The sequence below is a fragment of the Emys orbicularis genome, chromosome 24, assembly GCF_028017835.1.
Source record: "Emys orbicularis isolate rEmyOrb1 chromosome 24, rEmyOrb1.hap1, whole genome shotgun sequence".
Taxonomy (NCBI): domain Eukaryota; kingdom Metazoa; phylum Chordata; order Testudines; family Emydidae; genus Emys; species Emys orbicularis.
Genome location: NC_088706.1, coordinates 11231637 through 11373500, shown reverse-complemented (window position 1 = coordinate 11373500; position 141864 = coordinate 11231637). Strand labels below are relative to the sequence as shown.

General features: G+C 52.9%; 4 protein-coding genes across 4 annotated transcripts; 2 read left to right on the top strand and 2 right to left on the bottom strand.

Annotated features, from left to right (window-relative positions):
* The first annotated feature begins 5691 nt into the window (after positions 1-5691).
* Positions 5692-12964, top strand: LOC135894286 (uncharacterized protein KIAA1958-like). Its single transcript, XM_065422350.1, has 3 exons — positions 5692-5706; positions 7011-8232; positions 12117-12964. Exons 1-3 carry the CDS (start codon positions 5692-5694, stop codon positions 12962-12964), a joined length of 2085 nt encoding a protein of 694 aa, XP_065278422.1.
* Positions 12965-20663: 7699 nt separating this feature from the next.
* On the bottom strand, positions 20664-36895 carry MISP (mitotic spindle positioning). Its single transcript, XM_065422348.1, has 6 exons — positions 36836-36895; positions 36472-36702; positions 27132-29376; positions 25611-25828; positions 24133-24171; positions 20664-21314 (listed from the first exon to the last, which is right to left on the bottom strand). The coding sequence occupies exons 1-6, from the start codon at positions 36893-36895 to the stop codon at positions 21225-21227; spliced, it is 2883 nt and encodes a 960-aa protein (XP_065278420.1). The 3' UTR covers positions 20664-21224.
* A 20427-nt stretch (positions 36896-57322) lies between these two features.
* Positions 57323-120252, bottom strand: PALM (paralemmin). The gene is given in 9 exon segments (XM_065422226.1): positions 57323-57942; positions 61880-62011; positions 67059-67121; positions 67835-67856; positions 70553-70670; positions 82000-82130; positions 83760-83840; positions 119960-120226; positions 120229-120252. Coding segments are annotated over 9 exon segments (1458 nt in total).
* Positions 120253-128589: 8337 nt separating this feature from the next.
* PRSS57 (serine protease 57) lies at positions 128590-132618 on the top strand. Its single transcript, XM_065422394.1, has 5 exons — positions 128590-128632; positions 129447-129600; positions 129949-130093; positions 131557-131817; positions 132466-132618. Exons 1-5 carry the CDS (start codon positions 128590-128592, stop codon positions 132616-132618), a joined length of 756 nt encoding a protein of 251 aa, XP_065278466.1.
* Positions 132619-141864: the final 9246 nt, after the last annotated feature.

Genomic DNA, 141864 nt, shown 5'->3' with positions numbered 1-141864 from the left:
TTATTTCAAGTACATAAAAGGCTGTTACAAGGAGGAGGGAGAAAAATGGTTCTTCTTAACCTCTGAGGATAGGACAAGAAGCAACAGGCTTAAATTGCAGCAAGGGCAGTTTAGGTTGGACATTAGGAAAAACTTCCTAACTGTCAGAGTGGTTAAGCACTGGAATAAATTGCCTAGGGAGGTTGTGGAATCTCCCATCATTGGGGATTTTTAAGAGCAGGTTGGACAAACACCTGTCAGGGATGGTCTAATACTTGGTCCTGCCTTGAGTGCAGGGGACTGGACTAGATGACCTCTGGAGGTCCCTTCCAGTTCTATGATTCTATTTGCATATATGGGTCTGAAGAACAAAGTAAGGCCCCGATCCTGCAATTAGCACTGCGGAGGTACGCTCATGTACAGTACAGGATTGGGGCCTAACACTCCAAGAGTAATGCCCAGAGAAAATCTTATGAAGAAAAAAGGCCCCAGTTCTGCAAACTTGCATGTAACTTTACATAACACAAGTTGTTCCCTTGTGCAACTACTCATATTCATGGAGTTACTCAGATGTGTAAGTGTTTGCAGGATCAGGACTTGAAGTTATTTTCTACATTTGAGAGTTTTTAGTAAAAATGTTTGACGAGCTGCTTCATAATTTGTTTCCCATTAATTTCAGTTTCCCTCATGCTCCTTCTCAGTGTGATAAAAATTGGATATTTTGTAATTAATTTCCCCCCATACATCTGTTTTTAGTGTCTGTCATACTTAAAAAATAAAAGTAACAATAATAAATAATAATTGCCTCAGGGAGCTTAGTCATGCTGCAAGAATAGTGTCTCCGTAACAGGCACTTGAGAGAGGAGATGTAATTCAGGGCAACTGTGGGGAAGATGATCTGGGATCTGAAGGAAGTAAAAACAAAAAATAGTGCCCGATTCTATGAAAATATATGAAGTCACATAATGAGGTTTCTGTGGAGTAGCACTTACCAGCAGAGTGTCTCCCAAAGCTGGCACATGCAGTGAGAACCTGCTGTCCCTCATAGGACTAAGTGGACAGTGCTCTAAATCCTGGTTTTTCTTACTAGGATTGTTCCAGTTTCCTGTTTTGTCCTGTCAGGAGGTGGAACTGCTCCTGCCTCTTGAACTAAAACTGTGAAATAGACAATAAAAGACCAAAAAGAGAAACAGAACCAAGACTATTAGGAAAGGAGGGGAAAAAGGAACTAAAACCAAAGCAAATGTCACTTAAGGAGGTTTCTAAGATCTGTACAAATGCAAGAAGCATAACCAAATAAAGAAACTATAAGTCTGTTTTAGGAGATTTCAAGGAACCTTTGAGGTATTATGAACCATAATGACTTTGTCATCTAATTTTGAAAGTGGAATAAATCATAGTTTCACATTTTCAAAAGTGATTGGTGATTTTGGGTGCCTCCGTTTTTGAGGTACCTTGCAGTAGACAGATTTTCAGAAAGCACTGAGCACCTACCCTGTGAAATTCAGGCCCCTTTGAAATGTGTTGAATTGGGCATGCACGTGCACACAAAATCACTAGCCATTTTTGAAAATTTAGGCCAAAAATGTTTAAGGGTGAGATTTTCAAAACTGGTATTGAAATTCAACAGAGGCTGGGTGCCTAGCTCATTTAGGCCCCTTTGAAAATGCCAAGCCTAAATTATCTTACATAAGAACAGTCATACTGGGTCAGACCAATGCCAGGTGCTTCAGAGGGAATCATCAAGTGATCCATCCCAGCTCATCCACTCCCAGCTGCTGGGGACACTCAGCCATCTTTAATACTGAGTGGAAAAAGAGTTATCAAATAAGAAACTGACATATTGACTGTTCAATTATTCAGAGTAGGACTGTAAGAAAGCAGAATCTTATAGCTGTTTAAGAAGGTTCATTCTTTTTATTTATGTAAATTCATTTCTTGGTGAGGGTGGGGTTTATTTAATTGTAGTTTTAACCCCTGCTCATTTCATCTGAAGAGAGCATTTACCTTACAACTTTGGAATATCCTGTTCACACTCTCAAGTCCATTATCAAATGGAAGTGCTTGCTGGAATATCATTAAAATGCCCCAGTATTCACAGTTACAGAGATACTGAAGCAGCAACTGCTATTTATAAAGATTTTTTTTTTTAATTATAGGCATTGGGCCTGATCTTTATCTGAGGTACATTGGTGTGGCTCTAGTGGCTTTGATGAAGCTTTGCTGATTTATACCAGGTGAGGATCTGAGTCATTTTTATTTAGTAAATATTTAACTGTAAAGGCAAAGGTCTCCTCTCAGTTACACTGGTGTAAATCCAGAGTAACCCCATTGACTTCTATGGAGTTACTCCAGATTGACACTAACGTCAGAGCAGATCTGGACTCTGAAGGTACTATAGCTGATCACTGGAGTTTTATTAGGAGCGAAGTATCAAAAGAAAAGGCTTTTCAGGAGAGATCAGGAAAGGGAAGACATGCTTACAGATAGAGGGAGATCAAAAGGTCCAATTTCGAGAAGGACATGATAGCAATCAAGAAGTTCAGCTGCCAAGTTAATAATTCCATGCTTTATGACCAGGCAAAGCTTCTGTTTTTATTACACAGTAATAATTACCTTGTTCCACAGTAATTGTAAATGCCGAAGTATTGACGTGGAAGTTCCTTTTGCTCTGTCCAGGTAGTGCAGCCCTTTAGGGGGAAACTATTCACTAAAGGCAGTGTCATAACCCCCACTGATATCAATGGGAGCAGGAACAGACCCATAGGCAAGAATGGGACAAGGATCATGGTGGGCTCAGTGTAATGCCTGCCCTAAATTAAGACAGGCCCGGGGTTCAAAGTGCATTGGCTGAAGTGGTATAAGACTCAGTTTAAACATGGTTTCAGCTAAAATGTTTTAGGCAGCACTTTTCAAAGGAGCCAAAGAATTTTAGTGGGAATGGGCACCTAACTCCCTCAAGCACCTTTGAAAATCTTAGCCTTACATGTGGTTCAAATGCCCAGCATAGGCAACATCCTGTTAGAAACAGCATTCCAGGCTAAAGCTATCCCTATCATCACTGGAAAGCCATAAATAGGAAAAGCTGGGGAGACACACTAGTGAGATACATTTGTGTACAAGAGCTTTACAAGGGGACCCAGTGGGGCAATGATACAGCCTTGCTAACATACAGGACTTTTCACTCCTAAGCAGGACGTGTTCTCCTGACTATTACCCATTCCCTGTTAGGCGATACAATAAACTTGGCAAGAGAGAATTTGACCCGGCACGGTCTCTTTAAATGGGACACCCTGTTATGTGACCCGAGTGCTGGGGGAGTGCAGATCGGCATCAGTGGCACTTTTGTTTCCCTTCCTGTTAGAACTGTAGTTACCTTGCTGAGCTGCTGCACATTCATTCAGTGCTCCTCTCAGGTGTTTTTCATTTAGTTATTAACCCTAGTCCCCACCATCTGGAACAAGATCTCCCTCATTATTTTTGATTAATTGTTTTAGGCCATTTTGAAAGCCTTCTTCCCTCTTGTGATGATGGGCTTTTAAAACTTCTCACTGTTTTTGATCTCACCCTCATTTAGGCCCTGAACCCGAATTCAGCAAAGCACATGCTTAATTTTTGAGTCACTGGGACTTAAGCCCATGCTTAACTTTAAAAGTGCGCTTCAGTGCCTTGCCAGTTCAGAGCCTTACGCGGCGAGAGCATCAAAACCAAGTTATTTGGAAGTTGTAGATTGGTAAAATGTGTATCTATTACTCACTCTTCTGAGGGGCTTGGCCCCATAGGATTTGGAAAAATGTGTTAGGAGTTTGGTAGATCTCAGTTGAGTTCCCAGTGGACAGGTGCCCATATATCACAGAACGCTCATCCTTGCCAGCACTAACAAGCCCCTTGCTGGGCAGTCCCAAGGGAGAGGCCAACGACTGAATAAGATGGAGCTACCCTCTCATCTTCCATGGGCTCCCTTCAGGTCATGCTTGAGGCACATTTGCAGGGTATTGTGGGGAAGCCTGCACTGCTATCACTCATCTGTTCCCAGTCTGTGCCGAATCTCAGGCCAACCGCATGACATCCATCCCATGTGGCAGCTCCAATGGCGCCTCCCCAGAAACCTGCTGGAATGGCTTGCAGCCAGGCTCAGTGAGCTCCCCCTCAGTTCCTCCTCCTGGCTGCCAGGGGCTGCTGTGACAGAGGAATTGCAAGCATCTGAGCTGGCCTCCTCTCCCACCGCTGCCCTGGGCTGGAGCCAGCCAAGCCAGTGTGGAGGTGCAGGAGGCTGGCAGGGCAGCGTCTGCCCCTGCGAGGGAGGTGAGGGGCAGAGGGGAGGAGGCTGGGGCCAGGCAGCGAGTGGGGAGGGAACAGGTTGAAAAGGGGGAGCAGGGGCAGGATCTCCCCCCACATCCAGGGTCACTCTCCTGGTAACCCTCTCGCCTCCCCCGGATGCCCCAGGCTCCTTCCAGTTTTCCCCCGTCCCCAGCTCCTCTGTCTGTCTCTGCCAACCCCTCCCCACAGAGGCCCTGGCTCCCCCAGCCCCCTCCCACTACCTGCTTTTTATGGGTCCAGGGTGTCACAACTACAGGGCTAGCTGCATCTCTGAACCCTCTCTAAGGGCACACCCGCAGCTGTCAGGCCTCACGCCTTTCGCTTGCGTGCAGTGGAATCATGCAATTCTGCCGCTTTCAGACCAGGCCCTGGGCTACTGTACTCCGCACATGCTTACCCAGCAAGTCCGACTGGGTTCGGTACCCCTTCAGGAGTCTGATCACTGGGGAAAACAGTGACCACGCCGCGTTCTGACCCCAAAGTATTGTTTAATCTTTGCAGGAGGAACCAAGCATCAGAGAAAGAGGTTTTGTAAAATAGTCTATACAGACGCCTGACTTACCTAGAGGCTTACCATTCTCACCACCCGTCGTGAACCCAGGACAGCTTACCATCTTCAGCCCCCCAGCGGGTGTGTGTCTGTGCAGGTTTGTTCCCCTGAACAGCCCCCAAACACCCTAGAGTGGGCGTTACCTCTATCCAGCCAATACTCCTTGATGTCAGTTTTCCGGCTCTGTTTGCCCTGCTGCCCAAAACCAGGCCAGTGAGCTCAGCAAGGGGCCAGAGGTAGAACATCAAAGCAAACGGCTCTTGTTTCTCCCCCTAAGCGTGGGTAGATGGGTAGCTGTCTGAAGCCATTGTAGAGACAAGGTGGGTAAGGGAATATTGTTTATTGGGTCAACTTCTGTTGGTGGGAGAGACAAGTTTACATAGAGCTCTTCTTCAGGTCTGGGAGAGCCATTGTAAGCAAGAAGGAGTACATGAAGACACACTCTTCCTGAATAAACCCTCTTGACTAGGGGTTCTCAAACTTCATTGCACCGTGACCCCCTTCTGACAACAAAAATTACATGACCCCCAGGAGGAGGGAGTGAAGCCTGAGCCCCACCACCCTGGGTAGGAGAGAGGGGCCAAAGCTGAAGCCCAAGGACTTCAGCCCCAAGTGGGGGGCCTATAGCCTGAGCCCCGCTGCGCAGGGCTGAAGCCCTTGGGCTTCCGCCCTCGGTGGTAGGGCTCAGCTTCAGCTTTGGCCCCGAGCAGTGAGGTCAGGGCTTTGGCTTCAGCTCCAGGCAAGTCTAATACCAGTCCCGGCGACCCCTTTAAAACAGGGTTATGACCCACTTTGGGGTCCTGACCCAGAGTTTGAGAACCGCTGCTCTTGACTCTACCACCATGTACATGCTAACAGTAACTTTGACTGATGCTCTTCTCCATCCCACCACACAGGTGTTAATTAATTAAGGCTAGGATTTTCAAAAGAGCCTATGTATAGACAGGTGCAACTTTTAAGAAATTCTCTTAAATCTATTGGGATAAATAGGAATTACACAGAAAATTCCTCACTTGTGTAGCTAGCAACTTTATTAAAAGTTAAATTATTAAAATTTAATTTGCTTTTCACTGTTTATATTTCTTTCTGCTTTTTCTTCAGCTTGAAGAATTAAACAAGACCTATCACAGTGCTATTGTGGTCAGGTTTCCAGTAGTCCAGAGGAACGTTTAAATTTTAAAAATTCTGTTTTCATAATTAATATTTTGTTTCCCTTTAAATTGGCATGAGTAACTCCTCCTGTGTGTAGTCCCATTAAGCTCAATGGTACTGCTCACATAAGTGAAGTATTTGCAAGACTGGGACCATTTAGTTTGTGCTCAATGAATATTGAAAAGTTTAGTGGAATGGAACTTGCCTCCAAAAATAAAAAAAGTAAAAATATATATGATACTTATTTTAGGTTCTGTGAAAGAAAGGACTACTTAAATATATGGAGACATTTATCCCTTGAATCCCCATTGAAAGCATATTCCATCAAATAAAAACAGCAGCATGGTGAGTACACTTTAAATGACCTCATCGATTATTGCACATTCAACTGTGTTTGCTTAAATATATACTTATGTGAACTCAAAAAAAAAAAAATCCTTTGCCCTTTTTCTTATGTAAAAATTCCCTGCTGTTTATCCTTGTGAGTAGTTTTGCGTTTGTTTTATTAGATACATATTATATAAATCAATTATGAAGTTTTTGTACAGGGCCACTGAACACCTTGGTGCATGGGGGATGATTGATAAATTATTTTTTAATTTTGAATGGGTATAATTATTTTCAGGATGGCAAACTGGCTGAATGCTAACCTGAATGGTTTCACCCAATACATGCATCTTCCATTCAGAATTCCCATTTCATTGTATAAGATCCCCTCAGCTGTAAGTTTGCTCAGATCATAGGATACATGTGCAAGTTGTATGTTGTATCTATTGTGAAATTCATCAAATAAGTTAATAAATACATCCACAAATTCCCTTCCATCTCTTATAGCTGAGCAAAGAAACTGTTCAAACAAATAATTTGAAAAGTTTCACAAGTTTTGTCAAGCTAATTATTCTAATATTTAAAATTTAAATAGATGGGGTTGAGAACAGCTCCCATTAACTGTTGCTAAAATCATCCTGTTTTTCTTACGTATCTTAAGATAATTCTAACCCTTTTGCAGAACGAGAACGTTTGTGATGACATGTACAACAATGTCAGCTCAGTTGCCATGGCTCTATCTAATTTAGTGACTTGGGCACATACTCATGGAACTATATGCAGTCAAATCCCAAGCTTGGAAATTATACAGAATATGGGACATCCCACCAGGGACAATTCTGTTTTGTGGATATGTGAATCTGGACATGCATATCACTGGCCCTGTGGGGCATTATACTTCAAAAGCCAGGAGGAAAGGGAGGAAGCTGCAGATCGGAAAAAGAGGTCCAGAAGCTATGACTCCTGGTCAATGGAACATAATTTAAGTGACAAGAAGTACAGGGTAGCCTCACCTTTTGAAAAAAAGAAAGCTGACTCAGTTAACATGGGATCATGCAGCAGATCCCCCGAAATAATGCACAAGAAAGAGGACACATTCTGTGTAATCTCTGATACAACAGTGACAAAAGAAGAGCAGAGTGGAGTAGTTCCTCAGAAAGACAGCTACTCCATGAGGTCATGCTTTGCTGTGGAGCGGAGTCTTCCATCAACTGACTATCATGCCAGAACTGACCACGGTAATGAAGAGCCAGAAAGCAGGGAGGACCTGCAAGACATCTCTGATGAAGAAGAATTTGAAACAGATACAGGAGACCAACTACGCAGAAGTAATTGTGATTCTGAAAGAGTATTCCAGAATAAAGAAGCATCTGCTGAGGAGGAACCGCAAATGCATGGAGATAGTAAGGTCATTAGCAAACAAGCAGCCATCCTGACATCAGTTTCTGTCTTTAAAGAAAAGGCTGCAGTAATTCCCTGTTTACAGGAGACTTTAGAAGACAGCCATCATAGGAGCCTGGAAAGCAACTGCTTGAAGTTAACAGCTTTTCATCCTACAAAGTCCAAAAGCAAAACCTCTAAAGCAGGGAATTCCTGTGAATCAACAGCATCCAAAGAACAGTTAAAGCCATTTCCTGTCTCCAGCATGGAAACAAAGGCCCAGTTTGAGCCCCCCCCAGTCTTGGCTTTCTATGACACTGCACTCACTGGAGCTGTCCATCAGCAGTTCCAGCTGTGGCCGTCTGTGTGCACCACATCAGGAATGGGACTAGCTGGGAACCGTGCTGAAATACCTACTGAGGAGAACAAACAGCCAAGACCACAGAATGCTGCAAATTCTTTAGCCCTGCCTACTGTGGAGAATGAAAACTCTGAGGACAGTCTGCCCGTGGCTTCAGACAAAAGTAAGAATTTCTGGAGTTTTATTCCTGGGTGGTTTTTTTTTTTACTATATGTCTCTTTTAGCCAGAATATTACAATTTGGGTGGCTCCATTTAGCCACCTAAATCCATATCTGAGCACTTAAATAAAAGCACCTGATTGCCAGAGATCCTGAACACCCCAATCTCCCACGGACATAATAGGAGCTTTACGCAGTCAGCACTTCCGAAGATCAAGCCACTTATTTAGATGCCCTATAATATACATTTGGGTTGCTAAAGCTAGTCACCTAAGTTGGAACATTTTAGACTTTGATTTTACCACAATAGCACCACACACTGTACCTCTTAAGATGTGGTCCCTGCAATAACCTGTAACCAGGAGTATGAACTCAGGTTTCCCCAGGAAAGAGAAAGAGGAACTGAGCTTTAAAACAATTTAGTGTAGTAACTGCAAGGGAATTCTGGCTCCATTGAAGTAAGTAGCAAAATTCCCATTGACTTCAATGAGCCCAGAATTTCACCCCTTTTCTTAAAAGCGCTAAAGATATTAAAGCAATTAATTTAAAAGTTTTATGTCTTGTGTATCCTGTTAGAATTTGGGATCTTAAAATTTTTTGGTAACTAAAAATGGACAGACTTTTTTATTTGTAAAACAAATTCACTTCTTGCCGGTCACGCCATGTGTCAGCATAGAGCACATTTTAACATGAGACAATGTCATAAGATTCCTCATAAGAATATGCTCTTTGATGAATAACTAAAATGTGGCATGTGATTATAGTAGCTTTTAAGATAGTTACTGCCTTGTTCAAGAAGAAAATGGATGATGTACAGTGTATGTATAAACTGTCAAACAAACTGTCCTTCTTGCCAAATATTGGGAACCATTAATAAATGGATCTGCTTCATTTTAGAAGTGAACCAGAACACAATTGTGATTTTAGCATAGGTGTGGCTAATGGATTTTTAGTGCCAGTTACACACATACCGATTTAATTTAGTGATTAAAAACATCAAAGCAGCAGCAAAGGGCCAAGTTTTTAAAGAGGATTCAGTAGAGCGAATAAATTTGCATCTGATTTTTTTGTTGCTTGCAAACGGTGCTTCACATAAAATATCAGGCAGCTGGATGTCTACCTGATCTTTATGCAAATGATTTTTATGCATGCAAAAATGCAGGTGCAAATATAGAGCCATCTTTTGAATGTTCAGGCAAACAGTCCTAAAAGTCGGGATTGTAGGTTTAATTTTCCACAATTGTTTAGTGCGATGACTCCTTCTATCTGACTGATGGCCATCAAGAGCAATATGAAAATTCAGGGTGGCGCTTAATAAATGTATATCTAGATTTTGTGGCAGATCCAGAGCCCCTTAGGATTTCATGGTTGCCAGTAAACTGCACATTGTGACTGTTGAGATGTCACAGTGACAGCAAGCCATGATAGAACATGGATAGTTCTTGAGTTACAGATCCCCAGCCACTTGAGCTAAAAGAAATATAGTCTTTAGCTCTACCATTATTAGGGCTTATGACATGCCTGAATGATTCTCAGTCCATCCACTTGGGGGTAGATGTCCATATTGCTAAATTAGCTAGTACATTAAAGACAGAAAAAAGCTGTTGTAAGATTCTGTGATGCAGAAGATTGGATATAATTCTCCCTTGATTGAACAGAGTACTGGAATAGTGTTTTAAGGCTTGTCTACTCTTGAGGGTGAATTTGGATTAAGGTAGGGTGTGTGTTTAGACAAGCCCTTACAAAACTAAAAAGCTGCAGCAGGACTACACTTGGTGAATATATTGTTAGAGTATTTTTGAAATTGACTTGATAGTGTATCTCATCAACAGCCACTGTAAATTCACCTGGGGACATTGATGCAAGAATTGTTTTTGCTGAACAATGAGTCATAAGCCATTTTATCTTAATCTCAGCCTTAGCTTGCAGTCTCAGTGTTCATTGATTTACAATCCATTTATTTCTTCAAGTAGACCATGCAATAGTTTTCGTAAAAAAGGAGCAGCAATATTTAGGTTGGTAGATCCATACTCTCTGTGCAGAAACAATAGTAATGAAACCAAAAATCATGTACCAAATGACTCACTGCCAACAAGAGACATTCACAGCCATCAGCTTCAGAATCCCACTCAGCACCCACCTCTTCACACCTGGAAAAAACCCACAGGAGAGCACATGGACCTTTGCAGCATACCCTGAAGGCAATCATACGTGGGCTGTGGGAAGTGAAGTCATAGGAGGAGAGAGAAAGGTAGGTGAGAGCACAAATCCTTTAAGGCTGCCCAGGTTTGAAAACTCACCTTAAACTTCATCTGAAAACCACTGTGTAGCCAGTGTAATCAATGGGGCTGAGCAGTGTAGCATGCTACATATGAGAAATGCCACTCAGTAGGTTGGCAGCTACATTCTGCACTAGCTGCTGTTCCCAAATGGTCTTAAACAAGATGTCCTCCTCAGAGCACATTACCAGTAATCCAGCTTGAAGGTTGGGTAGGAAAGGTGAGGGTGACTGTGGTGAGGTCTTCATCTGAAAGAAAAGGCCTCCTTGCCAAGTGCTACCTAGAGATCCAGCAGCAGCGGAGTTCCAATAAGCCCCCTAGGATGTATGCCTGTGTAGCTGATGGCAGGGATACCCACTCACACGAGTGCCGATAAAATCTCCACCATTTCTTGAGATTGCTTTCCCTCTCCCTACTCTTCAAGCCATTTACATCCCACCTCGAGGGGTTAGGCAATGCATAGACCTTGGGATGGCCCTCTGCCTAGGGATGAATTTCACCCTAAGTGATTCTCTTCCTAGGCTACATGGAACTATATAGATGTGACAACCCCATAACAATCTGAGAAAAACCCCGCTGGAATCCTGGCAATCCTTTTTAAGAGATATTTTTTACTTGTTCCGTTTTAAACAGGTGGGCTTTTCCTGATTCTCAGCCCCTAGAGCTAACTTTCAGCTGACATTTATGTTTCAGGTCTAGAGCTCCTTTTTAATAAAGAAGCGTCTGTGCTGGAGACCACTTTGAAGTGTATTCTGCTTAATGGCTTGTGCAGCACATCAAACATGTAAAATAAGTGCAGCTTAATATTGGGCCAAATCCTGAGATCTGCACACAGGCCAGCTCTCATTGATTTCCTGGGGACTGCCTGAGCATAACAGAACACAATGTGACTTGCTACTGTGCCTTATTTAACTATAAACATATACACATGACAATAGTTGCAAATTGAGGAATTTTTATACACACTATCCCTTTTTGGATTGCTCCAGTTTCAGAGTCCACATTTCAGGTCCAATCATGCAATCCTTAGTGATGTGACTAGTTCCATAAGGAAGAGCTGCAGATTGTGGCCTTAGGCCTCAATTTTTAGATCATACAGGGTGAAATTCACCCCCTTCCCAACACACAAATTAAAGTTCCACCTTAAGCCCTATTTTGAGGTCTTAAGTGTGGCATATAACTTAAGATGTCTCTCTGTATAGGGATGAATTTCATAATTTCAGTGAGTGGTATAAAATTTCATTAAGGCCTAAGCCTGCTCCCCTTGAATGATGAGTTTTTAAATATTTGATACGTTAGCACCTAGGAATGCCAATCAAGGATCAGGACCCTACTGTGCTAGGCACTGCACAGAAAAATAACAAAGATGACAGTTCCCTGCACCAGAGAACTTACAGTTGAGGTGTCAGACAGGAGGCAACAGGTGGACAAAACAGTGGGATGGGTGGGAGGATGCGATCACACAAAACTTAAAGGGAGCAGGATCATAATAGTCCCAGAATGTTTGAATGCTTTAAAAAGGAAGGTGAACATGGCTCTGCATCGCCTTACATGCCTTTGATAGCCTCTGTAGTTCTTTCTATCCACAGAGTTGTCTCTTATCTTTTAGAGACATTGAAGAAGTCGGAGAGTAAGAGAATTCGTAATATTGGTGATATAAAAATGTTCAGAGACTGGTTGGCGTCACATTATCCTTCTGAAACGCGTGAGATCTTCACACTGCCACCTGCAGACCTTGATAATTACCTCGCCTCCTTCTATACTAGAGTCAGGAAACAGAATGGCACAGAGTTTTCCGCCAACTCTTTATTCTTCTTTCAGAGCAGTATAGACAGATACCTCAAGGAACACAAATACGAGTATAATGTGATTAAAGGGCCTGAGTTCACAGCATCTCAGGAAGCTTTAAAAGTAAAATGCCAGAATCTAGTACAGAAGGAGAGGGAGAGAGATTGGAATATTTTGGAAAACCTGACAGATAAAGATGTAGAGGATCTTCGTAAAAAGGGCATACTGAGTCGAATGCATCCCGAAGGATTTCTGCACCTAATGCTTGTAAACATCATCCGAGGCTTTGGGACAAACACACACAGTCAGACTCCAAATCTGTGGTGGGGGCAGATTGTGTTAAAAAAGAACAAGGAGGGATTAGAGTACTTGGAGTGGAAAGATGATCGGAACACACAGGCAAGCACAGAAGAGTCAGTTCTATGTATTTATGCCAAACCTGATAATCCAGGCAACTGTCCAGTCAGGGACTATAAGGAGTATGCTAAGAGAAGGCCATTGGATATGCATCATGACCGCGATCCATTTTACTTATCTCCTAAACCTTTGTGCTGCATATGGGACCAAATATGGTACTGTAGAAAATCACTGACAAAAACCAAAATGGAGAAAATGATGAAAGTCATTGTCCAGCAAGTTAAAGGATCTGAAAAAAAGTCCATGAAATAAGAGTTACCAGTTTGATTTCTGCTGTGCCTATTTTGGTATAAGTATGTTTTAAATCAGTTTTGGAGTTGTTTAAAATGACAGCAGTTAGTATAGGTAGCGAGGGAACCCCTCTTCTCAGCAGATTGCCCAAAGTACTTACAAAGTTTTGTTGTTAAATTGACCACCACCTTCATTTTCAACATGAAGGACTTCCATCAATAAAAAGACCAAGCATATAATTCATTCTTACCTTCTATTTACTGAATTAAATCTGAATCCTGGATTTAAAACATTGTTAATGTTCTACTGAATTAGCTCAGTAATGTTAATGTTGAAAGAACCTGTGTTTGAATACCCTGGCTGAGAATTACAGGTATGTTCAGTGGGGATAGGGCGGGGAGAAATTGATCCTGTTGTAAACCAAGCTTGTGGTCTAATGTGTAATTTATCTGTCTCTCTTTACAATTAAAAGATAAACAGGTGGAGTTGGCTTTGGGAATGAAGAAGAATGATGAAAGATCACCAGTAGTTGCCAGCTACTAATCTATAGCTCATCAGAATGTTTTATACATAAGTGTTTAGATCAATTCTTATTTTTCTAAATGAGGAAGAAATTCTTATATTTAAGAAGTTCTGAATGTGTTTTAGTAAGTTACCAACCCCCCAAATGCAGTTAATAGCACTGAAAAGTTTTGTAGCAGCTATTTTCCTCTGTGTGATAACCATAGTCTGTAGAGGATTAGAGTCAGTAGTCAAATTCTGTAATTCAGTTCAAAAGTTGTTTAACAGATGTATTTTCTTAATGTCCAGTCATAATTGTTGGCATTTCATAATAAACAAAATTTTACTTCATTACTGTCAGTCTGTTCCAAGAAGGTGAAACCAGTAACCCAGAACTGGTATCGCTTCATTTCTGTCATTCAAATCACTGTGTTTAATAGTAATCAGATATTGACTTTTCTTCAAGTGACTAACAATTATTTGTACTCTGGAGCTGATCCTGCCAAGGAATCTAGCCATATGAAGTCCATCTGACTGCAGTGGGATTCCACACAGGCATGAGGATCTGTGTGGGTGGATCCCATTGTAGGATCCAGTCCTGTACATAGCAGCTTTTAATCCATAGATCTCAAAGTAGTTTACAAAGCTGAGTAAGAATTTTTCTTCCCTTTCTATAGGGGTTGAAAGAGAGGACTGAACGAACTTGCCCAAAAGTATATAACTAATCAGTGGCAGAGCTTGGGGCATATCCCATATTTCCTAACTTTCCTATGCTATAGAGCTTCGCCTGCAGTATTGATGGGAGAGTCATTATGGCAGAATCTCTACCCCTTTAGTTTTGAAAAAAAAGAGATTGGAGCATTTTTAGTATCTCATCAACATAAGTTAATATATATAGATTCTATATAAGTGGCAGTGTAACCAGGGACCTTTACCAAATTGCTCTGCAATCACAGTGTGAAATCCAAACTCCCCCCTTTTCTAGGGGGATTTGGCTTTATTAATAAAGTAAAGCCAACAACAAGATAAAGAGCAGCTCAAAACTTTTCCCCAGGCTCCATAGCCGCTCCCTAGAGACTAGAGCCACTCCTACCTCCATTATATTCAGGTGGGGCAATGAGTCATCAGAACCCACTTAACCCTTTCTCAGCCAAATCAATACTTAACAATGGAGGCTGTTACAAGTCAAAACACTGCCAGCCTGTACAGGTAACTTAGAGTAAGGCTCTAGAAAGCAAAGATCATTCATTTTTTTGGAGGATCATCACAAACTTCTGCTCCAAGAGCAAGATGCACTTTGACCTTACCTTCTCTGGTATAAACACAGAGCAGCATATTCATATAAAAAACCTCAAACATTGCATACACAAACCTCCCCTGGGGGATGGGATGAGAGAAAGAACAAACCATATGTGGCAGATGTCAGTCATGTCACTTAATGCATGGCTGGATGGCACTCAGATACAGCAGTGATGGGGGCGGTATAGTAACCTCTATGGGAATTTCATAATTTATGCTTTTATCGGCAAGAAAACGTGTGCAGGAAACAGCATAAAGAGAGCCCTAGAAGTAGCAAAAAGGAGCTAGGGTTGTGAAAGAAGCACTGGTTCATTTAACAAAGCTTATTTCTTCTAATTCCATCTGCTAGCAGTTGTATATAGATTGTCCCAGATCACATCTATTCCTGCCTCACCGTGCTCTTAAACTAAACATCTAGTTGAGTGCACTTCACATGCCTTGGTCGCATTCTGTTTAGATTTGCTGAAGTAGATAGCATGAGTTTAATTGCTACTTGTTGTAGAAGAGAAAATAAGCATAGCCACATATCCAGTTAAGCCACTTAGCACCTGTGCAGTCTCAGTGCTGTCAGTGAATTTACTGATTGGTACTGAGTAAGCAAGGAAGGAATGGATTAAAAAAAAACAAAACAAAAAAAACCACAAAAAACAATGAGGAGCCTGGTGGCACCTTAAAGACTATCCGATTTATTTGGGCATAAGCTTTCGTGGGTAAAAAACCCACTTCTTCAGATGCATGGAGTCATCTGCAGTGGGTTTTTTACCCACGAAAGCTTATACCCAAATAAATCGGTTAGTCTTTAAGGTGCCACCAGACTCCTCCTTGTTTTTGTGGATACAGACTAACACGGCTACCCCTCTGATAATGAATTCCAAGTCACTCTTCTAGCTGTTTTGGCTCCGTAGGCTATAGGGAGTAAGAAGTTAAGCAAAAGGAATGCATTTGTCTATGTAAATACATCCAATTCTGAATACACAGAGGGACCAAAGTAACATCATTCCCTTGTAGATTGTTGCACAGCTGTTCTCCATTACTCTATCCAGAGTAAATCAGGTCAGATACTGTATCTCATACCTAAGAAACCATTATGCTGTTCAAACCATCTCTTACCTCCAGACTTTCCACCACATTACTCTTTAGGGCGTGACATTCTATCCTTAGTCCATTGACATCAATGGGATTTCTGTGCACACAAGATAGAATGGTTACAAATGGTTTCCTGCATTGGAAAGTGATGTCAGTTGTCCCCGTATTGGTTTCCTAAAGCTTTTGAGGGGAGGGGGGAACTATCAGACACCAGGCAGTCAGGAGAGGTAGCCTCCGAGCTACATACAATATGTGGGAAGAGCTGTCCTCATTGCAAGAATCAGAGTACTGGGATAACAGGTGATTTGGGTATCCTTGTGATCCACTAATAGGATTGCTAGAGGAATTCCAGGAGGAAATTTAATTTATTACAGGGGATTTTTTTTTCTGTTTCATTGGCTGATGCAAGTTCATCTTTTTAAGGGGAACAATGAGGGTGCAGGTTTAAAGGGACTCAGACTGGGTTATGAGGCCCAGAATTAAATTTACCTTCCTTATTTTCTTTTGAAAAGTCTATGTAATTCCCTCTAGTTCAGGTGTGTTTAAAAAAACAAAACACAAATCACTGAAATGCTCTCATCTAAATTAAAAAAGGCAATACCTGCTTGCATGCCAAGTTGTACACAGTTGCAAATTAAAGTGGCTGAATTACAAATGTCTCAAAAAAATATTTTTAGGGCACTGACTCCCTAAATATAAATAGTGGTCCATCCTACTAATAGTTCAAAAGAAAACCTTTGCGGTGTTGCGGCTTTCTAATATTTCCACCTCTGATCTGCAAATGAGCCAGTCATCGATATACTGCAAGGCTATGATGCAGTCATTTCTCTCTCAGGATACACTGTGATTGCAAATGAACTGATAGGCTTACAGACAGACAAGCTGCACCTGTTAGCTGCCCACCTCCTAAACAGAGAAGATTAGAGATTTGTAGTGATACACCGGTCTGAGTAACTGTCAGTACTTCCGGTCTGTATAATTCACATATCCAAAAAGGAAACGAATGCTATAATATTGGACTGTAAAGGAGATTGGGAATGTTTACCGTAAATTAGCTTTTATATGGGTGCTTTGTCATACAGAGATCTCAAAGCACAGTCAGTGTCATTCTCCCCATTTTACAAATGTGGAAACTGAGGCACAGAGAGGAGAAGCGACTTGCCCAGGGTCACAGCATGTCAGTAGTAGACTTGGAACGAGAACCCAAGTCTTGTGATTCCCCATCTAGTTCCCTAGCCCCTGGACTGGGCTCCCTCCCAATCACAGGGCTCAAGAATTTGATGGAGAAAAGATCTGTCACGTAGCCTCCTGCACACATGGCGGAACAGGACTCACACAGTGCTTTCCTAGCTGCTGTGTGGAGAACAATAGGTGGTGGAGCAAGATATAAATAGGGCTTGACACCCCCTACTGGCCATTCAGAGGAGAGGCGAGCCCTCCACTCCATGCATCTGATGAAGTGGGTTCTAGCCCACGAAGGCTTATGCCCAAATAAATTTTGTTAGTCTCTAAGGTGCCACAAGGACTCCTCGTTGTTTTTGCTGATACAGACTAACACGGCTACCCCTCTGAGCCCGGCTGAGTTTAACATGGGCAGAATGGAGACAGCAATTTCACTCTTTGCAGCAGAACTCAGGCAAAACTCAGCTTCCCTTCCTCTTTTTGTGCGTGCGGCTTTTAATAAAACGAGGCCTCCCGGGTGCTGCTTTTAAGACTTGAGAAGCAGAAGAGGCAGTGAAAGGAGGGAATGTTTGCCCTCAGTGGTTACACAAAGTAACCCAGCCGCATGAGTCTGTTCTTCCCTGTCAATTTCTGCCTGACTTTAGAGCTGAGGTTGACAGCGCTGGCTTAGACAAGGGCTCGTCCAAGCAGATGATGTGTTGGCTTCCCCCATTCATTTCTACCGTTGACCTCCAAGCAGCTCCATCCAGAGCCTGGGAAATAGAGCCAGCGTCGTGCTGCATGGTGGGCTTGAGAGAATGGGGCAACATTGATTTGAATGAGAACTTCATGCTCATTTCACTTGTGATGTCCGGTAACATGAGCCTGAGTCCCATGTTCAAAAGCTGCATAGGTTCTTGGAGGGTATTAGGCAGCGACGTCACATTGACTTCAGTGGGAGTTTGGCGCCACAAATACCTTTGAGGATCTGGGCCCTAGGAGCCTAAATCTCATTGAAAACCAATGGGATTTAGGCTCCTAAATCACACAGGTGCTTTTGAAAATGTTACCTCTAGTCAGAATTTGGATGTAGATCTCTAGTGGTGACAAGCCAGTGCTTCAATAGGAGTTCTCTTGAATTCTCCTGCCTGTTCCACCCTCTCCCTTCCCTGGTGAGACAATTTGGTGGACGTGCCACAGGCCCCATTCTCCATTACTCTGGGTCGTGTGTAGTAATTTACACCAGCGCAAAGTGAGAGATTGAGTCTGTCACTGGGCCATCTCCACTGAGGTGAATTTCACCCTAAGTAAGGGTACTTTTGACTATTGCCCTTCAATTCCCTACTGTGGCTGCTTCAAGAAATGTATCCACCTTCCTGAAAATCCTGCTTTTGCTTCTGCTCTGGAGCCCTCTAGTGGAATAACACGGTCTGGGCCACCACACTGGGACTACATCTACACTACGGGGGGGGGGGTCGATTTAAGATACGCAAATTCAGCTACGCGAATAGCGTAGCTGAATTCGACGTATCAGATCCGACTTACCCTGTTGTGAGGACGGCGGCAAAATCGACTGCCGCGGCTCCCAGTCGACGGCGCTTACTCCCACCTCCGCTGGTGGAGTAAGCGCGTCGATTCGGGGATCAATTTTCGCGTCCTGACAAGACGCGATAAGTCGATCCCCAAGAGATCAATTTCTACCCGCCGATTCAGGCGGGTAGTGTAGACCAGGCCTGGGATCGTTCTTCTGGAAGATGGACATGCCAGTGGTTATGTTAGTATTAGGGTTGTCAGTTAATCGCAGTTAACTCACGCGATTAGTGCAAAAAAATTAATCACAATTAAAAGGATTAATCATGATTAATCGCACTGTTAAACAATAGAATACCAACTGAAATTTATTAAATATTTTTGGATTTTTTCTGCATTTTCAAATATATTGATTCTATTACTACATAGAATACAAAGCGTACAATATTATTTTTGAGTACAATATTTGCACTGTAAAAATGATAAACATGATTTTTCAATTCACCTCATACAAGTAGTGTAGTGCAATCTCTTTATAGTGAAAGTGTAACTTACAAATGTATTTTTTTTGTTACATAACTGCACTCCAACAAAACAATGTAAAAGTTTAGAGCCTGCAAGTCCACTCAGTCCCACTACTTTTTCAGTCAGTCACTAAGACAAACAAGTTTGTTTTTACATTTACAGGAGATACTGTTGTCTGCTTCTTATTTACAATGTCACCTGAAAGTGAGAACAGGCATTCACATGGCACTTTTGTAGCTGGTGTTGCAAGGTATTTACATGCCAGATATGCTAAATATTCATATGCCCCCTTTATGCTTCGGCAACCATTCCAGAGAATATGCTTCCATGCTGATGATGCTCATTAAAAAAAATGCATTAATTAAATTTGTGACTGAACACCTTGGGGGAGAATTGTATGTCTCCTGTTCTGTTTTACTTGCATTTCATGTTATAGCAGTCTCGGATGATGACCCAGCACATGTTCGTTTTAAAACACTTTCACAACAGATTTCACAAAATGCAAAGAAGGTACCAATGTGAGATTTCTAAAGATAGCTACAGCAGTCGACCCAAGGTTTAAGAATCTCAAGTGCCATCCAAAATCTGAGAGGGATGAGGTGTAGAGCATGCTTTTAGAAGTCTTAAAAGAGTAACACTCTGATTCAGAAACTACAGAACCCAAACCACCAAAAATGAAAATCAACCTTCTGCTGGTAGCATCTGACTCAGATGATGAAAATGAACATGCATCAGTCCGCTCTGCTTTGGATTGTTATCGAGCAGAACCCGTCATCAGCATGGATGCATGTCCTCTGGAATGGTGGTTGAAGTATGCAGGGACATATGAATCTTTAGCGTATCTGGCACATAAATATCTTGCGATGCCAGCTACAACAGTGCCATGCGAACGCCTGTTCTCACTTTCAGGTGACATTGTAAACAAGAAGCCGGCAGCATTATCTCCTGCAAATTGCAACCAAACTTGTTTGCCTGAGTGATTGGCCGAAGAAGTATGGGTGGACTTGCAGGCTCTAAAATTTTACATTGTTTTATTTTTGAATGCAGTGATTTTTTTGTACATGATTCTACATTTGTGAGTTCAACTTTCATGATAAAGAGGTTGCACTATAGTACTTGTAGGAGGTGAATTGAAAAATACTATTTCTTCTGTTTTTTTACAGTGCAAATATTTGTAATAAAAAAATAAATATCAAGTGAGCACTTTACACTTTGTATTCTGTGTTGTAACTGAAATCAATACATTTGAAAATGTAGAAAACATCCAAAAATATTTAAATAGTATTCTATTATTGTTGCACAGCGTGATTAATTGCACGATTCATTTTTTAATTGCTTGATAGACCTAGTTAGTATCCTGAGGTTTGCTTATATTTTCCCACTCCTGTGAGTGGGGCAGCACCTCCGCTTTTTGAATGCCTTGGGCCAGACATAAAGAGGCCTCCTGGGAATTCCTACTTACCCTTTCCTCCAGGAAAACTTGTCACTGCAGTTCAAGGGCTTTCCCCTACTTTTCCCTCCCTTCCCCCCATTCTCCCTAAACACACACACACACACACACACATCCCCAATACAACTTCACCTGAACATCTCTACTGACAAGACAGGCTGGGAAGAATGAGGGGAGGTATGACTCTTTAATAAATTATTAGCAAAATAAACAACAGCATTAATATATATATTTTATATAGCACTCATCTCCGCAGATCATATCAACTTCTCCTCTGTTTCCCATTTCGATGCTTGTGAAGATCCAAAGACATCTGTCTATCAAGGGAAGTTCTAATGGCGTGGTAGCTAAGCACCTAAGACAGCTTCAGAAATAACTCCTTTTGCCAGCCACAGGGACACAGCTCGGAGTTAAATTACAGTCCGCGTTTCATTTCATCTAGCCTGTATCTACTTGCAGAGAAGATTAAACTAAAGTGATCCATTTCTCCACCTTAAAAATATTCCTTTGGCGGGCTGGGATACAAGCACAAGCTAAAATTTTTAAACAGTCGCCTTTTGAGATTTAAACGTATGCAATTTTCAAAAGTCCGTGAGTCTTACAATCATCATGTGGAGAAACAATGGGATGATTTGTACTTAGCATAGATTGAATCCAAAGCGGAGTAAATGTAAATACAAAGCGAAGTCTGGTGGGGTCACTGCTCTTTCCTTGGCTGTGAGAGCTTCCTCAGGCATTATCTTTGTTGAAGAACTGTCCTGATTCCCAGCGTTTGGCCATGGCATTCTTGTGGCGTGTCACTCTGGTGCTTTCTAAAATCTAAAATTAAACACAAAATTATAGACTGATTCCTATGCACTGGCTTTTTATTTTTATAAGACTGTGTTTGTTCCTTAACCTTCCCTTCCTCCCACCGTCCCCACCCTCCCCCCAAATCTTAGACCTAACATTTTCAGCAGCACGCACTGATCTGAATTGTCTTAAGTTCAGAGTGCCTAATTTGACACATTTCTGTCTTGATTTCAGAAGAGTTGACCACCCACAGCTCAGGGAAAATTTGACTCGTGGTGACTCAAGTTGGAGGCCGCTTTTAAAAAATCCCAACATCAGGCCCTGTAGAGGAGTGGACTCACCCCTGCAGCGCCTCCTGATGGTGACTCCCAGGAATTAGCTCGCTCCAGCTCCAGAGCACCCTCTGCAGGCTGGTGATCTGCCTGTCCTCTGGCCCCCCCGTGTCCCTCCCTGGACCCCAGTGCCCTTGTACCTGGGATGCTGCCCCCCCAGCAGTAACCCCTCAGTCTTAGGGTCTCCCCTCCCTGGGGAACCCCCACCCACTATTTCCACCTCGCCTCAGTATAAGGCTACTGCCAGTCATTGTCTAGCCCCACACCCTGGGGCAGACTGCAGTATCAGCCTACTCATCACTGGCAAGGTTGGGTTTGGACCTGCTGCTTTGGCCTACCCCTGGGTTGCCCTCTGCAACCCCTAGTACCTATTAGCCCAATGCTAGGCCGCAGTCTGGGGCTTTTCCAGCTGGAGCTCCCTAGCTCCTCTGCCTTTCCCCAGCCCTGCTCCACTCAGGTACCCTGTCTCTAGCTCCCTGCAGCCAGACCCTTCTCTCTCTGAATGCAGAGAGAGACTGCTTGGGGTCCTGGCTCACAGCCTTTTTATACAGGCCAGCTGTGGCCTGACTGGGGCATGGCTCAGCTGCGGCTGCTTCCCAAATCAGCCAACCCCAGGCACAGCCCTCTCCAGGGCTGCTTTTAACCCCTTCTATTTTAGGAGCAGAGTAGGCACCCCGCTACAGGCCCTTACAGAGGAAGGCGGTGATAAGGTAGCCAGTCCTGCTCCCATTGAAATTGGTGGGAGTTTTGCTTTTGAACCAGGCACATCTGCCAGACTGACTGGCTAGTTACACATTTCTACATCCACAGGTAAAGTGTCTTAAACAAGCACTGAGTAGGGCCTGGCTGCTGAGACACCTGTCCAGCTAAATCCTGCCCTCTGTGCAGAACGAGAAAGCAGGATCTATCTATTATACTTACATGGCTCCCATTACTGTAGTGTCGAAGCTTTTCACTCTTTTTAATGTATTTATCATCCCAACACCCCCTATGAGGCAGGGCAGTGCTATTATCCCTATTTTACAGATGTGGAACTAAGGCAAAGAGACTAAATGACTTGCCCAAGGTCATGCAGGAAGTCTGTGGCAGATAAGGAAATTGAATCTGAGTCTCACTTAATTATTTCCCTGCCATTGTGAGGGCCTTGGGCACTTATGCACCTCAGCTCCTCCTTCTCTGCCTGTGGCACATAACAGTCTAGTCTCCTGTAAGCTCTAATACTTCGGCCTCATTCCGATTGTTGGGTTAGTGAGCGAGTGCTGGCTGGTGTTGGTGTTGGCCTGTGATATACAGGAGTTTAGACAAGATGATCTAGTGGTCCACTCTGGCTTTAAACTCCATGACTCCCAAGTTACAGGCTACTAACCACCAGACTGTCCTTCCTCTTCTTTTCCAGGAGTGTTCACTCTTGGAGGTGTCTCTGTCAGCCCACTCCTCTCTCTCGTGCTTGGAAACATCTTTGTTGCCTAAGTGCTGTGTTTAGTCAGCCCAATTCAGCTGTTTGAAGATGCTCTTTAGTAATCCATGAAGTTTGGAGAAGAATTTTCCATCCCCAGCAGAGACCAGCTCTCTGCAATATTCCAGCGTACGCCAGGCCTAAGCCACTGCGTGGACAGGCACTGAACACTACAGGCCTGGTTCACTGCTGTCCAGCACCTTGTGCCATCTCTGACACCAGTGGCAGATGGGTGTAATCCACTACCATTCTGGCTGAGTAGCCCTTTACATCCCTTTGGCACAGATGTCAACAACAGCACAAGGTGCAGAGTAGCAGAGACTCAAGGCCCTGTCTGTTTCGGGTATTTCAGTAACGTTCCTTTTCCATCAGCTGACTTGAAACTTTAGGAATTTAACCTGGTGCGTTTGCGATGTGTGCCCAAGAGGAACAAGAAATGAAGGCTCCCCACAGCCTGAGCTCACAAAACCAAACCTAGAGTTGGATTTAGACTCAGATCAGGACTTCCCAAAGTCGATCAGAGACCTGGACTCGGCCAAGAAGTCTCTCAGCCTCCAGGGGCTGGATTCCCAGCTGATGTTCCCCAATGCTGGAGGGTGTTTGGATACGGCCTATTTCTAATGAACTCACTACTAGTGTTAACCCATTGGAGTTTCCCTTAACCCCAGCTGGGGCTGGCTCCTAGCACAGTCTGACCTTGGAGTGAGAGACTGGTTAGAAAAAAACTTCTATTCTACTCCTCTCACAATGGAATAACTTCCTCCATGCAACGCCAGACAAAGTAGCTACACTGCGCAAGGATAGGCTGTTAACCCTTTCCCTGCCCTTGGCATTCCACATAGAGATGCCCTCACAGTTCTCTTTCCTGAAGTGCCTGTTGGAGGGGGACTTGACATTCGGAGCTCTGCTCAGTGATTGGAATCTTCCTGGCTAGAAGGAAATGAGTGCCAGAGAAATGCAGACGTGGTCTGGACCATGTGGGTATTTGGGGGGAGGGAGGCGGGTCTGAGAAGACAGGGGAAGTCCGAGGCAAGGCTTAAGTGTCTGATGTATTTACCTCTGCGTTGACGTCATCGCTTGCTTCAATGCTTGCATACTGCAAGAGGGGGAAAAAAAGGGTCAGACGAAAGGAACCTGGCAGAGAAACAGGGAGGGTGATAAAGAGAATACAGGCACGAGGGGCAAACCCCCTACAGCAGGGGTGGCCAACCTGAGCCTGAGAAGGAGCCAGAATTTACCAATGTACATTGCCAAAGAGCCACAGTAATATGTCAGCAGCCCCCCATCAGCTCCCCTGCCCCGCTCCCAGCGCCTCCCACCCACCGGCAGCCCCGCTGATCAGCGCCTCCCCCTCCCTCCCAATCAGCTGTTTCATGGCGTGCAGGAGGCTCTGGGGGGTGGGGGAGGGGGCGGGAAGGGGTGGAGTGGGGGCAGGGCCTGGGGCAGAGCCAGGGGTTGAGCAGTGAGCACCCCCCGGCACATTGGAAAGTTGGCGCCTGTAGCTCCAGCCCCGGAGTCGGTGCCTGTACAAGGAGCTGCATATTAACTTCTGAAGAGCCGTATATGGCTCCGGAGCCACAGGTTGGCCACCCCTGCCCTACAGAGACAGACTGTGCTGGGCCTGCATCAAGTGTGTGTGGAGGGGAAGGTTCAAGGAGTCTGCACCTGCTTGTGGAGCGGTGGAGCACAGACCCCACCCACCGCCAGCCCTCCCAAAGTGGGTGGGGAGGAATAGGGCACAGGCATAGCTCCAGCTGCAGAACTCACTGGGTGCGGCGGGGAACCCACACCGCTGCGGTGGCTAAGGGTGTGTCGACGCTGCCATCAGAGGCGTGACGGCGGCATGCGTGGACGTAGCCAAGCTAGCTCTGATTTAGTTGGGGTTGGTCCTGCTTTGAGCAAGGGGTTGGACTGGATCCCTTCCTGAGGTCCCTTCCAACCCGGATAGTCTATGATTCTACCTAGCTCCAAGAACAATAGTAGTGACGTGGCAGCATTGGTACAAGCCCAGCCAGCCCCTTGGGGACGTATTCAAGCGGCTAGCCCAGGCTGCCACAGCGTCACTGCTATTGCTAGCGAAATCAAAGCTAGCGTGGGCAGGTCTCCATGTGCACTCACCCCTCTGATTGTGGCACAGACAGACCCTCAGGCAGCGCAGCCGCTGCACCGTCTAGCCAGCCTCCCTCCCTGCAGGATCTGGGCACCCGCAGGCCCAGGAAGTAGGCAGGTTTCACAGGCAGGGAGCTGAGCTGAATCACACCCAGGGAATCTGCAGCAGAGCCCGGAATAGACCCCAGGTCACCTAAGCCCTGGCCTGGTGCCTTAACCTACCGCTTTTCCAAGTGGCAGGTGAAATAAGGCAGCAGGGGAGGCTCAGCCTTTCCTCTCACAGCCAGCACCACGCGCAACGTCGACAAAATGTCATTGCCTTTTATACCTGAGCAAGTGCACGGCCATGCTTCCCACACCCAGCCCGCGGCTAGAACGGGACTGTGACCCAGGCCGGCCCCGAGGCTGCCAGGCAGGAGCGCTCACCTTCCTGTCTTCTTTCAGCTTCATCTTCTTCTTCTCATCCCGCGGGGGCCCCGTGGGACCGTCATGGGCTGTTTCAGAGGCGTGTCTGCCCGTGTAGCCCTGATAGGGACTGGGCACGTTAGGTGGAGAGGCTGACCCCGGCGTCCCTGACTGGTGCGAGGCAGGAACAGAGACGGGTGATTCAGTCACCCAGTAGCTGTCAGCGATGCCCGAGGCGGCTTAAAGAGAAAGATACACATGCAAAGGGAGCAGATACCGGGGATGCGTTTTCAGAGGTCACTGGGCTCATGGGATATAAAAAACAGGAGCAAAGTCTCAGGAGTTTTCCTTTGGCCTGAGTCCAGAGCACCCCCAGAATCCAGAGGAGTCTTGGGTCTGCAGTTCCTAATTCTATTAAGACCGCCCTCTATGCTTTCTCCACCCCAACCCGGCCTCCGCCCAGGCAATCTGGGCTGGATCCAAAGCCCACTGAAATCGACGGAAAGACTCCCAGGGACGTCAGTGGGCTCTGGATCGAGCCGCTCTGTGCTCCAGTAATGGAATCCTCCAGCAGGCATTGTTTGCTAACAGGATACGGGCATCCTACTGGAGAGCTGAGCAAGTCCTTGCAGGGAGGAGTTTCTTTGCCCCCCCATCCCCACCCCCACCCACTCCTGTTCTCAGGGATGTTTGCCCCAGAGGTGTGGAGGGGACGTGGCATTTTTAACCTTTACTCTGTTTGTTTGCTTGCAGCTGGGCAGCTTGCAAGACGTGACTGGATTCCCAGGGGTGTGGGAGGCTGACACAGGAGAGGAATGTGCGAACAGGGGAAGGTGATCTGGCGTGGCATCTGCCTGAGTCAGACCAGGAGGCGCTCCTTGGGGAGATGCTTGTTCGCTGGAGATGGGGCTTGAGCCATGAACAATGGAGCTGGATTTGAATTCAAACGTGGGAAGCGGTGGGGTGGGGTAGGGGAACAAGGATCTGGGGTCCCAGTTTGGGCCCAGCGCTTAACCCCTTGTGAGCCCTTCTCTTAGGTTGCAGGCTCCTTGGATATCCATTGAGGGAAAAACTCCTCTCTGCTCAGGGGGCCAGCACCAACTCTGTGCACCATCTAAAGCCTAAAGGCCTGGTTCTCAGTTACTCCATTCCTGGGCTTAGGACAAGGATGGGGGGGGGGGAAGGTGAGGTAGGTTGGTTGTGCTCCCCCAATTCTGGGGCTGTGCAGGGACCTGCCCAATGGTTCCCATGGTCTCCTAGGGGCCTTTGGAAGCACAGAATAGCTCTTGGTCATGACTCCAATACACCTGCTACACTGGGAACTGGGCCAGCCGGGGGGGGTGGGCGCCGGAATGTGTTCGGGGGGGCAAAAATCATCCTGGGGCTGTTTCCACTCACTCTAAGGCCCCCTTATGCAGCCAGGGCAGATAAAAGGGGCCCTGCTGTCACCAAGAATCCCGGGGCATAAGGACATTGGTGATGCATAGGACTCACGCTGGCCCAAGGGAGCGAAGCCCCATAGTTCTGTCTCTCTCTCCTCACCTGAACTCTGAGATGAAAGCTGAGACCGGAAGCCCTTCTCCCAGGCAGAGCCGTCATCGGTGGCTGGAGAGAAGCTGTCCGTCAGCAGCCTGTGCCTCCGCTGCTCCTGCAGCTCCTGTTCCCTCTGCAGAGCATTCCGGATCTCCTCCTCGATCAGCCAAGACGTCTGGGGCTTGCACTTCTTCAGGGTGTACTGGTCCTCCTGGGCGCCCGCTGGCTCCAGCATCTTTTCCTTTCCGAGCAGGCCCTGTGTCCCCTGGTCGCTCACAAAGGAGAGCTTGGGTTTCCAGAACGGTGTGGCAAAGTATTCCTTGTGCACCCTGACCCTCTCCTCCGGACTTGGTGTGGAATCTGCCCTCTCTGTACTGCTGGGGCACCTTGCCCCGAAGGAATCCTCATCCACCAACTTGCTGCAGCTGCCGGAGGGCTGATTGCATGACAGCAGCTCATCCGCCATGCTTCTCTTACTGGTGTTTAGCGTGGAATATGGCTGATAAGCCTGGAAGCTTATTAGATTCACATTGTGGTTAGGGACTCTCTTTCCATCTGTGGTGCTCTCCGTGGGGCCGAAGCTGCCATCCATGGCTTGCTCTAGTGCAAATTTGCCGTTCAGGGTCCCCGTTAGGTCCTCTGATTTCTTTGCAAACGTTGTTTTGTGTGGGGCCGGGAAGGCATCCTCCTGCTCGAACACTTTCTTGCGCTCACCCAGTTCCTGCTGCGTCCCCTTATCATACATCCCCAGTAGCCTCCCTTCCTTCTTCAGATCTTCTTCCCGCTTGGTTTCCTGCTCGATCTCCCTCTGGACGTAGAAGGAAACACGGCCTTTGTCTTTCACTTTCCTGGAGGAAGGTAAAGAGAAAGACGTGGAGAGGAGGGGCTTGGTCTGGATTTCCACCAGCTCACTGCTCCTGGTCAGTCTCCGGATCCCTCTCTCTTTCCGTAGGCTTTCCTCCCTCTCCATTGCCAAGCGGATTTCCCGTTCAATGGGCGTCTCATTCCTGGCCTTCAGCTCTTTGGCAGGATCCTGGTTGCTGGCTTTGAAATCCAGCTGAGTGTCGAAGACCTCATTGGACATGCTTCCATCGCTAACGTAACCCGCGCTGGACTCATTGGACATTTCACCCAAGCCGGAGTCCAGGTCATCTCTGGAAGAGGTTTTGGTCAAGCTGGCCATTCTCCCGTTGGGATCTTCCCTTTCTATACCAGCCTTTTTGGGAGCATACAGCTCCTCAGCCATGGGTGTCTTGTACACCACATCATACCCGTTGATCTCTCTCTGACTGGGTGCATTGGCATCGTCATAGTCCATAAACAGCTTTACCACAGCCTCAGCGCTGTGCCACTCTCCCTCATAGGTGTTCTGAGTTGATTCTGGCTTTGGAGACATAACTTGCTGCCTTGGGCTGAAGAGCAAGCTTGGGTTAGTCTTTTCCAGCGTGAGGAACTGTTGCCGGGCAGCGGCAAAGTTGATCTGCTCCCTGTCTATGTTTTCAGGGTTGACGGTCGTCCTCACTTGAGCCGGGGAAGGGCTATCAAAGCAAAGGGCAAAGCTGGTGGCATAGCCTCCTCCCTGCTTAGCCTCATACCTACCCGCTGAGCCTGTGCTTAGAGAATCCAGCTCCTCTATGGAGTTCTGCTTCTCAGCCATGGTGGAGCTTCTCCTCACCACCTGGCTTTGGATGACCTCTTTCCTCTCCTCTTCAAGCTCTTTTGCTTTCTCGGGAGAGATGTCCAAACAGGTGAGCGCGTAATTCAGCTCTTCTTCATCATCTGAGTACAGCTTGGATGGCTTCCTCTCCTCTTTATAAGCTCTGACATCATACAACATCCCCGACTTCACGAGCTCTAGCTTGGACTCTCTGTCTGGAGGTGGAGTCCAGAGATCCCTTCCAGCATCCAGAGAGTTTGTTGCTAATTCAGATCTGTCTTCTGGCAGATAGCTGGGTCTCCAGTCGTGGCCATTTTCAGCCTTCCGGTTGTCCTGGCTGTAGGGAGCAAACACGTCATCGCTGCTCTCAGCTCTCGGTTCTGCAGACGAGCTGCCTTGGTGAGTGCTGTATTCAGGAGTCGTGTGAGGGATATGGAAGATCAGGTTTCTGGTGACTCTGTCCATTTCCTGGGGCGATTCCTCAGTCAACTCTTCAGAAGCGTCTTCCTGGACTCTGAGCTGCAGTTCACCAGTGGGGTTAATCGCGGGTTCCTCATACACCTGAAGGCCTTCTGCATGAAAGACGTTTTGCTGTCCCTAAAGCGGGAGGGAAGTCACATGTTAGAGAGAAACACAAGGAGCAGAAGTCACAAATGAGTATGAGAATGCTGCTCATTCTCCTGACACCAGTGTTCCATTCTGACCCCAGAGTTACTCCTCTGCTGATCAGTAGCTGATGTCCAGAGCCCTGCAGGTCAGCTTCCTAGTGGAGGAAAAATCAGCGATGCAGAATATGGATATATTCTAAGTGTAACCTGTTTTATTTTCACATATACACCAGTTCCCGAACAGAGGTGGTCAAAGAGCATGCAGGGCAATCCTCCAGGAATCTCAGCCCAACACTAATGTCTGCTTCCCCGGGAGCAACTCTGCATCAAGAATTGCCTAAAATCAGAGTCCATGGCAGGCAGCAAATTCTCGTGCTGCTCTCACAGCCCCTTCTCTCCTGAAGCTGCCCCTACACGAAACTCTTGCATAAGCCAAAACTAACAACAACACTGCATATCTTCTTAAGAATCAGAACTTGCTCACACACTCAGAACTTGGAAAAGCGCCACCTGGTGACAGCTGCTATAACCCACATAATGCTGTGGAAGCTGTGGGTGGCACCACACCTGTGTACTGTACACCTTTTGGAGCATCATATGATTAAAACATATTGAGGAAGTGGCTGGTGTGTATGTAGCATCTCTGCCTTCTACTGGAGAGAATCAGGACTGCTTAACTATGTGTCATAGGCCCTATATTGCTGGCACAAGGGATTCTCCTTTAGCTCAGTGCTACAGACCTATGTGTCTGGAGCAGGAGGATCTGAGTTCTATGGCTATAAAGTTCTCTGTGGCTGTGGTGCTTAGCACCCAATGATTATGTCCATGGGTGCGTTATGGACACAGGATGTTCAGCAATGAAGGGGAGGGGATCATATTTAGAGAAAACCTAGGCAGGGAAAGACAACCAAGCTCAGATAGCAAAGGGGAATGAACCTGTGGATGGAAAAAGAATGTCATTTAGCGTTCACATTTTGTAGCTCTCGCAGATTTCCCCCTCTCGAGCCAGGGAACGATAAGCGCCAGCAACTAGGGTATATATTTGAAATGATCGAAAGGGTGTGGATCATAAACACAGTTCCATGGCTCATAAAATGCAGCGAACTTTCACCCAAGTATCGTGCAAAACAGAAATAAATTCCAGCCCTTGACCTTGGCTTTTATGCCTTCTCATGCCAATTGTTCATTATGAAACCTGCTGAAGGTGGCGACAGCAGCAGGAGAGTCTATGCTAATCCTCCGATGACTGTAAACCAGTTACCTCCTTTGTTGTTGCAGGAGCTATATTGCATCCTGGGTCGATTAGTGGAGCACAGAATTCTCAGGGATGGGGTGCTCCATAGATATCTACGCAGTGCATTCATTTATGTATTGGGGCGGGGCTGGGAGTCCAGGGTATCTATGTAATAATCCTTGCCACACACGTCAGCAGGAATCGAACCTTTCAGCACCAAAAACAGAGTTCTCCATTTGAGCTAAAGGGGACCCTCCATCCAGGGGTAGTAAGTAGCCAGCTGTTATAGTAGCTGGGGACACTAGAAGGAGACATGATTACATGTAACAAGTAAGAGCCTGATCCACTGAAGTTAACAGAAATAGCTTCAGGAGGTCTTGCATCAGGCTCAAAGTAAGTACACCTCTACCCCGATATAACACTGTCCTCGGGAGCCAAAAAATCTTACCGCGTTATAGGTGAAACCGCGTTATATTGAACTTGCTTTGATCCACCGGAGCGCGCAGCCCCGCCCCCCTGGAGTGCTACTTTACCGCGTTATATCCAAATTCGTGATATAGTGTGTCACGTTATATCGGGGTAGAGGTGTATATTGCACCTTGAACATAAGAAGAACATAAGAGCGGCCATCCTGGGTCAGACCAAAGGTCCATCTAGCCCAGTGTCCTGTCTTCCAACAGTGGCCAATGCCAGGTGCCCCAGAGGGAATGAACAGAACAGGGAATCACCAAGTGATCCATCCCCTGTCGCCCATTCCCAGCTTCTGGCAAACAGAAGCTAGGGACACCATCCTTGTCCGTCCTGGCTAATAGCCATTGATGGACCTATCCTCTGTGAACTTGTCTAGTTCCTTTTTGAACCCTGTTATAGCCTTGGCCTTCACAACATCTCTTCACAACCTTGACTATAGGTCTCTCGATGCCATCAGAAACCCTTATGATCATCTAGTGTGACCAGCTGTATAACCCAAGCCAGAGAAACTCACCCAGCAACTCCTGGAAAGATACCCAGACTTGATGTAAAGACTTCAAGCGCTGGAGGATCCCGCAGCACCGTAGGTCTGTTGTTTCAATGATTAATGCCCCTCACCCTCACTTTTAAATATTTCCACTTATTTCTAGCCTGCGGCTTCAGCTTCCAACCACTGGATCTTGTAATGCCTTGTACAGCTTGATGAAAGGGCTGCTGTGATGCGGTCGCACCTCTCCCAGCTGTGACGTTGCTGCGGTCAGTAAAATGGTGTCACCTGCTAAGGCTAGCCATTGCATGCGTCAGGCACGAAGAAGCGACAAGCCTCATGTTTGAGTTATGTGAGGGATGGCTCTGCCAGCCACTGGAGAACTTTGCACAGCTGTTCCTCCCGGGAGCTGAGTGCTTTACAAATACAGTTAACTCAACCTCTCAGCTGGAGGTTAGGTCAATATTATGACACCCCATTTTATAGTGGAGGAAATTGACTGACAGATTAGAGCAAGATACTAGGGTGTAGAATGGAACCCAGGATGCCGCATCTCTTGCTCTAACCACTAGACCCCACTCTCCTCCCAGAGCTGAGTCTCGCTCCTAATCACTACCCCCCATTCCCTTCCCTGAATGAGAACCCAGGAGTCCTGACTCCCAGTCCCCTACTCGAACTACAACACCCCCTCTCTGGCAATGGTATCTGCAGCCCTTCCTACTGCGTGACTGGTGCAGAACGTCTGCTCCAAGCAGAAGAGACCCTGGAGCTATTTCCGACTCGTTCAGAAGCCATTTCTGCAGTGCTTCTGGGAAGCCACTGCCCCCAGATGAAAGGGTCAAATTCACACCTGGAGAAAGCAGGTGCAATGCTCTGGCACTGAAGCCACCTCTGCTTCTAGCAGGTCTGACTGGCTCCCATAGGCTTTTCACTGCACGGACACTGACCTGCTTAGTGAGAGTCACTGGGACAGCAGGTGTAAGGCGCTTGACTCCAGGGATGGATTGGGCCCGGTGCACACTGGGAACCGAAATCCAATGGAGCTGCAGTTCCCAAGAGTTTATGCTCAGCTGAATTCTTATATGACTCTCTCATTTCATACCGGCGGGTAATTATCCTTCCTTTATAGCTCCTGACTACACGGAGATTGGAAACTTATCACCCGCCTGCAGCTTATCTCCTGTCCGGGGGTCAAAAGTCCCTGCTGGGAGTGGCTTTGCCGTTGTGGAATGTGGGTGGGTGTCAGCACTGGACACGTCATTGTACGCTCCACGTTCCTCTGACGGCCCTGCCACGGAGTGAGCCGCCAGCTGGAGCAGGCCCCTGGAGTGGGACCATTTTCCAAAGCCCAGAGCCTCAGTGGGAAGTCAGGTGCTTCAATCCCTTTGAGGATCTGCACCTCAGGGGGTAAAGTCCAGCTGAAAGTCAATAGGACTTAGACACCAAAGTGGGCCTTTGAAAACATTCCCCACTGTTGCAATGCAGTGTCGGATGGGAAAGGACCCTAGGGACTAGTGATTTGGGTTGGCTCCATTTTTGGGGTGCTCAGCGTTAGACACGTTAAAGGTACCTGATTACCAGACAGCACTCAGCAGATCAGGCCCCTGTAAGGTGTCTGAAGTTGGGCACCCGGAGTCCCGAGTCACTTTTGGAAATCTTGGTCCGGGGGCAGCGTGGCCAAGTGGGGGGAGACATGGGCAGGAAATATGTTCTGCCCAGTTCTACCACAGACCTGCTGGCTGGCCGCGCAGAAGTCACGTCCCAGCTCAGTGCCTCAGTCTCCCCATCTGTAAAATGGGGATAATGAGACTTAACTACCTTTCTGAAGTGCGAGGTCTACGAAGGGAATCCTCAACAAAGATCATGAGAGTTTGATGCTGCTTCTGGCTCCCTGCTTCTGGCTTTTGTGCAGTGGGGCGGGCAGGCAGGAAATATGTCCCTGTATGATCCCCCACCCAGGATCCCCCACCCCGTATGTTACACGTGCACGGGATCCACACATGCAGCACTCTGTGCTTTGAGAGGGGACAATGTCACAACCATACTCCTGGCCTGCACCCTCTACGACCCCTGAATGAATGGTCAGGTTCCTAAACTCCCTGCCCCACTCCCAGGGAGCGTGGGGAACGGAGCAGGAGAAGAAGCACTAACCCTTGGATGGATATTCGTGATCCAGTACCTACCTCCAAGGAAGGCCCACGCCCACCTCCATTGTCTTTGGAAGCAACAGGGCTCTTTGCTAGTCCTGCCAGATTTCTCAATTACAGAGGGAGGAACATTGTGAGGGGAGCTGATCAAGTAGAGGATTGGGAGCAGGGGGCTGAGGGAGGGATATGGGTTATGCTTACAGTAAGGGACAGCGGCACCAGGACTCCTGGGTTCTATTCTCGGCTCTTCCTAGGAGGAGAGGAGAGGAGAGGGGACAGACAGCGAATGGGGCGTGTGTGAACGTGAAGGGGAGTTTGGTGATGCTAAGAGTGGCTCAGGAGATGGTGGGATTCCCCAAGGAAGGCCACCCCCCACCCTGGGGATTTCCGTAGTGGTCACTGGGTAGCATCGTGGCTCCAAACAGGACTGGAAGAGGGTTCTCTATGGAGAGCACTAAAGCAGGTGGCCGGGGATAAGAACATAAGAACGGCCAGACTGGGTCAGACCAAAGGTCCATCCAGCCCAGTATCCTGTCTACTGACAGTGACCAATGCCAGGTGCCCCAGAGGGAGTGAACTGAACAAGTAATGATCAAGTGATCTCTCTCCTGCCATCCATCTCCACCCTCTGACAAACAGAGGCTAGGGACACCATTCCTGACCCATCCTGGCTAATAGCCATTAATGGACTTAACCTCCATGAATTTATCCAGTTCTCTTTTAAATCCTGTTATAGTCCTAGCCTTCACAACCTCCTCAGGCAAGGAGTTCCACAGGTTGACTGTGCGCTGTGTGAAGAAGAACTTCCTTTTATTTGTTTTAAACCTGCTGCCCATTAATTTCATTTGGTGGCCCCTAGTTCTTGTATTATGGGAACAATTAAATAACTTTTCCTTATTCACTTTCTCCACACCACTCATGATTTTATAGACCTCTATCATATCCCCCCTTAATCTCCTCTTTTCCAAGCTGAAAAGTCCTAGCCTCTTTAATCTCTCCTCATATGGGACCCGTTCCAAACCCCTAATCATTTTAATTGCCCTTCTCTGAACCTTTTCTAATGCCCGGATAGGAAGGTATGGGGCAAGCCTCTGCTAGTTGTGGGGTTCACTGCCCTGGAGTTTGGGGGGGAGAATGAGCGGCGCACTGGCGGCCTAGGCAAGGAGGAGGGAGGGGATGAGAGACCATGGACAGGAGCCCACAGACCAAATCATACCCCCCTCCGTGGGAGAATTTGGTACAGCCAAGAGGAGGGAATCCCTGCCTGGCGGTGACCCTGCTGACTGGGGAAACTCTCATCTGCTGGCCAGGGCTGAGTCACACAGTGCCACACAACCCATGGGTGGTGGGCGAAAACAGGGTGTCAAGCCCAGTGCAGTTGGACCCAGCCCCCACCACTGCATGCCCAGGGACTCACCCCTTGCAGCTCCAGAGGGGTGCTGGGGCACAACAGGATGGGCAGATGTGGGTGTAGCTGTGGATCATGGAACGTTTAGGAGCATTAGAGATCGTGGCTTCTCATATTTAAAGGGCATCCCGTCACAGGGCCAGTTTCTCTTACAGCACATTCCTCGCCAGGGCGCTGGGATTGGCCGTCCCAACGCGCCCGGTCCCCATCGCTCTGGGCTGTGCCGGCCCCAGCGCGCCCGGTCCCCATCGCTCCGGGCCACGCCGGCCCCAACACACCCAGTCCCCATTGCTCTGGGCCGCGCCGGCCCCAGCGCACCCGGTCCCCATCGCTCTGGGCCGCGCCGGCCCCCACACACTCAGCCCACAGCAACCCCCACTCTCTGTAATAATTTCCTCAGCAATGTATTGTTGCCAGCAACATGGACCAGAAAAGCAAGACCTGAATTGCTGCTTCCCAAGCCTGGGAGAGAAACTAAGGAGGCAGTGGGGCAAAACCCAACCCTTCCCAGACCCTGCTCCTTACTGCCCCCTTCTCCTGCCCTCCGGTTCCTGGTCGGTAGAACGACTGCAAAGAGAGGCCAGAAGTAGCCCCGTCACCTCGTTACTGTGAGAGGGACGAGCAGGGAGCGACCCCGCAGGGCGCTGGCATTTCTGTAGCATTCATAGACTGCTCAGGGTCTGCCCCGCAAATATTAAAAAGGGCACCGAAGTCCCTGGGGCCATTGCCCAGAGCAAGCGCCGCACACGCTAGTACCCAGCAGCCCCTGCAGCCTTTGCCTAGACTCAACATTGCATCCTCTATTACCCAGAACCCCCTGGGTCCACTGCCCATACACAACACTGCATCCTTTATTACCCAGAAGCCCCTGGAGCTTTCCCCAGACCAAGCACCACATCCTCTATTACCCAGCAGCCCCCGGTCCCTCCCCAGACTTAACACCACAGGCTCTTCACAAACACAACTGGCTTGGTTCTCGCTCCTTTCATGCGTGAACACTGACCAAAACATACACACAGAGCACCCACAGGCATCTGTACACAGACACTCACACCCACAGGTGCACACACACACACACACACACACAGACACAAACATGCATAAACACACACACAGACCCATTTGCACACACGTGAGCATGTTCACACACACTGGACTGGTGTACAGACGACGCATACAGTACAGTGTAAGCGTTTGAGAGTCCTGGCTACACGCGCTGTAGAAGAGCTAGGCTGTATTACTAGTAGCAGTAGAAAGTTATACAGGAGCTGCAAAGGCTACTGAGGCCCCACCCCTGATCCAGCCCTCCCACCCCACCCAGAGCACAATGCACGTACTGTCAAATGGACCCTCCAGCACGGGCGTTCCAGTTCCCCATGGAGACCTCTTAGGGGGCATCCGGCTGGGCTGGTGTTTGCGAGCGAGTGTGTTTTTGAACTACGCAGGTCTGGGTTGGGGGCAGGGTGGGGTGACGGTGCCGGAGCTGCCAGGAGACCACGGGCTGCATTGCCCTGATAAGCTCCTGGCCCCAAGTCAGTGGAGGAATTCTGAGAATTTGCCTGGGCTTGCTGTTGGAGGCAAAGGGTTGTTGAACTTGAGTCTAGTGCCCTGCTCCCTCCCCCAACGTGCACCTCATCGTGATGACCTGCACTTTGCAGCACCCTGGAACTATCGGGCAGCTGAGTTACTGCAGGGACTCACCAGGAGGGAGCCAGGGCCACAGGCCTGGCCCTTCTCCGGCAGGCCTCGCATTGGCTGCATCGAGAGGTGGCTTTCGATCCTTTGTCCTGCAGCCTGGAATGCACTGAGACATCTGCTGGGAAAACTACCCCCTGCCCTGGCAGAGACACGGGCTCCACGGTTTAATACATTTGATGCCATCCCTTACCACCCATCACCTTCTCTGATGCAGCAAACTAGACCCTCCTAGATCCGGACCCTAGTGAAGCCCTAGATCTAAACCATCCTGACATTTGAGGGAAATCTTGTGACTAAAATACTTTCCCTACCTCTGCCACAGGTTTGCCTTGTGACTTTGGGCTAGTCGCCTCCCCTCTCTGGGCCTCAGTTTCCCCATCTGTATAAAGATGACGCTGACCCATCGCACGAGTAGAGTTGTGAGTGTGAGTTCATCAGTGCAGTGCAGCGCATTGCCCAAACCAAGCACCACATTCTCTATTACCCAGCAGCCCCTGGAGCCACTGCCCAGCCAAGCGCCACATTCTCCATTACCCAGCAGCCCCTGGGGCCACTGCCCAGCCAAGCGCCACATTCTCCATTACCCAGCAGCCCCTGGGGCCACTGCCCAAACCAAGCACCACATTCTCCATTACCCAGCAGCCCTTGGAGCCACTGCCCAGCCAAGCGCCACATTCTCCATTACCCAGCAGCCCCTGGGGCCACTGCCCAGCCAAGCACCACATTAATACCCAGCAGCCTCTGGGGCCATTGCCCAGCCAAGCACCACATCCTCTATTACCCAGCAGCCCCTGTGGCCACGGTCCAACCAAGTGCTACATCCTCTCTATGTAAAGTGCTTGGAGCTTCTCCGACACACGGCACCGGAGAAGGGCGACGGTTGTTTGGATCCAAAGCTGGATCTGGAATTTGCTACCTGCACCCTTGTAACTGTCACCCATGTCATATAAATTGCCCGAGGGCTGGGAGATCATACAGCTCATTGCCACATCAGCCGGTGCGTGGGAGACACTGGATTAGTGACTGTCAAGTGGAGATGCTAGAACAAAGCCCCAATACCTGAGCGTGGTAGTCAGAGCTCTTTACCTGTGACTTATTGCTGAGAAGGAAGCAAATTTCTGGAAAGGGCAGGACTGTGCCCAAGAGCCCTTGAAGGGTACCAAAATGGCCTTGCTCAGCAAACACTTCAGGAGGAGGTGGGTTCAGGCACACGCACTGTCCTGTTTACATTATGGGCGCCTCTCCCCGGCCAGGATTCTCCTGTCCCAGCTGTGTATTATGTCTGATACCCCAAGTGTTTGCTCGTGCATAGCTGAGATGGGAGCTCTCGCCAACGCACGGTACCCTAGCCCCCGAACACTCAGCTCAGCAGCTGCAAAGCCTCCTGGGAGAGGGCTTATCCCTCGGGAGTCTCTCATTGGCTGCCTTGGTGCTCCCAGCCCATGCCATCCTGGGGATCTTGGGAATCAAACTCTGGCCTCTCTTGCCTCTCCCTAGGATGTGGCATTAACTCGGAAGCCTCCCCCGGGACTGGCGCTGCCACCATCACCCTGCTCTGCCAAGGACCAGTTGGCGGGAGGTGCTTCTGGGCAGATCATACTAAACCTCAGCAACAACTCATGTCTCCTGGAGGCAAGACCAACAAGGGGAAAGGGGAAGTCAGACTAAGGGGAAAGGCCTCCCCTTCCCACGGGCATGCGGATGCAATCAATGTCTCTCTGCAGAGGACCCCTGTGCATCCTCCATCTAACAAGCCAGCGCCAGCGGCAGGGGCAGGGGCAGGGGCAGGAGAGGGGTGTTCTCTGGCATCCTTTGAGTTCACGGGTTGGGGGAAAGCCTCATGACGCTCACAGCGCCACCTTCTGGAAGTGCCACCTAGTGCGAGCGACCAGTAAACGGCAGCACCCTATGCCACCTGCCAATCAACAGTGGCACCAGACAAGAGCGCCTCCTGATACATAGCGCTGCTGCCTGATAGTGCCGTCCAGGGCCCCCTCCTGATAGCAGCACACTGCTTCGACCCCTTCAAGGGTCCCAGCACTGCGCTTCTCCCTGGCCAGAGAGGTCTCCAGAGAAGCCCCATGTTCCAATGCCTCCAGGGCCAGGGGGTGTCCGGGTGGGTTGGTGTTTCTTAGCAGCTGATCCGTGGTGGTACCGTGGCCTCTTCCGTTGCTTTATAATTATGATGATGATTATTATTCCTTAGTATTTGTATTACTCTGGCACCTAAGAGCCCCAGTCAGAGCCCAGGTGCCAGGCGCTGCACAAACACCGATCAAAAATCCCGTCCCTGTTTTGATTTCCTGCCCCAGTTGGAAGCTGAACAAGAGAGGGGAAAACCTGCTCCCCAGGGGGGCATCGCAGAGGAAAGGGAAAACAGCAAGTTCAGACCAGTGCCGGGCACACCTCACCTTCTGCCGGGCCCTGGCCTCTCCCCCAGCCGGGCCAGGGAGACTCTGCTGAGCATCAACGTGGCGTCTCAGCAGAGGGACGGGGCCAAAGCTCTTCTCAGTGTGTGTAAATGAGAGCGACTGGGCGCGAGAGAGCGACACCGCGATGCCCCCTTCCCAGCCAACCCCCCCATCACTTCCTACAACGCGCCCAGAGCGCCCGGCACTGCTGCCGGCGTCAGACTTAGGCATCGCTCCCAGGCTGGGATCCCCGCTCACAGCAGAATCCAGCCTCTCCTTTGCCTGGGAGAAACAATGCCGAAACCCTAGATCGGGGCTTGTCAAGCTGTAGTTGAAAATCCCAGGTGTTCTAGGCAGGCTCACGCCCTCTGATTGACCAGCTCTGCTGTGAGCCCAGTGAAAAAACACTCTCCCCTCCCACTCCCCCAGGCCTCACCCAGCTCGGGCAGGGTTTTTTTAGTGAGTGTCGCTCTTGTTTTTCACTGGGGCTTTTCCTGTCTACCTGGCCAGTGCATCTGAGTTGAGAGTGCTGTCCAGAGCGGTCACAATGGAGCACTCTGGGATAGCTCCTGGAGGCCAATACCGTGAATAGCGTCCACACTACCCCAAATTCGACCCGGCGATGTCGATTTCAGCGCTAATCCCCTCGTCGGGGAGGAGTACAGAAATCGATTTTAGGAGCCCTTTAAGTCGACAAAAATGGCTTTGTCGTGTGGACGGGTGCAGGGTTAAATCGATCTAACGCTGCTAAATTCGACCTAAACTCGTAGTGTAGACCGGGGCTAAGGCTCCAGTACGCAGAAGCAGATGTGTTCTGGGCAGGGAGCACGGGGTCTCGTTCCCCATGGATTTGAAACAAAGTCCACTGTCTGTTAACGTGGGTAAGAAAGATACCGCACCCTCAGGACGAGGGTGTGTCTAGTTCAAAACCAGGCGCTGGGATTTCTTGTACCCCTTGGCAGGTGTCACCGATGCTCTAGCTCTGGGTCTCAGAGCCCTGGGGCGTGTCACAGAACGCTGCTAGCGGCTGCTGGACATTTCAGACAGCTTTAAGCAGAGTGCAGCTACTTAACACAGCAGGTGAGTGCAGGCAGAGGACACCTCCCAGCTGCTGAGTGTTTCACGGAAGGGCAGACAGAAGGTACCTGGCGTGTGGCTGAATACAGCAGGTGAATGCGGGTGGAAGGTCCCTGCCGCACTGGTGAGCGTACCAGCAGAGTCTGGATAGAACACACCTGCAGCAGGTAAGTCCAGGAAGGACGCACCCATTATGCTGCGGTGCTCCAGAGAGGTGATTTAGGCTCTCGCTTCCCTCTGAAGTGAGTGGGATGTTGATGTTTGCATAGTCCTGATCCCAGCAGGGCTCCCTGCACGGACAACCAGCTCTCCTCTTACACCTGTGAGCGCCAGGGCTGTTAGAAAGCCAGCAGCTTCCAGGGGAGCGGTGAACTAACCAGTCTGTCTGGTGTCAGCCAGGGTCACTTGGAGGTAACAACAGCTGATGTGGAATGTAGCCAAGCACTGGGCCAGCACTGAAATCCTGATTTCCAGTCCCCTGCTTAACCTGCTAGAGAACACTCACCAAGAATAGAACCCAGGAGTCCTGGCTCCCAGACCCACCTGCTCTAACCACTGGACCACACCCCCAACCAAACCCAGAAATAGAACCCAGGAGTCCTGGCTCCCAGTCTGAACCCCATAGGGTGCACTCCTTCCCAGAGCTGGGAATAGAAAACACAGGCATCCTGGCTTCCATTTCCGCCCCCTTTCTAATCACTAAACTAGACACTGTACTCAAGGCATGAACAGAACCCAGGAGTCCGGATCCCCAGCCTAACCCGAGGGCACACTCCAGCCCAGGGATGGAAAGGCTGTAGGACCCAGGAGTCCTGGCTCACAGTTCCATCTCCCCCCTGCTCTAATCACTAGGTCACACAGCCTCCTCTTAGCGCTGGGGGTGAAGATTCACATGAAGAAACAGCCTAAGAATGTCTCACCATTGCGCTTACCTGTGCCCTGGGCTCCAGGGTGGAACAGAGGACCTGCCACGGCGGGGTGTATTTAAACATCTTCTCTCGCCCCTGGAATCACAGCTTGTGCCAGGAAGGTTGCCCCGTGGCACACAATGCCGGGTCCTAGGCGAAAGAGCCACAGTCCAGGGCAGACCCACGGCCGTCAGTCGGATTGTGATGAGGCTCCCAGCCTCTGCAGGTTACCGCGATCCATCAGCGCGTAGGACTGATTGGAGCAGAAAGAGAAAGGGGATTTAGTCTGTTTACACCCGGCTGGGGAGCGACCAGTTATTCCGGAGCCAATCCCAGCTGGCGAGCGCTCCTCCTTCCACTTCCTCTCTAGGCGCTGCAGGGAGCCGGCTGCACCCTCTTAAGCAAGAGCCGCACGCCACTCAGCAGGAATGGGGAAGGCAGCCCAGCCAAGGGCCCTGCAGGCGTGGGTCATGGGGGGGGGGGGGGAGAGAGGAAAAGCCAGGTGAACCTCATGGCTGGCTGCTCCCTTCCCTTGTGCTTCTGAGCTCCCATCCAGCCCTCTGAGCCGCTGCTCTTCTGGTTGGGTGTCCCCACCACTTTGCCTGCTTTAGGTTGTGTGTGTCTCTCTCACACACACACTCCCTTGGGCTCACACAACTCCCTGGGAAACCTGGACCCCCAGATTGTCATCTCCAAAGGCAGCAGGGGGGTGGCACTAACACCACAGCATCCCACCTGTCCCGAGAATGAGCCGTGATCATCAGAAAGGAGCGAGTGTCCCTGGGAGAGGTGAACTGGCTGCAGGGGGCGGGCGGGACAGGGAAACAGAGGGAAGAGCTGGGCCCGCCTCATCTGAATGCCCCGGGATCAGGGGACAACGGGCTCCAGGCATCAGCCCTGGAGGAGGCGTCACTTACACCTGTTTCTTGCGCATTGTTCTGTGGCAGGCCACGTTCGATGTGAGCCCCCAGGCTCCTTGAGGGATGGGCTGAAAGCTGGGCTCCCATGTGGCTGTGTATAACAGGGACCCGGCTGGCTCTCACATGCCTAGATCCTGGGGAGGGTTTAGGCCTCATGTGCTGTAACAGGGTGTCTGGGCAGAGAAACACCCAGCTAGCTTTTTGGCGAAGGCTGGGCACAGTTTCTGATCAGTCCCCTGTACAGGGATAGACTGACAGGTCTTTCCCATCCCTCAGTGGTGTGATCCTATGAGCCACACTCATACATGTGCTTGGCGTGCGTCTGTGAACACGTAGGACGCCTGAGTGTGTGAGAGACAGGCTGAAGTTGTCTGATTACACAGCTTTCCCTGCCTCCTGCACATGCCTGCGTCATGTGTGTCCCTACAACACACAGAGCTGGATCTGGTTCCAGGTTCAGGGATAGACGTACAAGAAAGCCCCCAGAATTCCTGGGCCACTGGGATCCAATGATCTGAAACACCTGGTGGCCCGGAGGCCTGGACTATCTGACATTCCTACTGATCAGATCTAATTTACCTTAATGTTGCTTCCTCAACAGCAGAGAGGTCCAGCGGCATCCAGAAATTAACCCTTTGGAAAATCGCGTTCATTCATCCAGCCCTGGAAATCAGCTCCTTTCCCGCCCCCTGCAAGGAACGGGGGCTCCCCTAGTGGCTCAATGTCCTTTTCCTTGTTTCCCAGCCTGGCCCCCAGCCCCATCCTGCCCTGCCCCAGCCAAGCCCTACGGGGCAGAATGTGGCGTTAGATCATGGCTTGTTTGCCAGGGCCAGGGAGAAATTGTTTCCTGGTGTTGGGAGAAGGAAACAATCTTGGACGGATTTGCTCCCGCCACCCCAGGCACATGGAGGAGTCTCTTCTTTCTTCCTTTGTCTGACAAAAAACCAGGGCAAGCCCCGGATCACACAGGCACCCACACGTTGCTCCTGCATCCTGATTGTGGTTGAAGTTAGCTTAGCTGAGGGGATATCCCCGCTGACTCCTCCGGAAGGCTGACGGCCTTTCTCCCTAGGCTAGTGCTTCTCTGCTGTACGACACCCGCTCCCCACAACCACTAACACCCGAGATTCCTCTGCCCCATGGCCACACTTGTAAGAAGAGACGGTGCTGAAGCGCAAGGTTGAAATGAAGGGAGATACCACTGATGGACTGCAGATGGCGCCTTGGAGTAAAGCAGTAGCCAGCGTCCCCGGGTGGCATTCCACTCTGGGTTTGGTCAATCCGCTGAGCTTGGCACGGAAACGAGTGGGAAGACAGGATGGGAAAGCTCTGAATGGGAGCAGAGTCGCTCCGTCGGGGTGCAAAGGATCATGAGACCCTTAGAGGCTTGGTTACAACCAGCGGCCTTCTCTAGCTGGCCCAGTGGGCAGACGGCGCTTGGGTCGTGCAGCAGCAAGAAACAACCGGCCGCGACGTCACGCTTTGCCGTGATGTGATTTCGCCTGGCTGGAAACAGTCGGAAGAAAGGTGATAGAAGAGGGTGGGAGCAGCTGGGACTTTCTCATCCTCAAGCCAGTGGACATCTGTCGACATCAGAAAGCCACAGCAGAGCCAAGAGCGTCTGGCTCCGAAGTCCAGGGCTGGACTGGCCAGGGGGCCTGTTGGTCAGGACCGAGGTGCGTTGGCAGAGCAGGACATGAGGAGCCCAGGATAATGGGGTGCAGGTGGGGGGCTGAAACTCAGGAGGATTGAGGGAGCTCTAGGGAGCGTCTGACCCTAGCTGAGAGGAGCCTTTACTCCTGGGTTCAGGGCCCGGACAGCAGGCCGAGCCCGGCTCAGCACAAGGTATGTGCTGGACCCATGGCTGTTTGCAGCCTTGCTGGTGCCAAGCAAAACCCAGAGATTGCACCACCGACCTTTGCTCTGTGTGTGTCGAGTTACGGGAAATGCAAAGGCCTCTCGAAAGGGGTTGCAAAGTGAAACTGAAAGCGCTGGAGAATGTGGCTGAGCCTCTGGGGTGTTCTTACCCACTGGCGTCCGGCCTTTACCATACACAGGGTCTGGGTGGGTCACTGGTAGGCTAGCTAGCCTGAGCATGCTTAGGAGGACCCCACGGGTTGGGAAGACGGCTAGAGAAGCCCTGCTCTAGGCCAGGAGCCGTTTGGAGGAGAAGGGGCCATAGCTGGCCAAAGGATGAACAGGACCAGAAATGAGCTATTGCCAGCCTCTGGCGTTGAAAAACCGAGAGTCTGGCCTGCCCCAAAATCACGAGATTGGCTTAAAAATCACACCATTTTAAAGCAGTAATAAAAGTGGGGGTTCCTTTTATTTGCCTTCTGCGCTCTCTGAACCTCCGTGTGTGTGTGTGTGTGTCGGGGTCACAGTTCTGCAGGCTGGAGGGCTAGGAATGGACATTTGTTCCAATGAAAGTGGAGAATCTCCCATAATCCCAGGACTCCAGGAGCTGGGGCTGCAAGGAAAACATCCCAGCGTTGCGGGACTCCTTAGAAAAATTGCACGAGTTGGCAACACCAGGTGCGTCCAGAGGCTGCTGAAGCAGGGGCACAATTCCGGGCAGCCCCCAAGGCAACTGTCGCCTGTGCCAGCAGTTGCAGCCCCTGATTTGGGGCGGGACCAGTGTGGAGCTGGCGGCGCTGTGCCAAGTCTGGCCCAGGGGGAAAAGAGATCGGGGCAGCCGACAGGATGCTTTTTGTTGCACCAGAAGTGCCTGCGTGAGCCTTGTGTCCAGGGGCTGGCAGGCGGATCTGTAGCTGCCGCCGGAGGAAAAGGGGTAGCCATGCCTGTATGGATCAGTGTAGCTCCCCCAGGGAAGGAGGGACCTCAGTGATTTGTCACGCTCAGGGCAGGGACTCGGGGACGAAGCTGCTCCAGGTTGCAAATCTGGCTGGATCCTGCAGTCCTTGCTCAGGCAAAGGTGCCATTGCCTCCCACTGAGGAGAGCAGGAAACCAGGCCCCTTTGGGGAAGGTTTCTGCTGCTGCGGGGAACAAGCTGGACCGGAAATCCCAGGAGATCAGCCCGTCGGGGAGGTTCAGCTGTCCAGGGCGGGAAGGGAATAGAACTGAACTGAGCGTGGCAAAGGCCGGGTCTAGGATCCAACCAATCGCTCTTCCGGGCTGTTCACACGGGAGTCCTATCACGGCTGCAACCCGGCACCTATTTGAGCTGTTTTTTCCCTTCAAGATAAACCCAGACTCAGTAAGAACGAGGAGGCCTCGTCTGTCCTCCCTGTCACAGCGTGGTCCCCGGAGGGGCTTTTCCGGCCTCACCACCCCCACCCCGGCTCTCCTTCCCCTCCACCGTGTTTGATTGTATTCTTCCAGCAGGTCCCAGCCTGTAGTGGGGTTACATCGCGTGACAGGGCCCAGCCAGCTTCCCCACGTGCTTCTAGCACAGGGCACAGTCCAAACTGCAGCTGCTTTTGCCTGCTTCATCCAGTCAGTTTGTATTCAGCTGTGGCCCTGCTCAGTTCACTGACACCCTCGGGCAGCTGCCTGGCCTCCCGTTAGAGCCTCATGAATAGACACTGGTGCGGGTGGGTGCTGACTGAGCTCCTGGTACAGTACACCGTCCCAGTCCCCTGGCCTCAACATGCTGCAGAGGGGCAGCTGCATTAGCCCATCCTGTAACTGGGGAAACCGAGGCACAGAGCGGGGCAGCACATGTCCAAGGTCACCCGGCAGAAGTGCAGCGGATTGGCAGCACTGTGCCCCACCCACTAGGCCGCGGGGGCTGGTGCAGTGCTCTGGGATCGCCGATATCAGGGCTGGCCCCTGCCACCAGCCACGTTGCTTTCCGGCTAGCCAGAGGCCCTCTTTGGCTCCAGCGGGGGCAGGGGCCAGCTCTGGCTTTTGAACCCCTCCTCCCCCCCGATGTTTTCAGAATTGGGTTTGGCTTCAGCCCGTTCTGAAGACAAGGGGCCATTTGCAAAAGGTGGAACTGGATTTGGGGTTCAGTCCCCCCCAAACTTGGGTTTGGATTTGGGCCACTGGGAAAGTCACCCCCCGAGTTTGGGGCGAGGGGCTGGTCTGGGTTTGGCTCCAGGCTCCTCCCTGCTTAGCGAGGGTGACCACAGCTAAAGCTGGGTTCCCCAGAACGCCCCTCTTCCCAGCCAGGTTAGGGCAGCTCCCTTCCCACAGGGCTCCTAGGAGCCCGGCTTCCTTGGTCAGCGTCTCCTGCTGGCAGGGCTCAGCCGGTGCGAAGAGGCGGGCGAGCTCACCGGGCTGCCCATCCCGACAGCGCAGCTCAATCCCATGGGGGTGCTGAGCGCCCTGCCAGTGCCCAGCCCCCTGCAGGATCAGGCTCCACGGGCAGCTCCCTTCTGCAGTCCCTGGTGCATCTGGGGACTCCAGCTCTGTCCGGACAATGTAGGAGCCCGGCAGAACTAGCCCAGGACGGAGGCTTCTCCTTCCGTGCTGGGGCAGAGGGGCTCTGGCAACGCCCTGCAATGAAGACAGGAGCCAGGTCTCCTGGGCCGAGAGGCGGCAGAAGCTAAATGGAAGAGCTCCCCACATACTTCTGCCCGCCCCCCCATCCCCGCCCCTGCCACCCAGGAGCAGCCCAGCCCAGCAGGATGGACACACCGGATCTTAAACCATTTCAGAGCAGCAATAGCCAGACGGATCCCCCGCCCTGCCCTGCTGCACCGGATAGTCACCCACCTGCTGTAGGGGAGCATCTCTGGGGAGTCCCATGGGGGGGCAGGGGGTCCGGTGCCTCCAGGATCACGGCCCTGCGGCCCTCAGTCCGCAGCTGCAGGACTCGGCAGGCCTGAGGTTCTGGACCATCTGTCGGCTAAAGCCGGGCTTTACCGGGATTTGCAGACAACAATAGCTGATGGCTGGGCAGAGGCCCAGGAGCTGACAGTGGAAATGCCAGCCCGGGTGCTGTAGGGAAGGGCAGACAATGGGGCAGAGGGGTGCTGACAATGAGGCCACGGGAATGTTGCTGATCAAAGGAAGGGCTTTAGCATCGACAACAACCCCCTTCCCCCTCCCCCCCGGGGCTGGAACAAACAAATCATCAGGATAAAAAGGGATGCAGGAAAGTTCTGCACCAGGACAGGAAGAGCCAGAGCCCGGCGCATCCTCTTTCACCCCGAGCCCCCAAGGGAAGGGAAGAGCAGGAGAAGTTGGACAGGACGCCCCAGCCTAGATCACCCAAGGAAAATGTAATGTGTGTTATGAAGTGGCTAGCATGTAGGTGGCACCACTGTCCTCTACTGGACAGAATCAGGGCTGCTTAACTCTCGGTGTGTGTCATACACCCTATACTGCTGGCAGCAATTAGGGATTCCCCTTGAGCTCAAACCGGTGGGGGCCTGGTGCTGTCACAAGAGAAGGAGACACATTCGGGCCCCACTGTGACACACAGCATAGTGAGCCCATGGACTTGTCACCACGCTTAGCATCTTTCTAGCGCCCTCCAGCCACGGAGCTCAAGTCATGGTCACGCTATAGACCATACCAGTGAAGCCTCACAACCCCTGTCATGGCCATCCTCATGAAGCAACAGATCGGGGTTAACTTCACCAACCTCTGACATGCAGCCACCTCTGGGGTGGGGTGCAGCGGCTGTTGAAAAGCCCAGCACAGGTGAGGGAGCAGCGAGTGATGTGGTGGGGAACGCTTCCCTTACCTTACCCGTAGCCTGCTGCTCAGCCGAGACAAACACCCCCAGGGTCCAAGCCAGCAAGCCCCACCCTGCCAAGAAAGCTCCCCACGGAGCATGCGAAGAGCTTGCGGGATCTATGCAGATGCTTATCCTGCTATGCCCCTAGCTCCCAGTTTATTCTGCTCCACATTTCACAAGAGCCAGACTGTCCCACCCCCCTTCATTTTTAACCAGAGACTGTGCACAAGCGGCTGGAAATACCAGCATCGCTCCAGCAGAACTGCCGTCGGCACTAATGGGGCGTGGGGCGGCTGTCGCTGCCAGCAGCTGCATTCTCCAGCGATAATGGCTTCCCAGCTGGTCAGCATGGTTCCCCTTCTCGTGTGCCTAGATCGTTATCTGCACAGAAAGGAGATTAAGGTCTGTATTATCCTTCCCCTCCTGATGCCCACTTCCTTGGCTACCTAGAGCTCTCCCTTGTTGGAGGCTTTGGCACAGTCACAGGGCTAGCTCAGGCTGGGGAGTGGCCTCTCATGAAGGCCCAATGCTCCATGCGAGGCCAGACATGGCCCTTAGCAGGAGACCATCATGCAGAGACCCTGCAGGAGACAGAGGAGGGGAACTAACAGGCCATTTCCATCTCAATGATCTGAGGAGGGGACGTTAGCTTGGGAAAGGGTCCGATCCATGGCATGAAGCTCCCACCCCCACGGGGTTTGAACCCAGGCGCGTCAGCATGCGCCTCTGCCAGCTGAGCTACAAGAGTTACCCCCTTGGCTGGTAGCAGTAGTAGGTCATTATCCTCTTTGTGGCTCAAGATGGGGTGATGTGTGTAATGGCCTGCACCAAAATCCTGATCCAAAGGAGGGGGCATGGTTTGAAATCCATCTATTTCCATACACATCCCTCTATCGATCCATCCCCACACACGCCCCATCTATCCATCCATCCATCTCCATACACACCCATTTATCCATCCCCATAAGCACCCCTCTATCCAGCCCTCCCTCCCCATAGATTACCCATCTATCTATCCATCCATCCATCCCCATACATTACCCATCGATCCATCCCCATACATGCCCCATCTATCCATCCATTCATCTCCATACACACCCATCCATCCCCATACACACCCCTCTATCCATCCATCCAGCCCCATACATTACCCATCGATCCATCCCCACACACGCCCCATCTATCCATCCATCCATCTCCATACACACCCATTTATCCATCCCCATAAGCACCCCTCTATCCAGCCCTCCCTCCCCATAGATTACCCATCTATCTATCCATCCCCATACACGCCCCATCTATCCATCTCCATACACACCCATCCATCCCCATACACACCCCTCTATCCATCCATCCAGCCAGCCAGCCCCATACATTACCCATCGATCCATCCCCATACATGCCCCATCTATCCATCTATCCATCCATCTCCATACACATCCATCCTGTTCGGAGTGTTAATATTCAGGCCTGTATATTTGCCAGAGAGAGAATTTTGGGTCTTCTTTGCCCATTTGACTTTTGATAGTTTTCTATTCTTACTAATATGTGTGAACAAAGACACTGAGTGTTATACCTGCCCGCAAGCAGATGGGGTGAAAATAGATGATAGAGCTAAAGTGTTGCTGGGCAGAGTGGGAGTGTAAGTATACCAGCGTACACTTGAAGGACAGTCCTGCCTCAAACGCCGCTCCCGAGAGAAGGTCAAGCAACCAGTTGGGAGGAACAAGGGCGGGGGAAGCATCAGAAACACTAAAGGGCCAAAGAAAGGCCTGTCCCTGACTGAAGCACAACCTCACACTTTACCCCTCCCGTGGGATACAAAAGAGGTGGTACGAAGCCCCCAGACTCATGACTCTCCATGACCATAAATGGTAAGGGGTGGGACCAAGGGTGGGCACTACAGGTATAATTATGCCTGCTAAGGAGGGGGGAACTGGGATCCTGGGAAAAAGGCTCAGCGTCCTCGTCAGAGCTATGCGTATGCTTGCTTGAAACTAATGCCAATAAACATCGCATTGCCTGCACTTCGGACTTCTGGTCTTCTGCTTCCTGTCTGCGTGACAAGAACCAGGGGAAGGGAAAAACCCCTAATCACACCCATCCATCCATCCCCATACACATCCCTCTGTCTATAGTACTTATATGCCCCCACACACACTTTACTGTGCCCAGGGCCGGCTCTGGCTTTTTTGCCGCCCCAGGCAAAAAAGCCTCCCGCCGCCCCCCCCCCCCAGGGGAGGGTGGCGAGCCCCGCTGGGGAGAGCGGAGCCCCGGCGGCCAGAGCGCCGGGGGGAGGGCGGCGAGCCCCACCGGGGCTCCGCTCTCCCCGGGGGCCAGAGGCTGCGCCGGGGGGAGGGCGGAGAGCCCCGCCGGGGCTCCGCTCTCGCCAGCGGCCAGAGGCAGCGCTGGGGGGAGGGCGGCGAGCCTGGTCGCGGCCCCGCTCTCAGGCCAGAGCGCCACGCCGTCCCCCTCCAGGTGCCGCCCCAAGCACCAGCTTGGTGGGCTGGTGCCTGGAGCCGGCCCTGACTGTGCCTCTCAGCCTTTGATTGAGCCCTCGGATGCTTAGGGTGATGTGGTGGGGCAACAACTCACTGGCGTGGCGCCTCCTGCTGGTCATCCAGGGAATTAGCTCTTTCCAGCCTGGAGCGCCCTCTACAGGCCGGTTGATGTCTCGCCTGCCGCTGGCCCCTTGTCCCTCCCAGACCCCGGTGCCCTTTGCCCAGGGGTTCTGCCCACCACGGTACCCTCTGTCTGGGTCTCCCCTCCCAGGGGAACTCCCACCCCCTATCCCCACCTTGCCTCAGTGGCTACTGCCAGTCACCATTAGTCCCCGCCCCCTGGGGCAGACGGCAGTCTGTAAACCACTCATCATCGGCAAGGGGGTTTGGACGAGCGGCCTCTGCCTATCTCTGGGCTGCCCCTCTGCAGCCCTAGTGCCCTTTTGTGGGCCCTTAGCTTGGTCTGCAGCCTGGGGCTTAGCTAGGCTGGAGCTCCCCAGCTCCCTCTGCCCTTCCCCAGCCCTGCACCACCCTAGGTACCCTCCTCGGCTTCCCAGCAGCCAGGTCCTTCTCTCTCACAAAGCTAGAGAGAGAATCTCTTTTCCAGTCTCTGGCCCTCGGCCCTCTTATAGGGCCAGCCGCAGTCTGATTGGGGCGTGGCCCCACCTGTGGCTGCTTCCCCAATCAGCCTGTCTTTTCCCAGCTGCAGCCCTCTCCAGGGCTGTTTTAACCCCTCTGGGAAGGGGCGGGGTGACCACCCCACTACAGGTGACCAGACAGCAAGTGTGAAAAATCGGGACAGGGGGTAGGGGGGGTAATAGGAGCCTATATAAGAAAAAGACCCAAAAATCGGAACTGTCCCTATAAAATCAGGACATCTGGTCACCCTACGGGACGCTTCCATGCAAGGACCAGGGTGGCGAAGAATCCAGGGTGACGTCCCATCTCCCCGCGCGGGCCTCTGGGGCTGGCCCCAAAGCAGAGGGCAGAAGCATCCGTCTGATTAGTCACACAGTTTATTGGCTTAGTTTGGGTGTATTACAAACAACGGGGGCTGTAACTTCAAACGGCTCGTCACAATTAAAAAGCACAGGAGCACGGGAAGTGCACTTCAGCCGAGTCACGCAGCGGGGGGCGGGGAGGAATGGGGGGGGGGCGGTGGGTGTGGACTCACAGAGGGACCGACCTGTACACACACCGGCTGGGAAGGGGCCAGGCAGATGTGGGGGAAAGGGGCTGGGGAGGGGGCTGCACACCAGTCTCCCATTCAGAATGTGCTGGGCACCTGCTTTCTCCCCCTCAAGCCACCCCCACCCTGATCCAGCTGGGGAATCAAGGGCCCGATCCGGAGTCCATTAACAGCAGCAGCGGAAAGCCCATCAGGAGCAGACTCGGGCCCTAAGTGACTAGGCTGGTGCCTGGTTTAAGACTGACTTGGGTCCAGAGCTAAACTGGAACCTGGGGGAGGTCTGCCCCGTAGCGTAACTCCCCATCTGCCCCATGTGTGGACTGGGGGGCGGGACTGCCCCCAGAACAGCAAGAGCTCCCGGGGCTGGACTAAGGGCGGATCCGTGGAGCCCTAGGAGCCAGATCCCCACCCAGTAGGTGGCACGAAGCTGGCTGATTCTTGACAGCCACCTGCCGTGGAGGAGAGGACGCAGCCTGGCCCCACCCCAGGTTGGGACAGGACCAAGGAAGGGACCTACAGGAGGACAACGTGCACCTGGCAAGGGCAGCCGGGCAGGCAACGTCCCTCTTTGTACAGCTGGGTCACTCTCACACCGCCCCGCCACACCCCTCTTCACCCCCCCACCCCCTGAGAATAGACATAATTACAGGGTCCTTAACATTATTCTTCGGCAAAGATCTCAGCCATGGGGGCTAAGACCATTGGTTAAATGAAATAATTGAGGGGTGGTGGAATCGGCTTCAGGCAAAGCTTTGCCAGTGTCCATCCTGGATTGCACCAAACCCAATGCTGGGAAGCCGGGTGCCTCTTTCAGGGGTCACCAAGGGAAGCTAGTCTATACCCCAATCCCAGGGGAGAAGCATCTGTGCTACTGCTGCGTTTGAAGGCCAAGGGTCGGAGGCTGAGCACGGAGAGGAAAGTGTCGGCCTCCGTCTGCCCCTGGAGAAATGATTGTCACAGACCGAAGAGAACTGGCCAGCCTAGTGGAAAAATAGCAAGTGACTAACTGGGATCTGCTTCTCTGGACCCGGCCCTCCTCCCGCTACGAGAATCTTTGAACGGGAACGTGAGGAGCCTGGAAATGGAACCAGGTGCAAACAGGCGACGGATCCCTGATCCGGCAAAGAACATGCGCAGTTACACACGGGCGTTAGTGCTTTGCTGGATCGGCGCCTAGAAGAGGCAATAACAATTTGATTGTAAAATGTATTCGCTGTTGATCAAGGCTTCAGGTCGTGATGTCTCCCTGTGTGTGTGTGTGTGCGCGTGTGGGCACATAATTTTTAACCCCTTGGTTTCTATTTGGGGGCCAGCTTCACTGCTGCCTCCTTCTGGGCCCCTCTCAAAGTCAGTGGAGCTAGGAGGAAGAATGGGCACGGCCCCGGGTGGGTATTTTTCCATGGGCACGGCCCCGGGTGGGTATTTTTCCATGGGCACGGCCCCGGGTGGGTATATTTCCATGGGCACGCAGGCTGCTATGTGTGTTGTGCTCCATGACCTTCGCCAGGACCCCGAGTCCTCTCCGGCCGACTGACCGAACAAGGACTAATGCCAGGGATGAGAACCGCCGACACGTAGTGGAAGGGCGTGCAAACCACAGCTGGGTGCAGCATGGAGTAGCCATGAGGTGACACCGAGCACGGGAACCTTTCAAGCTGCGCAGCAGGGGAAACGCTCTAACAGCGAAGGCTACACAAATCGCGGGGGGAGGGAGGAGGGGGGAGACCATTGTGTGCAGTCAGGGGCCTGATCTTTGGTTAATCCTGGAGACATCACATTAGGGTGAAATTTACCCCTCTGCAGAGGGGCAGCAAGTAGCCTCGGCACCTGCTGAGTCCAGTTAAGCCTACAGGGCACGTGCTGTTAATCTTGCCCAGTGGTAATTTTCACATAACAGAACAGCCAGGATGACGTCCCCCTTCAGGACCTGCATGCCTGGGCAGAAGATGCTGTTGCTACCTGGGTGAGATCAGCCTCTAAGGATGATGTGAGAGAACAGGGTGAAAACCAAGGGAGCACAGAGCCACCTCCCCACACTTTTATCACCTACCCATTAACTGACCGACCTGGTGTAAAGATGGCAGAGCTGGCACTGATGCACCACACAGGTGGCATAAACTGGCATAACACCATTGGCTTCCCATTTACACCAGGTGAGAATCTGGCCCCATAGTGTCTAGAGCCAGGCGAACATTTTCAACAAATAAAAAGCATTCCTCAACTCCCAGGGCCAGGCCCTCCGAAGGCGTAAATCCACTGGAGTCAATGGAACTGGGCTGACTTACTCAAGATGGGGATCTGGCCCCAACTTGACCTTGAGGGTGTTTGGCGTGATTTCCGTGAACACGCCCAAAAGCTTTGGTGTTTGTCTGTCTGCAAGAACGTTCCTGGGACGCTCACGGCTCGCTCACGCATACAAACGTGTGCTCCGTGCAGGAAGCGTTCCCAGGGGCACCTCCTTAAATCCCTTCCCTCATCCCCGCTCATAACAAATTTCAACACTCCAGCTGGAGAGCAGAGGCGATACCCCAAAGACTCCGGCCCGCAACCCTACACCCTGCTTAAGGCCAAGTTCCCGGAGCGTTTTCATTGAGCGTTCGTCGAACCGTTTCCAGTAACGAGCAAATTTGTAATAATGTCTATCTGGGGCGTGGGAAAAAAGGTCTAAAGTCGTATCGATAAATGAGTCACTGCAGATAAATGACCCAGCCCCAATGCATCCCTGACTCTGTCGTCCTGAACCAAACACTAATGGAGCGCTAGCTTTTCCTTACACAAGCTCCAATCTCTAGTCCTACCACTAACCCTACAGCTCGTCTTATTTCAGCCCCTGTCACAGCAAAGGAGACCCAAGACCCACACCCAGGAGCTTTGTCTGTCTAGCCGGGAAGTCTTACCTCTAGCACCGAGCCTGCATTCTAATGGCACCCCCGGGTCATGGCCCATTGCTTGATTTGTTCTGCTGGATGGGGTTTGTCCTGTACTCCCATTGCCTCCCCTAGGGAACCCAGTAAAGGACCGCCCACTCCGAGGAGGGCCCAAAGGCAGCGAGCCAACATGCTGCCTTTGGGGGACTTGCAGCATCCTTGCGAATCTGGCCTTTGCAGAGCAGAACTGCCTCCCGGGTCATGCTCTGCTGCAGAGCCTGGGGCAGACCCCCAGCTGGTGTCAGTGAGCTGGCGTCGCTCCACTGAAGTCGATGGCGCTCTGGCAGTTTACACCAGCTGGGGGCTGGCCTGCAATTCATCGGGCGTGATCAGGGGAGCGAGGGGCTGATCTCGCCACGCCCACAACGCTACGCTGCAGGGAGAGTGGGTGCAAGGAAAGCGATTAGGGATCAGGGAGGCCTCTGTTCTGAAGAGCTCCCTCGCGAGGTGTTCCCGAGAACGGACGTCAGCCCGGATAAGAACCAGATGCTCCCTGGAGGTGGCTGGGGCCCAATGGCCAGCTACAGACTCGAACCAGGAGCAGCCAAAGAACTAAAGCCGAGCAAAGCATCACCACTCACTTCACTGCTTTAAAAGCCAGGTGCCCTCCTTCAGCATAACACAGTTCAAGAACAAAGATATTCTGAGGCCGGAAACCTCTGTGAGTGGCCCCCAGAGGAGTCCCCAAGCTCTGGGGCAGACCCACAACAGTCAGCGGGTAGCCGAGAGTAGAATCCAGCCCCATCGCTTTACTTGGGGGAGGGGGGATTTCTGCTTTCAGGTACAGCTGGTGCAACCCCATTAGTGTCACCAGGCCTGCCTAGGTTTCAAGGAGGGCAGAACTGGCGCCTGGTTTAGGGGTGTCTCCAAGCAATTGAGGCAGCTGCCAAACTCTGCCCCCCTTCAAAGCCATTTGTCGGGTCCCTTGCTGGGCTCCTTGGCCACAAAGTGAAAACCGTTTTGCTTTGCCAGGGCCAAATGTGCTGAATAAGCAACTGGCTCGAGGGGACCCATCAATGCCACTAGGTGGCGCCAAAGGCAAATCATAATGCCCCCACCCATGCAGCAATAGGGCATCTGGCAGGGCATGCTCGAGTGAGGACGTGCCAAGGGATTGGAGGGCTCAGACTTTGTCCAGATGAGCATGTTGCGTGGGAGGGCTGCCCTGGACCAGGAAGACGACAGCATTGATGCTATGGGGCTGCCGGTGCTGAGTGGGTGGAGGTGCTGACGGGGGACGAGGGCCCTACCTGTGGCTAACCAGGGCTCCACAATTTAATGACCACGAACATGTTCAGAACAACACTCCAGAACTCCCGACGAGCAGTCCCTTCTCCCGCTGGCCGAGACTTGGGCCAACCTCTTCCAATTTCACCCACCGTCCAGGGCTGGGAGCATCTCGGTCAACAGCTCAGTGGCTGATATCCTTACCGGCACGGCGTCTACAAGGGAAAAGTTCATGCAAGGGGAGACGCAGTCAATGTCCTTCCAACCACCTCGCCCCCTCACGGCCTTGTCATTCCAGCAGAGAAAAGCCAGCTAAGAAATGAAGGAGCCGCTCTTCTGTAGAAACCAGCAGAGGACATGACATCACAGGGGTGTGGGAGCTGATAGGCCCCGGTTCCGGCATTCAAACCAGTGGGGTCAATAAAGTACCTTAAGGCTTGTGGTCACCACTGTGAGTGCCGGACATAGAAGTTCCTTCAGAGAAGGAGTGACTCGAGAATAACTGATTCTGCTGCCTGGAAATCCAGCAGGGATCTGTTTATTTTTTACACCGCTGCATTTTTCTGGAGCTGCGCATTGCCCCTGGCACCACAGGAACGATCAACTTTAGGTGTTGAAACAACAGGTCCATCTCACAGCCCACCCCCACGGACCTTGGCCAAGCTGTGTTGGAACGTCACACACGGACTCCGGGGAGTGTCCTTTTCCTTTTGCCGCAGAAACAGTCCCTCTTGTGGCTGCTTTGAAGGCTCGGGTCAGTGCTTAAAAACTCTAAGCAGCAAGGTCAGGCCAAATTTAAGTTCGGCCCAGCAGCTCACGTGCCGGCCGAAACCTCTGCTTCAAACTTCTTGTGGAGCTGTGGTTTGGGGCGCTGTGTCTGTGACTTGTCGGGTTTCCCCAGACCTGTCGTCGGAACGAACCCGGGGTGAGGGGGATAGTTAAGCTGCCGCTGGACAGGCGGGCTCTGTCGGCTGGGCCGTGGCCTTATCAAGATGATACAGGTGTTTCTAAACCGTGGCCCGTTGATGCCAGGGCGTGTGGAGAAAGTGCTGGGACGTAGGTGGCCTCCCTCCTTCCCCTTCCAGAAGGCCGGAAAGAAAGTCCTAACAACAGCCAGTTCTTGAAGAACCATCTAAGGAGGCTTCTTAGTCCTATGACCCTCTCCTGAGCCCCCCCATCAGTGAGATCAGCTCCAGCATCCTTCGGATAACAGAGGAGGGTGTCATTTAACGAGGGGGAAAGCCATCAGTACGATTAAAAAAACGGGAGTCCTACAGGCAGGAGAGTTCTGTGATGGCCATCCCTGGTGGGCTGAGGAGCTCTGAGAAACCCCACCATGGCACAGGGGAGCAGGGGGGAGAGACAAAGGCAGGGGGAAAAAAATAAGCGTGTATAATAAATATAATATTCAGCGCCGGTGGCGTATTGCATGGAAGCGGACGTCAGACGAGCGATGCCGCGGCCGGGAGATGGTGCTGCCTATTATACACTTTACAAACACTGCATTTGTTTCCCCAGTCTCTTAAGAAAAAGAAGTTGTGTCTGGTAAGTAAATAAAATACTGTGTCACTTGGAGTTTGTGGAACCTAGCGAACTATGAGGGACAGGGTAACAGAAGATGGGGGGCAGTCCTTTTTGGCTGTACAATGAGGGGAGGTCAAAAGGAGCCGGCCGACGTTTCACATCACCGTGCAGCATTTGCAACGGTGTTTCTTCATGTCTAGGTCCTGATCGGCCCCCTTGGGATCCGTGTCGTTGGCCCCTGGCTTCTCCCCGACCTGGCCGTCTTCCTTCTGCGGCAGGGCGGCCACAGGCTCCACGGTGCTGCCGTTGGGCGGGGCGTGGTCCTTGCCCGTGCAGTCTGCCGCTCCAGCCGCTGCTGGCTTGTTGTCGGCATCTTCGATCACCACCAGCTCGGCCTTGATGGTGCCCCCCAGGCCCAGCACCTTTTTGGTCTCGTTCTCGTCCTCCACGTTCTGGTAGCCCATGAAGATCATGGTGACCGGCTGCTCTTTGCTAGGCTCTGCCCCTTCACCGGAGGCCAGGATTCTTGGGCTGTCCACTGGCTTGGCTTGCACCCCAGTGATCTCCTTCCGGGGCGTGGTCTTCTGGCTGGGCAGGTTGCTCCCGGGACCCCCCTTCTTGGCCTCTTCGCGCTCCTTGGTCTTGGAGTCCCTCCGGGAGGCCTCGCTCAGGTTTGCCTCATCTGCCTTGTGGATCAGCTCGTCCACCTCAGAGGAGCTGAGAGGGTGCACCCCGTTCTCGATGGCGCCATCCTCCATGTGGACCGCGTGCACCACTGCGGGAGAGACAGAGAAGACAGTGAGGGCTCAGAGGAAGGCCAAGGGGGCGTGTGCCAGGCTGGTCTAGAGATGAGAGGTGGTGCCTGGATCTGGGGTAGGCAGAACCAAGCCAGGGCTGGGGGCTTAGGTTTCAGACGGCAGGAATCTACGGAGCTAATCTCACATTATCGCCCCCATCTGGAGCTGGATGCCTCTTGGTTTAGGATCTGACCCACACCCAGAACTCCCCTTCTGGATCAGGCAGCTTTTGAGCCCTTCAAAGAGGCAGACACACCCCACACTCCGCTGTTTGCTGCACCCTCGACCCAGTCACCAGAAACAGTGGTTGTCATCCAGTGACACTCCCAGATCAGCACTTGCTACTGTCCAGGGAATTATTCCAGCAAACCCCCATCTACAGTCAGGTGAAGAGAACCAATGGCTTCTAAAGCAGTGCTTGGGACGGATCCCACTGGGCACCCACAAAGGAAAAAACCCTTTAAACAGGAAACCACCAGTCCTAGAATTGGTCAGCTAGGATACATCCACAGGCATAATCTAGATCAGGGGTCTCAAACTCAAATGACTACGAGGGCCACATGAGGACTAATACATTGGCCCGAGGGCCGCATTACTGACACCTCCCCCCCGCTGCCCTCGGCCCCGCCCCCACTCCACCCCTTCCATGAGGCCCTGCCCCCATTCCAACCCCTTCCCCGAAATCCCCACCCCAACTCTGCCTTCTTCCTGTTCCCAGGGGGTGCAGGAGGGGTGTGGGGTGTGGCGGGGGCTCAGGGCAGGGGGTTCGGCTGCAGGAGAGGTTCGGGGGGCGGGCTCCAGCCCGACGTGCACTGGGGGCAGGGCAGGCTCCCTGCCTGCCTGTCCCCACGCCGCTCTAAGAAGTGGCCGGAACTTGGGGGAGGAGGGGCACAGGGGTCTGTGTGTTGCTGTTGCTTCAGGCACCACCCCCAGCAGCTCCCATTGGCCGGGAATGGGGAACCGCAGCCAATGGGAGCTGCTGGGGGCGGTGCCTGAAGCAAGAGCAACACACAGACCCCTGTGCCCCCCTTTCCCACGTTCCGGCCGCTTCCCGGAGCGGCGCGGGGGCAGGGCAGGCAGGGAGCCTGCCCTGCCCCGGTGCACGTCGGGCTGGAGCCGCTCTAGGTAAACGCTGGGGGGCAGGGGGGTCACAAGGAGCTTGCGGGCCGCAGAAAACAACCCCGGGGGCCGCATGCGGCCCCCGGGCCTCGTGTTTGAGACCCCTGATCTAGATCATCCTCAGTACAGGGATGACGACCTGGGACATCTGTAAGAAAGAATCCCCACCCCTGAGATTAGTATATGCAGCCACTAGGTGGGGCTACTGCTCCATACTAAGGCATTTGGGTTTGATTTCCCCCTGGTGGTGACGACATGTTATCCCCATGGAAGGTGGCTCTGCTGTTTATTATGTGGCTAGCTTGGTGCATCTTTTCCCAGGAGCCAAGGGTGCGTGCTGCTTAGCCGACTGCTGCTCTGAATAATGCAAGGCAGCAAAATAGTGCAACCCACACACAGATCATGGGACAGGCCAGGAGAGAAACCCAAAGCACCTGATCAGAGCAAAATTAGCAGTCCACATACCAGGGGAGCCCCAAGCTCAGAGCTCCTGTCGGCATCCCGTGGAGATGCTGTTACAAACCTATCTAAGCAGAACACACGTCCAAGCCCAATGTGTGGAGTAGGTGTGGGGCCAGTGTCGGTTACCAATGGAACAGGGAAGGTCGCAGCACACCCTCGATAAGAGCCATTCATGGGGACTGATGTTGACTGAAAATGGGGCTGTGTTTGCCCATCGTTTGTAAATCGATCCCCCAACATCTGCTGAACGCTACAAGGGGCGAAGTGACTTTTAAAGGTGCCTTCGCTTGTTTCAGCCCCAATGCCTCCCTGCACCCGCCGGGCGACAAACAAGATCAAAGCTGCACTTGACCGAAAGAGTCTGAACGTCCCTCCCATCACACCTCAGCTGCCTTGCCCAGCAATCCATGCAGCTTCTGCCACGCTGGGGCATTTGTCCCAGCAGCCTGGGCCGATTGCTGCGAGGGGAAGGTTGCAGCAAATCACTAAGGAGTTCCGATAGTTAGCACCACCCTCTTGCTATCCGCTCACTGTCCCAGGAAGTGGCTGTCAGCTGATGCGGTGGCCCAACACAAAAGACAAAAGATAACTGCAGTCATGGAGGCTCTCAACCAGAAAGCAAGGTAACACAGGAAGTCAGGTCATATTAGCCCCCATTTCCAACACTAGGGAAACTGAGGCACAGGGCAGGGAAAGCAACTTGCCCGAGGTCGCACAAATTAAGTAGCAGAGCCAGGGCCTGAACTGGACCCAGAGTCCAGCATCCAAGCCACGGCACCACACAGCTTCGACCTAAACAATGTTACCTCCCACACACGCCGATGCATCAACTCGAGACTATGTCATGCATCCTATGAATCGTTCCTCCATCTCCTGGGGCCACCCTGGGACATGAAAGCGCTTATCTGACATCCTCCAACGAGAGAGAGAGAGAATCAGAGCAATGCAGGGCTGGAAGGGACCTCCAGAGGTCATTAAGACCAGCCCCCTGTGCTGAGGCAGGACCAATTACAGCTAGACCATCCCTGACCGGGGTTCCGCCAACCTGTTCTTAAAAACCTCCCATGACGGGGATTTCCCAGCCTCCCTTGGAAGCCTGTTCCAGAGCTTAACTCCGCTTATAATTAGAAAGTTTTTCCTAATATCGAACCTAAATCTCCCTTGCTGAAGATTAAGCCCATTACTTTCTTGTCCTATCTTCAGTGGACATGGAGAAGAACTGATCACCAGCCTCTGTATACCAGCCCTTTACATATTTGAAGGTCGTTATCAGATCTTCTCTCTCTCGTCTTTTCTCAAGACTAAAGGTGCCCAGTTTTGTGAACCTTTCCCCATAGGGAGGTTTTCTGAACCTTTCATCATTTTTGTTGCTCCTCTGGACTCTCTCCAATTTGTCCACATCTTTCCTAAAATGGGGTGCCCAGAATTGGACACAAATGAAGCCTCATCAAGGTCAAGTGGAGCAGGACAATCACCTCCCGTGTCCTACACCCGACACTCCAGTTAACACACCCCAGAATAAGAACAGCCTTTTTCATAGCTGCATCACATTGTTGACTCATATTCAATGTGTGATCCACTAGGACCCCCAGATCACTTTCAGCAGTACTGTTGCCTCACCATTTATTCCCCGTTTTGTGGGTGTGCATTTGATTTTTCCTTCCAAAGTGAAGTACTTGTCTTTGCTGAATTTCCTCCTGTTGAATTTAGAGCAATTCTCCTATTTCTCAAGGTCATTTTGAATTCTAAGCCTGTCCTCCAAAGTGCTTGCAACCCCTCCCAGCTTGATGTCATTTGCAAGTTTTATCAGCATGCCCTCCACTCCATTACCCAAGGCATTCATGAAAATATTGCCTAGTGCTGGACCCAGAGCTGGCCCTGCGGGATGCCACTAGAGACGCCCTCCCAGTTTGACAGCAAACCATTGAGCACGACCCTCTGAGCACAGTTTTTCCAAGCAGTTGTGCACCCGCCTTGGTTTGGCTTGATTTGTTCTTGACAAATCCATGCTGGCTGTTCCTTAGAACCCTACTGTTCTCCAGGGGCTTGCAGATTGAATCTACTGGTTCCGGGAGAGCAACATGGCGCTGGGTATTGGGCGGGGACGCAGGGTGTGGCGGCTGTTAGCTGCTAACCCTGAGTAGTTGGTGCCAATGACCCACCGCAGCTGGGGCAGGGGTCCGTCTGCCAGTCCCCAGGGAAGCTGGAGAGCGGTAGACAGCAGTGAACGGTCACTGATGCTCCTCCGGTCGTGCCTACAGCCACCTTCTCCCTTCACCTCCCTTTTGGCCTCCAGGATGCCTGGGGAGGGAGGGACGCTCTTTGGGCCCGTACCTTTCATCTCATCCTCGTACACCTTGACCCCCTGCAGGCAATGATTCTTGGGGAGCAGGGTGGTGCTGGATAGGACTTTGGTCTCGCCAGTTACTCTGTCCTTCTCCACTGTGATCTCCACTGAGTACATGGCTGGGATACAAACAGGACAGTGAGAGTTAAACCAGCCCCCGGCTCCCACCCCGCTACGAGGCTCCAGCACTCAGAAGCAGGCAGCTAGCGCAGGGGTGGGGGAAGGGGGCGCGTGATGGAGAGGAGGGGGTGCCAGTGGACGAGCTCGGAGATGTTAGGTGGGGAGAGGCGGCAGTGTGCGTTCCAGCAGGGAGGAGTGCGTGGCAGGCAGCCCCTACGTCCCAGGCACAGCCTTCCCAGCAGGATGTACATTACCTTCCAGCATCCTTAGCGCCTGGGCCATCCCAGTGCTGCCGTGAGCTCCCTTACCTCTGGGGCTGTTTGGTCTCCCCTCTTGGTAGCTGATGCGACATTGTGGACAGAGAACTGCTTCCATTGTCACCTCTCTGTCCAGAGAGCTGAGGGATGGGCCTAGCTCGCCTCTCTCCACTGGCCAGCAGGATCAGGCCCCGCCAAGGACTCTGAGCAGGGATCTGACCCTCACTCCGGTTCTGTACATTTAGTAAAAACCCCAACTTTCAAATTCAGCTGTCGTAAGAACGGCAGGAAAGCACCTGCTCTCTGATCTCTCAGATGGAGGCAGGAGGCAGAAGAGAATCTAGGAGTTGTTTCCGTCAGTCCACTGAGCAGATATGAATCAAAGACGCGCAGGGCTCGGCTTCTCCAATGAACAGCGAGCCCCAGGAGCCCAACTGCCCTCTGTGGCATTGTTCTCCCCTGTGCAAAGTGGGTGCAAAACACTCCCCCCGCTGGAATTCCCCACTCCCGCGGCTGGGAGGGTGTCCCCCCTGCTTTGCACAGGCGTCCGTGACAACGCAAGGCGCAAGAACCAGGCCCTGGGACAGATTCTCAGCTGGTGTAAAATGGCGTAGCTCCACTGGCATCTGGGCAGCGCTTCCTGGCTTTGGGCTCGTCTGCTCTCCTCCTGCACTTCGACCGCTGGATCCCCGTCGCTGAGAACGCCTCGTACCCAGCTCTCGCGTGCTACACCTGAACTCTGAGGCCTGCTCTGTCCCCTTGTAGCTCCTCGATGGAGCCGTGGACTCTAAGGCTTGATCCATACTCACCTGGCTAAAGGAAATCGTTTGCAACAGGAATGTAGCTTCCCTTTCATGCAACGTTGCTAAGCCCCGTGGTACTTAACCTGCAAACACCAGAGCACCAGCAGAATGGCGGTGTGGACCTACGGAGATCCGTGCTGCTAAGCGCTCCAAGCTGAGCTGTGCTGGCTTGCAAGCAGCCTTCAGATTAGCCAGCCGGCTTTATCTAAGCAGCCAGGCTGCAGTGCTGCGTTGGGGGGCTAGACGAGCCATGCTATGAATCAGCGTGTCCTTCCCTCTGAGCCAACAAGCCGCAAGGAGCAGGAGGCAAAGAAAGAAAGAAATCAACCCAAGGGAAAGTAAGGGGATTTCTATCCACAGGCAACCCAAACCAGTGCAGCTGCAGCGTGATTTCAAATAATAAGAGGGTAAAAGGGTAAGGCCAGAAACAGCATCTAAGATTATATAAATAACATTTCCGCCTGGGGCTTGGAAAGCAATCGAGCTGTATGGATCGCACTTGACATTAAGTGGGTTTACATGTATGTAACAAGCGTGTAGTTAACGAGTATCTCCACTTTGGAAGGCAGAGGTTCTGGGGCTGTGGCTTGGATTGTTCTTGGCATTAGCTCGACCTTACTGTGTGGTAGGACTCAAGGTGTAGCTCATTCACGCCACCGTTCGCCACACCGCGCTGGCAAAGCAGGGCTGGGGTTGGCCCGGTAGCTACACATGTGTGAAATGGCCCCAGTGGACGCAGTTCAGAAATAGCCGTGTCGTCTTTATGTCTGGTCGGTGTCGGGGATCGAAATTCACAGCAATGCTTTTGGAGCTACGGCACAGCTAGCTCACCGTGGAGTGGCCTGTCCTTTGCCCATCCCATGGGCAGGTGCCCGTCCACCTGCTTCTCAGAGATACAAACTCGCTCAAGTTCTGAGTTCCATCTTCCCTGCGCCCTCGGGGGTAACTGCCAGATGGCAGAGACATACAACCAAAAGCTTGAGCCAATCCTGCATAGAAGGAGCTGTGGGTAGGACTTCTAATAGTTATTAGAGTTGGGCTCAAAGTCTGGATTCACAGCCAAATCTAGGACTGGGCAAATAACCGATTTTTCGGTTTGGTGGCTGAATTGAGTAATTGTTCCTAGATTCCTAGATTGCAAGGCCAGAAGGGAGCATTGTGATCGTGTCTGACCAGGCCAGAGAACTGCCCCCAACCAATTCCTAGAGCGGAGTGTTCAGAAAACCAGCCAAGCTTGATTTAACAATTGCTTCGCATTGAACCAAACTGAAAAATGTTCTGTTTTTCTTGATGCAAGAGAAAAACAAAAACATTTCATTTAAGATGGAACAAAACGTTTAGGATCGACCCAAAACAAAGTTTTTTTTGTTTGGCTTTTGGGAAATGTTTGTAATTTTCTTAAAAATACCTTTAGGTAAATTCTGAAAAGAAACGTCTCTCTGAAACAAAAAACTGAAACATTTTGACATTTCCAATTTTTTGGGGGAGGAGCAAAACTATTCTCATTAAAAATGTCACCCAGCTCTATCAAGAGCCAGCGTTCCCAAAGGCTGAAAGGTTTCAGATTTGAGCCAGTCCCTAATTACTGTTAAAACAGAACCTGGTGAGCAGCGTCATTTATTGCGACTTTAATACACGTATGCACTGCAACAGGAGGGCTGGGAAAGCCCCTTTCCTCGCTCATAGGGTGGTTGGCATTCTTTGCCCCTCAGTTTTTTTACATTGAAAAATGGCATTTTTTTTAAAATGAAATTTTTGCAAAAAAAAATTTTCTACACGATCAAAAACTCTCTGTCTTGCACAAAATTCTCCAGGGGTGTTTTTAATTGGTATTTTTAAGCATGATCATTATTGACATTTTTCATTTACCCAAAACCTGGTTTTCAGTTAAAAAAAAGAAAAGCCACCAAGGCCAAGTATTTTTTGGGAAACAAAATATTCTGGTAACCGTTTTGAAAAGCACCAAAGCTTTTGGTGGCAAATGGATCCCTTTCAAGCCCTGCAAACTGGAAACAGCTCCAACACTTTGAATTTTCTGTGTCTTCGTTTCCTGAGACAACCGTCTTCCCGAGGGGAAAATCACAGACCCACCTCCACTAGAGAACAGAACAAGACTACCGGCTCAGATCCTCATAGGTCTTGTGACACCAAACTCCCATTGATTTCAATGGAAGTTCGGCACCTCCGCACCTTCGAGGGTCTGGGCCATAGAATTTACTCACGCTGTTCCGTTCGGTTCAGTCGGACCCACCTGCGGAGCTCACCTTTGCTACGTGACAACACAGCGTGGAAAAGCGTGGGGTCTGCTTTATGAGAGTGGTACAGGGGGAGCTGGCCCTTTAAAAGGCTGAGGCTCATCCTGGCCTCCGCCAGGTGTAACCCACCGTCCCAGGGGACAGGAATGGGGACAGGGGATCAGGTGATGGGAGCAAGAGACGTAGAACTAGGCCTGCTGGAAGAGCTAAGTGGCAGCCTGAGTATAGTGTGGGAGGGGGGGGAGTCCAGGGAGAGGCCCAAAGGAACTGGAGGGCCGGATGAGCTGCTGGCCAGAGGGCTTGGGGAAGGAGCTGGCTGGGACAAGGGCAAGTGACAGCTCTCCAGAGCTCCCAGGCAGGAGGCCTCAAAGAGATCCCTGCGGGAAGCAGGAGCCTGCTGCATAAGGGGCCCCAGCAAGGCGAAGCCCTCATAAAGGACTGTGGGCCTGGAGGGAGGGGAAACTGAGGCAGGGGCCAGCCCGGTGAAGCCTTGCTACAATGGGTTTTGAGCAGCACAGTCCTTAGCGATTGAAATGCCCCATTAGGGCCACAATCCTGCACGGTGCTGAGCAGGGGCATCATGTGCTATTGGGCAAGGGGGGAGTTTGCAGGACCTTGGTTTGCCCCTCCTCCAACTTTTCCTAGGCCTATAGGCTCCATTCTGTCTTCCACTCCCCCTCCCAGACTGACAATCACAGATACTGGTCTCTGTGCCGGCGCAGTTTTGCCCCCTGGATTTTTCTGAAATGACACCCCTGGGGCGGAGTCCCCTCAGCCTCTGTTGACGCCAAAGGGAGCCAGCGCGTCCTGGGCCGGGGCCCATGATCACCTAGTCTATAGCCACGCAAGGACAGAGGCCAAAGGTGCAATGCGCAGGGGGTGTGTATGTGTCCCCACAGGCCGGTCCCTGCAGGATTGGCTACAAGAGGCTGGATTGGCAGCTACACTAGATCTCGGATAAAACTCAAGAAGCCACAACACGAGGGACTGAATCAAATAAAGATTCAGCCAGCCAACTGGCTTTGATTGGGCGGGGGGGGGGGGGGGGGCGTGTATGGAAGGTGACTCTCCCTGGTAACTCGAGTGACGTACCAGATACAGAGCCAGGAAACGGACTAAGAGGGAAACTCTTCCAGTGTGTCCTTAATGCACGGGGCCGTGCGCCCAGCACTGCATCGGGCAACCCCGTGTCTCACGTGAGAAGTGCGTGACTCACGTTTCCCTGGGGTACAGCCCTTGGATGCGCCAGACACTGGGTACCCAGCACTGCTCCAAGTGCTGACTGCCTGGTAAAAGGCGGATTTCAGCCTGCCCCTAATAGGATCTGGCTGGCATCAGGGGCCTTCGCATGCCCTTCCCCTGGGGAACGGTTCCATGTGGAGAGCGTACGACTTGTATCGATGGACCATCAAATTAATGGCTGTCTGCAATTCTAAGCCCGGGTGATGGACACCAATAACCTCAACCTACCTGGCCGAACACCCCGACCCTACCCTGCACATTCCTAACTCTAACCCTAGCCCTGACCCCCGTGCCGTACACCCCGTCCCCAACTCCCGCTGCTAGACACCTGCAGCCCTGCTCTGAGCACTGCGGCTTTGCTGCGATTTTCTCTTCCGAGACAACACGACCCTGGTGTAGCCCCACGGCATCCTGCCCCCATCCAGCGCTAAGTACCATGGGGCAGTAGGACTCCAGCGTCCTCCCCGGGACAAGAGGCGACGTACGTACCTGCCTTCATCATGTCAGTGCCCTCCACCGACTTCATGGGGCTGTTGGAGATCTTCTGCTCCGCTTTGGGAAAGAAGAGGAAAAACAATGACTTCTCTATCCAGGTGACCTGTCATAGCAGGGGACATGCCCTGTTTCCACCATGCCCTGCTCCCAGCCACGCCCCGTGCCCTGCTCCATGATGTCCACCACAACAGGGGACGGGCCAGGGGCTCAACACGGGCTTGCAACAGCAACGATCATCCAGCTCGCCTCTTCGACCCCGCGCCCTGGGGAGCTGGGGGGAGGCACTTCCCACCACCGGGGAGGCTGTTGCCCTCTGCAAATGGGCTTTCGTGTCTTAGGTCAGCGCCTAGTTCACCCTGCAGAAAGCAGGTGCAGTCAGAGACGGCTGATAGCTGTTTAATGGAGAGAGGAGAAGGGGGGGTTGGTAAGGTGGGTGACTGACTTCGGCAACCCACCCCGAGCCGTAGGGCTGGGGGCATTTCCAGGGCTGGGTGGCACTCAAGCAAAGGGGAATCTACTGACTGAAGGAGCCATTCCCGCTCCTGGGGATCCACTCCCTACAGAGCGAGGCGACTGGGAGCTCAGCACCGATTGGCATCCAGCGGCCAAGCCTGTCCGAGTGCTGCCCAGCCATGCGGCGGGACCAAGGACTGCAAGGCCAGGGCATCACATTCTGCTTCTCCTGCATAGGAGGCCACCACTCAGAGCAGGAGCGCCGGGGAGCTCGCTCCTAGGTGAGGGGAGTGTGGGTGAGACAGGAGAGAACCCACCTTTAGTTGTGCCCAGCGGAGTCTGCAAAACAGAAGAGAGAGGTTACAAGTAGCACTGCTAACTCCCAGCCCTCCTCTGGCACCCGAGTCCTCCACCCAGCCGAGCATGCATTAGCTAATCCAACCACCAGAACAGCAGACGGCTCCCCTGCTCTGCTAGTTGCTGCTGCCAGCTAGCAGCATTCAGACCCAGCGGGTACGTCTCATTCTAACCATGTGGCTTGAGACTTGTTAGCTCAAATCACAGTACTTGGGGGCCGGGCAACCAGAGATAACGGAGCACCCCGAATTGGTGCACTTTGAAAGGGGAATACGGTGCGGAACTGGCCACTGTCTATGTGCACGGATGGGATCAGGGCCGTTCAGCTGCTGTGTCATAGACCCTTCAGGGCTAACAGCAGCGAGTCCCCTTTAGACTGAGTCTTGTCCTTCACCCGGGGTCAAGCTCCCCAGCCAGGCGGTGAAGGAATACAAATGGATTTGCAGAACTCAGTCAGGTGGATTCCAGCTTCTTTCCAGCATTCTCTGTCTTCATCAGCACAATTATTTCCACCCACTGACAAACACCAGCCAATCATCGCCTTTTAATTCCCCACGAGGCCTGACATCCCCATCAACCGGGCTGGGCGTGCGGAGGGCTCGGAGTGTCCACTCTGATCCAGCAGGGGGCGTGGCTGAGCACAGCCGCTGACGGCAGCTGCCCCGGCAAACAACCGTCTGCTTCCACGCCAGACTGGGCCATGTGGCTGATTAACCGCACAAACAGGCCGCTGGCCAGCAGGCCTTGTCCTTGCTGAGCTCTGCGATGGCAGGGCGGGGGTGCGCCAGGCAGAGCTGTGGGGCTGGCCCGAGCGCGGCAGCTGAGGGGTGGGGATTTTCTCGAGGGGTGGACGTGGGCTGGCGGCAAAGCTCTGCTCTGGGGAAGACGGGGGCGTTATTTAGGGTTACCATACGTCCGGATTTCCCTGTACTCTAATCCCCGTCCGGGGGGAATTTTCAAAAAGCCGAACATGTCCGGGGAAATAGGGAGGCAGCATAAGCCAGGGTCCGCCCGGCCCCAGCACGACCCGCCGGGTCCGCAGCGCAGCCCAGCTGCCCCGGCTACATTGTAGCGAGCTCGGGCGGCGGGAGAGGGGGGGATGCAGCCGCAGAAGGCGGCGGAGGGGCCGCTGCTGCCCCCGCAGGCCGGGCGGACCGTGCGCCTCAGCCGAGCCCGCAGGAAGGCCGGGCCCAGCCAGCGGCTCGGGCTTCCCTTGCGGGCGGGGACCCCCCGGCTACTGGGGGACCCTTCCTGCGGCCCCGTCGCCCCGCGCGGCTTGGAACCCGGAGCCGCGGGAGCTGTTTCCAGCGGGGACAGACAGGCCGGGGAACGTGCGCCGCCGCAGCAGGAAGGAGGCTGCGGCGCGGGGAGTGCAGCATGTGCCGGGGCTGCAGGGACCCGCGCCACCCCGGTCGCCGCTGAGCATCCGAAGCCCCCGCCAGGCAGAGGCTGCCGGGGGAGCAGGGCAGGCGGGGGGCGCAGAGGCTGCAGGGCAAGAAGGAGTAGGGCAGGCGGGGGCATAGAGGCTGCAGGGGCGGGGGGGGGGGTGCAGGGGCTGCAGGGCGAGTGGGGAGCAGGGGTCACAGAGGCTGCAGGGGCGGGAGGGGTGCAGGGGCTGCAGGGGGAGCAGGGGTCACAGGGGCTGCAGGGGCTGGGGGGTGCAGAGGCTGCAGGGCGAGTGGGGAGCAGGGGTCACAGAGGCTGCAGGGGCGGGAGGGGTGCAGGGGCTGCAGGGGGAGCAGGGGTCACAGGGGCTGCAGGGGCTGGGGGGTGCAGAGGCTGCAGGGCGAGTGGGGAGCAGGGAAGCACTTAGCAACCCCCAACCAAGATCAGAGCGGGAGGGAGGAGGGGGAATGCGGGGTGCTCAGAGGAGGGGGCAGAGTTGGGGCAGGGACTTTGGGGAAGGGGTTGGAATGGGGGCGGGGTGGGGGCGGGGCCGGGGCCCCCATGGAGTGTCCTCTTTTTTCAGTGTTGAAATATGGTAACCCTAGCGTTATTTTCAGGGGAAGAGGCGCTGGTTGCCGCCTGTTTCGATCTCACCTGTTAATAAAGCCACGCAGCATTGCATACCCTATCCCCGAGTCGCCCCTGCCTGCTTTCATGTCACGGCTTGCACTGGTGCACGTGCAAAATACTCCTGAGCAAAACCGCCCCCGACACCCGCACCGAGTGGATACCCAATGCTGCCACTCCGATCTGGCGGCATTTTACCCCCAGGCGGCACACGACGGCGCAAGGCAGCCGGGAAACCGGAGCCTCATGTACGTGCACATGTCTGACTGCAGCTTGGGCACCTGCCGTTACACGCACGTACGACGTGACGACAGATGAACCGATTCCAGGCCCGTGTCCCCGAACCCCGGGACTCGAGGCCATTCGGTGCATTACAGCAGCAGAACCCCTGACTTGGGTAAGGGTGGCTGAGGGTAAACAGAGGCAGCTGGTTCTGTCCCTGCTGCCCCTTCACAGCTGTCTCAAGGGAACAGTCAGAGATGCTTTCCCGGGGTATCCCTTTAACCGCCCAGCCTCTCTATGCCAACCTGTGCAGTGGGCGGGCCCCTGCATGGAGATACCGTTGCTATTCTGGGCTCCGCGGTTCTCTAGGGGGTTAATGGAACTGACCTCTTTAAGGGAAGGTTTTGAGGCCAGCCAGGGCTAAGCTTTCCCCTCCTCCTGACCTTCTGTGTGTTTGCTGCTTTCTCCTCCTTTGCTGTCACCGCTACCTCCTTCCCCAGCTTCTCCTTGGTGGGAGGCGCCGAGTCCCCGTTCTCCAGAATCTCCAGCTCCTTCTCCAACCTGGAAGACAGAGTTCGGGGGAGGGGGTAGCATGGGCTTTCCCTCCACAGCCCCCAGGGCCAGCCCAACCAGTCTCAAAGGAGCCAAGTACAAGAGAGACCTCTCCCCCCCCCCCCCCCGGGGAATCTGAGAGCGAAATGCCTGGTTATGTTATCCAGGCAAAGCTCAGCCCCCCCCTCCAAAGGCCCCACCCCGCCAGCTTGTCCTGGGAGCAAAGGGAGGTGGAGGGAGAGAACCAAAAGAAAGGCAGAGGACCGGCTCCTCAGCTGGTGCAAATCGTTGGGAGAGTTCAGAGTTCACAGTTAAAGCTCCCGACTCCCAGCCCCCTCTGCTCCACCCATTAGACCCCACTCCCCCCCCCCAGCACTGGGGATAGAAGCCAGGAGTTCTGGCTCCCAGCCCCCTCTGCTCTACCCACTAGACCCCACTCCCTCCCAGCACTGGGGATAGAAGCCAGGAGTTCTGGCTCCCAGCCCCTTCTGCTCTACCCACTAGACCCCACTCCCCCCCAGCACTGGGATAGAAGCCAGGAGTTCTGGCTCCCAGCCCCCTCTGCTCTACCCACTAGACCCCACTCCCCCCAGCACTGGGGATAGAAGCCAGGAGTTCTGGATCCCAGCCCCCTCTGCTCTACCCACTGCACCCCACTGCCTTCTCAGAGATCCCAACATGCACTGCGATCTTGACCTACAGCGGCCTTGCTCTTCCCCCGAGTGCCCACAATGCTCTGCCCCTGCACCCCCCCCCCCCGAGGCCCGATTCTGATCTCATACGTGGTCTGAGCCAAAGCTCATTGAAGCCAAGGGGAGTCCTTTTGTTGGCTCTCAATGGGGCCCTTACTCCGTTGCAAACCCGCTGCAACTCATGGAAGCCAAAGGACGGACGCTGGTGTAAACGCAAGGAGAATCAGGCTCAGGATACGAAGCAGAGGGCACCGATCTTGCCCATCTGGTGATCGTACGACGCAGCCGGAGCTCAGCCAACCCCAAACCCGCCCCCACCCGCGGACTCACGCCGGATTCAAACCAACCCACCCGGGTTTTGTTGTTGCTCATTTCCTTGGCTTCACGCAAGGGCCTGTTTTCACCATCGCACTACGCACGCCTTGCTAACCCTGCAGAGGGCCAATCGGTACGACGCAAACCCCCGCGAAACAGGAAGGCGAGCGACTGCCTAAAGGCTGTGGGTGGGATCTAGAGCTGGAGAGCTCCTCTGATGGGCAGATTATTATTATATCGCCCTAAAATTCAAATGGGGCTGCGAGTGTGGGAGAGAGAGGGGTGGAAAGGACCCCATCTCCTGCATTTAACTGGTGGAACCCACCCATGGCTGGAGGAGCTAGACAGACAAACGGGCGTGTACGGAGACCGACAGACAGACAGGAGGGAGGGTATGGAGACCATCAGATAGATGTTTCATGGGCCAGAAACTCAACTGGTATAACTGGCATAGCTCCATTGCAGTCAATGGACCAATGCCGATTTACACCCCCTGAGGATATGGCTCTCCATGTTGCCATTTTGCAAAGCAAATTCCCCAAGGGAGAGACCCCCATCCAACTCCTTAAATCCGCTTAGGGGAGCATCACCCCCTGCCCCCTCCACTCCAGCCACGATGCCCAATTTCTCCTACAGCTACCTCCGTGACCTCTTCCCCATCACTCCCACGGCACGGAGCAGCCTCCTAGCTCTGGACTGCCAAGCCACCCCCCTCCGTCCTCATTCAGATTCTTCCCCAAGATCTATTCCTGCCACGTTGCCCGCAGGAAGTGAATCCATAAGGGAGGGAGCACAAGGCCTAGGCGCCATTTAAGTTCTATTTTGAGGGCTTCTGTGGTGCCTACCCCTTTTCGCTGGCCCTCCAAGTTCACCCAGGCCCCTTGAAGCTGATGGGATCTAAGCACGTGCTGAAGGCCTGGCTGAATCAGGGCCCCTACGTGACAACCAGTGAGAATGGCTTTACCCCCATGTTCGGTTTATGGTGCAGCGGGGGCCATCCTGGCCAACATCAGGGTTGGAACTGGGGGTCTCCAGCGCTAATCGCATGAATTCTGCTGCTTGAGCTAAAAAGCTCGGGTCTCGGGCTCAGAGCCGTGACAGAGCCATATCCTCTGTGGATCAGGCACAGGGAGGGACAGTGACGCGCACCGCCCAGTGGGTTACAACAGCAATCGAAGTGTCCAGTGGCGAGGCTCCGAGGGCCTGACTTTCAGAGGAGCCAAATCCCCCCTATTTTCCATTGACTTTGCTGGCCTCAGTACTCCTGAGCTCCAAGAGACAGCGGCACGGCTGCTGAGCGCACTTGTTTCCCTTCAGGATTTCACCGGGTCCAGGAGCTTTTCACTCCCTCCACCGAATATTTATAACAGCCAGGGGAGGACAACGGCCACCGACAAATCAGAGCTACCCGTGCAAAGCCTTGAACTAATGAGCCAACAACGCACGACACTTTCCCAGGCAGGACGTTGGCTGTGGCTGGAAGAAGGCAAAAGGAGTTGCAGATTTCCTGTCCACGTGCCACACGCTCTCTGCCAATGCCCAGGGCTCTGAGAGTGGACGCTCTAGTGCATTGGGCTGGCAGCACACGATTTTTTTTCTTTTAAGTGGCTAGTGATTTTGGGTGTTTCCATTTCTGGAGGCCCAACCGAAGCACCTTCAATGGCCGGGATTTTCAGAGCAGCTCAGGGGCGTGGCCCTTTCTGAAGATCAGGAATCTCTCGTCTCATGCCCTGGGGTGGAGCATGTTGGAGCAGAGATGCAGACATTTGGGAGTGGATTGTGTACACTGATGAACCGGTGTCACTTAAGCTACCATCTGCCAAAGGGATCCCAGGCAGGCAGACCCTTCTGTCCGCTGACCCCCTGCGGGTGGATCTGTCCGCGCAGATGCCTTTGCAGCATCGGGGCCCTCGGTCACTGCATCCTGCGGGCCACTTATTTCAAGGCTTTGCACCTCACCATACTTACCGTTCACACAGCGCTGCCACCGGGACAACAGCATCTCCTGCTGCTTATAAAAAAAAAGGACAAAAATACCATCCCGGTTTGGAAAAGGGCCACCCTGGTCTGGGCTGCTCAGCGACGTCTGGCTGCTGGAGCTCAGTGGGATTGAGAGCTTGCAGGAGGAGGAAAGTTATGGAGCTGGTGGGAGAAAGGGGAAGGGGCAGGATGGGCAGAGGGTGATGTGTCAGAACAAGGGCAATCCCCCGCTGCAATTTTTCTGTGTGAGGTGAGTGTTTGCTGGTAGTTACATCATACGATTGAGAGTTCTAGCCTCAGCTCGGGGAGCGGAGTGCGATCTAGTGGTCAGAGTAGAAGAACAGGAGTCAGGACACCTGGGTTCTTCTCTTACTCTGGGAGGGGGAGTGTGGTCAAGTGAGTCGAGCAGGCAACTGGGAGTCAAGATACACAGCATGGATTCCTGGCTGCTTACGTGACCTTGGACAAGTCACTTCACTGTGCTGAGCCTCAGTTTACCTACCAGTCAATAGCGATATCTACCGCACAGGGGAGCTGTGAGCTAATCCATTAGCTGCAAAGCACTTGGCCATCCTCTGCCAATAGGTGTTTCAGGAAAGATAAAGTGCTAGCATTACTGAGAGTTTCATTTTTCAACGGAAAGCAAAGCAGCGGAATTACACTGGATAGCGTTAACCGGTGCTCGCCCTCTGTGTCCCCCTAAGCACCTGCGGTCAGAGGAGTTCCCAGGGTTTGTCTCAATTTTGCCTTTTTAATCACCAAACAACTTATCGGCAAACCCCATTTTTTCCTCCCATCTCTACAGATGGTTGAATCGTAACCAGAAAAACAAGGCAGCCGTTGACGGAGCTGGCCTGACGACAAACAACATTTATTGCGGGAAGATTTAAAAGGCTGAAATTTGTCAGCTACAGAATCTGATAAATTCTGGTGACAGTGTCAGGGCTGCAAAGGGTAGAAGAAAATGTAGCTTCGGACAAAACCCATTCACTGGACGTTTAAAGAGCGTAAGATCATTGGGGCAGGGACTGTGTTTGTACAGCGCCTAGCACCCCGGGTCCATGATGGCAGCTCCTAGGCATTCCTGCAATAGAAATAAATACCTAGCTCTTATAGGGCGCTTTTCGGTAGATCTCCAAGCATTTGACCATCTTTAATGTATTCATCCTCACAGCACCCCTGTAAGGCAGGGCAGTGCTGTAATTCCCACTGGACAGATGGGGAATGAGGCACCAAGAGGCAAAGTGTCTTGCCCTAAGCCACAGAGGAAGCGGAATCCAGGTCTCACAGATTCTAGGCTAATGACCTGACCACTGGACCATGGATCGAGTTGAGGATTTTATAACTCCCTAGCTTAGCTCGCCTCTCTCTGTTACTCCACTTTGGCCAGGATAACTCAATAGATCACAGATAACCGTTCTTGTTATCTGTATAAAACAGCACATAGAGGCCACAGCCAGACCAGGACCCCATCGTGCCAGGCGCTGTACAAACAAGGCGGCAAACACTCACAGATCAAAAGGCTAGAAGGGACCTCTATGGTCATCCTGTCTGAACCCCTCCACAGCACTGGCCAGAGAACGTCCCCGGGCTAATTCCTGTTTGAACTGGAAGTTAAACCCGGCACAATTAACTCGAGTGTTGCCCCAATTCGATCCCGTCCACACGCAAAGCCCCTTAACCCGAGGTCGGGGCTGCTTCTAGTTCAAGCTGGCTGGCCCGCCGGGGGATACAGGCGACAGCGGGAGTAAGCATAACTCATCCGCAGCTAACATGACCACTCTGTGTAGCTAGTGTTATTTTGCAGTGTGGATGCTCTCACTTGAGCGAGACTATAGCTCGCGTTAACTCTGCAGTGATGGGCCCACACCTCCTAAGAGAAAATCCCTCTACTGAGAGCTTAAACAGGCAAAGGGTGGGAGAAAGGGAGTTTTATTAACCCCATTTTACAGAGGAAGAAACCACCACGGCCAACACCAAATGACCAGAACTCCTGAGTTAAGTCCCGGAAACTCAGGAGACTGGCTTAAAAATGAGGAGGTTTTTTTTAAAATGCCCCAGGATTCTTTTATTTGCCTTATTCGCTTTTGAACCTTGCAGGGGTCACGTTTTCGAGCCGCAGCTGCCAGGGCTAGAACGGTAGAGTGTGTCTCCACTACAGCCATCGGCGGTGCGGCTGCAGTGCGGGTCGGCCTGCCCGTGTGATAGCAGTGAAGATGGGGCAGCATGGGCTGTACAAGCCCATCCAGAACTCTGGCGACATACTCGCGGCCCCTCCCCTCTCGCAGGGTCCCAGCGCTCAGACTTCAGCCCACACCCGAACATCTACACCACAATTTTACAGCCCTGCAGCTCAAGCCCCATGAGCTTGAGTCAGCTGACGTGGGCCGGCCCCAGGTATTTCACTGCAGTGTAGACGCACCCAGCGTAAGCCCAGGGTTCAAACTCAGGCTCCCACGGGGTGGAGGGTCTGAGCGCCTCAGTCAAGCCGGTACCCAGGGTTCAAGGCCTACTGCCTTGCAATGTAGACGCAGCCCCATTGGACTCATACTCTGGGAATCTGCCAAAAGTATCCAACGATCCCATGGGTCGACATTCTCAGTCCTGTGGACAGTCAAGTTTGGTGGACAGTAATGTTTTCTAACACTGCACCATGAACAAAGTGCTAGAATGGCCACATTTTGGGAGGGCGCTAGGAAGTCTGGGATACGGGTGGTTGGATTTGGGCCTGCATAAGGCAGTGTAGAGGCTGGAGCCCCAGGGTTTAATAATTCCTAACCTGTGATTACAAATGAATGTAAACATTAAGCCCTAGGTTAACAAACCCAGGATCTGCTCATTCAAGTTCTACCAACCCTGGGCTTACATTACAATGTAGACCTCCCCTAAGGGACTTGGCCAGGGTCGTACACTGAGTTGGTGGCAGAGTTGAGAATTAACCCAGATCTCCTGAGTCCCTGTCCAGTGCTTTCCCTCTCCTTACTCACAGATGAAAATATACCTGGTGTAAATGTGATGAAATTCAGCAGCTCCGGGGACTCCCCTACCTTTGCAAAGCACTGAGCCGAACACGAAAATGTTTAAAACAAGCATCAGTTTTGCAAACAGTTCCTTGGGGAGGCTTGGAACAGCCCACCCTGCAGCAACGGGCTCCTGATCACAAAAGCATCCTGTGGTGAAAACTAGGAAGTGAAACCAATGAGACTAGTTTCGCTACCTGAGTAAAATGCAAAAAACAAAACCAAAAAAATCCTCCACAAACAAACCGTATCAGTAGTGAGAATGAAATCAGATTTTTAAAACTGCAGTATTGCTATGCTCAAGCATTCAAGAATCAGGAGTCCGGCCCCATAAGAACCAAAATATTGGCTTAAAATCATGAGATTTAAATAAATAATATAGCTTGGGTATTTGCTTTCTGGTTTTGGAGCCTTTAGGTCACTCACAGGTCATGCTTTCAAACTTTTCTCTGCAACCGTGAAGGTCAGAAACTTTTTTAAAATAAAAGCCAAGATTTTTCTATATTCACATGACTCCAGGAGCTGGCAATTTAAGAAAAGCTCCAAACATCATGAGACTCGCAATAAAATAAAATTAAATATTAAATTGCGAGAGTTGGCAAAGTGGACGTGGGGCAAATGTAATCCTTGTTACAGCTGAGCAGCCTCACGGAAACCAACACGGTGCAAGGTTTCGACCCCAAAACAATCAAAGGGAATGAAAAGACCTTCATTGACATCCACGGGCTTTGGATCAGACTAAAATCGCGCTCCGTGGGTTTTCGGTGTGATTAGTCAGCTGAAATATTTGTTATGTTATTAGTCAGATGAAATATTACAAATGTTGCTGAGCTTTTTGCCTCCAAAAGCTTCACAATTTCTCATAAAAACCTGTCCCCGTTTCTCAACTAGTTCTAATTATTAGCAATTCAGGCAGGGAATTTTTAAACAAAGAGGCCTCGTTCTGACCTCACTTCTGTTGGTATAGAACCGGGATGTCAGTGAACTTCCTCCAGATTTGTACCCATATAGCTTAGATCACCATCCGGCCTGGACACGCACAATTTTTATTTTGACAGTGTCCCCTTCAGCAGATTTTTATTTTTGTCTCCTGTTTGTAAAGCGCCCTTCCCCTCTCCAGTCTCTGAAAAATCCATTGTGCCATTAAAACAGGGACAATGGCCTCTTTGGATCTGACCTATATCTGCACTGATTCTCTGTAATTAATGGCCAGCATGACAGAGAGGGAGTAATTTACTGCATTCTGGCTGCTGGGATACCTCTCCTAGCAAAGCTTCTTTGCTGCTGGCTTTTTCTTTCTGCTCTTTGGCAGCTGAATGAACAGGAAGGAGGTTACTGGGAGAGGGTAAACGTTTCTCGCTTTTCCTTCTAACTCATCTAAGTCTCCTAAGATATACGACTGCAAAGCCAGCACTCCAGATTTGGTTGCTGCCGTGTTCAATATCCACTGGGAAGCTAAACAGTGGTCCGACTTCTTCCCGACTATCCAGCCAATGCCACCTACTAAATAACAATAAATGTCTGATACCACATGCGCACTGTTCCATACAGGAGACAAATCCCAGATCACAGCTGTCTGAAAACAGCCATGTGAGGGAATCCATACCTTCCTCCCCAGGAATCAGTGCTATCCAGGCCATTAGCCAATCAGATCGCATACATGCTTCAGTGTACTCTGATTGGCGACTGAGAGTTCTAACGAGTCTGAAAGTGACCGCCCCATCCCTGAGACCTCTTAAAGGGCCATCTAGTCTGACCCCCTGCCAAAATGCAGGATTTGTTGTGTCTAAACAATCCAAGACAGATGGCTGTCCAGCCTCCTTTAGAAAACCTCCTGTGAAAGCTCCTTCACTGCCTCCCGAGGCAGTCTGTTCCATCGTCCTACCGTTCTTACAGCCAGGAACTTTTTCCTGAGATTTCATCTAAATCTGCTGTGCTGTTGTTTGAACCCGTGGCCTCTTGCCCTGCCCTCGATGGCAAGAAAGAGCAACTTTTCTCCATCTTTTTTATAGCAGCCTTCCAACTGTTTGGGGGGGGAGGGATAGCTCAGTGGTTTGAGCATTAGCCTGCTAAATCCAGGGTTGTGAGTTCAATCCTTGAGGGGGCGGCTTAGGGATCTAGGGCAAAATCAGTACTTGGTCCTGCTAGTGAAGGCAGGGGGCTGGACTCGATGACCTTTCAAGGTCCCTTCCAGTTCTAGGAGAAAGGATATCTTTATTTATTTAAGACCGTTCTCATGTCCCCGCTTAATCTCCTCTTGATTTCAAAGGGGAAATTGTTGCATGTTTTGAAATAGGCAAGACTTCCCACTCTGTCTAATGAGGACATTGAGCATGTAGGTAACAATGCACAGACGGGTTAAATTCTGCTCTCGGTGACATCCCATTGAAACCACAGGGTGGATTTGTGCTTGCTGTGAAATGCAGAGTCCAATTTGTCTGTGGATGGTAGTGCTGCCATGCAAGCAGCAGCTGTGACTGGCCTCCTTGGGGATGTCCCCTTTGTCATCTGTGGAGGGGAAGGGGAAGGCAGAGTCTAGGTGGTGAGGGGGCAGGCGTTCGGGGCTGATCAATTTCAGGAACACAGATCAGCAGAGACTGTATAAACCCACTTTGCCCCCAAGACTGAAAAGCAAAATGGCTCTAGACGGATGCAAAACACAGACTCATAGGAGCGCCGAGCTAGAGATGGGAAAGGCCCAGCTAATGGGCCCCCCTCCCAGGCAACGTTAGGATCATCCCTCTACTGTAGATCGTCATGGAGCTTTGTCCATGGCACCAAGTGCTCCTCGCCCCTCAGCCCTGAGTTTGTGTGTCTAGCTGCAAAAAGAACAGGAGTACTTGTGGCACCTTAGAGACTAAATTTGTTAGTCTCTAAGGTGCCACAAGTACTCCTGTTCTTTTTGCGGATACAGACTAACACGGCTGCTACTCTGAAATGTGTCTAGCTGGGAAGCTTCCCGCAGCCTCTAGCAACGTGAAAAGCACAAATGCCATTAGGGAGAGAGCTGGGGGAGCGAAGCCATCTGTGTTCAGGCATACCTCCCCGGGGGCAGCATTACAGCGTCCCAGGTTCCTGATGGATTCAATTTCCCCCCTTCCCCCCTCCCAATCGCTATTGGATTTTCACTTTAAATAATGTCGTCTCCTAATTGCCGCTGATGGGTGCTCTAGGGTGCTGGGCGTATGGCTATCGGCCTCCCCCCACAAGGGCAAAGCAAGTGCGTTCTGAAATCCCCTCTGCATGAGGAGAAAATTACAGGGGGAAAACCAAACTGCTTGGCCTTTGAACGGGAGGGAATTTAGCACTTAAAAAATGGAAGGGAAAGCTCAGTGGTTTGAGCATTGGCCTGCTAAACCCAGGGTTGTGAGTTCAATCCTTAAGGGGGACATTTAGGGATCAGGGGCAAAAATCTGTCTGGGGATTGGCCCTGCTTTGAGCAGGGGGTTGGACTAGGTCCCTTCCAACCCTGATATTCTATGAACAGTACGGGCTGGAGATGGCCAATGTTCGCGAGGCCAGATGTTATATGACCATCTCCACTGCAGCTCAGTCCTGACCCATCGCTCCCGGTTATTCCACCCCCAGGTTCTCTACATTCAGCCCTCCGTGATCCCAACCTGTCACCGGCTGCTATTCCAAACCCTGGTTCATTTTGGTGGGGGGAGGGAGGTGCATCATGGCAGGCATACATCTACGAGGCCTCAGGGGAGGGGAAGTTTGGTTGAGAGGCCCGGTCCACATAGCCGAATGGGAGCCCAGGACACCCAAACTGTAACTCCTCCGAGGCACCGGGGCAGCATTTCGCAATCACAGCATCGAGGTTCGATGCTCAACTGAAACTTCCTGCGCAAAATCCCATTTAATTGAATTCCCTGATTTCCAGCCCAAATCAGTTTAGATGGAATATTTCCCACCCGCCCTCGCTTCCAGCATACCAGAGTCAAAAGGTCAAGGCTGCTGTATGGGTGGGGAGGGAGGCTTTAAAGTGACAGAGGAGGAGGAGGGCGGCTCTGGGGAAAAAAAACCCTCCGGACTTTGATAGGGCTGCAGACCAAACCGAGTCCCTGCAGCCCTGCTCTGCAGCCCAGCTATGGAGCTGTGGCTCTGCCCCGGATGCACAGACAGCGAAAGGGGCTTCGCTCTCCACTGCTTGGGGGAGAGGATGGGAAAACTGCCAGGGTCAGCAGCTCCCGGAGGGAGGGAACTTGGAATGTTCAGCTGTGTGTGTCAGACGCTCCCCTGTGTGGGAGGCGGTGCAAGGAACAGGGAGCGCAAGTCCGTTGTATTTCCTGGCAACACCCTGCCGCCTGGATGCGCCTGAAGAAGTTGAGCTACCCCCTTCAGCTCCCCTCCACCCTATTCCCCGCCAAAGCCCGCACCGCTGTGCACAGCTCTCCCCCTGACACCCGGCCCCACTTTCAGCAGACACTCCAGGACTGGAGAAGCCAAAATAGCACGAGGTATCTGCAGGGCTTCAACACGAACTCACTGCTAGCAGGGGTACGAATCCTGCAGTTCTCTCTCAGGCAACATTCCCAGTGATTGCCACAGGGGCTTTGCTTGAGTAAGATCTGAGTCAAGAGCTCAGGATTTAGCCCGGTTATAATAATATCTTATATTTACCACCTCTTATCAGAGAATCTCAAAGCCCTAGGTAGGGATGGACCCGTTCTCCATTTCACAGATGGAGAAACAGGGAGATTAGATGACTTGCCCGAGGTCTCACAAATAAAATCGGAGGCAGGGCCAGGAATAGAGTCTCACCCCCACTTTAACCACTAGATCACACTGCCTCCCCAAGTCAGGCCTAGCACTCAAGCATCCTGACTCGAAGGCGCCTGCTCAAAACACGCTGCCTCAGACTCCAGACGAACGCTCCAGAATTGTGTGTTCTGTGCGGTCTGAAGCTTGTGCTGTGAATCTGGGTCCCTTTCCACGTGGCTGTTTCTCCGAGCAGGAGCCACGTGCAAAGGGAACTGGGTCTCCTGTGCGTGATAGTCCCATCAGCCCTGAAGGACATGGCTTCTTCCAGCTGCTCTGCATGGCCCTCACAAGTGGGGCTACAAGTGTTGGTGACATCCCGGAGACTGGCCAGGGAAGGGGCACGCAGGGAGACCAGGGGTGGGGTGAAGGGTGTGGGGAAGTGAGTTGTTAGTGCAAAGCCAACTAGCACCTTCATTTGCCTCCAAGCTCTCGGTGTAGCTGTTGGTATCCTGCTACTTTCTTCTCGGGACCAGCTCCCACCTACTCTGTGCCCACCAATGGCCTCCCGCTCCCCTCACCTCTGGGGGGTGCCCTCCCTCCCTCCCTATACTCCTTCGCCATTACCTCTGGATGGTTTCTTCCAGCTCCTTGGTCTTCACTTCGTCTTCCTGCATCTGCTTCTTCATGGCCTCGTCTTCCTCGGAGGCGGACGACGGGGCTCCTTCCAGCAGCCACCTCTCCCTCAGAGCCTTGGACTAGGTAGGGTTGGGAGGGGAACACAGAGAGACCGGTTACTTTCCTCCCTCTGCACTAGGGACACTGGTGTGAGAACCTGGGCTCCAATGCTGCACCACGAACATAGCAGGGAGGAGGCTGAGCACTGGGGTCTCTCCTAATGGGCCTCCTGGAGTGGTACCATGACACCTCCTACCACTACCTGCAATGGGAGGGGCCGCTGGGTGTGGGTGGAGTGTTCCCAGGAACACACATTAGCAAGGGACTAATGGCCCTGCAGACCATGAGCCGGCAAGGACGTCACTCTGCATCATGGGGCTGAATCTGTCTATACTGCTGCCCATCATCCTAGCATCTGAGCGTGAACCCTCAGGTGTCTTCATCAAGCTTAAGGCCAGAAGGGACTATTAGAACAGCTAGTCTGACCTGTATACCGCAGGCCTTAGAATTTCACCCAGTCACTCCTGTATTAGCCCAATCATGTTGGCTAAAGCCACTTCCAAGAAGGCATCTAATCTTGATCTGAAGACATCCAGAGATGGTGAATTCACCACTTCCCTCTCACTCGGGTCAAACTCTCCATTAACTCCTTCCCTCCCACCTAGGAAAACCAAACCACCCACTAGCGCTGGCTAACACTTTTTCATCCAAAAGTACTTTCCCAGTAGCAGCATAGGCTTTGGGTACTCGTGGTTGTAGGTTCAAGCCCCACCAATGACCACGGTGTCTCTACCTACAGCCATGGCCTGCTACGCTGGTGTGGTTTCAAACCTCGTGCAGTCTGGGGCTCATCAGAAAAGCATAGGGCCCTTCCCAACCCAAGTCAGAGGTGCTCGGGCACAGCCTAGCAGAAGGTGAGGAGCGAGGGACGTTCTCTGTGCTGGGAAAATGCTGCTTTCCCCTCTCCAGAGACGCACTCAGAGCCAGGCCCTGTCCTAGCCATGCTGTTCAGATCAGGCCTTCGGGGAAACCCAAAGCCCAGTGGGTTAGTCTGCAGGCGATCGCAGCTGTTTCTAGCCAGCGGGATGTCCCGTGCCAGGGCACGTTTCTTAGGGCAGGTGAGTCATTAGGGTCAGTCCCCAGACTTTGCCACCTGGCTCAAGCGAGCAGGGAGATGGCTGCAGTGAGTGCAAGGAAACACTGAACTGAATACCTGCGTACAGAGGGGAAGGTGGATAAAGGATAAAGCACATTTTAAGGGTCGCACAGTTTTTGGGGAATGGTTCCCCCACCCCACTAACCATGTGAAAAGTGTCCACCTCTGTGCTCTCCTGAGCACCTCACAGTCTTTATTCACCCCCCAACAGCCTGTAAGGAAGGGCAGTAGCATTACCCCACTTCACAGACAGCACCGGAGGCCTAGAGAAGCTCCAAGCCAGATTTTTAAACATATTTCGGTGCCTAACCCCCAAAATGAGGAGTTAGGCACCTAAATACCTTGACCAATCTGGTGCTAAGTGACTTGCCCAAGGCTGGACAGGGAGTCGGTGGCAGAGCTGGGAACTGACCCCATGTCTCGTAAGGCCCAGGCAAACCCCGAACCCTCTCTCTCAGCGACACTGGGCTGCGGTTCGGGGCATGCTTTGCGGTTGGCTCGGGTCCCGCTCAGGTTCAGCCCTGCGGCATTGGGCCCAGATCCGTGTTGCTACCTTTAGGTGCTGTAATTGGCGTCTGTCGTCTTCGAGCTGCCGTCTTTTATTTTCGATCTCGATCTGACGTTTCCTCTTCTCCTGAGCGTAGAAGCAAAAGACGAAGAAGGGGGGGGGGGAAAGAAAAGGATGAATTCGGGGTAATCATGTTTGTTAGGACAGACGTGGCCGGATTTAGCTTTCAGAAGGCGGGGCGTCCCATTGACATCAGGGGGGCTGGCTCACCCGTGCGCTTAAACACGGGCCCTCGGTCAGGTCTCCAGCCATTTCCCCCGTGGGTCAGTGATTCAGTCAGTCCCTCCTGCAATCTGCAAAGCCGCTGAGCTCCAGCGCTCATGGGGAGGCACAGGTGGGACAGTTTCCATTACCCGGTGGGCAGGTGTTGGGCTGGGTCCTTAGCAGGTGTAGATCGGTACAGCCCCATTGACGCCAATGGGAGCGAGGCTGATTTACACCAGCTGGGGATCTGGCCTGAAGTTTTCAGAGGCAATTTAACTGGACTGACCTTTCTCACTGACTCAAGAAATTGCTCCCCCCCCCCCCCCCGCCCCTCAACAACAGCTGAGATTTCTCCCCTCTCAGCCCTTGCTGCTGCACCATCACTGTGGTATGCAGGAGGCGTGGATGGGGCAGGCCCCCTCCATGTTCTTCTGCTTTTCTCTCTCTCCTTTAGGGTTTGTTCCTTCCATTCCCCCCTGCCCCCCCCCGCATAATTTGTCCTCATTTTTATCTTACCTGGAAATTGTAGCTACACAATACACAACAAATACACACACTATGCAAAACAGCGGCACATACATTCCACACCTACACAAACGCCGCTTCACAACTACACAGCTATGCAAACAAGCAACACAAACCGAGCACGGCAGCTACACTCCCAACGCTCACCACCGCCACAATGCACAACCGCTACGCAAACAAGCAACGCTCGACAATGGCCCTATCCACAACGACACAAGCAATGCTCCCCGGCTACCTACCCAACGCACAACTACGCAAAGAATGCACGGCAGCTAAACAAACCATGCACAACAGCTACACCAGGCACTACACAACCAACGCACAACAGCTACATTTACAATAAACCGCTGCCCCACCAATGCCTGGCAGCTACACGCCCAATGCCCCACAGCTGCACAATGTGTGACCGCGGCACATAGAACGCATCCTAAATCGTTGATGCCTGGAGAAAGGGGAATGGCTGCCTGACTCGACGGCCTGGATTTCCGAGCCCCACGGTCTGGGATTGGTGTTTGTGCCTGGATCGATTCGCTGTACTTAGCTTTTGAGCGACAGCGACTGGGCAGGAGCCTGGAACATTCTAACGGCCGATCTCAGGGCAGCTATTGCGTCTACTCCCTGCACTCAGAGCAAACATGCTCGAGGTTTTTCCTTTCGGATTCAGGAAGACGATAAGGAAAGAACAAATATTGAGGCCCAGGCCCTCCAGCTGCGATTGGAATTCCCCATTCCCCTTCAGATCCCCCGCGCATCTGCCACGTGTTCGGTCTCGCTCCCGCTGCGACAGGCCCAGCTGGGGCACGCTAGGCCCTGCGGATCCACAGTTAGTGGCCAGTAGAGCAGCGCTGAGACTGTCGTCACGGGCGCTCAGCAGCTCTGAAAATCAGTTCCCGGCTGTCCCAGTTTGGGCCCTAGTGGGAAAAAAAGGGATGGTCTGGACAGGGATTCAGGAGAGCTGGGTTCTAGTCCTGGCTCTGCCACAGACTTCTCCTGCCCTTAGACAAGTGCCTCAGTTCCCCCATCTGTAAAATGGGGATAATAATCCTTTGTCTATTCAGATTGTGAGCATTTTGGGGAGGAGACTGTCTGCATGTACAGCACCTGGCTAGGGCCAGCTCTAGGTTTTTTGCCGCCCCAAGCAAAACATTTTTTGGCTGCCCCCCACCCCAGCCCTGGGCTCTCTCCCCCATCCCACCCGCACCCCCTGCTGCCCCAGCGCTGGGCTTCCCCCCACCAGCGCTGACTCCACCTGCTCTCCCCTTGCCTCCAGCTGGTCCAGCGCTGGCAGGGTCGGGGTAAGCAGCGGGGCTCTCGGGCCGCGCCTCAGCCCAGGGTCCCTCCAGCTGGGGCTCCCGCCTCCAGGACTGGCTGGGACCAGAGAGGACAGAGCCGGGGGACCGCTCTGGCAGGGGGCTGAGGAGCCGGGGCAGGGCAGCCCCAGAGGGAGCAGAGCCCCAGTGAGCGGGCCGCAGGCCCCACACGGCAGCGCCCCGCCCTCTATGGCCCCGCTCCTGCTGCTGCTCCTGGCCGCCCTGCCACAGTCCCTGGGCGGCTCTGGCCGCTTCGCCCAGCCCCGGCTGCGGCGCTGGGGGGCGGCCGCCCTGCGGCACCTGCAGGCAGCTCCGTGTACCCCGAGGGGCAGCCCCCAGCCGGAGTGTCCCGTGCTCAGAGCCCGCCCGGCCATAAGGTGCAGGCGCTGCTCCCTGACGTGAACGGCAGCGGCCCCAGGGCGCCCCTGGTGCAGGCACGCTGCTGCTGCCAGGGCCGGCTCTAGGCTTTTGCTGCCCAAGCGCCAAAAAAAAAAAAAAAAAAGGCTGGCTGGAATGCCGCCCCTGAAAATGTACCGCCCCAAGCACCTGCTTGGTTTGCTGGTGCCTGGAGCCAGCCCTGCACCTGGCACAACGGGGCCTTGGTCTCAGTGAGGCTCTCTATAAATTACTGTCGCAGTATTAGCTGTACAGCCACTTGGAGTCCCAGCTGGAAGGACCAAGCATGGGTGGACGAACGTGCTGCAGCCCTGGGTTTCATCGGACATCTGCAATGTATCTGCGCTATGCAACAGGTTTTCATGAAATATATTTGCCCTTCACTTACCCCTGTGTTCTCCCAGGAGAATTTTAATTTAATTACACTGGCTGAAGCACGTGTATTTCAGACTAAATGGGAGCCTGTGCTGCTCAGACAATAACGGCTCTTGTTTGCAATTGATGCCTGCCCTAATTTGAAGGGAACAACATTCATACACATGCCCAGAATTCTTGTTTTCCCAGGGCCAAAGTGAACTCGGACCTCAAGTATTATTACTATGAATTATTTCTATTGCAATAAAGCCAAGAAGCCCAGTTGAGATCAGGGCCCCATCGTGCCTGGCGCTGCACAGAGACACGATGAGAGACAGTCCCTGTCCCAAAGAGCTTATAAATGAAACAGAGACAGACAAAGGGTGGGAGGGGAAACTGAGGCACAGGCAGGGGACGTGACTCACCCAGCATCACACAGCAGGCGAGTGGCAGAATGGACAATAGATCCCAGGGCTCCAGACTCCCAATCTGGTGCCCTATCCACTAGATCACGCTGCATTTCTATCATGCCTTCTCCAAGCCCGTTATTAACGCAAATGAGTCAAGCCCCCTAAACAGCACAGTGAGACAGGGAAATCTCATTATAGGCCCAGAAGGGGGAAGGGACTTGGCCAAGCATACACAGTGAGACAGCGGCAGAGCTGAAAATGGAGCCCAGAAGTCCTGACTCGCAATTCCCTGCTCTAACCACTAGATCTTACTCTCCCCACATCTGGAAAAAGAACCCAGTCACCTCGACTCCAAGTTCTGGGTCTTTAAGAACATAAGAACGGCCATAATGGGTCAGACCAAAGGTCCATCCAGCCCAGTATCCTGTCTTCCGACAGTGGCCAATGCCAGGTGCCCCAGAGGGAATGAACAGAACAGGGAATCACCAAGTGATCCATCCCCCGTCACTCAATCCCAGCTTCCGGCAAACAGAGGCTAGGGGCACTATCCCTGCCCATCCTGGCTAATAGCCATTGATGGACCTATCCTCCATGAACTTATCTAGTTCTTTTTTGAACTCCGTCATAGACTTGGTCTTCACACATCCTCTGGCAAGGAGTTCCACAGGTTGACTGTGTGTTGTGTGAAGAAATACTTCCTTTTGTTTGTTTTAAGCCTGCTGCTTATTCATTTCATTGGGTGACCCCTAGTTCTTGTGTTATGAGAAGGAGAAAACAACACTTCCTTATTTACTTTCTCCGCACCAGTCATGATTTTATAGACCTCCATCATATCCCCTCCTCAGTCAGCTCTTTTCCAAAAGTCCCAGTCTTATTAATCTCTCCTCATACGGAAGCCGTTCCATACCCCTAATCGTTTTTTGTCGCCCTTTTCTGTACCTTTTCCAATTCCAATAGATCTTTTTTGAGATGGGGCGACCACATCGGCACGCAGTATTCAAGATGTGGGCGTACCATGGATTTACAGAGAGGCAAGATGATATTTTCGGTCTTATTATCCATCCCTTTTCTAATGATTCCCAAGTCTTTAACACCAAGCGTGCTCTTCCTGCTGGAGTGCTGCTCTAACCCCATCAGCACTGGGACACAGAGGGCTAGAACTGCCGGAATGACCTCCCACAAGCGTGATTACTCCCAGTCCACAGATGCGGAGCTGAAGTAACTTGCTCGAGGTCATGCAGCAGATCAGTGAGAGGGCCTGGAATAGAAAACAGATCTCCTGGGTGATAGTCTAGTGCCTCTGTCCGCTAGTCCTCACTGCCTCATAGGCTGGGCCTTGCTTTTTCCACCCGGAAACGAGACGAGAACTGGATTTCCCCAGCCCTCGGAGAAGATCCGAGCCACCTCCAGTCCTTGCCCCATTGTTGGGAATCGGTCCTGATTATTTCATCCGAGTCGGTTCAGCCACATCCCGATCCTGGGAAGCGTCACGCGTTTTCTTCCCCGGCCCAGAACAATCTGCCCTTTGTGTGGCAGCGACCGGCCCGATCGCAAGTGGGGACTGGAAAGCTGGCAGGCGAGGCGGCCACACAAAGGTGCGGGCAGGGAGCCAACACGCGGCCATAGGGAGAGGACCACGCTTGGCTCTGGCTCAAAGGAGGACCAGGCAGAGACTGCACGGCCCAGCAGTTACATGCCTCCAGGCTGGCTCTCCGCATCTGCAGCCTCATTCACCCGGAGCTGGGGAGCTCCCGTTACAAGCGACCTTACGTCCGTGGGCCTGATCCTTTGGGAGTGGAGGGCGCTTGGCGTCTTGCAGGAGGCGCTCAGCTCCTTGCTGGATGATGCTTCCTGTTCTCTTGACAATAATGCCCCTTTCTGCTCCCTTACACAGCCCTTTTCTCTCTGGGCTTTAGAAGTCAGGCCCCCACCAGTAAACCACGGCATTGACCGGATGCCTCTGCACACTTGCGAAAGCCCCATAGAAACTGACTCCACCATCCGCCAGATCTCCAGGCCGCTGGGAAGGAGCCAGCCAGCCAGCAGCGACTGCAGCTCAAACCCCATCAGCTCTCATTGGCCAACAGGAAGGGGAATCTCGCCTCACCCACAGCCCAGCTGGCACCAGATGCGTGCGCCCTGGAAATCAGCTGTTTGGAGTCAGACCCACAGGAGGAGCCCCTTACGGCTCACTCAGCCGGCATGTTACTGGGTCCTAGACAGCCGCCGGTAAGTGAGTCAGCCCCTGCCAAAACCTCCATTCACTGAATAGGCACGGGGATCTTGTTTGCAAGCACGAAATCACCCTCCTGTGGGGCCTGATCCAAAGGGCCCCAGACCCCAGAAGCTTGGAGCCTCAATACCTTTGAGGATCTGGCCCTGGGCGTCTTTCCATTGCCCAGGCTGGGGAACTAGTAATAGCGATGAACAATCAGACATTCGTTTGCCTTTCACCGCAGCTTCTGGGAGGCCGTTCGTTAATTCATCCATTAAGCCTCACCGCTGCCCAGACAAGTAGCTCTCGCTTGGGGATACCAAGGCCTGGCGATTTCCCCACGCTCCTGCGGGAAGCAGGGGCAGAACCTGGAAGAGAACCCAGGAATCCTGACTCCTTTCCTCTGCTCCAAAAACCGGCCCAGAGCAGGTAACTAGGACACCTGCTCCTGGTGGTTTGTATGATTTTTCTTTGCGTTAGTCATCCACAATTTCCCTGTAATCACAATACCACCATTTTTGGAAGGGCGCGGGAGGAACGGATTGTCAGGATTAAGCTTCTGAGTCTCCTTGTCTTCTCTCTGCCCAGGCTCCCCTGGGGTCTACACCTTCCCTTCCCTCCAAGGCACTGGTCTCTGGGATGGCCGTGCTTGGCTATCAAACAGCAATGCCGGTGTGAAGAAACGGGAAACTAACTAGACCCATGAGGAGGGGCAGCGATCGGAAAGACTGGGAGCCTGCTGCTCCGTTCCCTTGTTCCTGCATGTAAGGCAGAGACAGTGGGAAAGAAGAGGAGGATTAAGCTGACCTTTGCACGCCCCGTATTCTGAGCCAGTTCAGGGCCCTGCCTGGCCTCCTAGGAGAGCAGCCTCGGGGTTACTCCAATGTACGCACCGCTTCCCATGGCCTCTGACGGGCCTTGTGAAACGGAGAACAGCTGTACTGCTCTGGCCACCCCCCACAACATGACACCTCCTTACACATACAGCCAGCGCTGCAGAGGGGGGAGGTCCCCTGCGGGTGGGAGGGGGTGTAATAATCTCAGGGGGTTGTTTCCACCCACTTTAAGGTCCCTTTGTGCTGCCAGAGGGGCTTTAGCACAATCAGGAATCAGGAGCCAGGGCTGCTGCCCTGAGCGCCGAGTGAGCCTATAGTGTTGTATAAACTATAGGCAAGACCCAGCCCTCGTGTGCAGCCACCTCTGCCACCCCGCCCAGGGTTCACTCACTTGGTCTATCTGGTCCCCTGGGCAGTGTACTTAGATCATTGCCCTGGGGTCACAGAAAGAGCTACTCAGCCTGAAGAAAGGGATCCCACCAGCATTATGCGGCTGCTGCATGAATACGTTCTGTTTATCCCTCATTCCAGCCCAGGGTGACGCCCTGCATCCCAGGTCTGGGCCTTGGCACATTGACATTACCACCACATGGTCTGGAGGGGGGCCAGTCACGTTGCCACGAAATGCTACCTGGAGCCAGCCCCGCTGGTCGAGGCCCGGTGGATTCATTGCACGATATCGAAGACGGAAGGAGATGGGACGGGACCACTTACCGCTATGGCCTGCAGCCTGTCTTGCTGAATGGCGCCGGCCTCCGTGATCCTGCAACGAGAGCAAACGAACGCAGGGAGCGTCAGAGCGCAGGACAAGAGACGAGCTGGGGAAGGGGAGGCTCTCGCATGCTGTGGGGGGGTGTCCGTGAATAGAATCATTGTGGCCCGCAGCGAACCGGACACAGCACACAGACAACGGCTGAACTTTCCCCTTCCTGTGCAGCCCTCCCTCGGCCCTTTGTTTATCCTGTCTGTGCACTTGTTGCTAAAGCAGAGCGCTCCTTGGCCGGGCAGCCTGTGCATGGGGGTCTCCCAGCGCCGCCACCGGATCCCACGCGGCCTTTTGGATTTCACTGTCACTGCGGGCTCAGTGTCCCTGAGCTGGGCTTGAACCAGACAAATGGAGTTTTGTGGACGAGCCACCTCCCTGCTTGCTCCAGAGTACTGCAGACAGGCTCACGCCAGCTGTGAGGCAGGGAGAGGAGCTGTCAGAAGGCGGGGAATGCTCCCAACTGCCAAGGTGCTGCTTCAGCACCGGGGAAAGTCAGAGGAGCCGGGGTAGGTAGGTGGGAGGGTTTGGGCGTGAAATCAATGGGGAGGGAGAAGATCCAGTTAGGAAAATAGAAACCTGCTGCACTCCCCAAATCATTGCATCCTAATCAGAAGGCAGCATAGGCTAGAGGTTTGGAACTTCAGTTCCATTCCTTGCTCAGCTGGGTGACCATGGGCATGTCACTTGGCTTACAGCTCTCCCATCGACAGAATTAATCCACCTCCAACAAGCGGCGATAGCTATATCGGTGGGACATGGCGCTGTCCACACCGGTGCTTATGTCGGTGTGAGTTATGTTGCTCAGGGGGGTGGTTTATTCACAGCCCTGAGTGACGCAAGTTGTACCGACCTAAGTGGTCGTGTAGACATGGCCTCAGAGCGGGATGAAGAACGGATTTTTCAATTTGGTGGCTGAATGGAAACATTTGAGAAAAATTTGGGGGGGAGGGGTGTCAAACAAAATATTTCATTTGACTCCAACTGATTGGGTTTTTTTGCTTGTTTCGTTTAGTGTTCGGGTGTTTATTTTACCCTTTTTTTTTTTTTTTTTTAAAGGAACAAACTCACTAAACTTCTAAACAAAAACCTCGGCTCGAAACGAAAAGTGGAAAGGGTTTAACTTTAAAAAAAAAAAAAAATTCAGCCAAAACTATTTGCCAGATTTGACCCGAATTTGCAGAAAGTTCCAGCATACTCAAAATGTGTTTTTTTTGGCAAATCAGTTATTCATCTGAAAACTTCACCCAGCTTGACTTAGCTTCTCTGTGTCTCTGTTTTCCCTCCCACTTTTGTCTGTTGGTCGAAGATCACACCTCTGCACCTCCACCCCCCCCCCCGAGCAACACAGCTGTGTTGGCAAACATTTGTAGTGGAGATCTGGGCTTATTCCTGTATAACAGTGGCTTTTTTCAGTTTAGCTTAAACTCCTTCCCAAGCAGCATGTGCGAACCTGAAAAAAGGTCATCTTTATACTGGGGCAGGATTAGGGTGACCAGATAGCAAGTGTGAAAAATCGGGACAGGGGGTGGGGGTACTAGGAGCCCATATAAAAAACAGCCCCAAATATCGGGACTGTCCCTATAAAATCGGGACATCTGGTCACCCTAGCAGGAGTCCACCTGGAGGATTATACTGGTATAACTAGATGGATTTATTCACACCTTAGGTTATACCAAAAAAAAAAAAAAAAAAAAAAAAAAAAAAAGGTCCCCGTGTCGACCAGGACTAAGCTATATGGATGTAAACACCTTTTGACTAGTATAACGGAGGTTTGTACCAATTTAACTATAGGGGTTTGTACCAATTTAACTATACCAGGTTCAAACTGATCTAGTTAAAGCAGCACAAAAACCGTACAGATGAGCCCTGATCCTGGCAGATAATTGGCAACAGCCAGGCCTTGGGTGTATGGAGCCCATTGACTGGTATTGCAGGGCCTGTTCCCGAGGCTCTTGCTGTCATATTAGGGCCAAACTGCATAGCTCAAGTTAAAGGAGGCCTAATGCTTAGGGCAGTAGCAGGGAACTTGGGAATCGAACCCCTGTCTCCCTGCTCTGCCACGGGCTTCCTGCATCCCTTAGTCTCTCTTGGCCCCCTGTCCCCTGCTGGTGCAATGGGGACTGAGCACTGTCCCCCTCCGGGGTGTTGTGAGGATACATTGAGTAAGATGGTGAGGCATTCAGCTACAATGGTAATATGGGCCCCGGGGGTGGGGGGAGGCTGCAGAAGGGCCTGTTGTGGGATGATTTAGTTGGGGATTGGTCCTGCTTTGAGCAGGGGGTGGGACTAGATACCTCCTGAGGTCCCTTCCAGCCCTGACATTCTATGATTCTATGAGATCGTTTCCATTCACTTCCTGGAGCTCGATGTGCCAAACTAACACTTGCAAAGCTGCCCCACTCCCCCCGGGAGCTTCCCAGCACTCTGGAGCTCGGTGGTCGCTCAAACAGCCTCTGGAGAGACGTGATCCAGACGAACCTAAACTCCAGACCTACAGAGCTTTCCCCAAGGGGGGGGGGGTGTCAGTTTGGAATAAAGAAGAGACCCTCAGGTGCATAAGGACACCAGTCCCAGAGCTCGGATCGCAACTCCCCCTGCTCAATCCATCCCTTCTGCTGCCCTCTCTGCTGACGAGACCGTGTCTACTGCGGCCCTGAGCCACCGTGCTTAGGGATTCTCTCGCCGAGGGCTGGGATCAGGCCTGTCGCTGCCGCTAAACAAGGGCAACGAAGGGCAGGCAGAGAGGACACCCAGGCAGGCGGCTGCGGCCTGCGTTTGCTGCAGCTCCAGAATAAGTGATGCCGCGGGCCGAGAGACCCCGTGGTTGGCCTTGGGGTTCTACCGGGGCCTTGAGGTCATCCCGGCCAAAACACCTGCTGTGTCTCAAGACAGAGCCAGGCCCAGAACCAAATCCGAACACTCCCTACAGAAAGGCTGCTTTTGTGGCTAAGGCACTGGAGTGGGAGGCAGGAGATCTTGGTTTCATTACCTGCCCTGCCACGGGACCCCCAGTGTGAAATGGGGCTCAGTTCCAGCAGGGGGAAACCCCTCTATTCAGCTTGCAAGCACAAGGAGGCCCAGATCTCAGCTGGGATCTCTAAGCGCCACTGTCAGACACACAGCGACGGGATCTGGCGGGTTCGAACGAGCCTCTTTGTGGTTTGAGGTCGCCCATCCGAGGAGCAAGCCCAACAGTGTCACGGCCTGGGAGCAGTGCGGCTGCAGGCTCAGTGAGGGGCACAGCAGAAATCTGTGTCAAACACCCACCTAAAGCTCCCCATCGCCTCGCTGTGACTGTGATCCACGTAATGCTCGGGGCCCTGCTCATAAGCACTCCAGTAACACACCGCGTAGCCAGCTTCCCTGGGCTTCCTCTGCTGCCAAAGTCAGACACGCAGCGGGCGTTGCACCTGCAGGAAGCCCCCACCCCTCCAGAAACATGCTCCGGCCCAAACGGTTTCAACAGCAATAAAAGGTGTGTCCCTGTTGGTCTATTTATAGCCCCTGGCGAATGCTGCCAGGTTCAGGAGAAGGTGATGACACAGCCCCCAGCACGTTCTGTGGCAGCTTCTCCCATTGGCTGGTCATTGACAGTAACATTACATTACCCCACCTGCGCAGGTTCACTGCTTCCGTCAAAGCTGGGACAGCCGCTGGCAGACTTTTCTGGGATTTTTATTTTTTTGGCCAAAATAAAATAAATAAATAAATAAATAAATGAAGATTTAGGTCAAGAAACTTTTTGAGTTTGCTGAATTGTGGTGGTTGGGGGAGGGGAGGGAAACCCTAAAAATAGACTTTTAAAAATGACAATGTTTGAATTAAAAATAAAACAAAAAAAATCCAAAGTGACTTTGTTTAGAAATTCACTTCAATAATTTTTTTTTAAAAAAAGCTCAAACGTGAAAGGTTTTGTTTCCTCTACGTTTTTTAACTTCTCCGTTTGCCAAAAAAACTTTCATCGGCGGTTGACCCAAAATGAATGGTTTTGGTCCGGCCAGTGACCCGAAAAACGAGTTCTTGGCCCAGCTCCTCTGGGGAGCTGAGGTTTGCTTGGCCATGGTAAAAGGTGCAGAGAAGAGACAGGCCTCGGCTCTAGGGAATATAAAGGGGATTCTTTATTGAGGCTGCTGGACAGGGACAGACCCTGGGGTTCTTTCAGGTTATGTCTACACTGCATCTGGCAGGGAGATCTCCCAGGCCGGCTCCCTCGCGCACTGAAAATAGCTGTGTGGATGTTGCCATTCAGGGGCTCAAGCCTAACCTCAATGCAACGTTTACACAGCTTTTTTTAGCCTGCGCCCACAAGCCTCCACTCTCGCAAGCCTGTGGACCCGGGCTCAGCTGCAGTGTAGACACACCCTCTGGCTCTCTAGTTCCAGCCTGTACTGCCTCTTGTCACCACATGGGGTCACACTCGGTCCTGGATTTAAGCAGTCATGGGTGGGGCTGCAGATTGCACATTGGGGCCGGGGGAGGCGTGTGGGCGGGTGCCCCATGCCGGTGGCAACCACCAGAGGCACCGTGCCTGAAGCAGGGGGGCCAGGACTCCGTGCCCACGGGAGCGGCTGCTGCTGGATCTTTAACAGTGGTGGAGCCGGCTGACGGGGCCGAGGCCCCGATGGTTTATGCCTCCCTGTGAGAGGGAGGGGGAGAGTCTGACTTTCAGATGCACCTTGAAAGCTCCGTGAGGTTTCCAAAGCGCCGCTGAGGCAGGAAACACCCCCCTGGCCTGGGGGGGTTTCGCCAAAGGCCCAGGGCCATTAGCATTACCGGTGGGGGAGGCAGACTTGTGGCTGAGCGACAGAGTTACGGGCAGCGCCCTCGGCTCTTTAGCACCACACAGAGTACACAGGGCTGGGAGTTTTCCCCAAATCCCAGACCTTAACACCTTTCCACTTTATATGACTGTGCCCCCACCCCCACTGAGCTCCTGCTGGGTGCAGCACAGGCGCCGAGGAAGAGAGATTCTCTCCCCCACAAGCTCACTCTCGAAACAGAAAAGACGGACCAAGGAAGGATTTTTTTCTCCCTTGTACAGATGGGGAAAAAACAGAGCGATGAAGTGACTTGCTCAGGGTCAAACAGGGAGTCAGTGGCGGAGTGGAGAATTGAACCCACATCTCCCAAGGGCTGCGGCCGCAGCTGCCCGCCCGCCATCCTGCCTCACTTGCACTGCTGCAGGGTCCTGTCAGCCCAGGGCCGTGGCAGGAGGGATGTTCTGGCCCAGAACCAGAACTTGTGGCTGTGGGGAACATCGACGCGCACCCCGCTGTGGGGCGATAAAGGAAGTGGCAGGGAAAGGGACCCCTGGTTCTTGTGCAGCGCGCCCTCCCCACCCCCAAAGCTAGATCACAGGACATGCTTTGAAATCACGGCCTTGCATATTTATCGGCTGGTGGATGCCCCAGGGCCCAGCTAGTTCCAGATCAGGCGGAGGGAGGGAGACCACGTGCGTGTGTCGGCGGGGGGAGGGGGGGGGAACTTTCGTAGTCTTAATTTATACCACTGGTGAAGGGCAAATACATTAACGTGCGTCCCAGGAGCTCCTGCCCTGGACACGAGCCCCGGTGCCAGGCCGGCTGAAGGACGGGGATCATGTGACATCCACCCACCGTTCACCTTCCAGAGTGACTCAGGAGCAGCTGCCTGGCTCCCACCCCGCTAGGGCTGGGAGAGGCTGGCCGGCTTTTAAGGTTGAATCAAAATGGGCCATGAACGGTTCTTCCCCATGGACCACAGGGGAAGGAGAAAGGCGCCCAGCAGAGTTCGCTGGAAGAACAGGCTGCCGCTGCAGACAGCACCAGCCTGCAGGAGGCGCTAGTGTTGCTGCTGGCGCCCCAGAAGGGAGAAGGAGACCAGTGACCTCTAAGGTCTAGGGGCTAAGACTTACTGCGGGTGGGCTTCAAAATCCGTTGGGAGAAGAGGGGGATTTCCTGGCTGCTCGGATAACATCCATCCCTCCTGCCCCCCACCACCGCCACACACCAGCCTGTTAGGTTACCGGGCCTCTTTCCCTCATAACCAGCCTCCTCACCTCTGATCTTGGGCTCCAGACGGCTCACTCCATCCCCTATAGAGGGGATCCTGCCAGCTAAGAGGTGACGGAAGCCTCTGCAGCCATTGTCTATGCTACCCCGATTCTTATCGAAAACCTCTACTCCCAGGTGAGGTGCTCAAGGGCAGAGAGGAAGAATGGGGCAGTGGTTACGGCCCTGTGGTGGGAGCCTAGAGAAGCGGGTTCATTTCCCAGCCCTGCTCTTGCTACCTTTGGAGAAGTTGCTCCGTGCCTCAGTTTCCCTTCTATAAAATAGGAGTAATAATCCTTCCTTTGTGGTGAGCTCTTTGGGGCAGGTACATTCACTGTGCCCGGGCAGGATGGAACCACCAGGTGCTGCTGTAATGCTAATAAGTAATAAAACTATTCGGCAGTGGAGTGTAGTTATGTGTTTAATAGGCCTGGGGGTGGAATTGTTCCCAGGGGAGAGGGTGCGGAATACAATGAGCATTTATTCTCGTATCCCCATTATGAGATACAGAAGGAAAACCCATTACAGTGAAGTGAGCTACGGAAAACAGTGACCCACACCCTACCTCACACTAATATGTTTCCAGGGGAATAGAATCGTGCAGCCAGCCAGCTCCCTCTTGCAAAGTTCAGCTTATAAAGCCAGCAGCCCCATTTTTAAAAGGGGCTACTGATTCTGGGTGTCTAGTCTGTGACACCTGCAGCCCCCGCTACGCTACACACAACAGCAAGCACAGCTGGAAGATATTTCAATCAACCACAAGTCAGTGGGCTCAGTACAGGAGTAACTGGATGAAATTCTCTGGCCTGTTCCTCAAAGTGCAAAGCGTCACATCACAACGAACAGTGACCACAACACACAGGAGCCACTAATCTTCCTCCACATTTTCCAGTCTCCTCACAGTCCTGAGAAGGGCACCTTCCCGCATCCTGAACACATCCCTGAACCACGCTCGCTGCGGGTGCCTCCTACCCCGGCACCACTCCCTGCAAAAAACTTGCTTCGGCAATTTTCCTCCACTCGTCTGACTCCCGCAAACTCAAGTTTGCTTCATCTGATCTTCTTGACCATGTCAGGGATCAGACCAGATGATCATAACAGTCCCTTCTGGCCTTAAGTTCGATGAATCTATTCATCAAGTCAGTGTGATTCAATTATGTCCTGGTTCAAAGCTGTAATGTGGACAGGACAGAACCATCATCCCAGAATAGTTAAAACCAGAGGTTGAAAACGGTCCCTTGATACTTGTTTAGGCAACTAAATGAACATTTTCATTGCATACATTTGCCTGGTTTTTAATGAAAGCTTGGAAACAAAAAAATATTAAGCTTTTCCAGCACTGAAAATGCAAAATTGTTTGGCTTTGGGTAACATTTGTCAGAAAACCTGAACATTTTTTAGTTGAAAAGACAAAACAAAAACGATCCGTGCCAAGATTACAAACTTTTTTTTCTACTTCTTTTGAAATTTTTTGTGAAATCGTTATTTTCCAACCAGCTCCAGTGAAAACCCTGGACAGTCCAAGGCCTTACCACAGCTACCTCCCATCAACATGCCCTTTTACCACATTGCAACCTGATCCCCGACTCAGTTGTCCAGTAGTTTTATACAGGGCCCTATGCCACTTTTTGCTGTGCTTTGGCATAGGGTGACTGGGATCAAATTCCCTGGATCATTAGTTTACTTTGCTGCGCAAACTGCAAGCCAGGGGTGCTGAGAGCCACTGAACTAAACTGTAAACCCTGTATATGATGGAAACCACTTCAAGCCAGAAGGTGCGGCAGCCCCCCTAGTTCTAGCACCTATGCTGCAAGCCCTCTGCTTCTGTGTTAAATCCCTTTCCCCTACATGCTGCCTGTCTTGTCCATTTAAACTGTCAGCTCTACGGGACATGGACTGCTACCGCGCCGTGTTTGTACAGCACCTTGCACAACAGGGCCCTGAGCTTGGTTGATCCCTACGTGCTACCAGGGCCAGCTCCAGGCACCAGCCCAGCAAGCAGGTGCTTGGGGCGGCCAACGGAGAGGGGCGGCATGTCCGGCTCTTCTGCGGCAATTCGGCGGCAGGTCCCTCGCTCCCTCTGGGAGCGAAGGACCCGCTGCCGAATTGCCGCCAAAGACTGAAGCGGCGGCGGTAGAGCAGATCGCGATCGTGGCTTTTTTTTTTTTTTTCTCCCCACTTTTTTTCTTTTTGCTGCTTGGGGCGGCAAAAATCCTGGAGCCGGCCCTGCGTGCTACCATCATAATCCGGATTAGTAAGAGGGGTAATAATTACAGGTGCTGTCTGAAAGGATTCCAATTCCTGGTGTCATTATAAACTAACTTGATGTCTTCAGCACACTGGGATCATATTAGCTGCACAATGGCTTCCCCTCCCTTGTCAGTTACAAATCTAGCCAGCTCCCCTAGGGCAGCCTGTCTTTCCAGCAGTGGCTCCCCATAGAACCCCCAGCCCAGTTGCTAACCCCCTTATCTGGTCCTTAGCGGGAAAAATATATGACCCTCTCCCCCCAATAGCATGCTTTTGGCAATGAAGTGATCTGGTTCTAGGCCTGAGAAATCCCTTCTGGACGGATCCCGGCCTCCGCTAGCAATGGGAATGGGCAGGCCTGCGTGGCCCTTAACGTCACCCCAGAAGTCAGTGATACAAAGAGCTAAGGCAGCCCAGAGTGGATAAAACAGCCAGGTCTTGGGACGTAAAGAGTTCCCTGTTCTTTCTCCAATGCAAGTAAAATGCTTCTCTCTCTCTTCCACTACACTGGCATCAAACAGTAAACAGCCTGTGATGCAACGACTTGGCTACATCTGATACCCCACTACCAAGCCTCGTGTGTTTGCTGGCTGATGCCCTCCAACTTCTGCAAGGCAGCATCTGCCCGTGAGGGTCTTTCTACAGCTAGTTGTACCATCCGTTTCCGGATCCCAGCTCAGCCGCGCTTGCACAGGGAGACGCTGATTTCATGCTATTCATATTTACAAGGCACGTCTTGGCACCAAATACGATACAGTCGCTGTGTCTCTGCCAAGGTCTTCCTGGGGCCTGACTCGCCACTGGGTAGTCAAGCGAGAAGTCTCTGAAGACATGGGTGTGTTGATAGTGAGTGTGTGATTGTGGTCTGACCCATTATACAGACCGGCCCAAGCTACTGGATCAGAACTTCCCCACAGCAGGCAAAGGAAGAGGGTCAACCTGGGCCAGAATAAGGCTACTGGGGGAATAGAGACAGGCAGGCTGATGAATTTCAGAAGCCCTAACTTACAGCCACCTGTTTCCAACCCAGGATGCAGAGCTGGGCGAGGGTTAACCGGCTGCTGGCTGGAACGGCCAGAGCAGTTGCCACAAGGCAGAAATTTGGCTCAGTCCAATCTCCGCAGCGGGACCGCTGCAGGGCAGCAATGCAGACGGTGAAAGATGTGCCGGAGGAGCCCACGGTTAGAAGACTGGAGGGGGAGGCCCATGTAACCCACACACCTCCTGGGTGTGGTGCTCTGGCCCATGTAGCGGCACCGAGTGATTAATGAGTCTGCTCTATAACCTTAGCTAAGAGCCACGTGGCTCCTTTTAGCTCATGCAGCAGAGGCTGATGCGCTAAGCTCCAGAGGTCCCCGGTTCGATCCCAACGACCGGGTCTGTCGGCGTTACACTTGCCCCCCTTGGGGAGGCAGCAGTTTCCTGAATGATGACGCGTGCAAGAGAAGGATCCTCGCCTACTTCTGTAGATGATCCACCCACCCCGGGAGAATCCCCGGCCAGGAGCGCTTACGATCACTGTTACCGGGCCAGGGACCGGAAGAATGACAGAGAAGGGTCAAGTGAGGCGAGCTGGGTAGATCCATTAATTAAGCCCTTTGCAGACGAAAAGCCCCGTCCCAGTGCTAGGGATTTAGCTGGGACTATTGTTCGGGGTCTCTCAGCAGATGCCGGGAAGCTCCATCCCGTTTCTGGGCAACCTAGACGCTGCTGTTACTTTGGGCGCAGTGACTGAAAATATCAGCTTCCTCTCCTCCCAGCCAAGGGCTAAGGGCTGGATCCTGGACGCCTCAGCACGCTCTCAGCTCCCAATGGGGAGCGCCTCAAAGGAGGAGAACCTGGGAGCCCAATCCTGTGCTGAGCACCCTCGGCTCCCACTAGGCATCACCTGGAGATGATGGAACTGCGGTAGGGTGACCAGACAGCAAGTGTAAAAAATCAGGACGGGGGTGGTGGGTAATAGGTGCCTATATAAGAAAAAGACCCCAAAATCGGGACTGTCCCTATAAAATCGGGACATCTGGTCACCCTAAACTGCAGGGACGGGGGTAGAACCTCCACACACACCCCCCGTTAGACTCACACATGTTGAGGTGGGATGGGGGGGGAGAGTGGGACCCAGCGGGGCTGCATCCAGAATTGAGCAGGGAGCGGGATCCGGAGAGGCTGGAATGGGCCTGGAAGCAGGTAGGAATGCCTGGGTCCCTCCTTCCTAGCCTGGAGCTGACCACTCGTCCCATCCCAGCATCTCAGTTCCTTCCTCCCCTCCATCCCCTCCTTCTTCCCACCATTCGCAAGGAGCTTTCACCCCTCTCCCCCAACCCAAGAGAGCTCAGGATCTTGCTGGACAACTTGCTCTCTCTGGTATTTGCCACGCACCCACCACCGTAGGTCCCAGCCACAAGCCCATCACCGCAGCCTCCAGCCCCAGCCCCATGCCCATCACCGCAGCCTCCAGCCCCATGCCCATACAACTTGGCTCTGATCCCATCGCCTTGAGAGGGGAACTTCCAGGGGTCCACGTCTAACTACCAGGGGGCTACTGCGGTTGCTCTCGCTGGCTCTTCCCCTGCTGCCGCCCTCCCCAGCCCCACTTCCTTTCTGTTCTTTCAGCTGGCTAGCTAGAGAATGCAGGTTATGCTCTCAGCTGATGGGTCTTGCGAGGGGGGTGGGGAACAGGAAGAAGTCTCATTAAAGAATGTGTGTGTGTGTGTGTGTGTTTTGCCAATACATTTTTTACACACATGCATACACACACATCCCCGTGGGAGGAAAAGAACGACAAATGTGCTGTAGGAGGGAAGGGCGAGGGTGAGAGAGAGAGGATACATCGGGAATGGAGGGACGTGCCTGCTCGTATATTTCTCTGTGTGTGGGGGTGGGTGTGTTGGGGATGCGTGTGCAGCGGGAGAGCTTTGCAGTGAAGTCACCAGACTCAGCAACAGGGAAAAAGAAGGAGCTGTAAAAAAAAAAAAAAAAACCCCCACCCATTAATCTCTCCCTGCCTACAACTCTCCTCCCTCTCCCCTGCTCTGGGATGTTTAAAGGGTGTGAAATCAACGCAAAAAAAATAATCATAGAAGGTTTAATTTTTGCATCATTTAATTGTGTGTGACTTGAAGGAATGCTGTGAGTGTCAGTGTGTACACACACACACACACACACACACACACACACACACACACACACCCTCTAGCCAGCCTATCCTGTTCAGCATGCTTGGCAATCCGCCGTCTGTTCCAAGGCTGCTACATGAGTAACTTTAAAATCCAATCATTTTAAATACAAACAAACGAAAAAATAACCCCACACCCCAGCTCCGAGGCCCGGCCAGTCCCCTTCCCTTTCCCCATTGTTTCTTGCTGAACTCTGGCTAGTTGAGATCATGGGAGGGGAGTGGTGTCCAAGAATTGGGGCTTACCGAGCCAAGGCCAGTGTTTGTGTAAAGGAGCAGAAGATACAGAACATAAACAACAGGGGTGGAGAACAGCTGATCCCTACCCCCACCCCCCTTGGGGACTTTCTGGATTGCATCCCCCCCCCCCCCGTCTTCTACGCAACTTGCAATACAGCTTGCAGTGTATGAATGTACATAAATCCTGATGCAACCTTACAAACGCTTCCTTTTGATAGGAGCTGTTGTCTGGCACAAAGCAGGGAGAAAGGTCAGCGCAGCAATCTCAGCCAGTAATTGCGACAGCCCAGGGAAGAAAGTTTCCTGCAATCCAAGGCAAAGAAAGCCCAGAATTGTCACCCTCTGCAAAAATCATGTGATTTAAAAAAAAAACAAAAAAAAAAACCTCTAGAGTAAATGTTGGGTTCTTTGTATTTGCCTTCTGGTGTCTGAGCCATTAGGGTGGGTCTACACTGCACACTAAGCCTGGCCGACGACTCATGTTTGAACCCAACCCCCTCTTCTGTCCACACACAACACGGGTCAGCCAGCACTCAGGAGCTGGGTCCTAGCACCCGGCTCTGGAGGCGGGTCAGAGCCCATGTCCCACTGCAACTTGGCTCCAAGCCCTGTCAGTCTGCAGTGTGGACGCATCAGGAGGTCGGCGTAGTGCAGTACGGACGCGTTTAGCACAGACGTGAGACCGAGCGCCAGCAATGGTAAATCCAGGTTTACAATGCAGTGTGAAGGCTCGAGCATCGGCTTGGAAATACCAAGTCAGCCAGACCAGGTCCCACAGACCGAGGGAGAGAAACTTACTTTTCTTTCTTTCGTTTTAAACAAAAGCGAAGATTTTTCCCGATCACCACAAGACTCCAGGAGCTGGGACTTTAAGAAAAAACACCCAATATCGCAAGACTTGAGAATTGACACCTCTGAAATCCAGAATTAGGGGCTGGTACAGCTCACGGGTTTTACTATATTACCTTTCTACTGGGCTTTCCATCCTGGGATCACCACACACTTTATAGAGGTGGAGCAGTACTGCTATACTTCGCTGCGCCCCCGTCCCCAGCCTGCTAGACTAGACTGCTTCACCCACGCGCCCCTTCGAGCCTTGTTCCCTGGCTCCCCATTACAATCCACTTAGCCAGCGCTTTTTCCGTCTTCAAATTGATCTCTGCCACGGCGTCAGCAAAGAAAACCTTGTAGCTACTAGCAGCTGGGCAGGTGACGAGCCGAAACCGATGCCCAGCAGTGTAAAAATCGGTCTCGGCAGATTGTAACTGACGCAGGACAAGATGCGATGAATCAGCTGCACGTAGCACTGGCTGGGTTTACCGTGCGGTTACAGATTTATTCACAAATCATAGGAGGCAGGTCCATTTATGGCACTGCTGATTATTATGGTGTGTATTGATGTCGCACCTAAGAGCCCAAGTTGTGTCCCAGGACCCCACTGTGCTAGGCGCTGTACAGACAGAACAAAAAGTTACTTCCCCAAAGGGGGTACAAGCTAAGGCAAAAACCACCACACAAGCAGGAAAAACCATAAAAACAAACATTTTTCAGGATTTTTTTTTTTTTTTTTTTTTTTCAGAAAGAAGCCAAAACACCCACCCACCAATTATTTTTTCCTCTTGTACAGGTCACTTTTAAGCTCAGATCCTCTGTCCCTTCCCATGTGGCAGCCTCGGGGACAGATGTGATCCTGCCAAGTCTCTCCAATTGAGAGGGAGTCTCCCTAATTCAGGATTCAAGTTAAGGCCACTTGTAAAGTATCCATCCGCCCCAGAGGGAAGATGTGGCAGCGCAGGATTCAAACGGGACACCGGGAAATCTCTCGCCGCGCCTTATTTGGTAGCCTCCCTCCTGCACTGGAGTCTGAGTGACAGCACCGCCTGTCAGTCAGGAGAACGGGTCGTAGGCAGTCAGGCCCCATGGTTGCAGCAGAAGTCAGGCCTAGGGGTCAGAGCCCAAATGCCAGCTCCCAGGATAAAGGCAGAGTCAGAGCCAGGGCCAAGGGTTGGAACTGGATTACCTGGAGTCAGGGAAGGCAGGAGCAGGGCTGGAACCCAGCAGGAACAAGGGCAGGGTCTAAGCTGGAGCAGGGCTTGGAGTAAGGTGAGTACAGGGCAGGCAAAGACCCCAGAGACACATGCACTGAGCCTCCCCTGATCTTCTACAGCTGCTGGGCTTAAGAGCCAGCCAGCAGATTGCCTTAGCCAGTCCGGTGGTTCTGCTGGGGCCCAGCTGGGCTCATTGGCTACCTGACAGCTGGGCAGGGACAGCTGCAGGCCCTCATGCCTTGTCCATATACACCTGTAATCTCTTGCCTTAGATTGTCAGCTCCTTGGATCCAGAACTTTGCTTCAAACCCTTTACAGCAAGGGAGGCACATGCCAAGTTCAGATCACGGGTGGCCATGCCCAATACCAGCTGGGGAGACCCCCTGCGTGGGGAGGCGGGGAGGGGATTCTCAGGGGGCCATTTCCACCCACTTTCAGGGTTTTTTATGGGGTCTGAGCAGCATAAAGGCTCCTTGAGAATCATGCCTGTTAAGCACAAACAGCTCGCTATGGACATTGTCAATCCTTGGGCAATTCTGCAAGTGCCCACCCCACATCTCTGGGGGGCAGGGGGTGGGGATGGAGGGCAGAGTCCACTGCTGCTTTCTGGATGAGATGTATAACCAAGGGCCCACGGCACTTTCATAAGTCTTGGGCAATTGGGTAATTTCTTTCTACCTACCTGCCCCCCCCCACTACAACCCCCCCACAACCAAACAGCTCCCCAGGGTACAGTATTCCTGTGCCTTTCCTGTCCTGAATTTGGCAGTGGCATCATTACACACCTGCCGTGCTCCACCCCAGAGGCAGCGACATTTTAGTGGTATGTGAAGTGGGGAAATTGTAAAATGATGACAGGTTTCAGAGTAGCAGCCGTGTTAGTCTGTATCCGCAAAAAGAACAGGAGTACTTGTGGCACCTTAGAGACTAAGGTGCCACATATAGATGCATATATCTATATGCATCCGAAGAAGTGGGTTGTAGCCCACGAAAGCTTATGCTCTAATAAATTTGTTAGTCTCTAAGGTGCCACAAGTACTCCTGTTCTTTTTGTAAAATGATGGGCATCTTTCAAGACGAAAGGCACTCTCTACATCAGTGGTTCTCAACCAGGGGTCCACGTACCCCTGGGGGTCCACAGAGATCTTCCAGGGGGTACAGCAACTCATCTAGACAGTTGCCTAGTTTTACAACAGGCTACTAGTGAAGTAAGTACAAACTAAAATTACATACAGACAATGCCTTGGTTATACTGCTCTATGTACTGTACATTGAAATTATGTACAATATTTATATCCCAACTGATGTATTTTATAATTATGTGGCAGAAATGAGAAAGTCAGCCATGGTTCAGTACTAGTGTGCAGTGCCGCTTTTGTGCTTTTATGGCTGATTTTGTCAGCAAGTCGTTTTGAAGTGAGGTGAAACTTGGGGTACGCAAGACAGATCAGATTCCTGAAAGAGTACAGTCATCTGGAAAGATGGAGAGCCGCTGCTCTAGATACGATTCCAGTCATGTCCCTCTGTGTGCCAGCTGCAGCCTAGAATGTCGGTTGAGTCAGTGTGAGGTTATGAAAACATGCACGGTTGAGAGTTTTGGGTTAGAATCCCACTGGGTCCAATCGTCACTGGGATTTGCCATCTATTCCCGTCCAATCATTAAGTTCTCAGCCATTTCAGCTTTTTTACACACACGACTTTAATAATCAGATCCAGGCAATATGAAATGGAACAAGCGACTGGGTATGGGCACATACCGCTGTCCTCTAGGACAGGGGTTCTCAACCTTTTTCTCTCTGAGCCTCCCTCCCCCAACATGCGATAAAAACTCTACGGCCCACCTGGGCCACAATAACTGTTTCCTGCATACAAAAGCCAAGGCTGGCGTTAGGGGGTAGCAAGCAGTGCAATTGCCTGCCCCAGGGCTCAGGAACCCAGGCTTCAGCCCCATACAGCGGAGCTTCAGCTTTCTGCCTTGGGTCCCAGCAAATCTAATACCGGCCATGCTTGGCGGCCCCTCTGAAACCTGCTCGCGGCCCCCCAAGGGGCCCCGGACTCCTGGTTGAGAATCACTGCTCTAGGAGATGTAATCAGAACGGCTTAGCTGTGTGTCATAGGTCCTGTACTGCTAACACCTCAGGGAGATTCCCCTTTCGTTCAGCCGAGTAGGAGCCTGCCACATGGGAGCAGGCAGATCTGGGTTCTCGCTCCCATGCAGGATAGTGACAGTTGCGAAGCCCTAGGGACCAAGAACCTCTTTGTGCTGTGTTATGTTGCTAGGAACTTTGTTAATTAAAGTTAATGGGAATCTGGGAGCTTTCCTACTGCTCAGGAAAGGTGCTAATGAAACCCCTGGGTGAATGTGTATTACAGGGCGCCTCGGTGCCAGCACCAGTTAGTATTTTAGCTCAAGCTGTAACAGCTCATGCTATGAGCTCTGATGGTTCCCAGTTCAGTCCCCTGCTGGTCTGTCAAGATGGCAGCTGTCAACCCCCAACTTCACAGTTGCTGGGTTTTTAATTTGGATCCAAATGTATTCAGTCAAAATAGAATCCACCGCTATTAGAAACCTTGCCAAGATATTCCCTTCCCTTCCGCTGGCTGGAGCGGCTGGATCGGATCTGTGGCTGGCAGAGATGAACGGAGGGTTGGCACCTCTACGTTCGCTGGCATCCGCAGGCTGCACTTAGGATCCTCTAAATTCTCATCATGCAGCAAGCGTGGCTGGGTGTCGTGGGAGGCTGGGAAGCGAGTACCACGGAGCGTGAAGGAAAACAGGGAGAAGGATCCCAGACACACACCACCACCCCCATGGACCAAAGCTGCCATGTTTGACAGTAGAGCCAGCCAACACCCTTCCCAACAGAACCACCCTCCCAAGGGGACGACCCCTTTGTCTCCATCTCAGCCCTATCTCATGGGCTGGGCATCCAGCCCTAGGCAAATCCATCGACCTCCTTCCTATGGATGTTGCCTGCCCCATGTGGACATGGCATGGAGGAGGAGGACCGGAAGCTGAAGGGCTGGGAGTGTCTGGCGAAGGAGAAGCAATTAGCCGCGCAGGGAGGTTGCCCTCTGTTCTGCAGCCAGATCTGGCTGGGTAAAGTTAATTACGGTTTTATTATAAGAGAGGCGGGTTACTGGAAGTGCTGTGTCAGGGCAGGGGTGGTGCCTGGCCTTTGCTTCCCATCAATATCCCTGCAGCTTGGCGGGAAACCCACCCAACCTGCTGAGACGGGGAGAAACAGAGTCACCCGGTGACATGTTCATGTGTTGGCTGCCAACTCCCCGTCCCGTCCCCAGCAGGGTGAGGTGGCGATGGGGACGACATGTCGGTAGCTAAGGGCGTCCCCCATGGACACGCCATTTGGTGCGATTCCTGGGGCAATTTTCCATCCTGGGGCAGAAGCAGCAGGAGGAGGGGGGATGGGGCAGGATGCTGAAAGAGAGGAGAGGGGAGGTGGGGAAGCGGTGGATGGGGGAAGAGTCTGGGAAGGAGGAGAGGGAGAGGGGGTGCTGGATAAGGAGAAGGGAAGGGTGGGGGGAGTCTAGGAAGGAGAGAGGCATCTGAGCAGGGAGGGGAGGTAGCTGGGGAGTGGGGGGAAGAGGAAGACAACAGGAGGCGCCGTCTGGAGCTGGCTCAGGTGCATGTGGGAGCGTGGGTCTGTCTTGGCAGCCAGTCCCTGCGCCGCCCCCCCCCCCCCCCCCCAGCAGGGAGTGCCCGATTCCTGACGTTTTATCGATGGCAAATCGGAGCCAGGGGAAGAGAGGAGGGAAACGATTGCGCAAATCACTAATCACCTTTGGGCTCCAGAACTGGGCTCTCTCCCCCCATCTCAGCCCCTCTGAGAGGCCTGGAATCTAGGCCAGGGCTGGTATTGGTTCCCCAGCCCCACTGGAGCGGGGGGGGGGCCTCCGTGGTCCTGGCTCTCCCCATTAGGAAGCCACTTATTGGTGATTTATAGCTTACACCACTGGGAGGCGGGTGCCCTGGCAACATCGTCATGGTAACGGAGCTTAACCAGGCACCAAGGGACCCGGCTGATGCGCAGAAGGGGAGGCAGGTGGATCTGCGGCTGAGCGAGGAAACAAATATACCCAGAGGTGCCGAGGGCACGGCTCCACCCGGCCGCCTGCCTGGGAACTGCCGGGCCGTGCTACAGGGGACAGGTGTACACTGTAACATGTGTCCACCGTAAGTCTCACCCAGCTCCTACCCTCGCACCCCACAGTGTCACCCACCCCTCTGTCTCCCCACCGCACCTGGTACACACACAGGCTCACCCGCTGGTGACCCCGCATGCCCATCCACGCAGCCTCATCCCCACAATCTCACCCGGTGACCTGTCCTCCCCCCAGTTTCACCCGCTTCTCCAGCTCACATAATCCATCCCCCATTCCCTCACACCCCCGCTGTCAGTCTCCGGCTGCCTGTGCAGACACAAACACACAGACCGCAGGCTTTCTCTCTCTCTCACACACACACACACACACATTGCACTGGCCGGGCGTTCTCACCCATGCTGACCATGCCTTTTTTCCATGCTCAGAAGGAAAATCGATGACCTTTTGTCTCGTTCCCCGTGACATGGAACAATAATGTTTATTTGCCTTCCTCTGGTTTTTCCCTTTATCGCGTCCAAATGTGCAAAGAGCTGTTTCAAGTTTCTTTCCTGGCTCCCTTTCCCCGCGTTCCAGCCCTGCCCCAGCCAATTGCTCTCTGTACCCAGGGGAAGAGCTGGTGGCCAGTTCTGCTCCCACAAAGGGAAACTTTGCAAAAAAGCCCCCACTCTTGTGAACACCGGTTTGGCTTCACTGGTATTCGCAATGTTGCAAGCCCTAGTGTAGATGGGCCCTGGCAACAGCTGATGGTTTAAATGTGATAGACCAGATCCTCAGCTAGGGTAAATTAGTATAGCAAAATGGAAGGGGATACAGCTACCCTGACTTTCACCAGCTGAGGATCTGGCCCCATGCCATCTAACTCTGCCGAGAGCTAAACCCGCTTTTGCTGCTGGGGTGGAGCAAACTGCAGTTGGGTTTCAACACCATAACAGGTCTGTCTGCAGAGCAGTCTATAAAATCCACCTTGACAAGGCGGTGATTAGCACTGCTTCGATTCAGTGCCTTTGATCCACAGCTGGGGGGGGGGGGGCGGGGAAGAGGAGGCGGTGTGGACAGGCGAGTAATTGACAATAATCAACAACAAAAGCAAACAAATCACGCCAGGCGAGAGGAGAGATCCCAGTTCATGGGAAGGTGCAGCAGCGCGGAGAGGGGTCAAGAGAGGACTGGTTCCTCCAAGCCCTAACCCCCAAGACTGCAGATAAAATGGGGCCTGGAGCCAAGGTTTTCCAGAGGGTGGCAGGGGGGTTACAATGCTGAAGAACCGAAGGGGACTAGTTCCCAGGAGCATGCTGGGGCACTGGCAGAATGGATTGCGGGGGGAACAGTGGTCAGCATCGCTCCCCCTGCTCCAGCGGGCGGACGGGACTCAGGTAGCATGGATCTGTCTGGGGGGTGGGTGGAATCGGACCCTCAGCACTGTCCCCACCCTGGAGCCCCATAGAAGCTCCTTTTGTGGGCCTCAGAAGGGTTCCCGACCTCTCTGGGGTGACCTCTCTCTGTCACGTGTGCCCAGCAACGCACCCTATCCAGCGCCCGTCCCCGTCCCTGTGGCCCTGTCACGTGTGCCCAGCATCGCCCTGTATCCAGCGCCCACCCCCGTCCCTGTGGCCCTGTCACGTGTGCCCAGCAACGCACCGTATCCAGCGCCCGTCCCCGTCCCCGTGGCCCTGTCACGTGTGCCCAGCAACGCACCGTATCCAGTGCCCGTCCCCGTCCCCGTGGCCCTGTCACGTGTGCCCAGCAACGCACCGTATCCAGTGCCCGTCCCCGTCCCCGTGGCCCTGTCACGTGTGCCCAGCAACGCACCGTATCCAGTGCCCGTCCCCGTCCCCGTGGCCCTGTCACGTGGCCTGTGCCCAGGATAATGCCATAGCCGGTGCTCACTCCTGTCCCGTCGCATTCGGAAACCCAGCATCATTTTATGGCATGCAGCGAAACGACTCCCTGAGGGTAAAACCCGCTGGAGGATCAGAGACGGGCCAGTCTGGCGTTCAGCCAACCCATTGGGGCTGGAGCAAGAGGATGGGCCAGTTGTTTGGGCCACTAGCATAGCCCTTGGGAGACACCTACCCGCTCTCTGTATGACCTTGGGTAAGTCCCTTAGCCTCTCTGGGCCCACCCTCCCCATCTGTACACTGGGGACAATTGCACTGCTTTGCCCGACGGGGGCGCTATGAACATCAACCTGGTAACACCTGCAAGGGGCTCAAATACTACGGTGATGGGGGCCATATAAGTCGGTAAACGGGACAGCAGGGGGCTTACGCATGCAGAATCCAGAGCTGCTACCGACGGGGCCCAGAATGGCTCCTCTTGCTGGAGTCTGGACAAATTCCCGTAGCGGAAACATCTAATCAATAACCCCCCCGTGAGACCCTGCATTGGCAATAGGGCGACTCCTCTGACCTGTTAGCTGCTTTCCCTCCTCCATGCCTTGCCTCTGCTGCTCACACACCTCCGGCCAGACATCCACGAGCGGGGGGCTAGCCGGGAGCGGAGCTCTTTGGAAAATCCAGGATGAGATTTTCAACAGAGCCTCAGGGAATGAGGCACCCAAATCTCAGTGCAGTTCACACACACACCCGGGTGGGGGAGGGGAGCCTAACTCCCTTGGGTCCTTTGAAAATCCCAAAGCTGGGCCCAACTGGGAGCTGAGCTCTTCTGAAATCCTGGCCGGCTGAGCACCCAGGAAACGCAGCCCTTAGCACTCACAACATCAGCTCTGCAGCCAGACTCCAGGGGTTCAAATCCCAGCAGGGTCAACTCAGCCCCTCCTCAGCCAGGTCCAGACAGTGAGAAACCACCAGACGCTAATGAGCCTGATACCAAAGACATTTGAACTCCGTGTGAAATGGGCTGTGTTCTGTGCTGTCTGCCCTCCACCCCAGAGGTGGCAGCATTAATGATAGACACTTGGGGATGAAGGATGCTACTGAAATGCAGGTTACCTCTCTCCCATCAGCTGTGCCCACTATTCACTGGCTTGCTGCTTTCCCTTCCCTTTACCACAACCTAGAAGAGCTCAGCACCCCCGAGCACCTGCTTTTCGGGGGGTGGGAGGGGGAGAGGAGACAGCCCCAGGACCCCGAAAGTGCGGGATGCACTAGAGCAGTTGCCTGATTGATTCTCCGGCTCAGACATGGGCTGGGCATGCCAGGAGAAAATGGAGTCCTTGAATATTTGATGCCAGAGGCCCTGGGAGCCAGTTTGATTGGGAAATTACAGCTATGTCCAAATGGTTCCAGGGGCCTTGAGACACGGCGGTTTCCAGCTCCTCTCTGGTAAGAGGAGCCCCGCTCTAGCTAGGCCCTGCCTAGAAACACCCACGGTGTTTATGAATGAGAGGAGCTGCAGCTGCGAGCTCTTAACCCTGTCACCACCTCATTCAAGAACTCCAGGCCTGGAGATTAAGGAGGGCCCAGTGTAGGGTGCTCGCCTAGGAGACCTGAGTTCAGATCCCTGCTCTGGCCCAGCTCATGTGACCTCGGACAAGTCACTTAGCCACGCCATGCCTCAGTTTCCCACCTGTTCAATGGGGATCATTTCCCTGCCCCCACCTCCCAGGTGAGGAGCTTTGGTGCTGTGGTAATGGGAGCTAGGTGTGTCCCTCAGGGTAGCACAGAGTGTGAGTGCACTCTTGTATACCCCCCCCCCCCCCGAGCCAACTTTAATCTCGCTAACTTGGGTACTGGAGTAGTGAAGCCGAGGCAGTATGGGCTAGCCAGGGAAGTAATCAGGAAGGGATCTGGGTGGGCTCGCACAGCCTGTGCTGCCGTGGTTTTGCTGGTCTGGCACCAGAGGGAACTAGATTAACGCTAGCTTGGGTATGTCTACACACGGTGCAGTCCCACCCTGGCATGGCAGTGCGGATGCATCCTTGGAGCGAGGTAGCCCTGGCTGAGTTTAAGATCAACATGGGTGCGGATTTTTGGCCTAGCATCTTATTGTTGGGGAGCCCAACTAGAGACACCTGGGTCTGATTAGATGTGATGAGCTCCTCTGACTTCCACTGGAATTTCAGCTCTTCTGAACATAGGGATGGCGAGACTGGATCCCATCTAGTCCCTACAGTGGCCAGTGCCCACTGCTACAGTGGAAGGAGCAAGAAACTTCCTGATCCCTAGTATTTAGAGATTGGCTCATGCCCTGAAGCATGAGGTTTCATATGTCTCCCAATTTTTACGTTAGCTCTAACCAGGATAAACTCTGAAAATGAGGCCCCTCTGGGATGTCTTAGGCTGGGATGAACCCCTCCCCCACAACCAGAGGCCACGGTGGACGGTTTGCCTGCAGTTCCTTTCCCTAGTTTTGCTTCACTTCTTGGTCTGAGGTGGTTACTCCAGCTCAGACAAAAACCCTGGGTTCCAGAAAGCTCAGATCCCTGCACCCACGGCAGCTCCTGTTTCTGGCTGGCACTGCAGCCGACAGAGATGGAGCCAGATCAGGACTCTTTGATGCCCTGGTGAAGTTTAGATCCGGTGAGCTCGACCGCACAGATCCATCCCCCAGGGAAAGAGATGGCTACTCCCCGCCAGGACCAGAAGGGGCAGTGCCAGCCCTTTCCCAAAAGAGCCTGCGCTCCTTCAAGCTCTTTGAGGTTTGGGTTGCTCTGCATCAGAGAAACATCCCGTCTCATGGGTGAGCGTATGAACTCTGAACCTTCGGTGAGCCGTCTGCTGCCCCTCCCTCTGGGGCTCTGAACACAATTCACAGCTGGCCTATCTCCTGCTGCTGTGCCCGGGCTCTGGATCCCCATCCAGCCCTCACAGTTCCTCCTCCATCCACCACTTGTGTGCCAGGCGGGGAAGCCATCGGGAAGCCATCCATCCAGTTGTCACATCCATCCTCTGCATAACTCCTACACCTGTCTGTCTGTGTCTCAGCAGGACCGGGTCATGACATGGGGACCCAACTAGAGGTCACAACCTTTCCAGAGCTTCATTGCTCCACTGACTTCAGGAAAGGTTTGCCCACGTGGATCCAATGGACGATTCTACGGCAGGAGACTCCAGGCTCCTTTGCAAAACCACAACCTCCCTACATAGTTTCAAAGCCTTCGACATCAAAAATCGCACCCTCCTCTCCCATATTAAAAAACGACTCTCTGCTCCGGAGTCACCAGTGGAGAAGGTGCAGGGAATATGATTCTAATGAGACTCATCAATGCAGATGGGTCAGAAAGGCAGAGGGAATTCACAGTGGGTGCAGAGCAGGGACAAATCAGAGCAGTTGGGGGGGGGGGATAAAATCTCCATTTACTTAACAGCACAAATGGTGCCATGAGGAGGGAAGAAAAAGCAGCATTGAGAGGCGCTCTCCAGGCCTTTGAGTGAGTGATGGAACGTTTCAGCCAACCCCTCCCTGCCTGACAACTAGTGGTTCAAATAAACTAGGACCCAAATCCCAAACAACTGCCATGGCTTTACAAAAACCCCGGAACTTTGCTAAAAGTCCCCGGAATAACCCCAGGCCCCAGCTACAAATCCAGACCCCAAATTCAGGAAAAAGCACTTAAGTACGTGCTTAATTTTAGGCTTGTGCTGGAAAGCTAACAAAACTGGGCGTGTTTAGTCTTGAGAAAAGAAGACGGAGCGGGGACCTGAGAACAGCCTTCCAATATGTTAGGGGCTGTTCTAAAGAGGACAGGGGTCAATTGTTCTCCATGTCCACTGACGGTAGGACCAAGAAGTAATGGGCTTAGTCTGCAGCAAGGGAGATTTAGGATCGATAGTAGGAAAACCTTTCTAACTCTGAGGATAGCTAAGCTCTGGAACAGGCTTCCAAGGGAGGCTGGAATCCCCGTCATTGGAGGCTTTTAAAAACAGGTTGGAGGAACCCCGGTCAGGGACGGTTTAGCTTTACCTGGTCCTGCCTCAGCACAGGGGCTGGGCTTGATGACCTCTTGATGATCCACATGGGAAAGAGGAACAGTGGGGTGGCTGGATCTGTGCAGCTTTGTGGCAAAGCCGGATGGACTATGGAGGCATCAAGGGAATCTGCCTTCAAGTTTGGGGGTTTATTCCAACTCAAAATGAACCTCAGGCTGAAGCAGGGCTCAAACCTCATATGGCTCTGAGCCAAAAAAAGGCTTTGCCCCCAACCTCGCCCCAAACCACTGTGTTTTGTGGAACTTTGCTTTTCAGGGACTCCACCCGTAAAGTGGCACAATGCTTAGAAACAGGCTTCTCCATGCCCTTTCCAGTGTGTGCCTGGAGCGGGGGGACTGTGTCCCCTCAAATTTAGGTTTGGTTTTGCTTTTTAAAAAGACCAGAAAACATGCCCATGAAATTAAAAATAAATCCAGAGATCATAAGTGACGAACAACCCCCCCAAACACATCCCCCCATGCGCTCTATAGCCCACACGTTGTAGTGCTGTCCTAGGGTGAGACAGCCGGAGAGCGAAACCGACTAGGAATTTAAATGAAACCAACCAGGCTATTTTCATTGCAGTGGGTCAGTTCGGGAGCTCTGACCCCATTTCTACTCAAGTCCCGGCTCCCTTTGGAGTCAGTGGCAGTTTTGCAAAGTTGAGAGCTTCCAGATTGGGCCTAAAGTTTGTGCAGGTTTTTAGAAGGCGCATCAGGTACCCGACAGGCCAGGACGGTCATTTGCCCCCCCCCAATATGGAAAGCAAAACAGCTCCCATTAGAGACCAAGTGATGGGGAAGACGTGGCAGCTGATGTGAATTCTGCTGGCACCAGGCAGGGGGCAAGAGAGGAAGCAGGAGCATCCTAACATAGGTCTCATTGTTGTGCTGACTGTGCTCCTCTTGGCTTCCATGGGAGCTTTGCCACTGACTTCCAGTAGGATCAAGCCTGGTTGTCAGAGGAGGACGCTGGGGATAATGGCAGAAGCAGAGAGAGCAGCCGAATGCCCGTATAACATGCTTGCAAAGTGTGTGTCCCGTCCCTCAGAGGCTGGTCCACACAGAGGATAACAGCCTGCTATTGCTACCAGCCAAGAGAGAGGTTAACGTTTAGCTCATGTGGTAGAGGTCTGGGCTCTGGGTTCTAGGTTCAAGCCCTGCTGATAACCGGGTGGCGGGAGTCACCACTGCTCTTTCCTGCTCCCATGAAGGACAGACTAAGCTCCAGGCAGCCGCTTGTAACTTTCCCTCTCAGATACTAGAAGCTGGTACATTTATAATCTACCTGCAGAGGCCGCCATCCCCGGGTGGACACACATCTATCAACGCACTTGTATGACCCCTGTCATCAGAGTATCTGAGCCCCTCACAATCCGTAGTGTATTTATGCTCACAGCACCATTGGGAGGTTGAGCGAAGCTACTGCCCCAGTTGTACAGCTGGGGAACTGAAAAAATTAATGGAGATATCCTATCTCCTAGAACTGGAAAGGACCTTGCAAAGTCATTGAGTCCAGCCCCCTGCCTTCACCAGCAAGACCAAGTACTGATTTTGCCCCAGATCCCTAAGTGGCCCCCTCAAGGATTGAACTCACAACCCTGGGTTTAAGCAGGCCAATGCTCAAACCACTGAGCTATCCCTCCCCCCAGCTGAGTCAGAAAGAAGCTAAGAGACTTGCCCACGGTGACCCAGTGTGCATGTGGCAGAGCTGGGAAATGAGCTCGGCTCTCCCTTATCCCCAGCCAGGGAACTAGTCACTCCCCCATCCTTCCTGCCTCAGGAAAAGCAGGGCGATTTCTCCCTTCCTGCCGCAGGCCCGACTCCCCTCTCACACACAGCAATGCTAATCAGGAGCAACTCCCCTGTCAGCGACGCAGTTCCAGTGGTGTGAGGTCAGGCCCGGTCTCTCTTGTGTAGGCAAGTAACAACACCTGTGTGTGCAGATAATGCCTGGAGGAGCCTCCTCCATACACCCGGGCGTATCATGCTCCAGTTGCCTCTCAAGACCCAACTAAGTCAGCCTGGTTGGCTTTAATAATAATTTAATTTGAATAATGCAAAGTACTCCACTTAGGAAGGAAAGTACTCCAAAGTACTCCACTTAGGAAGGAACAATCAGTTGCACACATACAAAATGGGAAATGACCACCTAGGAAGGAGTACTGCGGAAAGGGATCTGGGGGTCATAGTGGATCACAAGCTAAATATGAGTCAACAGTGTAACGCTGTTGCAAAAAAAAAAAGCAAACATCGTTCTGGGATGTATGAGCAGGAGTGTTGCAAGCAAGACACGAGAAGTAATTCTTCCGCTCTACTCCGCGCCGATTAGGCCTCAACTGGAGTATTGTGTCCAGTTCTGGGTGCCACATTTCAGGAAGGATGTGGACAAATTGGAGAAAGTCCAGAGAAGAGCAACAAAAATGATTAAAGGTCTAGAAAATATGACCTCTGAGGGAAGATTGAAAAAAATGGAGTTTGTTTAGTCTGGAGAAGAGAAGACTGAGAGGGGACATGATAACAGTTTTCAAGGAGGAGGGAGAAAAATTGTTCTTCTTAACCTCTGAGGATAGGACAAGAAGCAATGGGTTTAAACTGCAGCAAGGACAGTTTAGGTTGGACATTAGGAAAAACTTCCTGTCAGAGTGGTTAAACACTGGAATACATTGCCCAGGGAGGTAGTGGAATCTCCATCACTGGGGATTTTTAAGAGCAGGTTGGACAAACACCTGTCACAGATGGTCTAGATAATACTTAGTCCTGCCTTGAGTGCAGGGGACTTGACTCTCGAGGTCCCTTCCAGTTCTATGATTCTAATCCCCGTCATCCTTCTCTAGCATCACAGGATCTCACAGCCCTTTACAAATATTACTCACTTAATCTACATAGCTGTGCCACAAGGCTGGACTGTATTAGCCTCATTTTACAGGTGGGGAAACTGAGGCAGAAACTTAGCCCCCGAAGCCCTGGTTGGGTCCCAGTCTCCTGTTCTAACCACTGGACCCTACAGCCCTTACCAAGCTGTAAATAGAACCCAGGAGTCCTAATTTCAGGCCCCCTGCTCTAATCACTAGACCCCACTCCCCAAGCTAGGAATCAAACCCAGAAATCCTGGTTCCTAGCCTGCTGTCCAGCCCACTAGACAATGCTCCCACCTACAATGGGTGCTGTCTGCAAGGGTGGGTTTTTGCAGCCTACGTGCTAGTTTTTCTTGCTGAAAGAGAAACCACTTTAGACATGCCCAGGAGTTTCCCAAAGCATCAAGCTTGAATTTGCTGAGGCCGCCTACGGCCAGGTATCCAGCCCACAGCAACGTTCTCAACCCTCGAAAACAGGGGCTTCTAGTTCTAGCCCATCGGCTACTCAGCGGGCTGGCGCTCCTCTGTCACCCGGAACAGGAGGCTCTCACGTTAACAGGCATTAAAGCCACCAGGAGCTGCAGGTGCTTATGGCCTGGCGCCAAGTTCTTGGGCCATGGAAATGCTCCCAGGACATTCTCAGCCAGGGCGTGGCCGGGATATGAGGAATCGATGGGTATCGGAGTTTACAGTCTGTCCACACACTCCCCCCAGCCCAGCCTGGCTTCCCCACACCGGCTCACAACCATTCCCTGCAGCAATTCCTGCCCTGAGAGCCTGGGACGAAAATCACCATCAACTCCTGCCATCCAGTGCTCTGACCCCTCTCCCTGCAGTGAACCTCCGTGGCCCTGCAAATGTTGCCAACTCCCCATAGCGAGTGCTCCTGCCCCACTGCACGTGGTGCCCCCGGTAGACGGTGTCAAGACTGGGGTAGCTTGGAGCGCCCCCGGCAGCTAATTAACCTGTCCTGCTCCCGACACCGCCTCATACTAGCAGAGGCTGAGAGTGGAGAATCTGGGAGCTCCCCCGACACATCTCTCCAGCCCCACGCCACACAGCGCCTCCTGTTGGGAGAGGCTGGGAATGGAGTAGCTGGGGGCTCCCCATGTAGCCAGCTCTCCTGCAGAGAATCTGTGTTCAGGCCTCAGAGATGCATCTCAAATGCCTCCCCAGGATCCAGCTTTTTTCCCCACACCAGCCACTGACCCAGATTAGCCACCTCCTGGTTCCTTTGATAGCTTCGAGGGAAGAATCAAAGGCTGACAATGGAGGGAGGGTGGCCAGAGGAAGCCCGGGGACACCCCCTCTTGCTGCAGGCCTGGTGGGAGCCACCCGAACAGCAAGCAGACAGCTGGGACCTGTTGAGCACCTGGCATCTGGCTCCCAGATGGTCAGTCACCGGTGCTGAGGAGGGGCCGCCCCGGAGGAGACGGGAGCCCTGCAGAATTCCACCGGTGAGCCGGGCGCTGCTCGCCAAGGGCTGCCAGCTCCCGACGGTGAACCACGGCAGAACGGGCACTGATCCTCCACTGCCTCAGGAAAACCTGTTGCTCGTCCTGCCCAGGGCTGAGACCTGAGCAGCTGAGGCAGGGGAGGGGAGGTGCTAGTTAGAACAAACACAGCAGCACCAGCCACTCCGGCCAGTTACCCGGAGCGCACCGAGCCGTGGCAGACCCGCTGCGTCCCCTCCCAGGTGATTACGCCTGGAGCCAGCGGTTCCGAGGGGACGACGCTGCTGGAGTCCTGGGGGAAAGCACAATTCCCAGGCCCATTCGGGGCCGCTCGGTGCCAGGCCAAGTCCCTCCGTGGCCTGATCTCGCTGCTTCTCCCCCCTCCCTCCACCTGTTGTCTTTCTAAACATGAAGCTCTTTGCAGCAGGCACCCATGTGTCCCTATGGGATCGCCCAGCCCCCGACTCAGCACGGCCCTGATCCTGAGCCTGGTTCTCCGGGCCCTGCTTCCATACGCAAACAATAAGGTCAGCATCGCTACACCACAGAGGCCCTGACTATGGAGAGGCAGGGCACGCTCGGATTTCTGAGTCACTGCAAAAATATCCAGGCGAGGGGGGGCGTCTGCACCCTCACATGCGCCAACCCCCACCCACCCGTGATCACGCCGATCGGTGGCAACACGTCAGACAGGCCCTCCCGCTCCTTCTCCCCAAGCCGCAAATGCCAAGGGCCACAGTTAGAGAGGAAGACCCCGCCACTCTCCTCACCTCCCCCTGCACGCAGCCCCCTGGCTCCCCGGCCTCGTGGAGCCCCAAGCTGTCACCTTGGTGAGCAGGACCAGCAGGGGCAAGGGGGGGTTGTATGCAGGTGGAGGGGGAAGCCAGCCCCGCTAGGCCAGCTCCCGAGAAGAGGCCGGGGCAGCGTCAGCAGCCGATGAGCCCTGAATCCAACCTCAGCGGGATGGAGGGGGGGAAAATAGGGTGGTTGGCTTAGTGGGGAGGGGAGATGCTATCGTGCAGAAGGCTATATAAGTACCTAGACAGACAGATGGCTGGATGTACCCGGTCTCCCCACAGCCTCCAACACATGCCCGGGGCAAGGGGAAAAGCGGTACTTACTCCATTTTCCCAGCCTCTGCAATCCCCTGGCTGCCTCACCCTCTGGCTCGCAGCCCTGCGCGGATCCAGGCGAAGCTCTGGAGGGAAAGGCAAACGCCAGCCCTGGGCGAGTCCCCCCCTCGCTGTCTCTCCGCTCACGGGCAGCAGGCTGTGGGAGAGGTGGCGAGCGGCTGGTGGCCGTGCAGCATCCCCAGCTGTGTTATTGTCCTGAGTGCGGCTGGCTGGCGGTGGATGGCTGAGCTGGGGATGTGAAGGGATTTTTTTTTTTTCCTCCCCTTCCCCTTCTCCAGCATCCTAACAGCACCTTCTGCTGGGCGTCGCCTGTCACTGCCGCTGCTCGGAGAGTCTCCAGGAACAGAAGGCTCAGTGGAGACCTTGAGCAGCGCCTGGACATGTTCAATAAGGAGGCTGCATCCCTTCCAAGAGCCTGACTGCTGGTGAGCACCAACCCAGACCTAGCATCCTGCCAACCAGCCGGGGCAGGGTCTGGGATGGACTCCCTGAGTTAGTAGGACTTATTCCCCTCCTGCCCCCCGATCCCATTTCCTTAACAGACGTGTGTCTCCAAATTCCTAAGCAAGCTTCACTTGACAGCCTGCAGGTCCGGCCTTGACTAAGCACGGCGCAGAACCAGCCTGCTCGGTCGTACACACTGCAGGGAGAGGGGAGGGAAGGCGGGACTGGGGCATGATAAGCCTATTGGGTTTATTTCGATTTCTTTACGATGACCGCAGCCACCGTTCCGAGCTCGCCTGGGAAATGCGGTGTGGTGTTCTGAAATGAAAGTCGAGAGCACCTTGCCTCCCCAGCGTGCTTTACCAGCCCTATCCGGAAAGTGCTAGAAATGCAGCCACCTCTGGGGTGGAGAAACAGGAGCTGAGAAGGAACCCAGCACACTGCACCATATCCGTACAAAGTCAGAAATGCAGCCGCCTCTGGGGTGGCAGGGAGGTAGTCAAAACCTTGCACAACAGAGGGGGGCGTGAGGGGAAATTTGGGTTAAGCAAATAGGGCAAAGCTCAGCTCTCACCCAACGTTCAATTCCTCACTGCTGAGCCCTAGCCTGGGGCTCAGAAGAGCTGGGCTGCATTTCTGACTTGCTAGGTTCCCTGCATAGCCTTGAGGGAGGCTCTTCCCTTTTCTGGGCCTCAGCGTCTCTGTATGGAAACCGGGGATAATAATCAGGGCCTAGGACAACGGGGCCCTGAGCTCAGTTCGGGTCTCTAGGCGCAGCTATTATACCAATAATCATCCAAAAAACCATTCCACGGGAGGGAGGAGTTGACCCTGTTGGGATGTGAACCATGTGAACCGTGAGCAATTGAAAATAAATGCTCAGACCATAATGCCACCTGCAATGAATAAGGGAAGCAGTGTGGCCTCGTGGACAGAACACTGGGCTGGGACTCAAGAAATGGAGGGTTTATTCCCTGCTCTGCTACTGAAGACCTCAAGGGCTGAAATGTGGAGTGGGCTTTGGAATTTCTTCAACTACAAGAGAGTCTCATCTTATGCGCGAATTCAGGTTGCGCGGTCGGCAAAAACAAAAAAACAAAAAAGAGAAAAATAACAATTTAAATACTGTACCTGAAGTGCGGGCGATTCCGCCCGCCATTCCACTCAATGTAATTTTGACTATACGCGATTTTCGCTTGACGCGCTGACAGCGGAATGTAACCCCAGAGTAAGATGAGACTCGCCTGTATACAAAAAGGATCTGAAATTTACATCCCACACGAGGGGCAAAAATTGCAGACCCAGCTGGATGAAGAACCGCAGTAAAAAGGTTATTGGGGGTAAGCAGAGAGCCGGTAGGGAGTGGAAGAAAGGATTGAGCAGCAAAAAAGCAACATTTTGGAGTTAGCAAACGTAGGGATAAAGTGCGAATTGTTAGAAGTCAAGCTGAATTAGCGCTTGCCAAGGAAATGAATATAAATAAGAAGAGGTTTTTTAGTTATAGAAATAAAAAAAGAAGAAGGAAGGCTGAGGTTGGGCCCTATGCAGTGTGGATGGGAAGGAGATTAAAGATAACCTAGGTATGGCCTCAAAACTCAAATGAATTCTTTGCATGGTTTTCAAAAAGGATGAGAACATGGACCACAGGCATGAAGGCAGGACAGCTGATGGAAATGAGGGTATAAAAATGGAAATTACCTCCTGAGGTGGAAGAAAAACTTAAAGCACTTAATGAACTCCAATCAGGGCGGGGCAGATCAGTTCCTTCCCAGAATACTGAAAGAACTGGCGCACGAGATTGCTTGTCCGGTAGTAAGGATTCTTAATAAATCTACCTATGTGAAGGTAGTACCACATGGTGGTACCACTGGAGAATCGCTAATGTCAGACCTATATTTAAGAAAGGGGAAAGAAATTAATTCAGGCAATTACAAACCTGTTAGTCTCACCTCAGTAGTATCCAAGGCTTTGGGACAAATTGTAAAGGAAAAAATTATTAAAGATATGGAGGAAAACAGGAAAGGGGCTGGAATACAACATGGGTTTATCAAAGGTAGATCATGCCAGCCTAACCTGATTCCCTTCTTTGGGAAAATAGCTGATTTTTTAGATAAGGGAAAGGCAGTAGATCTAATATACTTGGCCTTCAGTAAAGCATTTGACTTAATGCCACATGGGAAATTATTAGTCGAAGTGGAGAAGAGGGGGATTAATACAAGAAATGTAAAGTGCATAAGAAACTGGCTAAAGGGGAGAAGGTAACAAGTTGCTCTGAAAGGTGAATTGTCAGACTAGAGGAGTTCCTCCAGAGTCAGTCTTGGGACCAATCCTATTCAATATTTTTATTAATGACATCAGCACAAAAAGTAGGAGTGTGCTTCTGAAATGTATTGCCAATACAGAGCTGGGAGGCATTGTCAATACAGGGGAGGATCGGAATATTATGCAGGAAGATCTGGATGACCTTGAAGACTGGAGAGATAATGGTATGAAATTCAGCAGTACCAAGTGCAAGGTCTAATAGACTTAGGGTCTAATAATAAGAATTTCTGCTACAAGCTGCGGCTCATCGGTTGGAAGCAACAGAGGAGGAGAGAGACCTGGGTGGGTGAGTCGATCACAGGACAATTATGAGCCAGCAATGAGATGTGGCTGTGAAAAAGGCAGATGCGATCCTAGGATGTATCAGGCAAGGCATATTCAGTAGAGATGGAGAAGTATTAATGCCATTGAACAAGGCCCAGGTAAGACCTCATTTGAAATACTGTGCACACTTCTGGTCATCCATGTTCAAGAAAGATGAATTCAAACTGGAACAGAGACAGAGACGAGCTACTAGCATGATCAGGGGAGTCTTATCTTACGAGAGGAGACTGAAAGAGCTTGGCATGTTTAGCATAGCAAATTGAAGGCTGAAAGGGGATGTGATCACGCTATAAATACATGAGGGAGGTAAATACCAGGGACGGTGAAGAACTATTGCACCCACAGGACATGGTGGCACAAGAACAAATGGGTATAAATGGGCCACGAACAAATTCAGGTTTTCTAACCATTGGAGAAGGGAGGTTCTGGAACAACCTCCCAATGGGAGTTGTGGGGGCAAACAACTTAATCAGTTCTGAGAGAGAGCTGGATACATTGGTGAGTGTGACTGTATGATGGATTTGCTTGAGATGGTGGGGGGTAGGGCTCAGCAGCCCTGGGGGATCCCTTCTGGTTTATGACTTGGGTTCCTAAAGCTCATGCTTCAGAGCTTTAGTTGGCCACTTGCAGGGGGTCAGGAAGGGATTTCCCCCTCCCCATGTATGGTGGGGGGAGACGGGGTTGGTCTCCTTCCTCTGAAGCATCAGGGATGGCCACGGCTGGAGGTGGGACACTAGATGGGGAGGGCCAGGTCTCTGAGGTGGCACCAGGCATTCTCACTCCCCTGTGCGAGGCTGGCTGGGTCTTGCTCACATGCTCAGGATCTAACTGATCCACCATATGTGGGGTCGGGAAAGAATTTTCATCCAGGCCAGATTGGCAGCGACCTGGGTTGTTTTTTTTCCACCTTCTTCCGTGGAGCGTGGTGGCTGGTCACTTGCTGGGATTACCTGGGTACATCTCCCTTAACCAATTCCCTGCCATCGCAGGGACCTCGGGCAGTGCCCGTCGCTCTGCCTATGTCTAGTCTCTGGTGGGCCGTAATACTTTGGTCTAACTCCCGTGGTTGGATTTAGTGTGTGGGCAGGTAGCTGGGTGGATGCTGGTGATACACAGGAGATTCTGCTAGATGATCTGGTGCTCCCTTCTGGCCTTAAATTCTAGGACAAGCTGGGCGAGGGGCATTTCTGAATGGCTTCTGGCTTTCTTACAGCCCTGGCTCTCTCTTGGGTTGGGTTTTTTTTTGCCTGCCTGCCAGTGCATGTCATTCAAATAAACTGGCCACTTCGAAAGGCCATTCCTTGGTTCCACTTTTGGCCACCATTTGGAGGGCAAGAGGGATAAGAGGGGAGATTAATGTTCCTCCTCTGGGCCGGGGCCGGCTGGCTCTCGAAGAGGGTCTGCATCCTCCACGCTCCCCTCCTCAGCCAGTTCTTTGTCACTGGCCGCTGCTGGGTTTAATTCCTCCGGGTCTCACGAGGCATCCGCTGTCACTCGCGCGTGTGTGTGTTTGTGGGGTCCCCAGCGAGTGCAACCGCGAGCTCCACACAGGAGCAGCAGGGCTGGAGGGTGCAGCCTCTGGTTTTTTGGGTGCCCTCCCTTGCTTTCTGGGAGGACTGCCCCCGTTCCTTCCCTTGCGCCAGGCATTGCTGCTCATTCCAGTCGTACCCCGGCTGCTGCATGCCCTCTGCAGTGTCTGACTTTAAGTCTTTATTCCTGTGGTTATGACACAGCGGTTTGTACTGCCCCTTCCCCCGACAGGACAAGGAGAGCCAGGATTTCTTTCCTGGGCCAGGCAGCTGTAGCTTTACGCGGCCCCGTGGGCTAGCAGGGAGAAAGGCCTTTCAAAAACACGCAGGCAATTTTAACTTCTGCTCCCTGTGATCCAAGCAGTCATATCCAGCGCCCACCCCCGTCCCCGTGGCCCTGTCATGTGTGCCCAGCATTGCACCATATCCAGTGCCCACCACCGTCCCCGTGGGCCCCAAACAGAGAGTCAGGGCCCCAAACTGGCCCCAGCTGGCGAGCGCACCCAAGAGGTGCTGAAATAAGGCAAGTTTCCCCAGGAAAACGTTGGCATTTTAGTAGTAATTAGCAGAGAGCACAAGAAGCATGATCAAACTTCAGCAAATTCTCTGGATGGTCAATGGGCCCCTGCTAGACCTGCTTCTGCTCCAACCAGCTGGAGTCCCTGGCTCCCTCTTCTCCGTTTTCCTCCCCACAAAGACACGTGGTGAAGGGAGGCACCACCGGGATCCTAGTGCCCCTACAACAGGGGTGGGTCGCTAATGCTCCGGGTGGGCCCAGCTGGGCCCCATTTGACCTCCCCAGGGCAGCAGTTGCTGCTTCTGCTCCTCCTGGAGGGCCGATGGCCACGAAGAGACAATGGCACCGAGTAAGTCAGGTGCCGATGGCTCTCAGGTGGTTACTAGCCAGCACCGGGGCTCAGCCGGCTGCCTGGAGGTAGACAGACTCTTCCAAGTTTTTCTGCTGGACGCTCCCCTGTGCTGACTGGGTGTTTACCGCTCACCTGCCTTTATTTCCTCTCCCCCTCCTGTCCATTTCTCCTGCCAGCCCTCTGGGGCAGGCGCCGTCCACACTAGGGTTATACCGAGCACCAAGCACACTTGAGGCCCTAACCTCAGCAGAGGCATCCAGCTGCTCCGGTGACAGCAGCATTATTATTAATAACAAGGCGACTGGAGGGCCGCTCTCTCCCCCACAAAGCACAGCGGGACAGCCACTGAAGACTGCACCTACCACAATGCCCGGCTATAAATCACAGCCCCCCCTTGGCTTGCAATGCTAAGGTCCGTCCCTGCCTCCAGCACTGGGACAGCTCTCCCGTCCCCCGTTAGCCACCCAGCTCCCCAGGGCTGCTTGAGAGCGCTTTCCTTTCCTCCCCCACAGGACAGCCCTTAGCAGGTGATGGTGGCTCCTTGGGAACTGAAACCATTTAAGTTTTAAGGACTGGAGGGTGCATTTGTATGTGGCACCCCTGGCCCCTACTGGAGGGACTCAGAACTGCTCAGCCGCTTGCAAAACCAGGCAGACCTGAGTTCTATCCCCATCGGCACCAAGGTGGCCCAGCAAACTTCCATTTGGGTTGGCTGTGGGTGCGTTGATAGTATCTAAACAAACAGCTACGGCTAAGCACGTAATAAACAGCGGTGTCTCTGCCAGCGGGGAGCTGAGGCAAGGTGTTCTACTGAGTGTTTGGATCTAGTTTATGATCTTGCTGGCTGGATACTGCGTGAACCTAGGGGAAGCGGCGGTTGCGGGAGGAGAAAGAAATTTTGGATGCCAGGAAAGTCTGGGCTTTTTTTCTCCCCCTCAACACAACGGTTTCCTTTAAGAAACTGACTCAGGAAGCAAAGATGGTGAATCTAAAACCACTACTAGGGTTGGGAAATCCATATGGTGAAAGCGTCAAGCCTTAAGTCCAGAGCACGAGCCCGAATTACTCCACTTTTAGAGGCCTAAGACCACTTGATGAATTTGAATCCAATTAGCAGAGATAGGATCAGATCTCCAGATTACAAACCCCTTCCCAAACACTGGCAAGAAAATCCTTTGCCCACTTCCCCTGTCTCTATAATGGGCTGATCCAAAAACCTGGATCTGCGTGTGAGTTTAGAAGCGGGATCCAAATTTCACAGCTGGCCCTTATCTCTATAATGAGCTGAACCAAGCTGTCAGATCTGCAGGTGCATTTGAACAGGGAATCTAAATTCACAGCAGTCCCTTATCTCTCTAATGGAAATAAAATTCTGGGTCTGAACTTCTTGGGGAGGATTTGAAATTTGGATCTCAGGTTTGTTCTGCAGGCCAAACATATAAAATTCTTCCACAGAGCATCTGTGTAAAACCGGCCTCTTTGTACACCTCCCACCTGCTCTCTGAGGTCCCCGATTCCCAGGTGCGCACTTTATCATGTGTGCAAATACATGGCTCCTCCCCATGTGTGTGCAGCTCTGGCAGAGCGAGCCGGATTCTGTCCTGCCTCATGCTTACAGCCAAGTGCTGACGGCAGAAGCTGTGGTGCTGTGGAAGTGAGGCTGGCAGGATGACAGTCTGCTTCCAGCTGACACGTGCAGACGTCACCCACTGACTAGATGTCTTGGAAGCTCCATGGGTGTGGCTGGCTGGGGTTCGTGGCAGTCTTGTCTCCCTAGTTTTGATCCCTATGGTCTTATTCCCCATTTTTACCCCAGCCCCTAAATTTGGTTTGGAGTGGGGTTTTTTTTATATATATATAAAGTAAAACTGAGCCAAACCCACCAAGTCTCACCTGGGTTTGGGGGGAAAAATGCAGAGAATTGTTGAGCTGTGGTACTACAGTGAAAGGTGCTATGGAAAGTCTTAAGAGGTTTATTCTACCTGTTCTAGCATCTCAGAGGGGCATAAGTACCAGGGCCTAGATCCTGAGAAGTATTTAGGCACCTAACTCTCCCTGATTTCAATGGGAGTTAGGTGCCTAAATACCTTTGAGGCACTGGGCCCATGATCTTAATTTTTACAGATGGGGAAACTGAGGCACAGAGAAGGGAAATGACTTGGCAAAGTTCACATGGCAGGTAAGTAGCAGAGATCAGACAAGAACTCAGGCATCTTGTGCCCCAGGCTAGGGCCCATGCTTTTTAATCATTATTTATTTGTATTACAGTAGCAGCCAGAGAGCTCAGGGCCTTGTTGCGCTAGGTGCTGTACGGACATGCGGGAAGAGACAGTCCCTCCCTCCGAGTGCTCAGAGAGGTGGTTTTCCACCCAACCCCATAAACTGGGCCAGGCTCACTTTGAAAGATAACCAGGGTTTGTCTTGAAACTCAACCCGGCCTCTTTCTGTCTCAGGGGCTGTCAGCTAGACAATGAGACTAAAGTGTCCCTCCCTGTCTTGCAGTGAGTGCTGGGGGGATGCTCTGGGGCTCAGAGTTCAGTTCCTGGCAGCCTCCGACTCTCCTTGGGACAGTCCCACTCTGGGTCTCGGTCCCCACGTGTGAAATGGGCATGAGAATCCTGTGTCTGTTTCGATTGCGAGCGCTTCGGGGTGGGGACTGTCCCTCGCTGGGCATGTGGGCGGGACCCTGTGTAATGGAACCTTGACTTTTCCGCCATTCCAAGGCCAGACGGGACCCCTGTGATCAGCCAGCTCCTGAATAACACACCTGCAGAACCCCTTGGCTGGGGCTTCTGCGCTGCCTGATAACACATCCGCTCCCTGCAAAGGCCCAGAGCCCCTGCCCCCTTTGTGTGTCTAAATCGCCCCCCTGACATTGCATGTACCCTGAGGTTTCTCCCTTTGGGCTCTTCCCGCAGGGGCCGGGAGAAGGGATTGCACAAGCCAGCAAACTGAAGAGGAACCAAGTCGAGCAGGGCAGGCCGAGAGCCGAGCGGCAACCTAGCTATGTGGGATAGTGACACCGCAAGACCCTCCCATGCCCTCCGGGCTTACTTAACCCTCTCCCCCAGAGCCTCAGCCATCAGCACTCACCATCCTCCCCCAGCGTGAAAGAGCAAAGAGAGAGAGCATGGGGAATACCAGCCTGCTGCTCCTTGTGCTCATCCCGGCAGGTAAAGGAAAACAGACTATGATGCCCCTCTGGGGGAGTAGGAGTTGGTGGGGAGGACCCATGATGCGAGGGTGTCTGAGCTCAGAAGCTCCTGGGCTGAGCAAGTAGATGCTGAGAAGTGGCAGGGCAGCTGCTGTGGGTGGCTAAGTATAGGAGGAAGCATGGCCTAGTGATTAGGGTGTCAACCTGGGTTCAATGCCTAGCACTGTCTCAGATGCACTGGGTGACCTTGGGCAAGTTGCTTCAGCTCTATGCCTCGGTTTCCCTGGTGTAAAAGGAGGGACGAGAGCCCTGCCTCCCAGGGAGGTGTGACGAGAAATGCTTTAAATGTCAAGCAGCGTTCTGACAATTGCCATGGACTTCAGTGGGGCCAGGACTTCCCTGCGTGTAAGTACCTAGAGAGAGGTCTGATCTCATGTCCTCCACCTGGGTCTGGGCGCCAGGAATAGCTGAGCTTTAACCCCAGTGTCTTCCCCTTGACCTTGGGTGTGTGTAGGGTCTGTGCCGCAGGCTGGGGGAGAGATGTCACCTCCCCACCAGTGGGTACAGCCCCTAGGGAAGTGAATGGAGCTGCGCTCACGTGTGCGAGACTCGGATTTGACCCCTAGGGGGTGACTCGTCTGAGTCAGGGTTGCACAATCCAGCCCCTGGTGCGTCCCCCCCAGTGCTCTGACGCAGCCATTCCCACAGCCCTGTGGGTCCCAGGATAATCCTAGCTGCTCCTTTGGGAATCCTTGCCTAGCCCCACCCCGAGATCATCCATTTTGGAGGGTGGTTTCTTTTCCCCCAAAAAACAGCTGTTTGGTTTGGGACAGGTGCCCTGGGGAGCTGGATTATCGGGGGGAAGGAAGTGAAGCCCCATTCCCGGCCCTACATCGCTTCCATCCAGCTGGATGGCCGACATGTCTGCGGGGGATTCCTGGTCTGGCGCAAGTGGGTGATGACGGCGGCTCACTGTGTGATTCCCAGGTAAGTCCCGGCGCTTCGGGGGACCCCTGATGGCTGCATTCCCCGAGGATGTGAAATAAACCCTGCTCCCCTGACATTCACTGCAAGGGGCGGAGGAGAGCCTGCCCCACGGCTCAGCTCAGGGACCTTCCCAGGGGCCCTTAGCCTAGCCCAACAAAACCGAAGCACCTCGCTGAAATCTCTACCCCCACTGGGGACACAGGTTCAAATCCCAGCACAGGCAGCTCAGCCCCTGCCCCTTTCGGGTGGGCATGCCCCCCATTTTGTGCTCCCGGCCCCTTATTCTCTCCAGCCTGTTCCTGGCTACAGCCCCATGCTGATGTCAATCCCTCTCGCTGTGCGTTTCAGACATTCCCCCGCCGTGCGCGTCGTGCTGGGGGCTCACTCCCTGAAACACCAGGAGGCCTCTCAGCAGATCTTCAGCATCCGGGAATCCGTCATGCACCCGCACTTCAACGCCCGGACGGTCCACAATGACATCCGCATGCTGGAAGTGAGTTGCCCTTGTCACCTTTGATCCCTAGGGGAAAGAGAGAAGCTCACATCCCTGATGAAAACCTTCAGCTGCTCCAAAACTCTCAGAGTTTAGAGCGAATTTTCTTTTGGGGGTCAAACCTTACACAGGGGACAGGAACCAAACTCCCATCTTCTGCTCCTTACCCTTCCATCCCCCACCCCCACTGGAAAATCGGGCTCAAATTGCCCCCTGGTATGACCACCATACTAAAGCCAGCAGAAGTCACAGCAGGGCTGAATTGGACCCACCGCAGCAAACGCCAACCAGAGGGGTAAATGACTAATCTGTTGATGTCCCATTCACATTAAGAGTGCAGCCTACAGAGCGGGGAGGCAGGTATTTGTATGGGGCGCAGATCAGAGCCGCTCAAAGCTGGTGGGTTCAAAGGAACTTGAGTGGTTTGCATTGGCCTTAGGTGAGGCTGTGGGGGAGGAGGTGAAACACAGGGACAAAAATGGAGTAGGTTTCACTGTCATGGTGCAATCCCCGCGGTCCCCCTTCCAGAGTCTGTTGTGATAGAAATGCCCGGGCTCCCCGGGACGCAGCAAGGGGCATTGCTGATGGCAGCAGTGGGACAGCCCGCCATAGTTCTCCAGCAGCAGGACAGAAGCAGCCCCAGTACCAGCCCCTGTCTCCTGTGTGAAGGTGGCACAGGACGTGGGATGTGGGTCAGAACAGGCGGAATGGAAAAATCAGTCACTTGCCACCTTTGCATTGGAATTAGGACATCTCCTGAAAGGAATAACTAAATCAGCCACTAGGTGGCACTACAGCCCTGCTGCAAGTCTGGGGGGCTTTAGTGGAGTTGCCCCCGCTTCCCAGCCACGCTGGGTAAGGGTTTGGCCCCTGGCGTGTGCAGGGAGGCAGGGAGCAGAGGCTCTGAAGGATGTATGGCTGCGCCATCGCTGGCTTGACCCGAACCCCGCAGCGATCACATTCGACGTGTTCTCCTTGCGTGACATCTAGTCAGCAAACGGGAGCCGCTGGGTAAACTGCGGGGGCTGCTGCTTTCAACAGCATGTGATGCTGAGACTGGCTCCTGTGCATTCGAAGAGGCAAAACCAGAGCTGGGGGGGGGGGGTGGATAAACCAAGAAATGGGACTGTGTTTGTATCACAGCCCCCCCCAGCAGCGATTGAAGCCAGGGCCCGCGGAAAGCAGGCACCTGTCCTGCCAGCTCCACTAGCTAGGGGGACAGCAATAGGCTCATAATCCTCTTTACATAGAATCTCAGGGTTGGAAGGGACCTCGGGAGGTCATCTAGTCCAACCCCCTGCTCAAAGCAGGACCAATCCCCAACTAAATCATCCCAACCAGGGCTTTGTCAAGCCTGACCTTAAAAACCTCTAAGGAAGGAGATTCCAGATTCAGCCACTAGCACCCAAGACAGGCGCCCCCCCGAGTATTAACATGGGTCACGTTTGCTCTCGTCTCCCCAGCTGAACAAGTCGGCCACCTTTAACCAGTTTGTGAAGCGGATCAGCCTCCCCCGACCCAACATCGACCTCCCTCCTGGGGTCGTCTGCAGAGTGCTGGGCTGGGGTGACACCTCCAATTTTGGCACCATCCCCACCGAGCTCAGGGAGACCAAGACGACCATCGTGGACAGGAAGATCTGCAATGCGCTGTGGGTGGGTCACGTCAACAAGGACATGCTGTGCGCCGCCAGCCTTAACAGCACCCTCCAGGGGGTCTGCTCGGTAAGCACTTTCTCCTCCTCCAGGCGCCCCTGCTGAGCCCACGCTGCCAGACCCAGCTTTGGAGGGAAGCCTGAAGCTACTTCCGGTGACAGTCCATAGCTGGGGCTGTGATCTTCCCCCCGGTAGTGCCTTGGCCGTGCCAGCCATGACACCTGCAGTACCAGTACCATGCCCGCTCCGATTCCAACGCTGAAGTTCTCCTCCTGGTTCAGTCAGTTCCAGCCAGAACTCCGAGTTTCCTTCCAGTTCCCAGTCACCCAAGTGGTTTTTAGACCAGTATTGTGGAATAGTGCCCTGTTCCACATCCACCACAACACCCAGCCGTGCCTGGTAAGGCTACTGCCACAGAAACTTTCCCCACACCGGGGGCTTGCTGTTTGGAGTGCAGGCAGCAGCGCTGTCTCTCTGGAGGCCAGGCCAGGAGTCAGAGGACTAGGGAGCCAGAGAGAAACCCAGGGTCTGTGTCCAGAAGCCTCATTCAGTAAAGAACCCCCTTTATATTCACTGCAATCCAGTCCTGACCCTTCTCTTCTGCCTAGGGCGATACAGGGCCAGCTCCAGGCTTAGGTTTGATTTCCTGAGACTTTCCTCTTCCTCCAGACTTAGCCAGTCTCATCCTGTGCTAACAGGTTTCCTCTTGCATTGTAGGGGGACTCCGGGGGCCCCCTCATCTGTGGGGGCAGAGTACACGGCATAGTCTCCTTCTCCGGGCAGCGGTGTGGAAATCGCAGGTACCCAGACATCTACACTCGGATTTCCAAGTACATCTCCTGGGTCCACGACGTACTGAAGCGCTTTTAATACTGGAGATGAGAGCACCGGAGGCTCCTTGTGTGACAGGGATTCTGAAGAGGGGGAAGTTGGGACTAAGAAAAAGAGGGAGGGATCTTTCTCTGTTGGGCAGTTAATGTGTGTTTCATTATAAAGTCTATGGGGTCTGGTGTTTAGGATGGGGGGCGGGGGGGAAAATGTGCATCAGGACTCGTGAGTTCTATTCCCAGCTATGTGAGGGGCATGTGGTCTAGGGGCAACTAGCAGTTGGGGCTTCTGTGTTTTATTCCCACTTGGCCACTGACTGAGTCCCTGCCTCACACTGTGCCTCAGTTTCCCCATCTGTAACATGGGGAGAAAGGTACCTGCCTCACAGGGCTGTTGGGGGAGGCTTCATGAGTTAGTATCTGTGAAGTGCTTGGAGATGGTCAGGTGAAAGGGGCAGAGAGGTGATGCCCATCATCTTGCCTGAGGTATTTCAGGACAAGCCTCCCTCTGCAGTAGCATTGTACCATCTGGGCCTACACTTCCCTGTCCTACGCAGCCTCACAAAATGGGTGTACAGAAGGATACAGGCCTTTCCCAGACTGCCTGGAGGATCATCACCCAAGCCACATATGCTGCTTGATGTAATACAACAGCCCAGGAGGGTCAGGCTTGAACCTGCAACCTTTGGATCTAAGCACACAGGCCTCTATGGACTGAACTAGAAGAGCCACCTCTGTGTCTTCTTCACAAACCTCTATGTAGCCCAGCCGCTAGCGGTGACAAAGCCCCTCATCGTCAGCCTGAGTTACACCGATACCCTTTTCACCGGGCTGTCCCAGACAGCCACCACAAGGCAGCGTGGGCCCCACTCTCCCCCGATCAGTATCACAGCCTCTGGGCCTGCAACGCTGGAGCGTTCCACTTACTAACCTCCGCTCAGAGGACACCTGAAAACCTGACAGATGCTGATCCATCCTGTTACCTCCATTGTTACCAGTGCTCTAGTATCCCTGCAGGGACATAAACGCTTTGCTGGGAGAAGCTGGAATGGCCATCGCTGCTCGCTCCGCTTTGTTTCTGCTCCTCAATAAAGGGTTCCTCCCCAAGCTCGCTCCCTGTTCGTTTGTCTCTGCTGCCTTTGGAGATTTCCAGCCTAAGGAGGCAGCGTGGTGGAGCCGCTGACATGTAGGCAGAGGGTATGTAGACTGGGGCTAGCTCTGCATGGACATACAAGGAGCCTGCCCAGGCCTCTCCCCAGCTGTGTGTGCAAGAGGCAGCCACATGCTTGGTCCTTGCAGCCCTGGCATGTGTGGGGTGAGCCCTCTGCACGGGTAGGAATTGAGGGGAAGGGGTTCATTGCACCAGGATAGCTGGGACACCCAGGCTGGGCCAAGCCTTGGAGCAGATCCTCAGGAGCACTGGCTCTCCAACTGCACTGTGTGTTAAGGGGTGGGTGCCCCTGAGCAGGGCTGGGGGTCAGTGGGTAAAGGGGGCAGGTCTCACCTCTGGAGCCAGAGTAAGAACCCATGGGTAGCCCATAGCGCAATAAGAGATCTGCTGCTCTCTGGTCCGCCAGCAGGGGGCGTATTTGGCTGCATTACTTGCAGCCTGATCCAAAGCCCACAGAACTCAGCGGAAAGCGTCCCAGCCTACATCTACCCTGCAGAGAAAGGAGCCGGGCTGGAGCCAGCCTCACGGCCTCAGAGACTAGCACAGGCATAGCTTGGGACCGCGACAACGTAACGTTTGTCCGGCTGCTGCTAGGGGGCGCTATGCTGCCAGAGACGCTATCTCAGAGGCGACTGACGCCCTGTCCCTTTGTAACCATTAAAGTCAGGGTGTTAGGGTAACCGCTAGCCCATACCCCCTTACACAGCTAGGTATAGAGCCAGCAATCCTGCCCCCCGCCCCCAACTCCCGCTGCAACCACTAGGTCACACTGCCTCCTCCAGAACTAGCAACAGCTGGAGACTATCGCTATTTATCCCTCCCAAACACGAGAGGATACTTGGCCTAGGTAGGATAAATTGGTGTGCCAAATTCTTGCCTTCTGTCCCACCCCTCTCAACCTCCGTTGCTTTCTCCTTCACTCCTTGACTTAAACTGTTGGGGAGTGTTCCCGCAAGACTGTTAAACAGCTGCCACCTTCCACCCCAGAGGTGGGTGCATACCAGTGGCGGACAAAATGATCACTATTTCTTACCTCTCCCAGGGTGGTGGTGTGCGAGTTAATAGGCTCATGGCTGTAAAGTGCTTGGAAATAAAGAGCACTGGGGGGGATACAGCCTGTCTGCAACGACTGACGTGACTGCGTTCCTTGGGGAGGGTGGTTGTGGCTGGCAGGTGTGGCTGGTGTCCCATTAGGCCTAGACTTAGTGCCCCTGTTGTGCGAGGTATCGTACTGTACATATTATTTACGGGCATTTCTATGGGCACCCTGAGGATACTAACAAATTAAGCCTCCCAGAAGGATTATCTACTCCTGGGGGATTTCTGCGCCACTGCGCATGCACAGAATTTATGTTCCCTGCAGATTTATTTGCTTCCCCATAGAAAAATGACTTTCTGATAGGGAAGCAAAGGGAAGCCACAAGAACGGTCATGAGACCCTCCCCAGCAGTATGTTTGGGTTCCCAGGGCAACCGGCAGAGAGGTAAATCGCCGTGGGGCAGGAGGCGGAACTGGGGAAGACCCGGCTGGTGGCTCCTACCCTGTGCCAGGCTCAGCTGCTAGTCCAGGCTGGGCTGGGGAGGACGGGACGTCCTCTTCTCCTGCGTGGCATCCAGGGCCGGGTCAGACCCACCCCCAGATTTCTCCCCCGGCTGCAGGAAGCTCTGCAAACTCACCCCCCAATGCTTCCTGCACCCATCGTTCCTCAGCTGCAGGGGGAAGGATCCCTGTACAGGGAGCTGCTCCCCCATCCGCCCAACCCCTGTGCATCCAGACCCCCTCATACCCGGACCCTTCTGCCAAGCCTCACCCCCCCACATTCAGAACCCCCCTGATAAGCCCCACTCCCCCTGCATCTGGACCACCCCGACGAGCCACCCGCACCCAGATCCCCACCCCACCAAGCCCCAACCAGTTGCATCTGGATCCCCACCCCACTGAGCCCCCCACACCCAGACCCCCCCATTGAGCCCCAACCACCTTAACTTGGGCCCCCTTGCAGAGTCCCATTACCATTGCACCCACAACAAGCCCCTGTTCATCCAGATCCCCCCCACACCCAGATCCCCCACTCAGCCACCTGCACCCAGATTGCCCCACCCAGAAGCCTCTCAACCCACATCTGGATGCCCCCACACTATGCCCCTCCACACTTGGATCCTGCCTTGCTGAGCCTACCTGGTGCACCTGGCATGGAGGGGCAGGGCCCTGGGGTGTTTCTAGGGCAGGCCCGGTCCTTGTGCTGTGTCAGGGTTGGGTGCAGCCTCGCCGCTGAGTTCGTGTCCCGGGGGGAGCTGCGCAGTGATCTCCCACCTCTGCGCAGCCCGTGGCCTGTGCCCCCCAGTGCTGTGCTGGAACCTCCACATTTCTTTGACAAATACAATTTGCAGAATTTTAAAATAGTGTGCGCAGAATTGTAATCTTTTTGGCGCAGAATGCCCTCCGGAGTAATTATCCTCTCCATTTTACAGATGGGAACACCGAGGCACAGCTTGGGGAAGAGACTTACTTGAGAGCACTAAGTGAGTCAGGTGCAGAGCCGGGAACAGAACCCCTGACTCCAGGATTGTGCTCTTGCCACTGGACAGACTGGGCCTGATTCTGGTTACACCGCTTTTACCTCTGCATGTACGGGTCATTACAATCACGGACCAGGCACAGTACAAACACTGGGGCTACTCCTGATTTACACCGGGGTGAGCGAGATGAGAATCAGACCCAACGCCTCCTCCAGAAGCCTTTCATCCCTGCTTCGCCGGATCCAGCGGCCCCTGCCTCCGTGATTCCCTCCCCCCTCCAGACAGAGAGAAGGGAAGTGGGCTGGTGCCTTCAGACCCCCAGGAGGAGTTGTGCCTGGGTGGCCGGCGGTGTCATGTGCTGGGGCAGGCTTTGGCATCGCCCATCCCTGCGCAGCACAAGCCGCACCACTGGGGGCTTCTTTCCCCCTCCCCCGCCATTTCTCAATCCGCCCCCGATTGACGCAACTGGCGACAGTGGTCAAACGAGCTGAGACGCCTTCTGGGACCTGGCTGGCCACCGGCACAGGCCACACGCAATGCGGGTGGAAAGGGAGCCGCTGCTGGGGGCTGCTGTCGCTTTCCTGTTGGACATGTGGCCGGGCTGATGAGCCTGGAGATGTTACCTGCCCAGTGGCTCTGGTTCTCGAGTCACCACACACAGACCAAAGCCCTCAGTGCCCCCTTGCAGACCTAGTGTTGTTCCCCAGTCCCCAGACAGAGCCTGTAGCTGACAATTTCCCCAGGGGTGGAATTGGGTATCTATTAGCTTGGCCCCAGAACAGCTGGGGGGGGGGGGGGAGGGAAGGAAGAGGCAGCCAGCTTGTAAGGCTAATGCAGGGAAACCAGTGGGGATGCATCATCCCCAAGCAGGCTTGGCTTGCAATCGGCCCCAGGCATGGAAAAAACCCCAAAGAGCATCCCGAGGACACAGAGACCTGCCCCCTTTACCCCCTGCTGTCTTACTCCGCTCCTGGGGAAGGGATGGAGTAGGGCTAAGGTAAAGGTAGCTTTAAGGCTTCTTTATGCTCCCCATAGTCTGCTCCCCGCTTGGTGCACGTTAGAGCAGCCTTAGGAATAGAACCAGGACTCCTAGCTCCCAGTCCACTGCAGTAACTTCTAAACAGCACTCCTCTCCCAAGAGCGGGGGATAGACGCCTTTGCTGCAACCACTAGTCAACACTGCCTCTCCCAAGCCACCCCACACTGACACACTGCCTACTTATGATCTGCAACGGGAAGCCCAGCCTGTTAAATTCACAGCTTCTACCTCTGGGCCCCACGCTGAGACCGGGACTGCTGGCCCCCCGGCTCCTTTCAGAGGTGCAGACTGAATGCAGAAAGCTGAGTCAATGACCGCGGGGCCAGGTGCCCCCTAGTCAATGACAGAACGTGCCCAGCGTTGCATACGACTCAGATGCTCAATAGCCCACAAGCTATAGGATGGGGATAGCATGGGGTTAGCCAACACCATCCTGAGCGAGAGAGGCCTGAGAAGAGGCAGAAGGCGGCGCAGACTGGACATGATGATGTCTCTGCCTTTTGAAGTCTGGAAGGAAGCTGTGATTCTTCAGGAGAGACTGATGGGGGAGATGGTGGGGAGGGGAGATGCTGTCTAGTTTGGGAGGCCTCCCATCATTGCAATGGCCCATGCCCACCTGTGTTGTCTCGCTCCCTGGAGGGCAACGGAGCTGCCGGGAGAGGGATGCCTGGAGCTCAGCCGGAGTTTGCCTTTCACTTGCCTGGAAAGCCACTGTACCTCCTTGTGGAACAAGTGACCCTATTCCCGATACACTGAGATTTCTCTGCTTCGGCCCAGCCTGCCACACTGATCCAGGAAGCAGGGTCTGAGCGGGAGGCAGCTGCATCCACCTCTCGAGGCGCGCGAGCTGTAGACCCCCCGGCTGGCGGTTCCGCGGCGGGAGGCAGCGTTCTGGGATGAACGGCAGCCCCATGCTCCAAAGAGCGGCCCAGCCCAGTGACCCGTGTGCAGGAATCCCAGCTGAGTCATCCACTCCCGGCCAGGGCTGGAGCCAGCCGGATTCCACTGGGGCTCTAAACCTCGCAGCTCGTAAACAGCACTTCTCCGGCCACACAGCTGCTGTGTCGCGCTGGGTCCTGTGCAGCAGAGGGCTGGGAAGCCCCAGTTAATTGCATCAAGCGACACCTCTGGGAATCAGGCCCTACAGCTCTCAAGCTGGGCACCCACAATCAGTGACCGCTTCTGAAAACCTTAGCCCCAGCAAATGCCCCCTACAAGCCTATCGACCTCTGGACTGGGAGTCAGGAGAACTGAGTTCAATGCCCCGCCACCGACTCAGCGTGTGACCTTAGGTAAGTCACTTCATCTCTCTGGGCTTCAGTTCCCTGGGGATAAATTGGGGAGTATAATCCTTCCTTTGTCTATCGCCACTCAGCTCCTCAGGGCAGGGACTATCTCTTGCACCGTACCACACCTTTGGGGCCTTGGTTGGGGCCTCTACGTGTTGCATATAATAAAAATGTCTCCGGCTAGTGAGCTGGGGGAGAATGGATGACTTGGAGGGGGTTTAATGGGCCCAGCCCACGCTGGCCGTGACAAAGGTGATGCATCCTGGTGGCTGGTTGCCATCCTAGGTGGCATGAATTTGGCAGGTCTCAGTCAAGTTTCCAATAGACAAGTGCCCCCATCACAGCCGAATGAGGGAACAATTAGCACTTGCAACAGAGAGGCCCAAGACCGAATGGGCGCTGGAAAGCAACGCCCCCTCCCCCAGGCCAGGGGCCAGCAGAGGCCCGTTACAGGAGAGGTATTGCCCTGGCGCGGTCTGTACTGCGGATTAGCAGAGGCCTCCAGCCTCCAAGGCTGTCAAAACCCAGCAGTAAATTCACACCCAGCAGGCTGAGCGGAAAAGGAATGGGAGTCTGGAGCGGGCCTCGCGGAAAAGAACAAAGGCCTCTCTTGTGAAACCACAGCCCATCTGCCCCGGGCTCCTGTACCCACCCCACCCCCCAGCAGCAGACAGATGAGAGAACCAGCGATCCCCGGGCTGGCAGCAAGGCGAGGGCTGCAATGACATACTGTATTTACGCAGGTGGACGTGGGGTGAGCTCTCTATACTCCGCCCTGCCCCGGAGCCAGCCAATGGCTCATTGTCGCTCTCTGCGCAGGCCTGTCTTTCCAGGAGCAGAGAGGGAGGATGCTACGCAGAAAAGACACAAGGGCAGGCTATCCAAAGCACCTAAGGGGTTGAGGAGCATGAATGCTACCAATGGCACGTAGGCACCTAAGTCACTTTTGAAACTCTCCACTGCCAGCACACGTAGGTCTTTCAGCTCTGGATCTCAGAGCACTTTCCAGGGTCATGCAGCAGATCAGTGGCAGAGTCAAGAAGAGATCTTCTAGTACAGAGCCCTAGCCATTAGACAACACTGCCTCCCAAAAAATCTTTGGATCTACAGCCCAGCTGCAAACTCCCAGCTCCCCTTCAGTCTGTTCTTCCCCCACCTATCGTTTGCCTAGAGCAGGATGCCTCACTCCTGGAGCATTTCTCCTTCTTCCCTTTGGGTTCCCAATTGGTTTCGTTTGCCATGAAATCCAACCCAGACTTTGCCCCTTCGGTTTGCAGACGGCCCATCGATAAGTTGGTGGGGGAGTGACAGCGCCTGAGAGACTGGGGTGGTCCTGAACTGCTATAAGAGAAGAGGAAGGTGGAAAACAAAGGAGGAAACAGTGCAGTGGCTGGAGAACAGCTCCAGGACTCCTGGGTTCTATTTCTTTTGACTCCCCAGACCAAATTCGCATCCTTAGCACAACTCCATGGACTTCAGCAGGCTCACACCTGGGGAGAGTTTGGCCTCGTGGGGCATCTTGGGCAAGTCACATGTTCGTCCTGCACTGCAGCTGCCACAGGGCCTTGGTAAATGCTTCCCAACCTCACCGCGGGGCTGCACTTGAGAGCCATGAATAACAGTCCTGGAGGATTCAGGTTTAGACCCAGATTCCAATCCTCCATGCTTGGAAGGGGTGGGGCATGGGGTTGTATGGAGAGTGGATCTAGCATCTAGGTCCAGGGTTCTAGTCCAGGCCCATCCCAAGAAACCAGTGGGAGTTAGGAACCGAACATGCAGAGGCATTTTGAAAATCCTCCTAGGCACCTACCTGCACCATTAGGCACCTAAATACCTTTGGAAATCTGGCCCTTCGTCTCTCTGTCTCAGGTGCCCGTCTGTAGATATTCTGCTCCCTTCGTGAGTCTGTCTTGTGTACGTCGGCTGTCAGCTCTCTGGGGCAGGGCCTGTCTCTCACTATGTGTATGTACAGCACCTTGCACAACAGGGCACTGACCCTGGCATGGGCATCTAGTGCAATTGGAATACAAACACATCGTAACAGCGCTTCTAATGGCAACGCACTGGGCTGCAATAGATTAAGAGCACTGATCCCTGAGCAGCGAGGGCATTTCTGCCCGGGAAGAGCTCCCTGTAAAAAAAGAAAGCAATAACGGCCCCGATCCTCACAGATATGGGAGTCAGACCCAGAGGCTCTGGGCCAAAGGCCCCATGTTCTCCTCCCGCAGAATCCCCTCTGCCTTGATGCCAGAGGCGTAGCGAGCGCCCTCCGTACCCTCCGACCGGAGGGGGCCCCGCAAGGAAGGGGGCCCCTAAAAGTGGCAAAATAAATACCGTATTCCAGTTTCTGCATTGTAAGGGGCCCCGCCCGGACATATGTTCGGAGGGGGCCACATTCTTTGTTGCTACGGCCCTGCTTGATGCCTACAGAACACAAGGCGATGGGCGTGTTTTGTCCACAATCAGGACACTTTTACCTTGCCATGGGTGTCCACTTGTTCCACACGGTCTCTTGTCACACGTTCGCTTTGCTAAATCTTTGGGGCAGGGACTGTCTTGCTTTTTAAACTGCATTTCCACCATATTAATCAATTGCAAATTAATGAATTACCCTGTCAGCAGCCAGCAAGGGGAGAAGCTTGTATTTTGCACCAGGATTTCATTCTCTATATTGTGATTAAAGGAACAAGGGTTTACTCTAAAACCACTTAGAAAGCTCCAGATCCCGGGGCAAAGGTGCTGCCAGACAGGATGGATTAATCAAAGGAGGAGAGAGCCAGCCACACACAATACACACTGCAAGGTAAAGTTAGATGCAGCCTGGCTCTGACATGCACCTCCCTGGTGAGCTGAAAGCATTTGGATTTAATCAGAGCGAGAACAGAAATAACAACTGCAAAACAAGCCACCAGCCCCAGACTCGAGTTCCAAGAGATTCTACCTCTCTAAGGAGCCAACTGCCTTTTGGGAACATCTTGTGATTTATACTTGGATTGTAAGCTCTTTGGAGTATGGACTGTGTTTGTTCTGTTTGTACAGCGTCTGCTGGAATACTAATAATGGTTATATTAGGGTAGCATTCTAGATCGGGGACCCTGGTGCAAAGCAGAGCTGGGCAGGAACTGTATTTCCTGTCCGGCAAAATTTGTCAAGATTTCAAAAAAAACTTTCCCGTCCCAAATCAGGATGAGAAGTGGAAATCTCAAAAATTTGGCAAACTGAAAATCTGGACAAAAAAGTCAGTTTGGGTCCATTGAAATGTTCCAGTTGA

Coding starts and splice junctions, on each gene's coding strand:
- LOC135894286 (XM_065422350.1), top strand. Junction 8,233..12,116: donor GCCCGTGGCTTCAGACAAAA/GTAAGAATTTCT, acceptor CTTATCTTTTAG/AGACATTGAAGAAGTCGGAG.
- MISP (XM_065422348.1), bottom strand. CDS start 36,895: ATGCAGCCAATGCGAGGCCTGCCGGAGAAGGGCCAGGCCTGTGGCCCT. Junction 29,377..36,471: donor GCTGGAGGGTCCATTTGACA/GTACGTGCATTG, acceptor CTCCCGCTTTAG/GGACAGCAAAACGTCTTTCA. Junction 24,172..25,610: donor AGCTGAAAGAAGACAGGAAG/GTGAGCGCTCCT, acceptor CCCCTCTTGCAG/TATGCAAGCATTGAAGCAAG.
- PRSS57 (XM_065422394.1), top strand. CDS start 128,590: ATGGGGAATACCAGCCTGCTGCTCCTTGTGCTCATCCCGGCAG. Junction 128,633..129,446: donor CCTTGTGCTCATCCCGGCAG/GTAAAGGAAAAC, acceptor GGTTTGGGACAG/GTGCCCTGGGGAGCTGGATT. Junction 129,601..129,948: donor GCTCACTGTGTGATTCCCAG/GTAAGTCCCGGC, acceptor TGTGCGTTTCAG/ACATTCCCCCGCCGTGCGCG.